The sequence below is a fragment of the Volvox carteri genome (genome assembly GCF_000143455.1).
Source record: "Volvox carteri f. nagariensis unplaced genomic scaffold VOLCAscaffold_33, whole genome shotgun sequence".
NCBI classification, from domain to species: Eukaryota; Viridiplantae; Chlorophyta; class Chlorophyceae; order Chlamydomonadales; family Volvocaceae; genus Volvox; species Volvox carteri.
This window is the reverse complement of record NW_003307576.1, coordinates 220,966-354,720: the sequence shown is the minus strand read 5'-3', so window position 1 is coordinate 354,720 and position 133,755 is coordinate 220,966. Positions and strand designations below refer to the sequence as shown.

Below are 133,755 nucleotides of genomic sequence, written 5' to 3'. Positions count from 1 at the left end.
GACACCCGCCTCATCAGCCTTCCCGCAGATCCCGACGGATTTCCCGAAACAGGAACGGGCCTCTCAGCATTTACCACATACCACTAAACCACATATTGACTTTGTAAACCCTCTGGAAGGCAAGCCAAACCCAGCTTTTTCACACGCAATGGGACATGCCACCACCGCCCGCGCACCCTAAAAACTGCGCCTGACCCCGGGGCCTGTCGTGCAGTACGTCGCAGGGCAGCCTTACCTTCAAGCGGCAGCACGTAGCCCACCTTTCAAAAAGAGACACCGTCACCCAATCAACGCCCCAACACAGTCTTGCATTAACGGCCCGGTGCAGCTACGTAACGCTCCTCGACAACCATGTTTGGATAGCTCATAGCTCAACTACTTCTCCCTTAACCATATCTCGCAAGGTGGACACCTCTCCAACCCTGCTGGCGAGGGTTCTCCTTACTGTTCACACGACCGCCAATCTGCCCCGTGCCACAATAACTCCCATGAACACCCAGGCCAGAGGCCTCACACTGTCTTCCAACAGCACCGCCACCCAAAGCAACTCCCTGCATCGCAGCCGCCGCCAACGCCGCCCTAGCGCTGCGCTGATTAAGACAGGCCCAGCTAAGCGGTCGGTCTTAACCATGTGAAGGTCTTCTCTGCCTTGGCGTCCCCCTCCTGAATCTAGGCCGAGGATGCGGTCGGCAGGTGATCATCCTCCACGATGAACTCCGTATTGCTGTGCCGCCGGTAGTCATGTGTGTTATGGTCCGTAACGTTCGTATCCGCGAGCTCAAGGTTGTAGAAGTCCATGGCGCCGGGCTCCGAAAACAAGGGACCTGCAGAGCCAGCCGACCACCGCGAGCTCAGCGCCCATTTCCTTCTTTGTTAGTTCTCCGAAACCGTGTACGGCACGGGGTTGTCACTTGCCATGCCCCGTACTTGCCGCAACCCACCCATATTCCCCCGTGTACCCTAACCTATCGTACCCAGCCCTACCCTACCCTGCCCTAATCCACCCAGCCCTACCCTACCCTGCCCTAATCCACCCAGCCCTACCCTACCCTGCCCTAATCCACCCAGCCCTACCCTACCCTGCCCTAATCCACCCAGCCCTACCCTACCCTGCCCTAATCCACCCAGCCCTACCCTACCCTGCCCTAATCCACCCAGCCCTACCCTACCCTGCCCTAATCCACCCAGCCCTACCTACCCTACCCTGCCCTAATCCACCCAGCCCTACCCTACCCTGCCCTAATCCACCCAGCCCTACCCTACCCTGCCCTAATCCACCCAGCCCTACCCTACCCTGCCAACTCAAGGGTATCTCACCTGCATGCCAGGTGCCGACTTCTAACTTGATAAAGCTGCCAAAGGGGATTCGAAACACACGAATATCTTCGGGTTGTGGGTATCGCTCCAAGCTGCCCGAGGGAGCTGCAAGGGCCATATACCTGCATGTCGGGAATTTAAAAGGTGTAACGTTAAAGCGGGTAGATAGATTGGATGTCTTTGATATTGGGGTAAGCGGTTCGAACTGTTTGGGTCACTTCGCCGGGAGGGCACCGTACGGGATATGTATGGCACACCTAATCGGGTATCGGGATGCGGGTGGCGGGTACAGGTGCAACATCCAAAAATCCGACAGGCAGCGCAGGGCCCGAAAGGGAGCGCAGCAAGACGCGGTGCATGCGCGCGGCGATGCAGTGGTTCCGTTGCCGTACCAGGAATGCGGCGGCGTAAGGCCCCCTAAGCACTGCGTCACTCTGCCATGGTAGGTGATGCGATGGAAGCGAAGTCCCCGGGCGGGGAGGCGCATGATGTAGAACCTGTGCGGATTGACACGGGGCCGGTGGGCAACAGTGAGTTGCGGAGAGTCCTAGGATTTAATAATAGTATAAATTGACGGGATTGCGAGGGAAGCGCCTTGGCGTTGGCCGCAAGCGAACTGTGCGCTGTGTCAGTTTGGGCTTTTGCATCTTCGATCTCCCTGCCGCAGTAGCAGGTACAGACGTGGAGGACATTAACGTGGTTTCCCTAAGGATGAGTTTACGAGGAGAAGTACGAATACGAGAAGAGTAGCTCCCAGAAGAGCCAGAATTTTTTGCCGTGTGTGCAAAGGCTGTGCGGTGCAGGGCGAGATGTTGGGACATGCGTCCCCACCTGGGTGTCCCCTGGTTCAATACCAGCTGTGCGTCATCCTGATCGAAAAGCTTGCCATCCTCAGAGCTGGAGATGATCTGCAGGTGCCATGATGGCGGCTAAGATATAGCACACGGCCAAAACGAATGCCGAGCACGCCATGAGTGTTGCACCTGACCGAAAGGCTTAATATTCTCCGGTGTCAGTGGTGTCACTTTAAGCGTAATTTGGTTGATCTGCGTTGCATTGCTACCAGCATTCATTTGTGCGCTTGCTGAAATAGACCTCCGTCGTCGTGTATCGACCCGGCGAAGAAGAACGCGGTTGCTGCAGGTAAGCATTTCTTATTATCACCGTTGTGTTGCGGTGCATAGCTGAAGGCTTGGAGCTGGTATTTTATCCTTATTAAAAGGTCAGGCCCTGGGGTCGTCGTGCACAGGAAGTTCTGATTATTCCCCCATGCTAGTTCACAGCACAGAAAACGAAATAGAATTGTTTATCTTCCTTGCGATATTCTATTAATCTGCATCGTTCCTTTCCCTGAAACCGTTTGCAACGTACTCGAGAAATGTTATGTCAAGCAGTGCGTAGCATAAGCAGAGCGACACCCGCCGGCTTTGCCGGATTATGGAACCTGTCTGATTCTCTTCAAATGCTAGGCTTATATAAAGGCGATGCCCATGCAGAAGGTCCGCAACACCACCTTGCGTTGCCGAGCTCGTCCAACTCGCAAGCGGACCTTTCCCCCCACTCCCGCATTCTGCCCACTCCTTCCCCCTCCTGCTTTTCCTCCTCTGGTCCCCAATGTTTCCAATGTTCACCTCCTACAGTCTACGCCATCGACCCTCGAACGGTTCTCCGACCGTCAGAGCTTGAGGTGCGCCACATCCTTCATCCTGCACGTCCCCAGCGTCCTGCCTCACCGGCATTTCGCGTTGCCACTTCCCACCCCACATTCCCTTATCTTCCTCTCACCTCCCCGTGCCCTTTCCCCACGACGTATTTTGCCCTCCGCCTATTTCCCATCGCCCCATTGGTCAGCTGCCCTCTACGATGTCCGGCTCGTGTCCCAACCAGATTTCCTTGTCACTTTTTTCCCTTGCACTTATCCCATTCTGTACGCGTCTTGCTCACGTATGGTTCTCCTTTTTTCACTGTCATACCCAAATCCCCTAACCCACTGGATAACCCTAATCTCACTGGGCTTTGCCTCGATTCAAGCTTCCTCTCCACCTCTCCTTTCGGCCCCCTCCCCGTCCTCTTCTCCCGCCGCAACAGGGCGCGCAGCTAGACAAGGTGGCGGCCCTCATCCGCGTTCCTGTGGAATCGGTGTCGAAACTGTCAAAGGTAAAGGATGTTGGTTGGGTCCTTGCTGCGTATCTGCATGTAGCCATGCTGGCTAAAGCCCGACGGGCAACTGAGTGATGATGTGCTTGTTGGGCACATTAACCAGCTGGGCACGCCAACTCAGTTAGCTAGTCAGCTCGGCTACCCTTGGGATGTGGGGAGGAGACGTGGGGAGGAGACGTGGGGAGGAGACGTGGGGAGGAGAGGAGACGTGGGGAGGAGACGTGGGGAGGAGAGGAGACGTGGGGAGGAGACGTGGGGAGGAGACGTGGGGAAGCTGTGGTCAGGTGGCGGGTTTCAGGGTTTTACCCACGGGTGATGGATAGGGCATGGGGCGGCCTGGCTTGCGTGGGCCCCATAGGCGACCAGTGCCGCGTCTTACACTCTACCTCACCTTAATCGGTTTGGTGGCGCCAACGCACAGCTGGAATCAGCAGCGGCGATGGCGATGGCGGCCGCGGCGGCGGCGGCGGCGGCTGCCGCTGCTGCTGCCATTGCTGCTGTGGCACAGCGGGTGCTGCTGTCACTCTGCCACTTGATGCTTCCGCCGCTGAGTGCGCTGCTTGCCTTGCAACTTGTCACATCATTTTAGACAAACCCCCGACGGTTTCGCGGCCCGGTGGCTGTGGCGGTGTGTAGTACAGTGAGCCCCGGACCCGATGGTGGCCGCAGGGTGTTTCGGAGCTGGCGGATATGGACGAGGTAGGTGGCTGGTAAGAGATGATAGATAATGTGTAGATGATCCAAGTCCAGTTGAGGCCAGGCGTCACGGTGACAACAGAAACACAATGTGCTGAAAAACGATGTGGTGGTCGCCGGCTTTGTTATCAAGCGCAGCGAGAGCCGCCGGCATAGGTTCCTCGTCCTCTCTGGGAGGAGGAGGGCTGGGTAAGCAGAGAATCGGACAATTACAAGGAAGGAAGAAATGCTCAGGCCGGTAAGGCGCTGAAGGCGGCACTGCAAAGTCCGGGGGTTTTGGACTGGACGGGACGTACTACTGTTGTTGCGCCGCTTGAATGAACCCAAGGTCTCAATTCTGGCCATCCAGTTTGCCCTCCTTACGTTCAAACGCTGTGGGCCCATCAAGTAGTGGCATTCCACGTGCAGTCAGTAAGATGTACACACATATAGCGGATTTGTTGGATTTCGGGTAATTTACCGAATAGACTGTTGAATTGAGCTGCGAGGAGGACGTCAGAACGATGTGCTCAGTGTTGGCCGTGAGCTGATCAATCACCCCTCTAAGTGGGGTCTGAGGAGACTCACACCCTCCGTCTCACCCTCCTGTATTTCGCCTCCGCTCCGGCAGCCTGGCAATGCTTGGTACTTTGGCCAGCGAGCCGAGATCTTTGACTACAAGCTGGTCGGCGAGTTCCCCACGAAATCAGGTGTGTGCGTGTGCTGCAAAACACTGTTAGGACTGCCGAAACGTGGTGGGGACCACAGCAGAGACCGGGTCACGAGGAGGGCATGTCGAAACGCGCTATGCCGGCATAGCGCCATGTTGTGGAGCTCTGTCGATGGAGGGGTGGGGTTAAAGAGCTGACGCGGTGACTGTCAGGACCCGATATCCGTGGATATACCACCTCGGCGTTGCGTTTTCTTAATATTCTTTGCCGTTGCGGTGCAGGTCTGCTTTTTGATTGATTTGATCCCTGGAAAAGGGATTGGTTCACACCCAGCCCTTGCCGCTTCGCTCACATAGTGACAAAGTAGCGTAGGAAGGGTTTCTGCGGGGGTGTTAAGGACGACGGTCCGTCCAGATCATCAGGCCAGGGCTCCAACCTAGCCGACGCAGCCCCCTCATTGAAAAAGTGCGCTATCCGATAAGTGTTTGTGTGTTACATGGTCGTGGGTTGCGTTCCCCGTGCCTGCAAAACGCCCAATACACGCCGAGGGGTCAAGGGCTTATCCGATGGGTGTTGTACACACTTGCGGTCCGGACAGGTTGTAGTGTCATTTTTCATGCAGTCTCTCTTCTGCCAAATGAAGCTTACTGGATCAAATCCGAGATGTTTCAATATTTCCCTTAATGTTGATTCCTGCAAGCTGACTCGTACTTTGGCCGTCATGTGTCACGTGTGAGCCGATGAAAACACGCGCCCCGTTCTGCATTCAGACAAAAGACATGTGTTGTATGTACACACATACGTGGGTCTCTGCAACATCATGCCCGTTGCTCTGCACATAAAAGAAGAAACCCCTCTCTACCCTTCCTCACGTCTTCCTAAGCTAAAAAAGCTTGGCTACCTCGTTTAGCCCTAATGACCAATGACACATCTACCTTCTTTCATCTTTCCAATCAACGAATCGCCAAAAAAAACGTCGTTTCATTAAACAAACAAAGAGGAGAAGCACGGAGCTGCCAAAGGGGTTCCTCCATGGATCGCCTTCTGCGGTCACACACGCATATACCCCCGCTGCCACGCCGCGCCACCTGCACAAGGCTATAACGCCGTCATGATTCCCCGTCTTGAGACCCTGTGCTGTGACCCTTCAGGCTTCGCAGCGTTCATCTACCGGGAAGTACTGGAGAAGATTCGGCAGGGCGAGGCGACAAACAAGAAGCTCCCAACCTGGGAGGAATTCCTGGCGCTGACAAGCGACCAGGTCACCTGGCCGCACAGGAAGACGCCCTTCCTCTTCGCAGGTGCGCCATGATTTGTGCAACGCAAGCCAGCGCACACGCACACGCACGCGCACATGCACACACAGACGCGATTCCCCGCTGCCCGTCACGCGCGAACCAGGAATAACACTCTACACATTACAATAAACTGCACTCTGCAGTAACCGAGTACGTGACATAAGCAGATAAGCTTGATACAAAACGACGACAGGGGACACAAAGGGAAGCACGCATGCGCAGGGCAGGTGTTCGGTTGACGCCACTGAGTACCAGCTGCCATGGAAACCAGTACAGAGCGGCTTGTGACGCAACTCGCTGCCGGAACCCTGACGTTTAAAGTTGTGCCCTGTACCACGTCCCAGGTTGGGACACGCTCGTAGCGGCGAGGGCCAGTTACTTTCCCCCAGGCCACCCCTATGACTTTCCCCACCCCTGCGTCCTCATGGTGGCCAGCTATTTCGCCAGACCGCCCCTTTACCCAACACTGCAGGCCGTATGGTGGAGGCTTCGATGGCTGCGCTGTATACACTGGAGAAGGATGGACGCGTCACTGGCGTGCTCATATCCAGCGAGTCTTCCGGAGACGTCGAATAACGCCTGATAGCGACCGCTGTTTTATGCTTCCTTCTTCGCCTTAGCAGCAGCTAGCCTGTGATCCACGGACAACGCAAGGACTGAAGTGCGCGAAGGCCATCTGCATCAGGGGAAGATGGAATGCCGTATACTTACTTCTCCATAAAGCTGGTGTACTTGTACTCATCATATACCATGAACCAAACAGGGAACAAGAACACGCCCGTAAGCACCAGCGTCCGGAAGAAGAGAGAGCCCATTGGCATAGGCTCGAACTGCGCATTATGAAGTGGAACAAAAAGAATTGTATTTATCTTGCCATATCGCATGTGCTAAATCAATCGTCTGGTGTTTGGCCGCTTAATGCATACGTTGTAAGTGAGTTTGTTGCTGCTATCGCCGAAGACATGGTCCAAGCTTGTATCCACTTTCGGCTTGGCATAGTCAGCAAAGCTCTTGCGCAATGGCTGCTGCGAACGCTGTGCTAACTGAAGATTCAGCCGCAAGGCTTGAAAGCCAAGCCCACGCAATGCACCCGACATCCTTGATAGCAACTGTTTAAGGCAGTGGTAGTAGAAGCAACAACAAGCCACATATGCTACACATCCCAAATCGCTTGTCAACTTTACGACACTATATGGTCGTACACGTGCTGTTGGACAGTTGGAAAAAATCCCATTCCTACATCCTTTATGCTAAGCAAAACCTTATGGCCATCTCATAAAACAACCCAGGTGCCTCTGTGAATCTTTTCAAGGGAAAGGTTGGAGGCTGCAGGGTCACCTTTCAACTCCCTTCACTTGTACCAAGGGCCCCACCTCTGCCAGGCGGCCATTGACTATCCGCCCCTGTCCCCCTTCATAAAACCGTTCAAAGCCACGTGATTACTCAGTTCGCAAACCCTTCTTTCTAAAAGGCTTCAGCCTTTTAGAGTTACGGATTTCTGCCAAACCGTCAGTACAGGTCAGGGCTTCAGTAGCGATGCTCAGGACAAGGACGTGACCACACCATACTGTCATACGATGCTCTCAGACGTCCCGCGCTTGAGACTTGCATCATGGCTTGAAGGCGGAAGACGCTTTGCTCCGAGGGGATTTTTCCGGAAATCTGTGTCTGAGTTTTCATGCCTTCGCAGTTGCTCGCCCATCTGCTTTTGCCTTAACCCCGAGAGAGATAAATAAAGGTCGCCATTTGTGACATACTTGCTGCACAGGGATCTGTTTCCATCTGTTTGCCTTTCTCCGAAACTCACACGGGGTTTACAGCTGAAGGGTTTTTCAGCGTATGCTGTGGTGTGACGGGATCCTCAGGGAACAGCATGGCTAGGATTAATCCCCAAACCCCAAACTTTGGGTTCCTCTTCTTGTCCCAATCCATCCACCCAGGTCCATTCATTCCCGTCCTACCGTATCTTGAATGGGTCTTGAATGGATCTTGTTACAACGGATCCGAGTTATCCGAACAAATCATCCCGTGCATTCCGCTTCAAGCCGCGCTGCACCGCATCCCGAGGTCCGACCGAGTATACGTCCATTCAATGCACAGCCCAAGAGTTCGCCCGTTCGCCTCGTCCTGCACGATAACATCAAAAGACATTACCATAGCCATAGGATAGGAAGGCGTCGTTGGCTCGTTGGCAGCAGTTCCTGGAAACGCATCACTCAGGAGGAATTAGCCGCGGGCCGGATGCTTCCCTCAGCCACAACGGGTCTTTGCGCAGCCAAGCCCAGCAAAACAATCTCCCAGCTCCTGACTGTACACTGTACAGAAGTCCATAAACTGACAGCCGAGATGGATACGCTCGTGGGGAAAATGGGTTGGCCGCATCCCGGGCCAAATCGCGAGCGTGGATATGTGCTGTATGTGCTGAGGAAGGCCATTCCCGGCCCCTGGCTGTGACAGACTCCATCGGTATGTGCCAAACACTTGCTCCACGGGTTCCCCTTCTTTGACGGAGCCCTCCGCACTTTTGTGGACACTGTAACTGTAATTGCGAACAAGAAGACGACTGTGTCGCCCTTTCATAACCCATATGTGCATTAGCTTTGCATCCCACTCCTCGTTTTCCCCAACGCTTGGTTCGCAGGTAGTGAAAAGGAATGTGTGTAATGAGGTTACTGCTGAAGACCCTAAGAGATCACCGATTGGTGCTGTGCGCACACAATCCATGAACAACTGCGGTGTGAAGTGACTCCGGCTGTCCATCAGGCTGTTTACGTCCCGGACGGAGGTGTGCAAACCTTGCCAATCGGTCTGCTTACTTGTTTTTTGTTCTTTTGCGAGCTTCACGTCGCCCCTCAAGCTAAGCCCGTAGATTTCTAACCACACACAGTAAGACGGTAATTGTGAGATGTCTAGTGGAAAAAGGAAGCTGTTTTCCCGAACCGACTAACGAAACTGGTATTGGCGGAGGACGCCCGGACGCCCCCCATGCTTTTTAACAAGTGATATGCCTGCCTTGTGTGTAACCACTCGAGGCGTGTCCGCCTCGCGTCCTGGGAACTCTACTGAAGTAAAGGAGTCCGCTTCGGATCGCGATGCGTACGATCTGGTCGAATGACGAGCAGAACCGAGTCCAGCAGGCAGCAGGCCATTCAGTCCGGTCTGGTAGCCCGTGACCACGTACTACATTTCCTGATGGTCTTTTATTACCCGGCGGCTCCTTTGGTGGCCCTTCAACATCGGTTGGCCTTATGCGCCACATGAGGATCCGAACGAAAAGCTTTAGGAGTCGCTCTAAAGAAGGGAATCGCTTCGGAGGACGGACGTCCAAAATGCCAGCAGGAGCTCTTAGCTCTGGGTCTTAGCAAGTCAACCAGGCGCCCGGTCCTCGCTACACGACAAGGCAATATGCAGAGTTGCATACCAAGCCAGGCCGTGCGTCGCTGTCCGTCGTGGACCCCTGGGGTATGGCGGCTTTCTGAGTTTCGTTCTGTTCGTTCTTCGGCGTCTAGATCGTCCAGATCGTCTAGATCGTCTAGGTCGTCTAGACCGGAGCTTTATTTTTATTTCATCTTATCCTCACATTCCACGAACCCCTATCCGGGCTACCGCGCTTCGCCTCTGACTGGCAGCACAGGTCAGAAGCGAAGCACATCATTAGTTAAGACTTCGCTTTGGCCTTCATTTATTGCCACAGTCATAGTCGTCTTTCAGTATCTCGCGCAGCGGACGGTCCTCCCCCAAGGAAGGGGTATCCTGGAAGGGGTTCACCTTCGCCCCGGGGAAGGCAGTCCCTACGCTGGAAAAGTATATGAGGATTAGCGATACCCAGACGAAGAGCAGGTGCATGAAGTCCGCTTTCCTCCTTTGTTTTTCGTATGTTTGACAGTTTAGCGTTCGTGCATCAATCGAAGTCCTTGGAAAGCGGTCTTTTTTCTTGTGGTGAATGATCTGAGCCCTGCGATGGAAGCTGCTGGATCTGGCAAGGACCTCGCTTGTGGAGCACAGCAAGGCAATAATGCGCGCGTACTGGGCATTTACATGGAATTTCGGTTTGATGCGCGCTGAGACATGCGCCTTTTTAATTCCGGTCCAGCGCACGTCGCTGGCATTTTCCGCGCTAGGGAAAACAGTCAGAAGAATGCCTGGAAGAGGCCTTGCGACAGGAGCGGCCAACACATACGCCCATAATTGCGCCGCGTCGCCACGGGAGTTAAATATTTAAACGTCTTCCTTTCGGACCCACAAGTTCAACAACTCGCAGCTTGGCGGATCTGGCACAGTGCGAAGCTGTAAGCGAGCCCCTAGCTCACTATGCAAGGAAGCATGCATCACCCCCGATGCTGCGCGCAGACCGATTAGCCCCTGCAGTGACTTTTGAAACAAATAGTGGCCAAGCGCAATGCCTTGGAGACCCGACGGAGTTGGCCTGCATTTTTGTGAGGACAGGGAGGTGAAGAGGCCGCCGACCACAGCGCGACGAGCTACGCGGGCATCGCGTTCTGGGCAATGCGGTCTCTGATTCGAGGTACCGAGATTCTATTAGGGTCATGACGCGCGGAGAGAGGCCCGCGAATGGGATTAGTACGCAAGGGACACCACTTCTGGTACCATCCGTATCAATACCTGGGACCTTCCCACATCGGCAGGCCCAGATTTGTTAATCAATAATTGTACAAGCCTCACTGCCCTTAAGCGTTAGCATTTTACGGACATTGAGCGGAGGAGCAGCCACAACGCGAGGAAACCACTTTCCCTAATATCACTTTCTACGCCGCGGCCCTGTCATAGGACAGATACCAGCTGTGCATGTCTCTGTATGGATTCAAAAGTTTGTTAGGTAATTGACTCCGAAGGCCAGCTGACCAGCAAGTCAGAAGCGAGGCATGGCTACCTTAAACGAGGCCCTGGGCTTAATTGATGACGTTGCTCAAGAACTCAAATTCTATGATGCTGGTATCTACAAGCAACTTCAAGAGCAGACCAGCATTCATCGGTGTCGAGATATCCTGGAAAGGGTCAAAACGGCTATCATGGCTAGGGACGCAGACGGCAACATCAGAGCGGACAGTCTCGCTACGGATGACTGGCGGAAGATTGCAAACCTAGTGGCCCCGTTGGCGCGTTGCTTCACGGTGTCTTCTCCGCCAGTCACGCCAAGTTCCAAGACACGCCACAGCAGCGCGGTGGCCGTGGCCGCACTTGCACTTCTTTCCAGCTGCGGCCAGAAATCGAAGATTATTGTCAACAGCGCTCTGGAGTCCGGAGTTGTGGATGCATTTGTTAATACGCTGCGGACCAGCCTGCGCAACCCCGTATCCGACAGAGTCATCAAAGCTATGCTCTACAAGGTGAATATGTCTCTTCGATACAGAGACTTCCAACGCCGTGCTCCAAGTTGGCAAAACGGCGGAGACGCTCACAGCCTTGCCCACGCCATCCGTCACCGCTATGCCCTCCTGCCTTGTGCTTGCGCGTCTCCTACCTTCCTCCTACCCCCCGTCGGCCCCCACGCCTTGTGTCCCAACCGTGTCGGAATATGGAATCGTAGAACCCTGGCTCCTATCCCCCACTCTCCCTTCCCTTGCTGTTTTCGCCCAATTTCATTTCCTTTTTCTTCTCTTTTATCACCGTGCTTTCCAAATAATAAACACACATTATCCCCCTTTCCTTCGCTAAGAATCCTCCCCGTTAAAATCACACCAATTTTTCACTCCGCGCCTCCCAAACCCTGCCGTACAACTTTTGTGTTGTGTTTAGATCATTGAGGCGCTCTGGGGCTTCAGCCTTTACGCTAACACGCAACTGCAACAAGAGCTTGTCGCACACGACGTCGTCAACATTTGTCTAGACCTGATCACTTCTTCCAGCGTTGAGGTTGAGAGCAAGATCAACGCCAACAAGACGTTGTACAATTTTCTTAACGGCTCCAACGGCCGTGTCGTGACAGAGCTGCGCTCCAGCAAGATCGCCGCGCTCAACGGTCTGCTGCAACAGCAGGCATCGCAGGTTCCGGAGCCGGCGGCGGCAGGTGCCCTGGCGCTGGCGGGCGGCACTTCTGGCAAGGTTGCCATCACTATGCCGGCGCTGCTGCCGCATATTATGTCTTGGATCTGGTGAGCCAGGGTGGGCAGTGGTGTGACGGGCGAGTCAGGCAGACATATAAACAAGACAGACAGACTGACTGACTGACTGACAGATGAGCAGGTAGACAGCTAATTCAAGAAGCCCACCGCCAGTATCGCTTTTTGGTAAAAGCGCACTTCCTCTCTCCCGTTTGCCTTCGGGGCTGGAGTTATGGCCCGGACCCCGGCATTGACGGACCCATGGGTCAGTCCTGCAACTCCCTCCGTGTTCCTTTTCGTCCCACCCTCTCTCTCTCTCTCTCTCTCCCCGTTGCTCTGGAATCACGCCGCATTTGTTGTGTGTTGCTACGGGCCTGGCGGCTAGGACACCTCACAGGCTATTATATTATTGCCGTCGTGCTTTTCCGGATTTCCCCCTCCCTTTTTCGCCTCTGGAAGAATGACCTCTCACCCTCTCCCTCACCCTCTCCCTCCCTTCCCCATCCCCCCGCCCCCCTCAGGTTCCTTCCCCATTACATCCTCGACCACCTGATGCAGTCCCTCGCGGGCCTGATGCACAAGTTGGTGGTGCTGGTGTGGCCGGAGGGCTGTCCGGGGCTGCCGCTACTTCCAAGCGTCCCTGCCACCAACGGCCCCAACCGCCAACCGCCACCACCACCACAACCACAACAACAACAACTGGGTAGTCCCAAGCCGCGAATGCCCTCCCAGCAGCAGCAGGCAAACATCTCCTCGCCATCGTCTTCTGCTGTTGGCCCGCTTCAAGTCGCCCAGGTCTCCTTGCCCAATCGAACGTTCCAGAAGCTCCTGCAGGCGGTGTTCCGAACCATCTCTTCGGGTCTTGCGGACGCGCGCCTTGTTGCCCTGCTGAGAGGGACGTCGTGCCTGGCGGCGGCGGCGGGGGGGCCTGACAGCGGCAGTGGAGCCGACACGCACTCAGACATCGACATGCTGGACGCCGACGGCGGTGCTGCTGCTGCTGCTGGCGGGGGAGGTAGCGGCGGCGAGGGTGATGAGGATGTGCACGGAATGGCGCTGTCGTATGGCGGCAGCAGACGAAGGCGGCAGGGGCAGCAGCAGGGGGTGGTGCAGCCGACGGCGCTACCTGCGCGGCTCGTGCGTGTGGTTCGGGAGGGCCGGTCGGATGGCATGGAGACGCGGGTGGCGCTGGAGATCCTGGACGAGCTCTTTGCGTGCGACGCCAAGGGCGAGCATCCAGAGTTGGCGGATGATGCGTTGGCGGCTGGGTTGCTGAAGTCTATGTCGGAAATGGGGGTGCTGCAGTCGCTGAATACGGAGGGTGGCATGGCGGCCGTGTCCGCGTATGTCAGGTATGTGCCGGGGGAGGGGGGAAGGGAGAGAGGGAGGGGAGGGGGGAAGGGAGGGGAGGGGGGAAGGGAGGGGAAAGACGAATTACGAACGAGTGAAGCTGCTGCCAGGGCAAGAGTGTACCAGAAGCAGGACTGACCAAAAGGCGTTTTTGAAGGCGGCGACCTCGGGATGAGGGAGGGGAGGGGGGAGGGAGGGGAGGGAGGGAGGGGAGGGAGGGGAGGGGGGGGAGGGAGGGGAGCGGGGGAGGGAGGGGACGTGTCGAGCTGTGTCCTTCTGGGATTGCGGAGAGGTGTGAGGTGAAGTGGGGGACGAAGGGTGGGTGCACTGGTTTGAAGGCCTGGGTGCATGTGTGTGTGCTATGTGTGTATGTCGTACAACACAATGACGAGATGAACTTTTGAACTCGTGACCCTCCCCAGCCTCCTAATCTCTCCCGTACAGCAGTTGGGCACGTAGGCAGTTGCTCCGTGTCTGACTTTTTTCAGCATTATGTAATTCCACACCTCTCCATCCCAAGGACAGCAGATGGTGGTACGGCAAATGTTTTGCAGCTTTTTTGTGTGTGTATAGTTGTTCCGTCCCGTTCCTTGCGTCGCCCGTGCATCCTTGCCTTGTAGGCTGTGCCTGAAGCTGATCCGACGGGTGCCGTACACGCCGGGTCTGGCAAGCTGGCTACACGACAGCGGCGTACCTGCCAGCCTCGCGTACGTGTCGTTTTGGCCCACCAGTCGACTCTGCTTGAAGCTGGATGCTTTGCAGGTGTGGGGGACTGGTTTAGCTGTAAATATGTATGTATGCATGTATGTATGCATGTATGTATGTGTATATGTATGTATGCATGTATGTATGTATGCATGTATGTATGTATGCATGTATGTATGTGTGTGTCAGTCCATGGGGTTTTGGCGTAAGCTTTGCGGGTCGACAGCGGATGGGAAGTGATCTTTATTGATGAACATTATGGTCATCATCATCATGATTCCTAAAAAACCCTAAAACCCTGTCCCGAGCCCCATCCTCCCTCTTCTTCCTCCCCCCCGGTCCGCGGTGTACTGCAGACACTGAACGAGCTCGTACAAGTGGATACGGATATGACCGAGCACGTGGTCACCATCAAAAACTTTCCTGCCGCACTCGCCAACACACTGCTTGGGGGAGATCCCGACAGCAAGAAGTCGGTGGGTAGCTGGGCAGGCAGGCCCAGGTCGATCGGTTTGTTAGTTAGAGTGTAGGATGGGCGGTTGATGGTGGCCTGGTGGTTGGTTGGATCTGGCAGTTGGCTGGATCAAGCTTTTCTATCCATTCATATAGGTTTTTACTCTCAGCTTTAGATGCATCGTGCTGCCCCCGAGCTTTGCCGTACTTTGCCGTACACTTTCTCATCCCCCGGCGCTTCGCATCCTGACCTCCGGGTCACGGTTGAGTTTTACCCCTGGTAGGTCCTTAACCACCAACCGCCAACCCCCATGTACAAACGAACCCTTAAACCCTAAAACCGACAGTCCAAAAAGAGTGGCTGGTATTACCGATCGAAGAAGAAGGGCAGTAGCAGTGCCGCCGCCGTTGCGGCCGCCGCCGCCGCAGCAGCAGCTGCAGCCGATGCAGTGCATGCTTCTGGGATTACCATCCAGGCCAAGAGCCATCGAGATCAGATCCCGGAAGCCGCGTTAAACATTCTGAACACCGTGCTGGATGAGTCCAGAGAGAGTGACAAGGTGGGTGGGTGGGTGGTTGGGTCGACGGGTGGGGCAGGGGAGAGCCCTACAGAAACCCAATAGCTATGCAGATTTTTAAAATATCTCATGGCGAGACGCGAGATTAGATACTGCCAATACTGCAACTCCTGATACTGCCGGCGGTCTTGCCAATACTGATGATACTGCCACTGCCCGGACCAGGTGTGGGAGACGGTTATCGAGTCCGGTATGTTGCCGCGGCTGCTGCAGCACTGCGGCGACTCCAGCATGCCGCCCGGCCTTCTTGTTGAGCTGCTCCTCGCCGTCGGACTGACGTTCAAGGATCACGGAGAAGATGCCGCGACTGTGGGGCCGCTACAGGCGGCCTGTGCGCCACACCTGCTGCCGCTGCTCACCCACGAAAGCGCCGTCGTGGCCTCCACCGCGTCGAGACTCCTTTGCGACATCTTGTTCGACATGGCCAGGTACCGCAGCGGCTCGACTGACGTAGCGGAAGGCGATGACATTCTCAAGGCGCTGGTGGCAGCGGGACCGGCTATAGACACCGCTGATGCCGCGGCGGCGGCGGCGGCGGCGGCCAAAGTCACGGCGGCGGCGCTGCCGACGGCGGCGGCAGCGGCAGCGGCTGCTGCAACGGCGGTTAAAGACGAAGAGGCTGGCGGCGGCGGCCGCCGCGGCGGTGCGTCGCCTGGTGGGTTGCAGCGGCCGGCGCGCCCAGACGTAGACGCGGTTGGGGTTGTGGGCGTTTGTGGTGAGGAGGCGGTGTCGCCGGAAGGGGCGGTGACGGTGCTGGACCCTGGGGCTGTGTCACCTGTTTCAACGGCGGCGGCGGAGTCCCCGGGGGGTTCCGTCCAGGGGGATGGGATGATGGAAGTGGATGCGGCAACCACTACTGCCAACATTACCACAGCCTACTGCACGAACACCGGTACAGCGGCGCCGGCGGCGTCAGCGTCAGCGGCGCCGGCCGATGCTGGTACGGCGGCCGGTGCCGTCGGCAACAGCGGCACGACAGGCAGCGGTGCCGCCACTACGGCAGCCGCTACTGCACTACCCGCCGCCGCGGCGGCGGCGGCGGCGGCCCCCCCAGGACGATCTGGTTTGGAAGGTGTTAACGTCACTTCCCAAGGGCTGTGCCTAATAAGTACGGCCATTCAGACCTGTACACGGGCGGTGTTGCGGAGGGTAGGGGGGACGTCGTCGCCGGCGCTGACGCAGACGGCAGTGACAGTTACGACAACAACGACTGCTGCAGCGTCGCCGTCGGGCAAGGCTAGCGGGCGGGACAAAGCTGCTACTGCCGCCGCGGCGGCAGCGCCGGCGGCTGTGTTGGAGGGCCCTTCGTACAACACCTTGGAAGCGCTTTTGCAGAGCTGTCGGGTGCTTTGTGAAGCCTGCTTGCAAATGCCGGCCCATGGTGCCGTACGGCGGCACATCGCGCGCGCGTTTGCGTATGCCAGGCCGGCAGTGGACGAGCTGGTGGCGGGTTTGACGGCGCTGCCGAACTCCTCGTCGGGCCAGATGTTATTGCGCGAGGCGCGGGAGGTTCTGCAAGTTCTTCGGAGGGTGCCCGTGCTTGACGTAGCTTCTCTGCCTCAGGTACGTGGCGGGGGCGATGATGATGGCGTAATAGTATGTTGGCGGTATGAGGTGCCCGTGGCGGTGATGACGTCATCATTCAGGGATTCACGCCGCGGAATTATAATAATTAATTATGATTAAGTAAATTTTTATTTTTATCAATGTAAATAATTGACATTTATCGAAATATAGTAAAAATATTAACGGAGACGCGGATCCTCCCTGGTCCCCAATTAACGATGTACACGAAAATGTTCATACACGTGTGGAGCCGCCGTTTTAGTGGCGCCTTCTGTCCCTTGTGCCGCTCGCAGCTTCACGTGCCGCCGGCGCCTGCCGTACACTACATCGTCAAGACGGGGGAGGCGCCCGTGCCGGCTTCGGCCACCATCCCGGCGAAGAAAGGACGTAAGTACGTGTACGGTATGCGGTGGTGGAAGGGCACTGCACGGGGCTGGGTAGCTCGGCAGGGCAATGTAGAAGGCTGGAGTGCGGCTGGAGGCGAGCCAAATGATAATGTATGATAGAAATAAAATAGATTGTATTCATGATGATGATAATGGATGATGATGATAATGGATGATGATGATGATAATGGATGATGATGATGATGATGATAATGGATGATGATGATGATGATAATGGATGATGACGGTGATATCAAAGATGATGCATGAACCAAAAATGTTCAAGGAGAAGGAACATTCAAAAGGAGGCCGACTTTTACAATTTCCAGAGAAGGGGAGGATGTGGATTGTGGGTGGGCGGTGTGGATGATGGAATGACCACAAGGGGGGGTGCTGAGGGATGCTGAAGGTCATTCCCTTTGAATAAAACCGTCACCGCCACCACCAGCGCTATGATGCAGTGTTGGGAAAAGGCGTGTATCGATCCTGCGGTGATTCTTTTTCCGGCAGCTCTCCTCTGTACTGTCCTTCTTGCCTTTCTTCTTCCCTGCGCGCGCTCTCCGACATTTTTAGCTTCTTTTTTATCTTTAAAACCGCCGCCTCCTGCTTCTGCTCAGTGTCACCGTCATCCCCATCCTAATCATCATCATAACCATCCGTATCCCCCCGCTCTGTACCCATGCTGCCGCCATACATACTTATATACGTACGTACATACATACGTACACACTCAGGACCTCTTGGGAGTGGCAAGCGAGCCTCGCAGGCAAGACGTACGGCTGGGGGGGACCCCACACAGGCAGCGAACAAACGGCAACGCACGTCGGCCGCTGCTGTAGCCGCTGTCGACGGGCCGGCGGCGCCAGCGGCGGCACCAGCAACCCCGGGGACAACACACAACGCGCCGGCGGCGGCCCCAGTGCCCTTGGAGCGCGCCCGCTCGTCAACCGTCGCCACCGACACCGCTGACGCCGACGCTATCAAGGTGAAACCCGACCGCCCCGGCGGCGGCGTGGCCAAGCGGGCGGATTCCGTTTCAGCTCCGGCCGCTCCAGCGACGGCGGCGGCGGCGGCGGCAGTAGCGACGGCGGCGGCGGCAGTCAAGAGTCCCAACGGCGGCGCAACGCGCCCTTCGGTGCGAAAAGGACAACGGCGGGACGGGGGAGCGACAGAAGTAGCAGCAGCAGCAGATGGACTCACTGGCGGCGATTGCACCGGATCGGTAATAGGTGGCCGACCGAGAAGGGGACAGTCGCGGAGCGTCGTCAGCGCTGCCGCCAAGGAAGGAAGAGGGCTAGCGGACGGAGCAGCGGGTGCTGCTGTATCGTCGGGCGCTTCAGGAGCTGCCGCCGCGTCCGGCGGTCGGGATGCTGACGTGGCAGCGAATCCCGAAAAGACGGATCGGAAGATGGACGAGAGGGACGACATGGCGTTAGTTCGCCCAGGGCTAGTACCTGCTGTGGACGCGTCCACGCAGATGGGCATCTCCACGGCGGCGGCGGCGGCACTTCAAGAATATCCCAGCTGTGTCCCCCTGGAGCTTCGAAACAGCTTTGGCGCCGCCACAGGCTCTCTCGCTGCTCTTGGATCTGTGACCGCGACGACGACGACGATGATGGTGACGACGGCGGCGAAGGTGGAGGCGGGCGTGGGCGCAGGTACCGCGGGACCTGCGGTTGCCGACGATCGCCAAGGTGCCGGTGGTTTCCCTGGCGGTGTCCCCGGCGGTGCCGCCGCCGCCGCCGCCGGTAAATCTCGCGTCAACCCCGCGGAGATCCGCGCGCGGTACCTCGAACTGAAGGCGCAAAACGCCCGGATGGCTGCGGAGTTGGCGGAGCTGCGGCGCGCCAAAGAGGACGTCGAGGCGGTGCAGCAACGCACGGCCGCCACGTTGTCATCTCGGACAGAGGAACTGGCACGAGTGCTACAAGTGCGTTGGTTTTTTAAATTTAAATTGAGTAGTGAGGAATGTTGGAGGAGTTGCTCAAAAGAGAAACCAGAGAAGTGCGCGAAAGTCTAACAGCAAGCATCTGTTAACTAGAACCGCCACCAAGCGCCGCGTGTTACCGATGTTGAGGTTCCGGGGATGTACGGGATTGATGGCTTGCGCTGTTTTGGAGTAAGGGAGGCAGCAAGGGAGGCGCTTTGGATTCGGCATTTACAGTCTTCAGTTAGGAGGAACTCCAAAGCCAAAGTAAAAGTCGAGGACGACGTTTCAATATAGAAGATGTCTAGTTTGAGGTTGTTCTCCTCAGTTCCCGGTAAACCTCTCCACGTGAACGTCCCGCTTTGCGAAACTTCCCCGGTCTGAAACTTCCACGTCCTTGTGCGCTTCCAAACTGTGGTTGCAAAAGCCACTTTGCAGTTTTTGCACACACACTTGACCCAACATTCCAAAAAATTCAAAACTCCCGCGACAACACCTCTCCCTCGTTCTTACACACAAATTCGCACACCTAAATAATACACAGCCTCGATAAACTCCCTCCCCAACCCGCTCCGAAACCGCGCACAGGAGCTTGAGGAGAAGGACCAGGAGCTGGAGGACAAGAGTTCCAAGCTGGATGCAGCGCAGGAACAACTGGCCGAGGTGACCGCGGCGCTCCAGGGGCGCGACACGGAGCTGAAAGACAAGGACCGGGAGCTAGAGGCTGCGGGGCAGCAGCTAGCCCACCTGACTGCCGATCTACAGGAGGCGCAGGGGAAGATTGCCAAGTTGGAGGCGGCGGTAGCGGGGGCAACCGGGGGCCTGCAGCAGCTTAAGTCCGAGAACGCCGACTTGCGGGCGGAGCTGGCGGGTTTCCAAAGCTTAGCTGACCTTGAGTAGTGTACTAGGAGGAGGACGGAGAGGGAGAAGAAGAAGCAGGTGGAGAAGAGGAGGAGGGAGAGGAGGATGCAGAGGGGGAGGAATGCAGATTTGAATAACGGATAATGGATTGGACGGAGGAGACGCGTGACAACTCTCGATGTTGCGTGTGGGGTTTACTCGGGTGCTTTCCACCCCACTCGCCTCCGTTCTGTGCGTCGCTGTTTTGTGTATCTGGGTTAGCTGTGCCTGGGCTGCGGACGTTGCGATCTGTTGTAGGAGTCATCGTTGGACTCCACGACGCGGCCGTTGGTGCGTCCGGGGTTCGGTCGGGGGCTGTGTTTCTTGCCACAATCGTTTTTCAGTGACTATGGGCCGCCAATGCGTTTCCCGTCGGTTGCATGCCTGGGGGTACAAAACTCTCGGCGGCTGGAATTAATCGGCTCAGCAGTTCGGCGCTGCTGCAAAAGTATTTTTGCTTCAGCGGCGCCTGGATGACCTTTCCGCGCTGGTCTTTGCTTGCATGTCAGTTGAGCACGCTGCGCATACGACGCCGTTACGGCTAGGGACTCGATTGTGTACATTTATGTGTGTATGTATGACTGGCGGCAGCATGGGTTTCATAAGGCCCGAAGGTCATCACATGTGTGTGTGTGTGTGTTTCGTACGCACGTTCTGGGGTTGCGTCACTCGCCAAAGGTGTAACGTGGGGGCCCGGACCTGGAGCCCTGAGGGGGCCCACAGGGCCCCGGGGGCCGAAGGCTTCAAAGCTGGATGAGAGATAGATCTGATATGTAATTGGTGTTGGGCCGCCAAGGCTGGATATGGCGGCCACCATGCTGAACCGCCATGCCAAGGCCCAGCGGAGAATTTTACAAGTTCCACACACACACCGGGGGGTGTCCGTAAAAGCGTGGGGGGCCCATGGAGGGTATACTGGTATTGATGCGGGTACACGGGGGGCCATTATCGTCCTCCTTGGTCCGCTTCAAGGGGTGAAGAAGCGCCTTTGCGCAACGTGGGATGGCCTCCCAAACTTCCGAGAGGTAACTGGCCAATGCTGCCAGGGGTGGCGCCTCGGTCAAAATGGTGCGCCTTTAAAAAACGAGGTCGCCGCCGTGCTTAGCCCGTACCTAACCCGGAAAACAGCCAGGTCAGGCGCACCGAGGCCTGGTTAATATTATAGGTATATCTTTCTGCTTCGGCAGTCGAAACTCGACTCGATGACCCGTGCTCGCGTGCAATTCAAAAAAGAAAAACAACGGAAGTTGGAAGAAAAACAACTTTTAGTTATAAGAGTTACAGGTGGGTTCCTGATCAGCATACTGAGATGCCTAATTCTTATAGAAAAGCCGTGGGTCCTTGTTGCTTGAGCTTGAAGCTTCGGTTCAAGGTAATCGCGAACGTACACAGACGTACACAAGAGTTACAAGTTACAAGTTCCGCACACAAGTGCGGGTGTGTCCGTAAAAGCCGGGGGGGCCATGGACAAGAGGAGCTGCGCAAAGTAGCGGCAGCAGCCGCAGCAGGGGATCGGATGAAGGCCACGCGTAGCGGCGGGTGTGGTTTGACTGAGCATTAGCGATAGTTGAGGATGCAGATGGAGGGATTGAAATGATGCAGGTGCGGGAAAAGCGTGATGTGGCATTACATGGGAGGGTCACGACACTGCTTGGCATGCAGCATAGGATGACCGCCAGGACGAAGATTCCATGTGTGCTGTATTTAGGGCTGACGTGGCCCTGCGCCTGTGTGTTGAGCGGTGTTATGTCTTATTTCTGTTCATCGCTTGAGGACTGCGTTTTGCGCTTTGTCGGGAACATGGCATGTCTACTTGGGCCTAGGCTGGCAGCTACACACTGCGACTTTGAAACAGTTATCCACGTTTGTAAGCGCATAGTATTTATCAAAGTGTTGTGCATAAGTCTTATCGTATTGCAGGAGCACCTGTTTTCGCCATCTGCCGCAGCCATCTGCTTTAAACTCTCTCCGTTTGCATTTACAACGACTGCGTGCTGCCCGCCACGTGATAGACATGAGCTATAGTTGAGATACAATGCTCCTACGGGGCGATAGGTGCAGGAATACGTGCTCATTTGGAGGCATCCTATGGTGGTCGTTACGCAGCCTTCTTGTTTTGTGCGTGCATGTCCTTTGCAGTGTCTGCATCATTGCAAAATCAAATCTTCCTTGACAGTAAAATGAGGAAGCATTTCTCGATTATGCCAATGGTGGGTCCACCCGGCCCACTGGTGCTGGGGACGCTCGCGAGAAGGCGTTTCCAGTCTATACGCAAGTCGTAATAGGAATGCCATCAAGCATACTCCATTTTCTAAGGAATGCCTATCTGGACAATTTTGTTTCGCATGGTTACGGAAAAGGTCACTTTTACCGACATCGAACCACATTCCACCGACGACTTTGTTTAATGCTGGAATATTAACTCACTGTATCACGTTGTCGGTTATGCCAGCAAGGTCCGGAACGAGAGGATCCCAGCGAAAGAGCTCAGTGACGACAAGCGCCGCTTCATTGAAAGGGCCGGGAGGCCTGTTCCAGATTCTGTGCTCAACTAATATACATAAAGAAAACAGTTATTTATTTTACAAACAATTGAACTGTCGCCCATTATAATTTAGGCCTGTCTGTTAAACCCTCGAAAGTATTCTGCACTTGTGCAAGCCAATTAAGTTAACGATCATCCACATTTGACACGATGCATCAGCTGAGAGGACTATGCCATGGCCGAATTCCCAAAGGGGCGGCGCATATGGCAGTTGTGAGGCATCATCACAGTAGATTTCGTCTCGCACCGCAACAATTGTCTGCATCAGTTGGTTGTGAGGACGCTACTCGCTTTTCAGCTAGGTCATCTCTCACCGCTGGTAAGTTTCAAAACTAGGGCGTCGTGATTCCTCCACGACTCAGCAAGCCGGAATGCACAACCAAAGCGTTATGTGTGGGAAACTTGCAGATCAACAAACGTCAGCCTTAACGAACGGAAATTCCGCATCGCCGTCAACACCTTCTGTCTTCTCTTTCGGAAACTTGAATGTCGAGGAGGTCAGGCGGGGATGCGTCAATAGGGATGCTATCTCATGAAAGGATTGCCAGGTTTCATCAAGTATCCTTTAACTGTGGTTCAGGCATATGACCTTGAGCGCAATGACTGGGATGCAACGTCGCTCAGCGTGGTTGTGGTCGGCGCATCCGGCGACCTCGCCAAGAAGAAAATCTTCCCTGCCCTATTCGCTTTGTATTACGAGGGACTGCTGCCACCGGTGAGCGGCAACGGGGCGGTATCAGGGTTTTGGCCGTGTGTAGCGGCCTCTCTGCTCTCCAGGGCTCCTCGTCCTTGCCGATAAACAGTCGCGCGCGGGGAAAAGCGGATTAGCGTCGCAGCCCGGATTTCCCTGCCTGATATCCTGATTTCCTGTCCTCTCCTGCTGCCGCACACATGTACAGGAGTTTCATGTGTATGGGTTTGCTCGGAGCAAAATGACCGATGCGGAATTTCGGGACGTCATTGCCTCAACCCTCAGCTGCCGAGTTTCAGCTAGGTATGGGGCCCTTATATATAGGAGACTTTATGTAAAGACCTTAGTTTCTTAAAAAAGCATGCGATTGTCAGTGCGAGGTCGCTGAAGGAGTTTCCCGGTTAGTACTGAGGTCTGGCTTGCTGTATCGGTTGCCCGAAAACAGGTATTTGCACCCCTTCGCTGGGAGTGATCATGTTCATTATCCTGGGGACACCGGCGTTTGCGATGGGACGCCTGGGAAAACTAGGTCGCGCAAAAGCACCTGGTCAGCGCCAAGTCAACGGCAAGCCGCTCTCAACCACCAGTCCCATGCATTTTGCTTATACCTTCTGCCTCCCGAATGCACATCCACATCCAATCTACTAACATGTTGGCTTTACACCACTGTTTGATGTACGCAATCGAATCCTTTTGAGATATCTATCCCCTTGGTCGACTACCTACCTGCCGTGTTGTTGCTGTTTGTTGTTGTGTTAGGGAGAAGTGTCAGGAGAAGCAAGAAGACTTCCTGCGTCGCTGCTTCTACAGCGCGGTACGTGGGGCTCAGGTGTCGGCATCTTGCTGGTTGCTGCTGGGATGGCAGGAAGTGGGATTTAGCCGGTGTGTGACACCACAGGCCTGTGTGCGTGTAGTTCTACGGAGGTTGCGAAATCAGCCTACAAGAATGCACCGCGACCCAGATCAAAAAACAAAACAAAATTTCCAGATGCAAATGTGCACCTGGCACGGACGAGATTTGCGCGGGATTCGCTTATTTCATAACCGAGCCACCAGCGGAATGCGCTGAGGTGCATGAGGTAAAGGTAGAATTTAATGCGCTGTTGGCCAGCCATGAAGGAATGAGGATGATGAATTGAGGCACTGGAAGGGAGGCTTCGCCCGGCCTGCCCTCGTCTGGTGGCACGCGGGGGGCTCCGGAACCGTTCGTAGCGAGCCCATGGTGGCCTTTGGTCGGGGTGGTCTAACCCGCTGGCGTCGTGGCGGGGCTACTGATCCCATCTGGGCCAATTGTGTTGTACATAATTTAGTTAGTTAGTTAGTTGGTTACATGAAGGGCGCTCATCAGGGAGAGCTCTAGACCAGGCTCTAGGCCAGTCCGATTCGGGGGGGCGAAGCCGAAGCCGAAGGTGGAAGCCCCAAATAAATCTGATGTGTTGCGATCTGGGTCGATCAATTGTCATGTCATTTCTTTCTCCTACCTGCCATATGCCTTCTCTATGTTTTTTATTTTTAATCCTTCTAGATACGTACCTGCCACTTATGCCTCCTCAATTCGTACCGCCAATACTAGCCTTGCCTGCCTTGTCTTTGTGTATCTTGCAAAACGCCGCCAGGGGTGCCGTAACCTTTCCCCAACTTACAGTCCTAGCTCTCGAATGCACCCCGCAGGGCCAGTACGACAACGCGGACTCGTTTCGGGAGCTGAACCGGCGCATGAGCGAGGTTGAGGCGTCCTGCGGCAAGCAGCGAGCCAACCGCATGTTTTTTCTGTCCATTCCACCCAACGTGTTTATCGCGGCTGCGGGCGGTGCGGCGGACTACTGCTCCACCAGGTGAGCACCGCGATGGGATGGGGGGAGGGGCATGGGTGCTCTGGCGCAGGAGGGGGGAATAGGTATGCAGTGAAAGGGGTTTGGTCGGATCGAAGACGGGAAGACGGGAAGGTGCTGTTGGGTGTTTTTGCAGTGGCTTTTGGGATGTGATGGGAGGGCACGGGAGGGTGTGTGCCTTCGACTGAGATCCCACATAGGAGTCAAGTCAAGCCAATTAAAGTCTCTGTCTCTAAGCGCCTTGTTGAAAGCTTTGGAAAAAGCGTAATTCGCACTGCATAAGATGCTTTGAGATCATCATGTCCTTTTTACCTTGCGTAGTGCGCTCCAGCCCTTTTTTCCTTTACGTGGTGTTTCGTATTCCCCTGTCGATCTGTCGTCGTGTCTGTTGGTTTAGCGCACTGCTCTCACGCTCTCGCCCCCCTCCTGTGTGTGTTTCAGAACCGGCTGGACGCGGGTGATTGTGGAGAAGCCATTTGGCCGGGACAGCGCCAGTAGTGCCGCGTTGGGAAGGGGGCTGGCGGCTCATCTTCGCGAGGACCAGATCTACCGCATCGACCACTACCTGGGCAAGGAGCTCATAGAGAACCTCACGGTGTGGTTCGTTACGGGGCTGGGAAAATTGTACCCTAATTGCGAGTAGCAAAGAAACAACGGCTGTGTGGTGTTGGGAGAGGTTTCGATTGTTGTCTTGTAGGGGTTCTGCCCAGGTCTGGAAGTATGTTTCGGATTTGGATTTTGTGTGCGTCGGTTTGTAAGCGGGGATATAGGCACGGGGAATTGCAACGCTGACCGCATCATTCGACTCACAAAACGAACGCAGAAGAACACCCGGTTTGGGTGCTAGGTACCAGGGCCAGGGGGCTGCGGGCCGCCTGCACCCGCGTCCCAATGCGCCTCGTGCCTCCAGCGCGCGAGACCGCCTTTCGTCTCCTTCATCGCTGCGGTTGAGGCCCTCTTTAGGGCCAGGTCCTGCCGAGGGCTGGCTGGCTGGCTGGCTGGCCCGGGATTTAACCGGGGATCACCTGGTAGCTTGCTTCCGTACACCTCATGACGTTTCCATCCTGCCTGCCCTGACCTGTCTGACCTGACCCGGCCAATGGTCTGATGTGATGTGATGTGATGTCCGCAGGTACTCCGCTTCAGCAACCTGGTGTTCGAGCCGCTGTGGTCACGGCAGTACATTCGAAATGTGCAGGTGGGGAGAATGGGGTGGAGGAGGGGTAGGGCGGGCAGGGGAGGCGGTGAGCGGTAGGGAAGAGATGGGTGTAGAGGGTGTCGAGACGGTACAGGGGCCCCGTGTATTAGGTACCGTATGTTTGGGTAGAGGTTAGGAAGGGTTGGTACTGGATATATGGTTTCGAAATTGCTTATATGCGAGCTATTGCGTGTATGCGTGTTTGAACTCCTGATACTGCATATGCCATCGTCATCATCATTACTGCAACCAAACCGCCTCTGCCCTAACACCGTCTACTGAACGCCCAACCCGGTCACGGAATTCCAATCTGATACGTTGTGCTAACAGATTGTGTTCAGCGAGAACTTTGGCACGGAGGGGCGTGGTGGCTACTTTGACCAGTACGGCATCATGCGTGACGTCATCCAAAACCACCTGCTACAGATTCTGGCGCTATTCGCCATGGAGCCACCGGTGGGTGGGAACGGATGAAGGTTGGACGGTAGCGCGTGGGTGGGAAACGGGGTTCTGAATGGAGTTTGGGATGAGGTTTGGAGGCCTCAGCCGGGCGCCGCCGCTCTCTCATGCCCCGAGTTATCCTTTACAACGCCCTCCTGCTCGTCCTCCAGGATGTCCGCTACTCACTAGTATTCTCATCCCCTCCTGGTTCGTAACTTTACTTCTTATCACAATTTTTCCTGAAATATCCCTGTCTATATATTCCTGGAGTACCTTTCTATCTCTGGTATCAGCATCGTTCGTGTGTGAATTGTCTTCCGCTCCGTTCACATTCTTTCCGTTTTCTTAAGCCCTTCCTTCTGCCTCGGCCTTCTCCCTCCGCCTTCTCCCACCTCTCCCCCTCTCTCTCACTCCCCCTCTCTCTCCCAATGCACCACAGGTAAGTCTGGCCGCGGAGGACATCCGCAACGAGAAGGTCAAGGTGCTTCGCTCCATGCGGCCGGTACAGCTAGATGACACGGTGCTGGGGCAGTACCGATCGCGGCAACACGGGGGCCGTACACTGCCCGGCTACCTAGATGACAAGACGGTGCCGCCGGTGGGTCTGCCCCCGTGGCTGTGATCCGCTGGCAAGAAGAAAGGAATTCGCGAGGAAGAAAGATTAACTTTCCCCTTTGTTGTTAGTGCCTTGACGTCACTCCTCTTCGTCTACATTTTTATCTCATACAATCTCCTTGGGTGCAGTCTCTTTGACCTTCTTCTCTTCTCCTCTCTCGATGGTCACTTTTCTCTCCGTGCCCCGCGCTGCAGGGCAGCCTCACTCCCACCTTCGCCGCCTGCGCCATGTTCATCAACAACGCGCGGTGGGACGGCGTGCCCTTCCTGCTCAAGGCCGGCAAGGCGCTACACACGCGGCGAGCGGAGATCCGCGTGCAGTTCAGGTGGCTGGCTGGGCGAGTGGCGGGAGGATGTGTTGGGTGTTCGAACAAGATGGCCTGGGCCGCGGAGGGGAATGGGCACTAGGAGGATGGCACTGGCGTGACGAGTCTAAAAAAGATGTGTGCGGGAGCGGACGATGCGACGATTTGTCAACCCGTGCAAAGCACTACAAGACCTAGGTGCCCTAGGCTAAGGCAAAGCGAAGTACGGCGGCATACGGTGATTTTGGGAGCCCTATGCGATCTTGCCCTGCTACCGAGCCCCCTTGTTTCTGGCGCATGTTCTTTTGAATGTTTACTGGCACTTTATACTTACCTGATATTTTGCCTATCCGCCAAAAGCTGGGTAGAGACTTTTTCCGGCGTCCGAAACACGGTAGTCCGTCCGGCCACACACACCCCTTCTTCGTAGCCAACTCCCATCATGATCGCTTACGTTCCGTACCCCTCACGTGGCCCTGCCTAATAAGGCACGTACCCGGCAACTTGTACAAGCACAAGTTTGGTCCCGATCTTGACAGCGCCACCAACGAGTTGGTCATCCGCATCCAGCCCAAGGAGGCCATCTACCTCAAGGTCAACAACAAGGTGCGTGCGACATTGCGGACTGCGTACTTTGTATAGGATGATGGAGAAACGAAGTAAATAACGGACATATCAAGATAATTTGTATGTGTGTATCTGTTAACCTGGATTCAAAGTTGAGAGCGGACCTTTTTTTGAAAGCCGAAGCACGGAGCTGTATTATGCGGGAAAGGGCTTCGACTTTCTCCTTTGTCGTCCCGGTACATGTTGTAGGAGGCATCGCTACTTTTTAAGGCGCCTGCGTTGATTTTGGGGTACTTCTTTTTTTTACTGCCATGTACTGCAGGTGCCTGGCCTGGGTCTGCGGCTGGATACCACCCGTCTGGACTTGCAGTACCAGAGCGCCTTCAGTCAGAAGGAGTTACCGGATGCGTACGAGCGGCTTTTGCTTGACGTTGTCAACGGTGGGTTCAAATGGAAATGGTACCTGCTGTGCCGTACTCCTTATCTGCGGCATCCTGAGATGACACCACACCCTGATTTTTGGAAATGTGCATGTAAAGCGTATGAAAACACTGAGTTGACGGGGCTTGGCAGGAGAGATTGGCCTAGCTGTCGCCGCCGTTGCACGACTTTTGCCTCTGGAGTCGATGCCGCGCTTACCTGTCGCTTCTGTGTCATTTTCCTGCCTGCTAGGCGACAAGCGGTTGTTCATCCGGTACGATGAGCTCGAGGCCGCCTGGGAGTTGTTCACACCGCTGTTGCATGAGATTGAGAGCCGAAAGGTGGGGGCCATATGTCTACGCAACCAAATGCGAAAGGGGGACATGTGCAAAATGGTGTTTGTCGCAGCAGGTCAGGACCAGGTGTAGCTGTCTGCCATTTTACTTGCAACGCCACCGAGTGAATGAGGGCGAACATTTTTTCTCTTGCCTCTCATTAATCATGCACCCTGTGGATTCGAATGAGGTCGCATTGGATCCGAACAGATTTCTGGCGCTGTCCGCGCATATAAAACCAAAACACAATGTATTTGTCATGGAAAGTGTTTCCAACGGGAAGTCGTGTTTTTTGAAAACATGGGGATACACCCGTAGCTGCTTCCGTCGGATTAATTGTATCTAAGTTATGCACGCAACCTTCCACCACCACCGCAGGTTGCACCGGAGCTATATCCGTACGGCAGCCGTGGGCCGGTCGGCGCGCACTACCTCGCCGCCAAGTATAACGTCAGATGGGGCGACCTGGCGAATGATGAGCCGGACGAGTAATGCATGGGCCTGGTCTTCTGACTCAGACAAAAGAAGCTTGGCGAGGTGGTTGATCTGGTCCTTGCCATACGGGTCCCTGCGGTTTGGAGGCGTTAAGTGTGGTGGTGCAGTCGTGGTGGGAAAAATGGATAAAGGCGTAGGACAAGGATGGGTACTGGATATTTGGCCGTTGATTTATTTGGCCGTGTATTACTATGCCCGTTCTTCTGTGTGTTAAAAAGCAGGCATCTGCATTTGTGATTACGGCTAAGTGGTTTCATGGCGTAACGCTGGGCATGCATTAGGGAAAGTAGCGTATATCTGACAAGAGTGCGTGTTTCGTGTGTTGTTCTGATCGATAGGTTTGGTTATGCAGCCCTTTGCGTCATCTGACAAAAGCCTCGTATACGCACGAGGGCACCGACATGTGTGAAGGCGGTGTGCGGGGCCGGAGTGTGTATTATTCCTTTTTTAACCGCGCGGTGTTGAATGGTGCCAATTAGCAAACTAGTATTCAGTAACATGGCTGATGGCTCGTATTCTTTAGTACCACTCCGCATTTATAGCCCCGGCTGTCGCAGCTGTGCCATGTATTTGACGTGGCTCAATGCCACGGAAATGGCAGATGTCCGGATCGCAAGCGTACGATTACGCATTATCCGGTCGGGTTGATCGCGGATATATTTTTTTGCGCATAAACGCTATTTCTCTAAACACATGCTTTAACATCGCAGTGACTGGTACAGTTGTCACTTCCTGTCTAAGACAGGTAGTTGTCACTGGAAAATAACACAGTATAACTCAATGTAATCATTCCAAACTCCTCCTCGATGGAAAAAACCTGTCGCAACTCTTTTTATCGACATTATTACATGATAGAAACATGCCGCAATATGCATGCATCACACCGCTGCTGCATGTAACAACCATTTAACGCAGGCGCATCTTGTACCTCTCGTACAGCAGAGCAGGCTGAGCGAGTGAGTGAATAACATCCAATCGAATAGCGTTCATAACGGCAGCCCTCCAGGCGTGCCGACTGCAGCGTCATGGACAGGAGTCGCCAACTCCTAACCATCCTCAAGCACAGACCAATCCGAAAGCAACGCGTTGCATTGCAATCTATTACAAGCATTGCCCTGCATTGCCCAATGAAAAGCCTTAGTCATGGTCTGGGACAGTTCATATTGCAAGTCCACCGGCGTTCAGCATCGGCATCTAGCGTATGAACAGTCCGGGTAAACATAGATCACCTCATTCGCTCGAAATGGCGGTCAACACAAGCTAAACGGTTCCAGCAACTAGCCTCTTCTTTAGTTGCGTCCGCGGCCACCACGGCCTCCGCCATTGGGAACGCCCGTGGCGTGGGGCCTCAACCCACGACCGCCGCCACTGCCACCGTCGCGGCCTCCGCCCTGCATTGGCAGCAGTTAAGCCTGATAAGCTAGGACAGCGCTAAAAACGCAAAGCTGGAATAGACAAGTAAAATGGCAGACGCGGCGCTGGATTGCAATTATCCGCATAAGTACGAGGAGGGCAGTTGGTAAATGCCTTGCACAGGTTTACGGGAACATGCCACAACACAAACCACCCCACCGGCACATTATGTTTGACCCTCTTACCCGGCCGCCAGCATCGCCCCGGCCCCGGCCCCGGCCGCTCCGGCCGCGCCCTCCATAGTTGTAGTTGTGCCGCAGGCCACCAAGACCTCCAAAGGTCTCCATGTCCAGCCGCCGGGCATCAGCCGCACGCTGCCGGCCGTCACCGCGGCCATCCACGCGGCCGCCACCGCCCGCACTGCCACCCGCTCCAGCCCCGCTATCGATGTTCAGACGCTCAAGCGTCTCGCATGAGATAGCATCGAAGAAGTCGTCCCGAACATAAGCCCCACGCGGCTTCACGGCCTCCGCAATCTCCTGTGGGCCAAGGCAAATCATGTCTTAGCATGCCACGACGCTGCTCTCAACCCATAAGAGCACAACATGTATGAACAATAAGGTAAAACGGGACCTTTGATTAAACGTGTCCATTGCATCACTCTGTCACATGCAGCCGTAAATGTATCACAGCGTCCGGTCCACCTTCCCATACCAGATCTAACGGTCCATACCTTCGCGACCTCCTCCTTCTTGAACTTCGCGTTCTGCTCCTCAAAGTTGAAGTCCTCCGCGGGGACTGGCAAGGGCATAGGCGAGGATGCCGCGGCTGATGCCGGCGCTGGAACCGCCACGGGCGCAGCAGACGGTCGAGGAGCTGGTGCCGCGGCGGGACCACGGCCTCCCGGAGCCGGTCCACCCCTGCCCCCGTTCACCTGGTAGGGTGCCTGCGGCCCGTTGCGCCCACCGCCCCGGCCCCCGGGCGCAGGACCCACGGCAGGGCCCCGGCCCCCAACGCCACCGCGCCCGACTGCACGCATGCACACAGCAAAGGAATCGTTGCAGACCCACCAGGAGCATACCTTAATAAATACAGCATGACGCCTGGCTATCTTTAGCAAAATCGTCGGTTATACTGCGAGTATATATGTTTGTCGCAAACTAGCTTAATAGAGTGGTCGATTCCCCGCACATACCGGCAGCAGCCTGTGCATAGTTTGACGGCTTTGGGGGCGCCTGCTGCGGGGGGGGAGGTGCACGCGGTGCTGCCGGCGCAACCTGCACCTGCGGTGCGACCTTCTGTGCAGAAGCCGGCGCCACAGGTGGGGCGGATGCCCTGCGAAAGGGGTCAACAGGCAACGTGAGCACCTATATTCCACCGTATCCTATAGCAAGGGACTCACACGAGGAGTTGCAGCACCCAGCAACAACCTACACTAACTCCGGGCCTCCTCACCATGGCCATTAACCGTGAGCAGCAACTTACGTGTAAGCAGGCTGCGGTGGCGGTGGAGGCGCCTGAGGCTGCGGTGGTGGCTGCTGCGGAGCAGCAGGGGCCCACTGATCCGCTCCTGTACAGCGCCAAATGTTGAGCGGCGAAGGTGCATGAGCTTTGATAATAGGGTTCGTGCACCCGTTTAAGCCCCCTGTGTGTGTGGCCGGGTTCGCACTTACCGTACACCGGCGCAGCGTAGGGTTGTGCCGTCGGAACCGCCGACGGAGCCCACGGGTTCTGTCATGGGTTAGAAAACTAGAGTCAAGTCGCCTTGCAGACTCTTGGGGAAGTCACCAGAAGCTTTCGCGACATGCCAACCGTTGGTCAACGTCGGGTAAGGAACCCTAAATGTAAATAACGCTATTATAATAATTAGCGTCCCCATAATGTTTGTCTAGACTTACTGACTGGATAGGGTCGCTCGGCGGGGGTGGGGCTGGCGCGGGAGGAGGAGGAGGAGCAGCTGGCGCAGTCCCCGGAACTGTTCCAGGAGGACCCAAGACAGTAAGGTCCTTGATGTCATCACCTGCAAAAAGATCATAGCCATATAACCGTGGGACTGCCTATCTGGGCAGATCGCATCCAAAAGAGCAAAGACTGCCTTAGCTCCTTCGTTATAGATGAGCCCACCCTTGAAAATGATATAATCGTAGACCTCGTTGCTGGGAGGAACTTGCGGCCCGCCGACTCGCCGTCCTTCCGTCCCGAAAGACCTCACTGCAAAGAAGCATGAGAAAGGTCGGTGTCCCGCTAACTAGCGCGCCATCTACACCACTTCCCCTCCTATTGTCACCTTGAGACAGCGCGATGCTGCTCTCATCCATGTTGATATTGTACAGAATGCCCTCATAGCGAATGTCACTTTTGGAAACAAGACTAATCAGCGAGTTGAGATAGTTCTCCCCCATCTTGCCCTAATTGGAGGGACGACTATCCCCAAGCCAGTGAAAACAATCACGTAGGAGTCCTCGACCCGGACAACTAGACCGTCATGCCCGCCGTACGGCAGCGTACAGAAAAAGCAAAGACTTCATGCCTGTCAAGGGTTTCCCAGAATCTAGCTTCAGGGCCCTTGTCTATGAGAGGGTCTTTGGAGGGCGACAGCCAGCTGGTGTGCACGCATTGCTTCTCGACCTTTTTTGTCATAAGCGGGTTGCTGCAGAAACGATAATGGCATTCATTCTCGAATACCTTTCTTATGCCTGGAACAAGAACAATGATGATGCTGCCTCGTACAAGGAGTGGACTGAGTTCCTTGATGTCGCGGAAAAGGACCGCAGGCGCGAGTAAGCAATTGTGCTGTGGGCCTTAGTTATTGCATCAGTAAACATTAGCTGAAAATAGACTGTCCTGGCAGTACTTCCCCCTGTTGAGCCACGCTCTTCGTGCTGTCGCAGTCGCATCATCGCTTGGCGCGAGCGCGTTATGTACGATGACTATGCGGTGAATTCCGAGGAGCCGATTGTGTACAAGCGTACAGCCGGGTATGTGCTGGAATATAGCGGATCGGTGCCTGGATGCACGGGTTTCGCACCGCCACCACCACGTACGGTGCCCCTTGGATGCAGGTTCGTTTGGCGTGAAGTGGACCACACCGGAAAGCACAAGAATCGCAACCACACGGTGAGTCCCCTTCCTCCCACTCTTCAACGTTATTATACCTGGCATGTCAAGCATCGCTGCGGGTGGAGCCTTTAGCTTAGAAACACGTGGCCGGCTGCTAATTGCCCAAGTCACGAGGCAACCCCCTTTCCTTAAAACTACCTCCCAACGCCCTTTCCCTTTCCTCAGTACCTGTACAACCTTCACTCATTTGGTCACCGGGTCTACACTCGACGCGACCCAGCGGAGATTGCGGCAGCTGCGAAGTCTGTCGAGGATCGTGTCAGCCAAGGGGAGCTAGGCGGACTCTCCCCGTTGGCATGAACGACTTTTTGTCTGAACGACTCATCTGCCATCTGGCTCCCAGGCTGGCTTCTGGGGAAACCATCTGAGCACGTGCTCTAGCCGATGGCTGTCTGATGGTGACCAGGTGTGCAGTAGTGGCTAGTGCCAGACTTCGCCAAATCCCTGCCCCATGGCGCTCTAATGCAAGGTTCATTCTTCCTGCCTGGCGGCTATCAAACCGCGGGCCACAGGCCATTGGACATTGAAAACCTAATATGGCAGATGTGGCCGTACATTTACCCGTTTGCAATGCTTTGCTGTCCGAAATGCTGTTGGATGGATTGATGGGAGCTGACTGGCGAAGTAGCGCCCAGTGTGGAGGTTGCCAGTCCGTTTCAGGGGCAGATTGGCCAGTAGGCCTACTGGCGAAGCAAGGTCAGGGGAGAACGCTTCGCTCTTTCTGGTTAGCTAGCTGCTTATCCACCATATATATGCGTGTGGATTTAATATCCTTCACGGAAAAAAAGGACTGCTGTCGAAAAGGCGTTGCTATCTGGGTACTGTAAAGTGGAGCGTGAAACCGTTTCCTGTCCCATAACTCTAAATGCTTGTCAACCACACGCTCACCTTACAGCAAACCTGGCAATGTCTCGTGTGCCTCATATGTGTATGTATGCGTATTTTGGGTGTTTTGTTACGCCGTTGTGGCATCCGTCAACTCCCTGGAATGCGACCGCTGCACGGGGCCCTTGTGGTTTCACGTGGATAGCCATTTCCCGGCTCCTAAGCGAATTTAGTCGGTGCCACGGGACACGTGGTCAAGACTACATGCTAATGGACCCAAGCCTGCCTTCACAACATTCTGGAATTTACGTGCTTCAAATCAGGAGCTGGCGATGTGGACAGCCATGTCGCTGGTATCACCGCTGGCAGCGCAGTAGCCGCCGTTGCTCGCAACCCATGGCACTTAAACAATATAGCTTTATTGTGGATAAAAAGTAAAGCGTTAGGCGTGGTATGTAAGGACCGAGCACCCGACGCGTACGGCCTGTACGTCGTTTACGACAACCCACATGCAACTGTATCCATACGCCATGACGTACTGAACAAAGGTCACAGTGGACACAGTTAAAGATCGTCGTCGCTCCATAAACCTCACTACGCGCCGCAGTATCGGCTTGTGCCCAATAGGAACCGGACGCACATCGCTGTGTTTACCGAAAGCAGAATTAATCGCTATCGCCAGTACAAGAAAGCTGCCTGGACTCAGCGTGCGAGACAATGGGAGCCCCTCTTCCAGCCCTTTCACAGACCCTTCATTGCGGGGCGGATACGGGCGCAGATTGGATAGCACGCAACTCTTCCTCCACCTCCTCCGGGCTGATCTGTGCATGCACCTGCAAGCAACGGAGCAGGGGGCTTGCATAAGTTGAAGAGCAACACGTTACGGTGCCGGATAACCACGCCGTTTGCCGCGATGTCCACCGTTACACAAGGCTTTACCACAAGACAAGTCATGAGCCCTTGGCACAGAGACTATCTGGACCGTAGGGAAACGGGTGTCCATCTGCTCGAATTTGCGTTAATGCTACTGCGTCTTCAACGGCCATTGGGTGTCTGTAGTGCCCGTAGTTGCAGATAGGCGCCGAAGCTCACCCGGTTCGATAGCGCACACCACTCCAGGGCTCTTCTCATGGGGTCGCTTGGACCAGGTGTTACGTCGTGCGACCACAACGTGAGGGAGCTAAACGCTGAAGAAGCCGCCCAGTGGCGCTGGCATTCATCTGAGCTGATCTGGGAGCCGCTAGAGCGGACCAAGAGCCCCCTGTAACCCTCGGGCAGCGGCACCGTTGCGCCTGGTTGCCACGGGATTGCGGGGTATTAGCGGTTGAAGCTCTACATGGTTGCTGCAATTGTTGTATAGCTAGCGGCAGCGTACCGTACCTCGCAGCAACCGTCCTCGCAGGAAAGCTTGCTGTGTATCTGCATCTCCATCTGCGGGCAACCATGCCGTTGTGTGGAGTGGCAGGACCCGTGAGAGGTTTGCCGGCAGCTTTGCCGTCTCCTGCCGCACCTTGTATCCATTGGTCCTTAAGCTGTGCCGCAGTCGCATTGCTTGTAATCTTCACCGGGAGATTATGGAGCGATTCGTCGCGTATCGTGGCCGGAATTGCCACTACGCTGGTCGCTGCCATTTGGCTCCCTCCTTGTCGATTATACCTGTAAGATTACACCTAAAGCAATGCAGAAGCGTTCCCCTTGACTCACAACGCTGGGCCTCACAACGCTGCTTCTGGCTCTCCCGCCAAGGCCCCAACCAGTAATGTGGACTTTTCGAATCAAAGCTCTATAATAAGCAAGGACGTTTTAAGTGAACTTCACCGAGGACCGTGATACCGACTGCGCCCTTGATGCAAGGATTATGTGAGTTGGATGATGGCTTCAGCAACGAAGACACGGGTACACAGCAACATAAAGTTACTTTTCAGAGCGACAGCGCAGTCTTCTGCATATGTATTACGTATGTAAGGAGGAGCATATCTGCCTGAATGGCTTCGGTCACTCGTAAACTTGATCCGTTACTTCCGTTTACTGTTAGGATTCACAATACAAGGACAGCTGCGAGTTGCGAGCTTGCGAGCTGCGATATTGCTTATGCTTCAGGTCTTCATAATGGCAACAACTAAACAGCCATTATGCATGCATCCGACCGGAGCAGTGGCCGTCGCTATAGGCGATCACTGTACGCGACATTGGCCAGGTTCATCTGCAACGTCGGTATTGCTAATGTGTAATTTCCGTCGGGTAAGGCAACTGCACCAGTTGGCGCACAGTTGCAATCCTGCTAATGCGACACTGCACTAAGTAGCACACTTCCTCAAGTGTATGCAAGCGGAAATCGCGCGATTCCTTGCATGCGTTGGCGCAACTTGAGCCGGAAGCTAGCCGGAGGTGGAGGCACTCTCATCGTGCTGCACTGGCAACCCGCATTCAACAACCTAGCCAATTACAACAAGAACGGGTGCAAAACGACAGCACTCGCAAATTAACTAGCACTCGCAAATCTGTTGCAACTCCACTCCTAAGGCTGATGATGATACCGTGCAGCCGCTCCCTTGCTCCGTAGCCCGCGGAAGCCCTAACAGGATCGCGGCCATAGCAACACTCTAATCTTAAGTGTAACATTTATAGAGTCGAGGTGCACGACCGTCACGTATGATATATCAGTCCCAGTACATTCAGAAAATCGAACGCCAGAGAGGGGCGGCATATGAACGGAATGAATAGGGTTGGCAAAATCTTTAGATGGAAAAAGTATCTAATTAGAAATCTAATTAGATACCTAATCTAATTAGGTAAATCTTTAGATGGCCAAACGGAAAACTGCCTAAACGGTGGAATTTTGATCTGAAATTTTGCACACGATGCGGCTTTATCTTTTCCTGGATTTTCCAATAATTTTTTGGGCCGCTCGACACTGGGAACACGGCGAACCCCTATGGGCGCTCTACAGACGCGTGTCGGATGGCGCCACGGGGTGTAAAAAGAGAAGGTCCGAACTGGCCCCTCCTCCGCGCGCGAGCGCTTCGTGCTGTTGGTTGTGGGCGCCCCGGACTGCTCGCTTCCGACCGCGCTGGCGACGTCCTTCTGGTGCTTCGCATAGTGATCCGGGCAGACAGCTGACGGGTTCTTCGCGCTATAGGACTTGTTGCAAACGGTGCAGACGAGGTTCACAACGCCTTTTACGAGCAACACGTCGAAGATGGACCAGTACGCTGCGGCTTTGATGCTGCGCTTGGCTTCGCAGAGCTTAGCTGCGTACTGTGGCGCGTCGAAAGTCTGGTGGCTGTATTTGTATGTGATCGGCTTTTGGGGTCCTGGTTCTGCCATTCTGTATTTTTACGTCTATTTGTGTATGTAATAGAGCGGAGCAAGGATATGACACTAAAATTACCTTCAACATAGCTGTTTCGCGTGCCATGACTCACGTTTAAACGGTCTGGATCCGGTCACCGGCCTTTAGATAGGCATTAGATGGACTAGATACGTTTAGATGCCCACCTAAACGGTTTAGATGGCCTCATCTAAAATCTATATAGAAATCTAATTAGATGGCATCTAAATTATTTTCTAAATCTAAACTTCCGGCCAACCCTAGGAATGAATGATCGGACAAAGGACGTCCACAGAAGATCTGGCCGGACAACCAGCAGCAAGCCATATCGAGTGCGTGCAACCAAATAGGACTTCATGTACAATGCGTGTGGCAAACTGGCAAACAAAGTGGGAAAGAAGCGACGATGGATATTACACGGCGGCATGCATACTTCCTTCTCATATCATCTTCATGGTATTTTGCAACTCAGCGCTTAAAAGATAAATGTACAATACAGGAATACAGCACCTCAACCCGTAAGACCCTTGGGATCCAAATATTGATGTACAGCCCACTCACATGCTAAAAACTGCGCTCAACCCTAGGACTTCGGCATTAATACTACTTTTCGATGCCACTTGCAAGCAACACCTGGCCGGAAAAGCCCCGGCGTATTGGGTTACATGCACACCCCTTTTCCACGCACGTATAATACCCCTGGACCAGGAAAGAGGAAACACAAACCAAATGGTACAAGACTAATCTTAATCCATATACAGAAGGGAAAACCCAAGCTAGACGTGATAGTATGGGTTACGTGTGGCAAAGCTTTAAATTATGTTCAGTGCTCACGTCCCCACAAAACCCACAAGGCGCTACATGCTCGATGCAAAAAGAAACATGCAGGTAGGTGCCGCCAACGGCGTGACAATAATGGAGCAAAAGAATGCCACGCACGTACCACGGCAAAAAAAAGGCGCACCCCCCGGCGTCACAACACAACATCAGTGCAACACAGCATCAACTTAAACATGACCAGTGTGTACAACAACCAGCAGTGGCGGCGGCGCAGCACTGGGGCACAGCGCCAGGGCTCCAATGCGCCATCTCCTCCAAAATACTGAAAACACCGCCACGCATGCAGGCCGTCCACAACACCACATTAAAGCCCCCCCACACGGTATAAGCACACCAAAGGCAAAAATGATGTACGATGTGTGAACATCGACGTAGTACGTCCACAAGAAGACGAATGCTCAATAGGGAGGTCTCATCTCTAACAAGGGTAGGAGTATAAGAGCAGTAACAGTCCATAATTCCTACGCGGAAGCGCCTGCCTGGACATGTTGCCTCCGCGCCTAAAACTTCCTGTAACCCCCACACCTGCCCAGACTTTATTTCACCTCCTATACCTGCACCAATACGGGCATGAGAGAGCAGAGAGCAGCCTGGGCAATGAGATACAAACATCTCGATGCACATTTGAAACTCGAATTAGTGGTACAATGGAGTAGGGTCATAGCCACATGACACCGCCTTCATCTGGGCTGCCGGGCGTTGCCCTTGGGCTTAATCCGCGTTGAATGCGAAGGCTAATGTGAAGACCGGCATCGGAAGGAGGGGCGACGACCTCAGGAAGCGCGGCCTATTGAGCCTTGACACGAGACGCACAGCTAAGGTTCAGCAGCCCGACAAAGCGCACAGGGTGCCTGGGCTTAGGCTGTTACCCCAAGCAGCAAGACTGGCGTCACAGAGGCGTCACCAGTTGCCCTCCTACAGCCAAAACGTGAACAAAGTAGCTAAGGCGCCGTTTTTTTTCGGCACGGCTGGCGTACCGACGCGTCCATAGCATGGGCACGAGCAAGTCAAGTCTTCAGGAGCATTACCTTCATGACCTTAGCTTTTTCGATGATGTATTTGCCCTCCTTGTATTTCTGGCTTTCCTCGAAGGCGTGCTCCTGCAACCCCGCCTGCTGTTTAGCTTACAATTTTCGCAACACCAGGACGAACTAGCACTGCTACTCACATACTTCCAGCCGAGTACAGTGTTACAGGAGGTGCAGTAGATATCGGCCACCGTGTGAAGACCGGTGATGAGAACTCGCTCCTCCCTTGGTCCCAATGATACATTCACCCTACGAGGGGCGAAGCACTTCAAAACGCCGCTGCTCAGGGCTATCCTTGCTATCGCACACCTTCACACATACTCACGCGTTGTTAATTAAATAAGCACGGCCGTGGCGTCCCTGGAACGCCTGCGCACAGGAAACAAGGGTGTCGATAACTAGCAAACTGGAGTCGCCAAGAGTGCACGCGCTACCTTGCTAATGATGTCATCATGGTCCGCTGCATGAGCTCTGCAGGTAGCGCAGCTGTAGATGCGCGGGCCAGACAGGTACTGCTTGAAAGGCCGGCCCATTCTCGGCAAGGGCTATTAGCAGGAAAAGGCAGCACAAGCTGTGCAGGCACGAGCGTTATCGCAAATCATGGATACGTTTCTATATCTTACCCATTTGTAACGAGGGAGACAAATAAACGTTACGCGTCCCTAATCGAAGCTCCGAGACCGCTTCGGTTCACTGTTTGAACAATACAATTCTTATGCTACAAATATTTGTAAGTCATGCGTAAAAATCTTGCTTTGTAACTAAGTGAAAATATTCCTCTAAGTAAGCATTTGCTACCAAAGTCAACCGCTACTAGCTTACCAATCAACAGAGTGCACACTATCATGCGCCACTTTCGTTCAAGTTGAAAGGTTTTAAACATGTTCATTAATAAAGTTTGATCACAAGAAATGCAGTTGCGGCACCACGCGGCGCTCAAACTGTCGTGACATCATGGGCACTTCCGGGAGGTGCTATAAAATAGGCGAAAGGCATGAGAAGCGCATTTCCACACAATCACTCCATCGAATTCCAAGTCTACGGAACCTATAAGAAACGTATAAAGGAGACACATTAACCATTGGTGAAGAGATGGACACCAGCACTCACTACAACCTCACGGACGGCCGCCATGTTTGGACGCGCCACTTGGAAGGTGTCGAAGATGCCGCCAACGACGTCAAGGCCCATGTTTACGACGGACATCTGCTCATGTCCGTTAAGGGACAGCAAATCGAGTAAGGAAGCCTTGCTGCGCAACGTCTCGTGACTCCGGGCCGCACTGACCCGTGGGTCACAGCGCTTCCAGTTAACCTCCAAGTCGACGAAATGAAATCATACGTGCGCAGCAATCACATCCTGGCGATTAAAAGGGCAAAGGGAAACCAGAAATGTTTGCACCACGCAGGATGGTACCGAATCTGTAGTTCCGGAAGTTTCTGGGCAGCTAGGTATGCCCTTGATTTCAATGATTGGCTTGGCTGCGATTGCGTATCTTTTATTTATAACAGCTCTTTGCCCTTCATTACAAGATTTGAAAAAAAATAGATCTCCATGAACGGTTCTAGATTTTCGTTCTTGCCGAAAAGTTCTCTTGGTTGCGGCATTTTGGATTGCGCTCTTCGTCTTCGTCTTCGTCTCCCTCTCCGTCTTTGCACAAAATCACTCTTCATTACACATCAAACTATGATTTTCTCTAGGGACATAACATAAAGGCTAAAAAGATTAATTTATATGAGGCCTCTCGAGCGCAAATTCATATCTACGCTTGCTTTTTGTTTGCACCAACCCGCCATCACGCACCACCTTCCCCCTTTATGTCACAGGGACATCGCTCTGCCGCCCACCGCCTACACCGGCGATGCATGCGCCTCCTACCAGCGCGGTACGCTGCGTGTCGACATGGCCGCCAAGGACCCCGCTGCGCCCGCCATGGTGGAGAAGGCGGCTCGCGACCCGGACCGGCCCACCCCGCGGGAGCTGCCCCTCAGCCTGCCGGGTCAGCGCCACCGCGCTCCGGGTCACCCCCCCGGGAGAGGTCCCGTGGTGAACACGGGGATACCGATGAGGGACGACCCCACGGGGTGAGTGGTCAGTGGGGAGGTAGGGGGAAAAAGGGGGGAAAAGGGGGGAAAGATGGGCGAGGGGGGTTGTTATAGAGGGTTTTAAGAGCAGAAAAAGGGCCGGGTTGGGGGATTTGAGACTGGGGACCCCGGAGTTATGGCGTGTGTAGCTTGCACAGGGTTTCATGGATGGTTTCAGACAGAGGTTTTTATATTTTACTCCCATGAGGAGGGTTTTTGTTTGTCGCTGATCGGGGGCCGCTCCAAGGGGACACCCGCGGCGCGTGTGATAAGTGGTGACCAACCCGATACTGGAATCCTCTTTCGCTTTCATGGCTTTTTAGTGTTTTAGGTGCTAACGCTGCAACCCTTTGGGGCTCCTGTCCTTAATGCGTGTGTATGTATGTCAGTCGCGGCGCGCAGACGCCTGCACAGGCTGAGTACGGCGAGCGCAACGACGAGCTGTTTGGGCGTCCTGGTGTGAATGCTGTGATGCCGCAAGCTAACTTGGCTTCGACAGTGGTCACCGACATGCCCATCATCACAAATCCGGTGGGTTGGGAAAGAAGAGGAGTGCGTGTGTGCGTGCGTGCGTGTGTGTATCCTTGGTAATCAACTGAGCAGCGTGCATGAGTGCGGCTGGGGCTTGGATCCGTTTTGGATCCATTTTGAAACCGTTTTGAAACCGTTTTGAAACGCAGGATCAGCCCGCGCCTCTGGACCACGCTGTTTCAGTTGCCATAAACTATCACAACGAAGTACAACCACCACAACCAACTGTAACTGCGATGAGTTATTCCCGTACATTTTTCCCCCAACTCCTTCCCTTGGCAGGGCGCTGCCGTGGAGGCGGCTGCCGACAACGGTGAGACAGTTGTAGTGGACCCCAAGTCCTCCGAAACCAGGATCTTCATTCCCAAAGTCGACCAGGTAAATGAGTTGAGATCTTCCGTAGCCCGAGGCCGGATCAAAACTAAAACGGCGCTTCAGAATGGCGGGTTTTTTTGGACTCCGCGTGCAAGTGACGAGTGCGATAATATGTACATGGAAATAAATGTTTTTCTGCCGGTGTTCCCTAGGGTGTCCTAATAAGGCATCCTGGCTAGCCGGCTGCCGGTTCGTGGGGACGGGGGGTTGTCCGGCACTGGGGCCCGGTGGATATGGCCCTAGCGGGCGTGGAAGCGGGGAAGTGCATGAGAGAGGATTTCTCCCTGCGCCAGGCTTGCGGGGTTGCGTTGCACCACATCTTGATGGCCTTCTTTTGTCTTAGCCGCTCGTTTTTGACCTGATTTTTACTTTTTCTTAAAAAAAGAGGTTTCTGCTTTTGGATATTACATATGGGATATTGTCTTTGTATGGAAAATATCTCTAAACCCTAAGTAAAATACCTGAAATTAAGTTTGTTATAATCTTTTGCGCTTTGATGCGTTTCCTTTCATCGCAAAGCACGCTCCTCAGGATTACCCCGCTAAACCACTTTTATGTCTTACCGAAATCTATTTACTAAATACCTAAATTTTCCAAATCAATTAACTAAATTGTTCAGTTGGCTGAGCGGCTGGGTCGTGCTGAGCTGGCGCCAGCGGGCACCACAGTTATCCAGGGTGTTCGGGACAGGGTGGTTGAGGCCGAGTACGACCAGTCCGGCCTTGGCGGCGGAGGCAAAGACACACACGGCGACCAGTACACTCGCAAGACGTGAGTTGCGTATGTTCTGTACTTTGTACGCCACTCCGTACGGCACTCTGTACGCCCTGTGCGTTCTGTACGGTAGTGTATTTGGTTCAACCTTAAAAAAAAGGCATAAAGGGGATGATGTTCCCCCTTCGGGGATGTCTTCCTACAGGGCTTAGTCGCCTGTGTAAGAATGCAGTTCTTTTAATTATTGAGGTTGTAATGGTGTGATTGGCCAGGACAGCAACCTAGGAAGGGCAGGACAAGTGTTTTTGTTTGCTGCTAAGTTAAGTCGCCGGCACGAGGAGCTGTACGGCTGCTACCGCGCACCGCCGCGCTGCTGCTGTGGACGGTGCTGTCTCCCTTCTGTGTTGCTTACCTTGTGCCATTACGCAGTGCCCCTGTCCCCCCTCCTTCTCAACAAGGTCAGTTCTACGTCTTGCCCTGGCAGCAGCTTCACTCGTTCGTGGTTCGTCTTTCCCCCTCCTCCCCCTCCGCCCTCGTTGTCCCCCTCCCCCTCCTCCCCCTCCCCCTCCTCCCCCTCCCCCTCCTCCCCCTCCCCCTCCCCCTCCCCCTCCTCCTCCCTCGTTCTCTTCAATGCTTTTTGNACGCCGGCGGTTGGGCTCCGTTGATGTGATTCGCATGTGATTCGTATCTCAATCGCTGCTCGTATTTAAATTAGCACTCGGCAAATGAAATTGCACATAGGCTCTTTTTCCCCCCCTTTCCCATCGCACCCGTATCCCCCCAACCCCACACACACCACATATCACCGACAAAACGTTACCTTGATTACCAAGATTAAGAAAAAAAATGAAAAATTGTTTGGTGGACATGACTGATTAAATGATGCTAATGAAAAGAGGTTTTTTTTTTACTGAATCCATATTTTCATGTATACCCCCGCCATCACCGCCACGGCCGCCAGTGTCGACTACACGGAAGAGAAGGTTGGCCTGGCCACACGTCCCCTGGAAGCTCGGGACTTCTACTCCACGTGCGAATCAACCGTGGAGCCGTACAGCACCGTCAAGGCCCAGGCGGTCAAGGGGGACCCCTCCATGGCGTGCGACATGTGCCGATGTGCGCCCTGCCAGTGTGATAAGATGGCCAAGAACTTTCCGTACGAGGTGCGTGGGGGGCAAGAGGGGGATTCCTTTCCCAGGCTTTTCGGGTGGGTAGGGCAATGGACTGGGGAGCTCGGGTTGGTTGATTGCGGTATTTTTCTTGGATTTTGCCGCTGGGGATTTGGGGGTAAGTTTTGGAGAGTTCAGGAGTGGGGCTTTCCTTTGTGTGTATGGGGGGGAAGAGGAGAATGAAGTAGGGACGGGGGAGTAGGAAGGTTTGGGAGGCGGCTGGCGGCATGAAGGGAAACCGGGGTGGATTTTTCATATGCAAAAAATAGTTTTTTATGACCGGCTTTTATCACTTTTGATGATCGTGGCTCTGCTACTGCTGCTACTGTTTAAGCTGTTATGTTATCGTACGCAGCTGACTCCGCAGGAGCAGAAGCGGTACGGCAAGGCCTCCGTACACGACGCCAGGAAGCCTGTGACCGGCAAGAACACGCACCCCGCACATGACTATAAGGTAAAAATGATGGTGATGGTAGTGGTGGTGCGTAAGGGGGCCTATGGCGGCCATATGTGCATTTGGGTTTCCACCTCTTTTGGGTTCCTTTCGCCGTTAAGACTGAATCCTTTGAGGCATCTTCCTTCTCTGAGTCCTACCCTCGACTCCATGCTTCCCTCCCTTTTTTTGATAAAATAATAATGCGAAACGCGCTTTCGTTTGGGTTTTAGGGTTTTATGTTTTTGTTGGTGTTTTAATCACAACCAAATATTTTTGCCTTCAGCTTCTCAACGAAGCTTTCCCTCCTGATGTTTACCCTCTTGCCGTACGTCATTGCTCCTGCAACTGTATTCGTATATTCTCCTAACCAGATTACCAGAATATAACCGACCGTCTCAGCTCAGAGAAAGGCTTAATCCTGTGATTACCTCTGCCTTCTCTGTCGTACGCCGTTCCACAGCTGCACTCGAAGATTCGCAGCGAGGAGCACGCCCAGGTGGCTTTCCGTACTCGCGAGTTTGAGGGCAACGTCAAGATGCAGGGGGTTGGTAGCCTCGAGGACCTGCCCGCCAAGGAACGGGAGGAGGCGACGAGCCGCATTGTGGGGGGCAGGTACGGCCGCATCAGTGCGTATGGCTTTTTTCCTGTTGTGTTCGGTGCGTGCGTGTGCGTAGGTGTGTGTTTTTTAAGGACACGCGTGCGGTGTTGCTCACCCAAGCCTACCCCCGAGGTCAGTAATTCGGTAATGTAAAAATATATATGTCGCCGCGCCTGTCTGTTACATGAAAGTCGGTCCGCTAGGTGGTTCTGGGAATGCGCGCGGAACGACACGAAGATCGAAACATCGCAAAAATTATGGGCTCATCAAAACCGTGTTTTTTACGGAATCGGGTTTTTCCCCCCTAACCCCCCTTTCCGCCAGGGAGATCGATCCGGAGCTTATTCGAGACCGTACACGTACGGCAGAGGCTGCCCGCCACTTCTTGGGCTGATAATCGCGCGTCGCGTGCTAGTAGTGGCGAAGAAAATGGCGGTACGGCGCACAACACACGCACCCCTAGCAACTCATTTTACCCCCACTCGCAAACGGGTAGGGCAGGGTTTAAGAAAAGCGTAATACGGCCCAAGCGATTTCCCGTCCGAGGAGCTGTTTTGTACTGCAAACGTATATCACGATGTACGAACTGGTGCTAGTGTCGTAGCCTTGCTAAAAATGGTCGTATGCTAGCGCTTATGTAGGAGTGGTGGCGTGGGGTGTGAAGTATGCAGTGAAGCAATCTGCATCTTCCAAGCGTCCCGGAGCGATTTCCATGTCTCTCTACAGCGACATATAGCAGCGGTGTCCAACGGACTGCTTTTAGAAGTCGCGTGCTGCGTGTGCGCGCTTCGTCGCGTTGATACTGGGATGAGGTGCACTACGCGACCGCGCACCGCTAGAAATCTTTTTTCCTCGCATATCGCCGTGCGACGCTGACACACAAATTTTAAAAAATGTGTTTAGGGTGTCTTGTGAGGTGCGAGTTCAGGAATGAGGAAAAATCCGTTTTGGACTATCCGGAGCAGCAGATGATTTGTGCGATGATGTTTATGTTGCATTTGAGGGTTCCTCCGCCTGGGGGCACACGAGAAAGATGTTGCGAACATTTCAATAATTGTTACAATTGTAAGACCAGGGTAGTCAGCTTCTTCGAAGCCGAAAAGGGCTCGGCCCCGGTGCATCAGCCAGCGGTCACCCCGCAGTATTCCGCAAGGGATGCTGTACGGCACTGGGCCGCAAATGGAGGATCGGTGTTGTGTTTGGACTATGCGCGCGTGATTATGGGGATAGCTGCGAGGGCCGGGTGCGGCGGCCGGCGGCGTTAGGAGCCATGTACACCCGTGCTGCTAAGGCGCCCAGGCAAATCCATGGACGGTGACGGTCAACAAGGACGGCTGAGCATTTAGTCGTCTGGAAGCATGCGCGAACACAGCCCATTGCCAGCCGAACTGGAGGATAGGGCGTGTATGAGATGTGCACGAGACGGAGCAGAAGGCAAGGAGGGAAGTGCTGGAGCAGTTGGCATGGATTTGCGGAGTGTGGCGGAGCTGAACCATAACAAATCCAAGGAAGTCCACGGAAATAGCGAGAAGACCGCGCGGCCGCACAGCAGCGTGCGCCGCAGCGTGCAGGCATACCGCACCCCGTATGGCATAAAAGGGTCGATAACCGACCGGTTAGTCATAAACCAACCAGCTTCGGTCGCTTCGGGCTTCGGTAGGGTAACCGACATTTCGAGGTAACGACCAGGTAACCTTACCGGTCGGTTACCCTACCGACCGGCCAGGTACCGAAAGCGACCAGTTATCGACACCGGTTTGTTTGGTAGGGTTGTTACCGAGTGCTGGTGACAAGCAAACGGATAATCCATACAGGCACTAGGCGATGGGAAAAGCGCTAATCCAGCCACTTAACGGCCTTCCGACAGTCTTGACTGCCACTTTACAAATGGTTCTAACAATGCACGGATGCGGGTTCTGCGAATGAAAAACTAAAACTCAAAATGGCATGAGGGTCGTATGGGTATTGCAGTTTTTATTAACAAATTCAGGCGAAAACATGCGTCTCCCCCGGGCCGAATCTGCCAGATATACAGTGTATGATAATGCAAGCTATAGGGCCCACAGTGTTGTGCTGATGCACTCGACCCGGTCGGGGTCCGCTAGCTGTAACAAACCGCATACTGCAGAATGACAGTTCTGCTGCTCGGACATTTTGCCCAGAAGACTGATATACCTAAAATATGTACTATACACCTACCAAGTTCCAACGCGCAAGCTTGTCTTTAGGCACAAGCGGGCGCCATCCTCGTGCAACATGAAGCAACGACTCCGCCACCGCCAAAACAACCCTACAATTCACAACACCAATTAAGACACCAGCGCGATAGCGATAGCCCACACTCCTTCCATCCGCACCCGCACCACTGGTGGCCCCACAGCACCGTAACCAACAATAGAACATGGACACGGAGAAGGAAAAGAATGGCACACCAGCTCACCTCAACTCGGGAAATGCCTCGCTGTCTACGGCACCAACTACGGCAATCTAACTGATAACAGTCTAAGCAAAATGAGAAAACGACAAAGGCCACTGCACAACATGAACTGCCGCCGCCCTGCAAATCAAAATAGAACTGAACCTGGACAATAACTGAGCCGAGAAACATTATTAAAATTACCAGGAAAATCGCAATAAGACACAGATTGAAGAATATCGGTAACACCGCTACACGCAAAAAAGAGGAGACAAAAGGATTACGCACCATTTGCTGCTGGAATGGAGAACATACACTCCTCGCCGTGTGCTCATACATACGCACACCAAACTCTATCGAACATACGGACATCATTCAGTCGTATACATACATACATACATACATACAAACCGATGAGACGAGGAAAAGAGCCCTTCTACAATTTAAAAAAATCTAAAAAAGCAAAAATGCGCTTGAAACGCACGATCCTTCACCACTGCCGCCACCATATCTCCAGGCTGATGGCCATAACAGTCGTACGACGGAAGCAAGGATGGAAGTCGCCTTACACGCGCTCCGACGCGGCTCTCTTTCTCCCCTCCCCTGCGGCACGGAGGTCATCCAGCGCCCCACGCTTTGGCTCTGGACGTGCCCGACACACACACACACACACACACATACACACGCGCGCACACAGGGTAGGGCTCCTATCAATTAAAGACACGCACAAATTCACGTTAGCTAAAGCATACCGGTGCCACAACCAGCACTACGAGCTGCAATACACACACGCAGCTGCACACCCGGCTTTCCCATCACACTGCCGCCCATTTGCACGCGGCTGCAACCGCGGGCGAGAAGGGCCGGGCAAGGCCAGATCAAGGCCCCTTGTGCGTGATGGGCGCCCCCCCCCTGCAGCTGCTGTTGTCCTTGTCCTTGCCGCTGCAGGGCTCTCTGCGATCTTGGCCTGCCGGGCCGGCCGCGGTGTTGTTCCAGGTTATCAAGTTATACAGTACACACAGCAGGAGAGCGCCAGCAACAGCCGCCTTGAAGAGAGAGCGCGAACAACGAGCAGCAGCAGCAGCAGCAGCGATTGCAGGCGCTGCATCTCCCCCTGTCCTCGCACTGCTTCTTCCTCCGTAGCGGCCGTTCCTGGCTACGAGAAAGTCCTGTTGGATGCCCTCTCCCATCCCCCGTCGGGATAAAAGGGGCTCCCGCGCTGGGACCCCTCCTCGGGGTCACGGTTCTTTTTCTTCATCATCTTTCCTTCCCTTTCCTCCCCTTTCCTTGCTCCCTTTCTTCTTGTGAACACCAGCAGCAGCACGTCATATCATCCTGTACATATACACATATGAGCAATCTTTCCAGGTCCTGGCCCGCGTTCGGGTTCAGGTTTCACTTCCTCGCGCGATATGACCATTACACCACCGCCGCCTCATCATCGTCATCATCGCTATCATCATCATCACCGCCACCATCATCAACACACAACTAAAAAGGTCATCATCACCTTCCGAGAAAACACCCAAAGTGCGAGATCATCACCTCCCCACGTAAATGCACATATGTATCCATTTGTACCTATGCGCGCTTCCACCTTTTGCTTCGCATGATCGACATCTCAAACAGCAGCAGCAGCAGCAGTAGCAGCAGAAGCCGGGGTAATAACAGCACGGCACGCCCCATTTCGCGATTGGTGCTCTTTTATCTTCAAGGCCGGTCGCTAACTTGAGAAACAGACAGACACATACACACATACATACAAACGCAAAAAACGCACACTGCGACAAGGTCGCCCTTCTCTCACCCACAAGCACACATTAATAACAACACCAATACACACACGCGCACATCTACTTCCATGCTGCACGACGCAAAGATTCGGACCACTCACATCATCCTCGCCGCGCCTGTCTTCCCGCAGCTCTCATCTCCCAATCCCGACACCACCACTCACGACGTTTTCTCTGCCTCTACTGAATCTGTCCACCACGTTTATCAGCACCACACACCCTCCACGTCAGAGACTCTCTCCCTCTGTCCCGTTTTTCCGTCTGCTTCCCTACGTGAGCGGCACACAACAAAATCCCTCTAAGCTGTCCCCTAAAACCCTACCCCCTTAAAAAACCCACCCAAAAGCCTCTTCTTAGGGTTCAAAAAAAAACAAACCCTTCTAAAACACAGCCGTCACCACCCCGTCCGCCTCCGCCCGGGCTGTCTGCTCCCGCTCCGCCTCCGCGAGGTAGCGCTCGAACTCGGCGGGCCGTCCATGCCGCCCCCACTCCAACAGCAACTCCGCGTGGCGCAGTACGGGGTGACGGCTGTGGTACCGCCGCCACAGCGCCGCCAGCGCCGCGTAAAACCGGCAGTGATACTCGTCCACTACGGATTGCGGAATCGTTACGACACCTGAACTAACGTCACCGTCGCCGCCTCCGCCCGCCTCGCCAGCATGCACTGGCGGCGCCTGTCGCCGGTGTCGCCGCTGCCGTAGCTCCGGTTTGCCGCGGCCGCCGTTGCCATCGCCGCCTGGCGGCGAAGACGATGGAGCCGTATCGCGACATGCCGGCGCCATCTTACGGCAGCGCTCAACCTCCAAGCCCAGCGGCGGAGGTTGTAGGGGCCGGCCGATGACGTAGACAAGCGGGTTTCGGAGCGGCAGGGTGGTGAGGCTCCAGCGGCCCCCCAAGATGAAGGGAACCGGGAAACCAAGTCGCTTGTACGTGATGCGCTGCATCTCGGGAGCGGAAATCAGGTTGCGCAGCTGTGTCGGCCGCGAGGTGGCGGGGAGGCGAAAGGGGGGGGAAGGGGCGCGAAAGGGGGGAGAGGGGCGCGAAAGGGGGAGGAAGGGCGCGGTAAGACGAACCATCGACGTTTGAAGCAGATACCGGATATAGACGGATACTCCAGGATGGGGGGAGCGGAAAGAGGGTTTTAAAAGTATCGAGTTCGTTGGTGATCCTAACGGTGCAACATGTGTGTGTGTGTGCTACGTCTCGGTTGCATTACTCAAGAGAGGTGTAACGAGCGCCCATACGAGCCAGCAGAGGCTCAAGAGCCTTAGAGCCAAAAGCATAGCATAGCACGAAATGAACTGCTTATGTAGGGTAAGAAGCCAAAAGCACCAAGATTGCCGAAGTACAAATCAACCCAACCAGTTCACCATCAAGGTGCAATCTGGAAATGATGAGGCCTTTGGTCCTAAAACGACGCAAAACAACCGCTGTCGAGGAGGTCACATGTTCGATCCCAGAAGAAGCGTTCTGTCGGAGGCTTTACCAGAGGAGGAGGCTTGCCATAGAACTTGCATAACACCTCTTCTCAACGGTTTGCTCACTAAAACCCCCACAAGATCAGCCATTCAGGAGCTTCCCGCACATGTTTCCTGATCAAGCACCATTCCACAAGCCCCTCCCTTCCCCCAACCTGCAAGGTTTCCCCCAGCGCCAGCACAGGAACCAGCCACGCGCCCTCCTCCAACGCAAGTCGTACAAAGCCCTGGTGCCCTGCAAAAATGACGAGCTGGTGCCGCGGCGGCGGCGGCGAAAGCTGACAACTCGGCGAAGCCGCCGGCGCCCCTGCCGTCGGCTGGAGTGCAGCCCTAGGGACAGCTGCTTTTTCAGTACTCCCTGCTCCTGCTGCTCCTGCTGCCCCTGCTGCTGCAACGGTGTTCTCCGCCGTCGCTGCCTCACTGGCTGCCGCCGTCGCTGCCTTTGCCATCTCCACACCAGCAGCAGCAGCAGCAGCAGCAGCAATAGCAGCAGCTGCGACTGTCACCAGTGGCTTCAATCTCGCTCCATCATCATTCTCAGCAGCTGCAGCAGCAGCAGCAGCCGGCGGCTCCGAGGTAGCTCCTTCACCATCACCGGCAGCAGCAGCAGCAGCCGGCGGCCTTGCTGCTGCCTCATCACGGGGAACAGCACCACCCTGGCCATCAGCAGCAGCTGTAGCAGCCGGCGGCTTCACGATCGCGCGGTCCAGGGGAGACCCCTCCTCCGGTTGCTGCGGCGTCGGTGTCAGCGCCGCCGCTGTCGCTGTCGCCGCGCCAGCAGCAAACGCCGCCGCTGCTGCCGCTGCGGGGGAGCCCCTGGGCGGGAAGGCCCTATCTGCATACACCAGCTCTGCCTGCCCCCCGGGGCACAGCAACACGGCGCCCGTGTCCCGGAGGGCTCTCCGGAATGTGGCGCGGGTGACCTTCGGGAGGGACGGAACGGCGTGTATAGGTCGGGGGAAGGGAGCGATATGGAGGGATGGTGGTATGGCGCAATGGCGGTATCGAGGGGGGAACCAGACCGCCAAATGACGCCTGCCCATACATACATACATACATACGTACACGCCACACAGACAGACACCCACCTGGCGAAAGCCCGCCCATCCAGCAATATCACGTAGACCTGGCAAGTAGTGTACGATAGAGGCGGTGAGGGTGACCAACGTAAGGCCCGGGAAGGCCGCCTGCACCGTAGGCATTAGCGGCAGGAAGCCCGCGCCGGTGGGGTAGAGACCGTGAGGGTGGAAGCCTAGCACGTAGCGACGATGACAGCCGCGGGGAAGATCTGCCTGATGCCGCGACCCTGCTGCCCCGGAGCACGGCAGCAACGATACGCTGTTTTGCTCCTGAAACCGCCCCTGCCTCAGGCCCCTCGACCTCTCCTCCTGCGTCTTCGAGTGCTGCTGCAGCTGCTGCTGTGCGTGTTGTTGTTCGCAATGCTGCTCCTCCTGCTTCTGCTGCTGCTGCTGTTGTTGTTGTTCCCGGTGTCTCCTGTCATCCAGCTCGTCCGCGACCTGGTGCGCAGTACCCGGGAAGTCACGAATGACCTCCAGCCGCCCGGCCCACCAGGAGAGACTGCCCTCCACCTCCCGAGCGAACCAGCGACACAGCCACTCCCAACGGCGGCAACCTGATGCCGCCGAAAACAAAATGGGGGGAGGGGTTTTAGGGTTTTAGGGGTTTTGAAAGGTAAGGTAGGTAGGACGGGGATGATGACGATGATGATAATGTTGGGTTGATGGTGCATTTGAAGCCAACCCGATCAGCAGCAGAAGCAACGAGGTCATTAGCAGCAGCAGCAGTAGCTCCGAGGTGAATGACAACATGCGCACCGCCATCACCATCACCACGGCCCACCTCGCTCGGGCCACTCGCACACTCACTCACTCACTCACCGGAATGAGCAGGATGGCCGCGCAACGTGATAACAAAATACGGCACCAGTACGGCAAGTACGACAGCTGCTGCATGTCGCGGCGGCAGCAGTGTGAAAACGGAGGCCATGGAGGAGCAGCTGACGTGGAGGGGCAGGTACATCAGTACGACAGGCATGATGAGACCTGTCGGGAGGGCGGAGGAAGCATGGTGTTAAAAAGGTACGAACAAATAAAACGAATAACCGACAACGGAGGGACGCTTTGTGACAGGCAGGAAATAACCCAGTAGAAACCCTCATCAACTTTCAATTAAAAAAAGGTTTAAGTTAGTTTTGCAGCATGGAAGATGCCCTGCACATTTCCGGCAATTCGCCCGTAAAATACCCTTCAAAAAACATATTTTCCTTCGCTAACAAAAAGAAAACACAGAACAAAATACACACGTGACACTCTGACACTCTCTCCACGGCAAGTCCATGGCTGTCCCACCTGCGGCCCGGGCGAATGACGCCCGAGGGTGGTGCAGCACCGGCTGCAGCAGGTTACGGGCCCGGCTGCGGTTCTCGTAGGTCAAAATGGACACCCCCAGCACCTGAGGCGGCGGCCAAAGAAGAAAAAACACGAAAGATTTCCCCCAAGTAGGCAGGTTCACAAAACAAACGTGCCGGAAGCGCAGCTGGGAATCATCATATGCAGCGAAATCAGAAATAAACTACCGGCGTTCGAAGGGGGCCGCAGGTGGGGAATTCACACAGCCTGCCCACGTCCCCCCCTTCCCCCCACACGCACAATACTCCCACCCACGTCCCCCACGCTCCCTTCCTGCGCCCTCTTTCCCATCCCCAGCTCCCCATATCTCTCGTTCCATCACCCACCCATCCACCCATCTGCCATCCGCCGTACCAGCTGCGTGGCCATCATGAGCGCCCCCACCGCCAGCGCCCAGCAGCGAAGACAGTAACCCACGCCCACCACCAGCTCCTTAGCCAGCAGCAACACCGCCACCACAGTGCTGCTGAACAGAGTCCAGCCAATGGCCTGCCCGAAGGGGGAGGGGAGAAAGACGAACCACGAACGAGTGAAGCTGCTGCCAGGGGGAGGGGAGAAGCATGTGCGCGAGAAAGTGGGAAGTGAACTGCCGGTGTCCAAGAGGTCCGAAACCGCCTAGGGAGTCCTACGCGGTGTGATGTCATCGACCCGTGGTTCCGGAGGAGGGAGGGGAGGGGAGGGACGAACCACGAACGAGTGAAGCTGTGAAGAGTGAGCTGGGAGGGGAAGAGAGGGGGGAGAGAGAAAAACTTGCGAAAAAAGAAAACGAAAAAAATGTATAACCTGCAAATCGCGAATCGCCAGGTCGGATTGTATTGGGCGCAACCTAAGCCAACGGCTCCAAGCCCCTGTGGCGTCGCGACTTGGGAAAAGGGGACGATTCACGCGACGATTTCTCTTGTTGCCTTCCTGCTCGCCTCGTCCCACCCTCTCCCACCCCTCTCTCCACCGTTTGCATCTCCTCAACACGGCCTTCTCCTCCGTCTTGCATGTAATTTCACCTTCCCTCCCTCCGGCCCCTACCTGCGTCGCCACAAATACGGACCCTCCCTGAAATGGTTGGAAAAAGCGCCACGTGGTTGCCACATCAGCCTCCTCCTCCTCCTCTTTGGCAGCGCTGGCGCCACCCACACCGCTGGCACCGTGCATGGCGCCCGCTGCTACCGTCGCCGCCGCCGCCGCTGCGGCGCTGGCGCCGCCACGCAGTACGGCAGCGCCGGCGCTGCTAGCGGCGCCGGCGCAGTGTCGGAGGTAACCGCCAAGACCATGTGTACTGCTGGCGCCAATGAAGACGCATGAAAGCGCTAGACAACAATACAAAACCCTGGGAGGGCATGAAAAAACGGGCATGAAGGAAACGCGGCTCAGGGCCCTTGAGGTGGTGCATGCGGCTGCACGTTTTCCGGCAATCCACACGATCACATGATCCATACGATCCATACACCGAACCAATTTGAAAAAGCCCATGACTGGAAGGTCGTCGGGGATATCGGGATAAGGGCGAGAAGGGCAATCTCGACAAAGGGAGACGCGGGGCCGGGTCGGGTAGGTTTAGTTCGCATCCCCTGGAGGGGTGACACCGGACACCTGATAAGGCTATGGCAGCCGGCAACCCTCGACGCACGCTGAACCCGGACTGCATTCGTGGAGAATTTTTACGTAGCAACGCGAGCTCCGAAACCCGTGCTGCGTTCGTGTTCGGCTCTCCCAGGCTGACCCTAATTCCCACCGAGTTAACTGCAGCTCCTGAGCCCTCCATCCACAGCGCTCAACCGCGGGGGAAGCTAACACGCGACACTCGAAGCACTTAGCGCGTAGCACTTCTCACCCACCCGCACCTGCGCTGATAACTCCCCGGGCTCACCCTGATGAGGTGTCCGGCAGGTGCTCCAGTGCCAGCAGCAACCCAAAGCCCGTCACGGACAGCGCCATGCCCATCAGACACACCAGCAGACTGGCCAGAGGACCCTCCAGGAGCTGATGAGGGGAGGGGGCCGGTTGCCAGGGAGGAAAGGGAATTATACTACATAAAATGCAAACAATCCTGAGGACACCCTGAGCAAACAGTCAATCAAGGAAGGTGTGAAGGTAAGGTATTGTAAGGAGGTAATAAAACGCGGATGGCCGTAGGGAAGCTAAACAACAAAGGAAAAACCAGCAACTGAGCAGGTGCGGGAGAACGAACGGGACCAAAAGGGGGCAGAGGAGGCACTACCAATCCTGGCAAGACGCGGTCATAGGGTGAGCGGGTGATGGATAGGCGAGACGTCACTCTAGAAAGCAGCATGTTGTGTAGAAGTGATACATAAATACAACAACATATGGATATACGCACCTGCGTACGATGGTTGCGACCCTCCCCGTGTTGGTCTATTGCAATACCGTTGGCATGCTTTTCACTGCCGTCGCTGGCCTTCTTGCAGCATTCAATTTGCTGCTGTTGCTGCTGCCGGCCCTTTGTGGCCTTGCGACGACTGTCGTCTTTCCGTCCACCAGAGCTGAGCCGCGTATCGCTTTCAAACACAAGCAATGCCTTCAGCATGAACAGCTCACCCCAGAGACCCGACACCGCAGCCGCGCCAGAAGCGGCATCGACGTGCGTGAGAGGAATGAGAGGCTTCCGCAGACCCAGGAAGCTCAGGAGCATGCTGCACGCGGCAGAGCTCCGGCTGTCATCCACGAGCAGCGATAAGTAGACGGGCAGCGTAATCGCGGCAGAAAGTGTCCACAGGCCCTAAGTGGAAAGCAGGAACAAGGGAGCAACTGCTTATTGGCGATTGCGGTGCATGGTTTAAGCACAGTCAGCAGGGCCAGCAGGCCCCAAGCCCCGCAACACCCGCGCGCTTGTCCTTCATGCGCCACGCCTATAAGGCAGGACGCAAATTTAACAAACAGTATAAATCGTATTTCCTTGCTGCTTACCCATGCAAAGACCTGGAAGACAGCGTGGCGATGCCCGCCCATGAGCGGGAAGAGGAATAGGGACCGGAGCGTGTTCAGTCTTTGGCCCTTCGCCCAGTCGCGACGGTGCCTATACAAATGTGCAGCATACGTGAGACAAAGGCAAAGATGGAGAGCAGATGCCACTACTCGCGAAGCTGCGTTCGCGACCCGAACTAGCTGCACTAATAGCTCCATCTTAGCCGTCACGCGAGAGTTGCATGTGGTCGAAATTCCCTCTACAAACTGGAAAATTCGCTGGAAACGCTGACAGTTCAGGAAAGAGAATAGACAACGCCGCCGTACACAGCACCAGAAAATGCCTGTCCCGACAGTTTTCCTGTTCCTCCTTTGACCTTATGAAATTACAACCATTACAACGTTATTGAACTTGGACAATGTTCGCAAACTCATTGCTTTAAGGGGCCGACCCCAGTTAAGTTAAAACCTGTGTAAATGGACAAAGTAACGATTGTATTTGTTCTTGGAGCACCTGGGTAAGCGAATTTGTTAGAGGGTCAGCTTGTAACGGACTTCTAAGCACACATCCATGGCGCAGGTCCGGCAAAAGGACACAGTGCGAAAAGATTGTAGAGAATTATGGGTGGACTCACTTGTCTACTGGCGACTTGCTGCGGGAGGAAGTGCTGGCTGGCACGGAATTGGTGAGACGTGCCGTTTTGATGCGCAACGGCGCCGTTCACCCGGACGCCTTCTATTAACAAGCAGCATGACCATTGATCCGGGTGAAACGATTCCTTTCTCATGTCGGGGCACCTTGCTTACAGTACACCCGTAATCTGCGCACATGTTGCAATGTCACTCCTTCCAGGTGGTGCGCGCAGTCGCACCCCCATTACCCAATACGTTTGCTATCCCTTCCATGTTTCCTGCAGGGTCAGCAGGTCAACGAGATCATGGCGTCAGGCCAAATGGTGCCAACTGACCTGATCCTCGGTAAGCCGCTAGCGGGCCTGCCACCCCAAAACTTTCGACGACAGCGGGCCGCGGCCACAAGCTCACGCTTCCCAAAATCGCTCCCGAATACGCTCGTTTCCAAACGCGCCATCCTCACCGTTCAGGGCCATTTATACACACCTTACAGCGTCCCAAGGTCCCGGGAGGCGAGGTGCCTCTGCTCTGCCTCCTCCATCGGGGCCTTGTCCAGGCTGTTCCTGTATAGAAACAAAATATAGTACCCTAGTGCCATTTTCCTCACCTTCGCTGAATTCCAAACCCAAGTGCATCTGGGTCTTGTCCCGTCCGGGCATATCTTTCATTTGTCCCATCATCTGGGTTTCAAGTGTCCCCTGTCCCTCCTGTCCCTTACCCTACCAGCTGTCTCTTACCGTAAGCCCAAATTGTAATTCCAGATTTAGACCGTACTAAAACCACCTGTTCCATACTTCACCTAGCGACTCGTCTGGATTTCCCTTTCAGGTTTGCTATCTCCTTGTTACACAATTCCTCCATAGCTTCAGTTTTGAGCATCTGGGTCTCGTTTCCTGGGGCTTGTATTGTTCCTTAAGTTGCCTCTTCAGTTGTCCACCCCCCCCCAAATCCAACTTCCAAGCCAACTCCGGATCGCCATCCCCTTCCCCCCCTCCCCCCAAAGTGAAGCCCCGCCGGAATCCCGTCATTCCTCCCTTCATCCCTCCCGTCATCCCTCCCGTCATCCCTCCCGTCATCCCTCCCGTCATCCCTCCCGTCATCCCTCCCGTCATCCCTCCCGTCATCCCTCCCGTCATCCCTCCCGTCATCCCTCCCGTCATCCCTCCCGTCATCCCTCCCGTCATCCCTCCCGTCATCCCTCCCGTCATCCCTCCCGTCATCCCTCCTTCAGAGATGCTGACCAACGCCATGGCTAGCAGCGGCTCCTCCCGCTTCCTCATTGACGGCTTCCCGAGGACTCTGGACCAACTTATGGAATTCCAAACACAGGTAGCAGGAAAAAAATGACATCTTCTCCCTCCATCCAACCCTCCATCCACTCCTCCCTCCCCCCTTCCCTCCCCCCTTCCCTCCCTCCCTCCCTCCCTGCCTTCCCCCATCCATCCATCCATTTATTTGCTCCCTACACATAATTCCCTCCGTTTCCTCCCTCAGCCGAAATCCCACTCAACCCCATTCATGGTCATGGCGCCACAAACACAACCCCTTCACTTTCCACCTTTCGCTTTCCTCGCCTTGTATTGGACCGTGCTTGGGGTCCTTTAGCCTTTCCTTGGCCTTTTTGTCTTCTCCTCGACTCCGTTTACCCTGACCTTTTTGGGTCTTACGTCTTTGGTCTTAGTTCTTTGGTCTTTTTCCCGGGCGCAATGCCCACCCAGGTCAAGCCGTGCGACGGCGTCCTGGTGTTCAGCGTGCCTGAGGAGGTGGCGGTGGAGCGACTGCTGGCCCGGGGGGTAACCTCGGGTCGCGTGGACGACAACGAAGACGCCATTCGCGAGCGCATGAATCTGTTTTGGAGCGACTCCCAGCCGGTGATTGAGTTCCTGGCGGACAGCGGCGGCAATCTGCATGAAGTGGACTCCGCAGCGCCGGAGGAGGAGGTGTTTGCGGCGGTGGAGCCCTTCATGGACGAGATGGACGAGCTAGGTGAGAGCACACTGTGGAGTGTAGGTGTGTGTAGGGTAAAGAAGGGGGAAAACAATAGATATTACAAGTTACATATCATATCACCAAAGGGAAAAAATGTTATTATGCATGGAGAAAAATGAAAAACAAACAGCAAGAAGAAAGGAACAACGGCGGAAGGCGGGAGGAAGGCGGGAAGGGAAGGAAAGGGATGGATGCATACGATGCATTAAAAGGCAGTAGAGAGGCCCAACTTACAGGCGTCTAAATTACCTGCTGCCGAGTTTGAAAACAGTGAGGAGCAGTTAGGAAAAGGAAGGGGGTGGAAAAGAGTAGAGAGACAGGGAGATCCTCCCCTCCCACTCTCTGGCGGCGCGGACGCGGCCCCTCGCCCCCCCCATGCATGTTTTAGAGCCGCTTCTCCTCATCTCCGTGCCTTTCCCGCCTTTCCATCCCAGGCTGCCAGGAATGCACCTCCCCCACATCCACACCTCCGTAACCACTCAACACATACAGACAGACATACAGACACGACACGTACCTATACACATGTTCCCTTTCCCGCACTCCCCTTTTCCTTGTTCTCCCCCCCGCTGCCTCAGCCGAAGCGAAGGAGGAGGGCCGTGTCGGCGACACTAGCGGCATGGGATCCTCCGACGGCAACGCCGATGCCGCCAGCGGCGACGACGAGGGGAGGCTCAGTGGTGACGGCGGCGGCGGCGGCGGCCAGGCGGCTTCGGAGCTGTCCGACGCCACCATAGTGTTTGTCCTGGGCACGCCGGGTTGCGATCAGGACACGCAGTGTCAGTTGGTTTCGGAGCGGTACGACTGGACGATCATTTCTCCTGAGGAGCTGCTGCAGGCGGAGATCGACGCGGGTTCGGAGCTTGGGAAGCAGGTCCGGTCCGGAAGGAGGGGTGGTGTGGATGTAGTACGGTTGGGGTTGGGATGCACGAGAAGGATAAGCAGGCGCAGGTGTATGCGCGTGTGCGTGTGCGTGTGCGTGTGCGTGTGTGTATGTATGAGAGGATCGAACGAGTCGTAGACGTACGGGCTGTGGGGAAGAGACGTGCAGGCGGGCAAAACGCAGAGATTGTACGGATGTACGGATGTAACCCCCCATACATACACACGGATCTACACTCGAGGATTCGCTCCCGGAGCCCGGTTCATTACACACATACACACAAACCTCGACGCACACAACAACACACAATGTCGCGTCCTAATTACTCTCGGCGTTTTGGCATAGCGACCCGACATTTCCCCCCTTTAACCGCCTCCACCTCCATCCCCCCTACCAACCCCATTTCCCAATTGCCTTTGCGATGATGTGATCTGCCCCCTCCCCTAGTCACTTCTGCTTCTTGTACACTCTTTCCTTGGCAGCAGCTTCACTCGTTCACGTGGTTCGTCTTTTTCCCCCCCGTACCCCCCGATCAGGCCTCAGAGCTGCTCGCTGCGGACCAGGACGCGCCGTCCGCTCTGCTGGTGGAGGTGCTGGCCAACGCCCTCAGCGCCACGCCGCCCGCACAGAGGCGCTTCCTTATCAACGGCTTCCCCCAACACATGGAACACCTGGAGGTTAGTTAGTTAGTTAATGGGTAGGACGAACCACTGACGATTGAAGCAGAGATACCCCGGAGAGATAGACGGATGAATCCTCCAGGATACTGAGACAGGTATACTGCACCAGGAATATTTACAAGGTACTGGACAGTTAATACTTAAATAAGGGGGCTTGGTGGGAAGGGGGGGAACTTGGGGTTTTCTGGGGGGGTATTCAACAACATGCGATCGTTTGCGACAGGTACGGACGACGCAAACTATCCGTGGAAGTTGTGGTTGCAAGATTGGTATTCAAGATCGGGGGATATTCTTTCGGGGGATATTCTCTGGGGGGATATTCTCTCAAGATCCGCGACAACAACTTCCACGGAGTGTTTGTGTCGTCCATACCTGTCGCTCTTTCCTCTAATACCTTTCCAAAAAACACCCACCAAAGCTCAACCTCAAGTCCTCAAAAAAAAACATCCCTAAATCAAATCCCTCCCAGCTCGTCGATTCCACCTCAACCGAACTCAAAGCTCGCCACGAATCAACGCATTGCCTCGTCCTGCCTGCCTGTCTCGGGAATCTCGTCCTGTACGGCAGGTGTTTGAGACACGTATAAGGCCCTGCGACGGCGTGCTGATCTTGTCGCTGCCGGAGGAGGTGGCGGTGGAGCGGCTATTGGCGGCACAGGTGTACGACACGGAGGAAGCCGTACGGGACCGTTTGGACGGGTTCCGTGTGGAGACGCAGCCCGTGATTGACATTCTCCGAGATCAGGTGGGGTGCCGGTGGTTGGGTGCCTGTGCTGGGTCGGAGCAACATACAGGTGTGTTGTGCCAGTGTTGGCAAGAGAGGCAGGTTGAGGTGGGCTGGGGGATTTTCCAGCACCGGAACCCCCCCCCCCGGGGGCCCCGGTGTGTTTTTCCTCTCCTCAAGCTGCAAGGGAGTTGCAAGTTCTACACACACACGCGCACACACACACGCGCACACACACACGCATACACGCACACACACACACGCACACACACGCACACACACACACGTGCGGGGGTGTCCGTGAAAGCCTGAGGGGGCCCCCTCCATGGACCAGGACATAATCCTCTCCTCGCTCTCCTCCTATCCCTGATCATCAGGATTGTATTCACCTAGGGCCAATAAGCACACATGAACCCTAATGGCGTTTCGCGGTGCGTTCTGTTGTCGATCCGGGCGCCACTCTCCCGGGTAACCGTCACCCTGTTCCACTCACCACTCCTCCACTCACCACTCCACCTCCCACATCCCGCACCCGCCCCTCTCCATCAGAACGTCCAAGTGGCGGATGTGGACGCAGCTGGCGATACGGATGAAGTGTTTGCCCAGGTAGCCGCATTCATTGAGGGTTTCGGAGCGCCCCTGGATCAGCCCCCGCCCGAACCCGAAGAACAGCAGCAGCAGCAGCAGCAGCCGGCATTCGACGGTGCTGACGCCGATAATGCTGCCGCTGCGACTGCTGCTGCCACTGCGGACGAGGATGAGGAGGAGCAGCAGCAGCAAGGCGGATACAGCGAGGAGGAGGTTCAAGCCGTCATTCGCATCCAAGCAGCTCGGCGGGGTTACGAGGGCCGTAAAAAGGTGGCGGCGATGCGGGAGGCGAAGAAGGCGGAGGGGCTTGCTACTGGTGCTGCTGCCGCGGATGCAGTTGCGCCGGCGGAGGCGGAGGTGGGTGCTGCAGAGGCAGGTGCGCCAACGGCGGACTTTGAGTACAGCGACGAGCAGGTGAAGGCAGCGACCCGCATCCAGGCAGCCCGACGGGGCTATGAGGACCGCAAGAGGGTGGCGGCGATGAGGGCGGAGCGGCGGCAGCAGCAGCAGCAGCAAAATGGAGAGGGAGAAGGCGGGGGACTTTCCGAGCGGGAGTACAGCGAGGAGGAGGTTCAGGCCGTCATTCGCATCCAGGCAGCCCGGCGGGGCTACGAGGGCCGTAAAAAGGTGGCGGCGATGCGGGAGACCAACGCCGCTGTTGGGAAGCAGGCGACGGAGACCAAGGCAGCGGCAGCGGCGGAGGCGGAAGCGGACGCGGAGGCGGAGGCGGAGGCGGAAGCCGCTGAGGCGGAGGCGACGGAGGCGCAGAACGAGTCGGGCATGTCGTACGATGAGGCTGTTGCACGGATCCAGGCTGCAGGTCGGGGTTATTTGGATCGTAAGAAGGTGGCGGCTATGAAGGCGGAGGCGGCGGCGCGGGAGGCAGCGGAGGCCAAAGCGTTGGAGCAGGTAGTCTTCTGTTTGTCTGTATGTATCTTGGAGAGTGATCAACGCTACTGGTCATATGCATCTTACCAGGAATGTTCGTGGAGTTAATACGGCCCGTAGGGGGCCCTAAGGCCGCTTTTCCCCTCTTATAATGTGCGTTACAAGGTCGCGATGTTGCGTGTGGTGTGGTGTTATGGGGGTTTGGCGCTCACCACCTCGCCAGCTCGTGCACACAGCTGTTGGGGGTTTCCATCACGCGCTCCTTGTGTTTATTCCCACATCCCTCCCCTCCCCCCTTCCCCGCATCACCTCCATCCGCCTGGCCCCCCTCGTCCTCCTCCTCCTCCCTCGCTGCCTCCCTCCCCTCCCCCCCCTTTTCCTCGCAGGTTTCCTCCATCCGCGGCATGTTGGTTGTTTGCGGCCCCAGCGGTGTGGGCAAGGGCACCCTCATCGGCCGCCTCATGGCCGAGCACGGAGACAAGTTCGGGTTCAGTGTCAGCCACACCACACGCGGACCCAGGCCCGGGGAGCAGGACGGAGTGCACTACCACTTCACGAACAGGTGGGGGGGGCAGGTGGCGGATGAGGGGCAGGAGGAGGGGAGAGAGGCTGAAATGGAGAGAAAGAGAGGGCTGCGAACTGCTTTCTGTCTGTGTGTGTGTGTCTACCCCTCTCTCATACACACGCGTACACACGTACACACATATACGCTCACAGGGAGTCTATGCAGCGGGAAGTGGAGTCGGGGATGTTCCTAGAGTACGCCGACGTGCACGGCAACATGTACGGCACCAGCTTGGGGGCAGTGGCGGCGGTTGGCCAGTCGGGCCGGATCGCGGTTCTCGACATTGACGTACAGGTGAGTGCCTCTGTTGACGACTGACGAGGGTGGGGGGTTGGGCCCTTGACTTGGACTGGATTGATCATAACGGACCATTGCCTGTGAAGTGGGAACTTAGGAAGGATCGATGTTGGAGGCTACGGAGGGTTGTAGGTTGTAGGGCTGAAGAGGCAGGAGGCAGGGCTCTGTAGATCACAGTCTTATCTTCCCTCCTCTGATGCCTGATATTCCCAAACCCCATCCCTTCCCTCCTCCTTTCTTCGCCCTTTCCTCTTGTGCCTACTCCCCCAATTTGTGGCTCCCGCTGCATTCCCGCTCCCCGCTGCCAGACACTGTTGGGGGGAAGGTGTACGGCTTTGCACCGGGGTGACTTTAATAATCGCTGCATAAAAAAGGTTGTAGGTTGCTTTTTTGATTCTCTGGATTCCTGCGGATTCCCTTTGCTTTTCCGCTTTCCCTCCCCTCCGCCTTCCTCGTCCCTATCCACGTCCGTCCCTTCTCCTCCCCCTCCCCTCGCTTCCTCCGGTCGCCTCTTCTGTCCTGTCGTTGTTGTCCCCAACCTCCCTCCCCCCTTAGGGCGCCACGAAGATCAAGTCCTCCTGCGCCGCCTCCAAGGCCCGCTACGTGTTCGTGGACCCGCCCTCCCTGGAGGTGCTGGAGGCCCGCTTGCGGGGTCGCGGCACCGAGACGGAGGACAAGGTGCGGCTCAGGCTGGCCAACGCGACCGCGGAGATTGACAGATCGCGGGAGCCGGGCTTCTTTGACGCGCGGCTCGTGAACGACGACCTGGAGGCCGCCTACCACCGCTTCAAGACCACCATCGAGAAGCTCCTGCCGGGGACGTTCAGCGCAGAGGAAATCAAGCCGCCGGGACCCTCGGCGCAGGAGCTGGAGGCCAGGGCGATGGCGCAGGTGTGTCCGGGCTCCCAAAAGGTACCCGGGGCATCGTACTGCCGTAGCGCCGTACTGCCGTACTGCCTTGGTGTAGCGGTTTGGTTTTATGATTCTGAGCCTCGAGAAGGACATGGTGAGGTTGTTTTAAGGGTGGGCTGCGTGTAGAAGGAAGTGACGTAGGCAGCTGCCTACGTCAAAACGCAGCTGAGGTGGGTTGGTTGGGGGGTTGGGGGGTTGGCGGAAGAAGGTATTGGGTCTGTGGCTCAGGTGCCGGGGGGAACGCGCCCGGTAAGCGGGTCAGGGGGGTCAGGGAAAGTCAGGGAACTAACATGGACAGAGTTGATAGAAACGGCCGAGGCAAGGGACGGGGAGACGTAGGGCATGTGCTCAGAGGTATTTGATTATTATTACAATTGTCCGGATGGTGGTGGGTGCAAAGTGCCTCATGCTGGGCGACTCGTGGCCCTTGGGGTTGTTCCGGTTGCAGAGAACCGTGCGGAGAGCTCGTGTGTGGAGCGCAGTGAATTAGCTAGCGAAGAATTAGAGTAGTTGTCAGGGGATGGCATTTATTCAGGGCATGTGTGGTGGTGGTGGTGGGTGGGGGAGGTCCTTCACGGTGCGTGGAAAGGCGGTTGCTATTTTTAAATTCGAAAAGGGATGCCGTGGGGGGAAAGCGCGTGGTACAGAATCCATCTTTAAGGAGATAAGGATACATTTTTCAGAAGGCATGGTGGGTTTACTTTGTTTAGGGAAGACTAGGTGAAAAAAGCAAAGGGGAATTTCAAAGGAGGACAAATGTCATTGAGACAGAAGAACTAGAGTGGAAAAAAATACTCCAACGGTGGATTATTGTTTTTCATGCCTGTACGCGGCGTCTATTTTCCGGAATTGCGCCGAAGAGATGTTTCAGGAAGTTCTGCAGGCGCGTGTGATGGGAACGAGGAGCGTTGGGGCCGTTGGTGTCTGTCTGTCTGTCTGTCTGTCAGTCTGTCGGTCTGTCTGTCCGTCTGGTACCGTCGGCACAACGGATTACATTTCCGGGGGCGTTCGACGGGGGGGACACAACCGACATCCTCTCCCTCCCCCCTCCCCCAACACACACATGCACACGCGCACCCACACGCACTCACGGCTTCGTAGCCGCGATCCGCGCCCCAGGTGTTAAAATATACAAACAGGCATACATACGTTTTTCGAAACACGCAGCCGATGCTATCCTTCATCTTTGACCTTTCCCGACGGTTCCTGCCCCGACCCCAGCTCAACCGGCCCAGTATACACATTCCCTTCCCGCTCCACCCAAGGGACGCTACCTCCATCCTCTCCCACGTCGCTCTCCTCCCCTTCCCTCTTCTCTCTTCCCCGCATCACCTCCATCCGCCTGGCCCCCCTCGTCCTCCTCCTCCTCCCTCGCTGCTTCCCTCCCCTCCCCCCCCCCTTTTCCTCGCAGGTTTCCTCCATCCGCGGCATGTTGGTTGTTTGCGGCCCCAGCGGTGTGGGCAAGGGCACCCTCATCGGCCGCCTCATGGCCGAGCACGGAGACAAGTTCGGGTTCAGTGTCAGCCACACCACACGCGGACCCAGGCCCGGGGAGCAGGACGGAGTGCACTACCACTTCACGAACAGGTGGGGGGGGCAGGTGGCGGATGAGGGGCAGGAGGAGGGGAGAGAGGCTGAAATGGAGAGAAAGAGAGGGCTGCGAACTGCTTTCTGTCTGTGTGTGTGTGTCTACCCCTCTCTCATACACACGCGTACACACGTACACACATATACGCTCACAGGGAGTCTATGCAGCGGGAAGTGGAGTCGGGGATGTTCCTAGAGTACGCCGACGTGCACGGCAACATGTACGGCACCAGCTTGGGGGCAGTGGCGGCGGTTGGCCAGTCGGGCCGGATCGCGGTTCTCGACATTGACGTACAGGTGAGTGCCTCTGTTGACGACTGACGAGGGTGGGGGGTTGGGCCCTTGACTTGGACTGGATTGATCATAACGGACCATTGCCTGTGAAGTGGGAACTTAGGAAGGATCGATGTTGGAGGCTACGGAGGTAGAGGGAGGGGGAGGCCATGGAGGTAGAGGGAGGGGGAGGCCATGGAGGGTTGGGATGGCTTGGCGCGCAGATGGGAAAGGAGGGAGAGGCCGGGGAGGTACGGATGACTACATGACTACATGACCGCTAGGGAATAGGGACTAAGGAAATGAGTCGTGCGGTAATGGGTCCTCACGATAACGTGAGACGAGACCCTCTTCCTCCGCCGTTGCCCTCGTCCACATCCCCATCCTCAACTCAACCTCACGTCCGCTTTTACGTTGGCCACCTGTCCTTCTTTTGGCGCATCTCCTCCTCGTTCCTCCGTCCACATCTCGTCTTCTGTCCTGTCGTTGTTGTCCCCAACCTCCCTCCCCCCTTAGGGCGCCACGAAGATCAAGTCCTCCCGCGCCGCCTCCAAGGCCCGCTACGTGTTCGTGGACCCGCCCTCCCTGGAGGTGCTGGAGGCCCGCTTGCGGGGTCGCGGCACCGAGACGGAGGACAAGGTGCGGCTCAGGCTGGCCAACGCGACCGCGGAGATTGACAGATCGCGGGAGCCGGGCTTCTTTGACGCGCGGCTCGTGAACGACGACCTGGAGGCCGCCTACCACCGCTTCAAGACCACCATCGAGAAGCTCCTGCCGGGGACGTTCAGCGCAGAGGAAATCAAGCCGCCGCCGCCCCCGGCCGCCCCACCGGCGCCATCGCCACCGCCGCCCCCGGCCGCCCCACCGGCGCCATCGCCGCCGCCGGCCCGCGTTCGCACGCCAACGCCGCCATCACAGCCGCAGCCAACTGCCGCGGCGGCGCGTGGCGGACCGGCGAGTACCGCTGCCGTTGGCGCAACGGCGGCGGCGGCGGGGCTTCCTGTACGGCAGTACATGGACGCTACGGTTGTCCCGGTGTTGCGTGAGGGCCTGCGTGCACTTAACGAGGCCCGACCTGACGACCCGTTGAAGTTCTTGGCGGACTTCCTCTTGGACGCGAGGAGCGCCAATGGCGGCCGTCATTCGCGGACGGTTGGCGGCGGCGGCAACGGTAAAACGGTATACTGAGTGACGGATCACCACTGACCACTGACGTACCGGTCTGCGGACCATTCCCCCTCGGATCTAGATCTGGATTCAAGTTTTGGATCCGCCAGTGACCCTCAGACCCGTAGAGATCCGATATGTGAATACCGGACGACGTGCAGCTGTGCCTTCGTGCGGGTCTCGGCCGCCAGCCGTTAGCGACAGATTTACCGATTAAGGCGTGGTTCTGCCGGAACCAACTCCCTGGTTTTTTTTAATCCCGGTTCCTGTCCCCCATTGATTCAGTGGCTCGCCGCGACCCAATGACCCGGACACGGCGTGCCTCGCACATGACCCTATCACGAACCCATGCAAATGTACCCCTTAGAGCCCTGACCTGACCTCACGTGATGTGACCTCCTGTGGCCAAACCCGGATATCCAATACCACAAGCCCATGGATCAAATATTGATGCAGGGGACTTTGCGTGGGTTATGTCGGCATAGCCTTAGGGTTATATATGTCGACGTGCGACCATTGACGATTGGAATGAGCACCCAAAATAGGTTGCCGTAAGGCTGTACGGCGCCGTGACCCGTGGGCCGGCTCTGGTTCTTCTCACCGCATGTGGTTGTTGTCGGCACCATGATGACCAGTCGGTCATCCCGCAAAATCCATCAGGAGCCGTCCGGGCGGGACATGTTTACCTTGCGTCGAGCTCCCGTATGCGTTTTTCGATATTTGCCGCCTTTATCAAAGCACAGATACCCACACACACACACATACACACGTATACACACACGTACACACACACGCACACACACACGCACACACACACATACACACACACGCACATACACAGCGGACATCTGCGACCAAGTAGCTTCTGGGGTAACCTGGCTTTTAGGTATTAGTTGGACGGGTGATGACGTCAGCACATTAGGATCTCCTTTAATCATTTTCCTTTGTTACCGCTACAGCCACATACACGCCATGCTGCTTGTACGGGTTCGTACAGATCTTGTACCTTTATGGTGAGGTGTAGAATTATTGCGCCTTTCAGGATGTTGTAAGCAACGCTTGGGGCGGTAGACTTTTTTGGGGCCTGCAAGCAATTGAGCTGTATTGGCATCGTCGCGGGTTTTCATCATTCCTGACGGTGGGCCCCCTAAATTACTGAGGGTGTCTGTCTTTGTGTGTGTTTCCGCACCTCGCTGGTGTCGCTTTCTGGGTGCGTTTGTACTTCCCGGCCGAAGTGGGACGTGACGGTTTCGGGTAACGGTATACGTAACTGTTAACGTACATAGTAGAAACTTAAACGATTAGGCCTGGTGCAACATTGTGGTGTTGAGACGACTGGAGGCTGATGATTGGGCGCTGCAGTAGCGCATGTCGGGTGCGCTAATTTGTTTGCGTTAGCTAATGGACTAGGATCCGAGCCCCATGCTTGAGATGGCTTAGTTACATGCTCGTTGGGGCAGATGACGACCGGTTGGGCCGCGCGTGTCTTTCTGAATGCTGCATCCAATAGTCCCGGAATACTAAGCATGCGTCGAACACTGGCGCGCACCTCGCAAATCTGAGCCATGATTTTTTTAGAAATGAGCCATATGCGTTGCGAAAAAGGGGGCCAACAGCGAAAAGAGAAAGAGAGAGGGGGAGGGGGAGGGAAGGGCTTCCCTGTCAGTGTCTTGGGAAGTGCGTTGGTGGGGTCTTATATAACCGGTGCACGTGTCTTGGGACATCATTTCCTTTAGTCTGTTGTCGAATCGGTGACTGTGATGTGGACATGTAAGCATACGCACGCGCATGTCAGTTGTGCACACATCCAGGGGGATGTAGGGGGGCAACGGGGTGACCATTTTGCATGGGCACGCAGCGCGGCATAGTGTGTGCTACGGTCGGTGCGGAGCAGCGGTCTTTCTAACAACAGGCCGCCAGCGACCTCAGCGATCACCTGGAGAGACCATGGATTTGCATTTGCGAAATGTTTTGTCGTGTGTTACAGCTTGAGGTGTGTGACTAACCAAGGGTGTAACGGTAATGGTATAATTGTAATTCCATATGTGCTGTGGGCGATGGAAGGGGATTGCGGAGGGTGCAGAATGGCGTTGGGTGTGGTACATAAATTCAGGACGGCCCCGGGGACATAAGTGATTAAGCTATCTAATATAAATACTATTTCTAATGTATGTCTTCATAGATTCTGTTACATTGTTAAGCCGTTTCGTCCATTTATGCTTGAGCATTACCTACGCGCTCAGCACAAATCGACCTTGCTGTTGGCATCCAACCGCCAACATCCTAGCACTCAGCAGGACGCCTCACTACATCATGCCAACCGCTCCTATGGTCTTATGGTAAATTCCACAACAAGATGCAGTCCGCTGCCGCCAACACCACACTTCACGCACGCGCAGACCCAACCCGAATCCACTCCCTTGTCCAACCCTGGCCCTAGCTCCGAAACCACAGGCCCCCGGAACCTCGGCAACGGACAGCACGTTCCTTTCACTCCCGCCACTCCAGCGCGCCCATGCCCCACTCATACGCGAATCCAGCGACTAGAATGGCAAGGAAAAGGTTCATGGTCCAGTACATGGGTAGACTGGCATGGGACATGGCGTACGGGAAGAGGTAGGCAATCTCAATGTCGAACAGCAGGTACATGATGGACACCAGGTAGAAGGACACGCTGAACGTCTGGCGAGCCTGCGAATGGAGCATCATCAGCATCAGCATCAGCAGCTGTGTTAAAATGAGGTCGAGGTCGAATGACCCAGAGGACCGAATTCAGAACAGAGGATTTTCCTAGCAAGCGTATTCAGACAAGGTCAGACAAGGTCAAGCTCATCAAGTGAACAGGGGTTCTTCGCGGTGATGGAGGAGGGGGAATATCACGCAGGATTTTCAGGTAAAATCACACGGAAGTTCCTGTCATATATCTCTATATATTTTCCATCGCTTCGCCCTTCAGTTGTGTATATCAGAACCACCACAAGGTTTGGAGTCCACCACAAAAGTCCCTCAGGTTGGCGATATACCCATCCACAAATAACAATTCGCTGTACAACACGATTCACCCACCCACTCACAGACATACACATCCATGCATACTTCCTCAACACTCAACTTTCTCGCGCGCCATCCTCAGCACTTCCTGTCCGCGCTAACTTCACCAAAACATTTCTTTTCTCCTCCTTTACCAACTGAAGCCAATCCGTACCTCCCCAAACGCATCAAAGCCGCACTCGTAGGCGCTCGACTTGTCCAGGTCCACCCTCGAGGGCGCCACCACCAGGGGCACCACGATGAACACGGTGGCAATGACGGTAGAGATGGCGGTGGCGATGACATAGGGGTAGAAGCTGCCCGAGTCCAGGCCTACAGCGTTGAACAGCATGGGCAACAGCAAACAAAAACAGAGACCAATGAGACCAATGACCATCGCCACTTCTCGTCTCTTCTTATTATCAGCCCAGCTCCTTCGGTGCCACGCCAGGATAAGAAATCCCGCACCGCCATCGAGACACCACCACAGCGCCCCTGTCCAGCAATCTCCCCCTTTATCCCCACCCTCCAGGCTTGCAAGCTCCCAGACTTCTTTCCAATTTGGATCATCGTTGCACCCGTACACAGACATTCTACACACTCACTTCCAGTCCCAGTTCCTGCCTGTGTTTAAATGATTTTTCGAGCCGCGATGAGGGAAATGCCGATGGCGGTAGACGATTAACTTTACCGATGCGAGTTCGTTTTCCAGCGACGTGTTCGACTTTTCCAATGAAACTGTAGGCATAGCTTGAATCATCCAACTAGATGTTCTTGAAGAGTCTGCATCTGTGTGTGTGTATGCCCCAAAACACTCGCCGCAAACACACACACACAACACTACCACAAACCCCGTAGAAATCGAGACACGCGGGCTTACCTACATGCAGCCAGTCACTCACGTATCCCTCGCTCATCGCCCAACAGCCATTCACACGTCCTCATCTTATTACTCCCTTCCTGCATGTACACATTCACCTACTCCCTCCCTCACTGCCGCCATTGGAAAACTACTTACCGGTGAACTGGAAGGTGCGATTTGCCTCTGCCGCGATCACGTGGTCCCCCTCCACGAAGTAACGCTGGGCGGGTGACCAGGCGTTGTAGGCGCGATGTTGGGCCTGCATTGCGAAATACGTGTACGAGCATTTTGAGTCGAGTTTGGTCACCACGGGGCCCGGCCAGGATAGGAAATGATATGGCTTGGGGTTTCAAGACCCCTTGATGAGCCGCACGAGCGCGGCATTGGCATTGTTTACAGCTTAAGTGGGGCAATGGTGGCTATGCTGACAACCGTTCCCCTGCCCATCTGCTGTGTTACACGTGTATGTAACAGATAAGGGGAGTCAAGATGCAAGCAGAGGGGGAATTTCTTGGTCAGGGGTTAAGAAAAATTGTAGGTTCCTGGATGTGTGTATTTGATAGCGCTGCGCATTCCGGGACAGGCTGCAAACGGCAAGTCTAATACACGCGGTAGCTAGAATATTTCTTTACAAGGCGATATGTAAAAGCTTACGATTCGGAACACGCTTGGCAAATCTGTCCAACTCACCAGTGGAAACCGTGGCAGGCCTGCCATGCGGGCCATACCCGGGAGGCGGCTGGTGCGTACCGCACGCGTGGGAAGGAAAGGCGCTGCGGAGATGCCAGGCTGCGCGAGACACGGCTGCTGGGGAGCCTGCAAAGCAGGAAGGAAAAACATGTACGAAGATGTTCGGCTGGTAACGGGTGCTCCACCCTTAGATAGGTTACCAACCTTAAATAGGGCTTGAGCCGCAAACCCAAGACCAAGCGGAGCATTGTTGACCTTCTCCCTCACGTACTGCTGCTGCTGGAGGGGACCCTGTTAACAAGCCAAAAGCAAGGGTCTCGTTTCAGCGACCAAAGCGCCCAAAGACGTACCTAATACATACATAGATAATGATTATAGATAATACCTGTTGCTGTACTTCCGTTGACTGATCATCGCGGCCTGCTGAACAGAACGAGGCCCATTGCCGGTATCCATCAAGCGAAAATTGTGCGTAATCCTCTACTCATAAAAAACACCCATAGTATTGCAAGAGAATCTTATATCTTACCGGTAACTAGACAGGTCTGCAGCTCACGAGAAAGCTGAGCACTGAGGCACGGCAAGAGACGACTTGCCCCAAGCGTGACGCCTGACGCGCTGCGCAGAGCCATATCGGATGATAAAAATGCAAGGCAGATGCCCTAAAAGTAGTATACTCGGTCTTGCGCCTAGGACAGAGGCCCTTGCTTTGTTCAGGGCGGCTGACAGGGCGTGTCCGACCGCCAAAAATATTCACTTTGCGAACTACACAAGTTCCACTTCCAGCTAGGATGAATGCACTCGTGCTTTGATGCTCGTGAGCTTAATTGTACGACACATACGGGACGACCAGCGTAACATGACATGAATCTAACTCCTAGAGATGTCATCCATAAAATGGAGCTTTGCTACTAGACGGTGGGAATGGAAACGGCTGAAACTCATGGCTTGAGCAAGTCATAGGATAGCAGGACCCTGCACAGCAACACCCTGCAGAGGGGGCCGCGCCCACAGTCCAGAGCTAGCGCAGACGTGCTGAGCTCGTGTTACCGTGGCTACGAGACTGTGTGTGTGACCGGCCGGTGGGAACCGTCACGAGGGTTTTAAGCAGCGCGACGAGTGTTACCCCTGTCTACTTCGTGCCTAACATCCTCAGGCGCTTTTCAAGCAGCTGTGATATGCATGGAATGGGCACGCTTGTGTGGATGCCTGAGTAAAAAACTACGACGTTGCGAATGTCCGTTCTTGTCGAAAAGTCGACAGAGTTGGGATCGAAACGCAACCGATAACCGACCTTTCCCGTCATCCCTTCGACTACACGTGCGTTGCATGTAAGCCGTGTTAAACACGTTGGCTGGCTACAGGGGCGCTGAATGGCTTCAGCCCTGGGTTTGCAGGTGAACGCTGGCAGCAGCTGAAACCCGCAGCACAAACAGGATGACATTGGGCGAAGTCCAGTGAAACCCGTCTGCGAAACAACAGCGCTTTCATAAAGACTGATTTTGAGCGAAAAAAAGAGAAAACGCAAACCCTAGTGAAGTAAACAGACAGTACGTGCACACGGCCACATCCAGGCTAGCGTGGCCAAGTTGAGGTCTACTTGAAGACCAGAAACATGAGACCATGCAAAGGGATCTACGACCATAATACGTGACACTTGGAGTTGTGAGGACTGAAGGAATGTGGACACGGGGAAGCGCTTTGCAGTCCGTTCAAAGGCCTTGGCGGATCCCTTGAGCCAGGGTAACAGAAAAATGCGATTTGTTACAGTGGACCCCGAAATGGTCGGGTGCATCAGCACAACACTGCGGAACAGGAGGATGCTACAGTGAGACAAGTCAAGGACGACAGTGAAACGCTGACTCAGACCCTGCCGCCTTAAGGCACTGTAATGCCCCAACCCCAGCCTTCCTTTTGACGGAAAGATTTTGGGGTATTCCGTACCGCGAGCTCTGTAAGCATGTGGCAGAAAGAGTAGGCGAAAGTGTGCTAGGGAGCTCGTTATGCTCGGCAAAGTGCGTAATCTTAGAGTCTTGCTTTATTTCGGTTTTCCGTTTTGCTTTCTGTTCGATCCCTATCCTCGGCCCGTTTACCTGCCTTATGGTTGTTCGTGGGTTGTAAACCTGCCTTCCCACCCACATCTGTGCTCGCATGCCAGAACGTTCGGATTATCAACACGGGTGGCGTCTCGGAGGGTACCCGCGACCCTAAGGGTATCTACATCCGCTCCGGCATTGTCGCCTTTGGCAATGGCGCCAAGGCCCCTGACATCGCCACTTTTCACTTAAGTGCCGAGGGCATCTCGGGTAGCGGACACCACTACCACCACCGTTGCCACAAGCAGCTGATCGCAATGGGTCTCCATGAGGCTCTGCAGAACGAGCTGGTACTTCCAGAATGCATTACCCCGAGGGCAATTTGCGGTTGGGTATTCCGCCCCCCACCATTTATATGTGGGAGGTTGTGTGCCTTGCGGCCATTAGTTCGCTCAATCTCGGTCGCCGTTTGATGTGCAGGAAGGGTCTTCAGGGCAATATGTCCCTGCCTACATCCGCCCTCAACCGCAGTGGCTACGTGGTCATCTCCGACTTCTGGGGCCGATTAACTGCTTTTGCGACCCGGGACAGCCCGCCAAAACTATGGAGGCAGGTGCCGGACAACCGACCAACACCCATTGTCAGTCGACGATTCGAACAAGGTCGTCTGCCTTTACCGGACAACAATTGATAGGTCTGAGGGTTTACTTCTGAGTCTGATCTTCTATGTCTGAGCGTACTAGCTGATGATTTGTGTCCAGTGAAGTTAGCACAGGCTTGGCCGAGTTATTTATGAATAAGGCCCACAGCGTTGTGCGGAAGACGTTCCAAGGAGGGTTGTACTCAACCCGGTCGGGGTCCACTGTAACAATCGCATTCTGCTTAAACACGTTTTTATGCATGTTGGCAAGGAAAAGCAATCACATGGTTACCTTCAATTCAAACGTACAATATGGGCTGTCTCAGAAGCCTCATAATTGACCTTGTACGGCGAATAGGTTTAGGCCCCCGCAAGCACGAGTTTCACATGCGTACGCAAAATCCTTTGGACAGAAAACGTGTCTGCGCCTTTGCATAGCATCCTTCTGTCGTTGCATAAGCCGCGCGAGCCATCGTAAGCACTCACTTTATGGGTCTTTAACCACCATAGTCGATGATAGCTTTTTGAGCGGAAGTAACTTCGTAGGTTGAGGAACGCTTGAAACATGCAGACTTCCAGTTACCGCTCTGTTGCAGGTGGGCCGGCGGCGCGGTGACATAGCCATATCGACATTTGCGCCCGTTTCTCAGTCCCATCCCACAGCTTAAGTGTTGTTGTGGCTTCCTGACATGGTCGGCGCATGTGCTGCGTGCAGGTGCAAGGCTTGTGCGTACCACCCCCGTATGCCGCCTTGCCGCCGGTGGCAGGGTGAGTGCCTTCCCAGGAGCCTTTCGCCATATTACACACGCGGCGAAGGCCATCCAGGGGGAGTGCCTTCTCGCCGTTCATTTACCTTGCTCCTATGCACGCAGGGAGCGGCGGGCCGCGTGCAATGCATGCTGCAAGAGGCGCGTCCTGCTGGAGTCAACGGCGTTCCCGTAGGCTTACCCAAGGGGGCCGTTCCGAACCGACCCATCCTGGAAGTTCCCGACTGGGAGAACCAATACCGACGCCCCACCGGGCGACATCCACAACCCACACCCGCCTCCTTAAGCCGCCTCCGCCTCTTTTCCGGCACGTCCAACCCGGTAGGCCCGCGGGCTGGGGCCGGGTGCCTTTAGCGCACCCACAAAGGCGGCAGCACCAGCAACGACGCGACCTTTCGCAGGCAGCTCCTGCTGATGATGAATACTGTCTGTCAGCCTTTGCCAGGCATGCTGTCTGCTATGCTATCTCTTTTTTTGTGGAGATGGCCCACAGATATCACCAAGGCGAGCAAATGCATTTGGGATTTGGGTTTCCTTCTTCTATCCAATCTTTCGACTGCCCGGGGAGCGTCAACCCAGTCTGCACACCTGTGCTATGCTATGGGAGCACCGGGGCCTGTCCTGAAACCACTTAACCTCCGGCCGTTGGATGGATGGTCTCCACGCCTCCCGCAGATCCTGGCGAATGAGGTTGCGCACTATTTAGGACTGGAGCTAGGGAAAATCAAGTGCAAACGGTTTGCTGACGGCGAAATCTATGTCCAAATCCAGGTGCGCTGCGGTCCTGTGATTTGTCTGGTTTGCTTTCTCTTGTGGAGTCTTGAGGAGAGAGGTTTTGCTTTCTCTTGTGGAGTCTTGAGGAGAGAGGTGCATGGCGAGGAGAGCCTTGCGTAGTTCTTCCGTGCGTCCTCTGTTTGATCCGCCGCTGTCTCTGCGACCTTCCGGCAGTTGCAACACGGCAAAGGCACATAGACACATGTCATAAACGCATCATACACAAAATAGCACGCGGGACGAAAGAAGCTACACGACAGTATGCACATCACACACGTGTTTTTCCCGCCCACACTTCCCTGTTTGCCTCCTGCTCCACTCCCCTTACCTTGCAGGAGTCCATTCGCGGCTGTGACGTGTTTTTAATTCAGCCCACGTGTCCCCCCGTCAACGACCACCTTATGGAACTGCTCATCATGATTGACGCATGCCGCCGCGCTTCGGCCCGCTCCATCACCGCTGTCGTGCCGTACTACGGCTACGCGCGCGCCGACCGCAAAGTCCAGGGTCGAGAATCTATCGCCGCCAAGCTGACGGCCAATCTAATCACGGAGGCCGGTGCCGATCGAGTCTTGGCCATCGACTTGCACTCGGGACAGTGCGTCGGGTACTTTGATATTCCTGTGGATCATGTTTACGGGGAGACGGTAATTTTGGATTACCTGGCCTCGAAACGAATTGCAACAGGGGACCTTGTAGTGGTGTCGCCGGATGTGGGCGGCGTGGCGCGTGCGCGCGCATTTGCAAAGAAGCTGAACGACGCGCCGCTGGCGATTGTGGACAAGCGGCGCTCGGCGCACAACGTATCGGAGGTCATGAATCTCATTGGTGATGTGCGCGGCAAGGTGCGCGTGTCTGTCTGCGGCTGAGAGAGGTTCTGATCCGGCGGGGTGTGAGCCGGGCTTGGGGGAAAGCCGGGCTAAGCTTGGGGATACATTGGGGCGCCCTGACAGCCAACCCCTTCAGCTTATCAGAGCAGGAGGGGCAATACTCCCCTTTTCCCTGGAAATATTCCTAGCGATAGCAACATTATCCTCCTGCTGTTGCCGTCGTCGCCCGAATCGGGCGCTGTGCTGCCTACCGCTGTGGCGGTACCGCAGGTGGCGGTGCTCGTGGATGATATGATTGACACCGCCGGGACGATTACCAACGCGGCCAAGGTGCTGGCCAAGGAGGGCGCCCGGGAGGTGTACGCCTGCGCCACTCACGCGGTGTTCTCACCACCAGCAGTGGAGCGCCTATCAAGCGGTGTATTCCAAGAGGTCATTGTCGCCAACACTATCCCGGTGCCGCCGGAGAACATTTTCCCGCAGCTGACCATTTTGTCGGTTGCCAACTTGCTCGGAGAGACCATTTGGCGCGTCTACAACGCCGCGTCGGTGCAGGCGCTGCGAGATTGATTAATGAAGGGGGAAAGGAGAAGAAGGAATCGGCCAGAAGCTTAGAGAGCAGCGTTGGCAGCTTGGTGGATGACGAGCGTGTGGAAGAGAAGGCGGTATTAGAAGGAACCGTGGGTCGCTGCAGGTGCCATTGGGAGAGCGCCAGGCGATGTGTTCTTGATGTTAGCGGGGCAGCAGCCGGCGGTTTGCCGACCTCCGGCTTGGCAATGGAATGTGAATTCCGGATTTCAGATTCCTTCGCACTTCCTGCGTCAACGTCGTTGACGACGGCAGGCGCCCAAAATGGGTGAAGGGCACTTTCCGCCCTTCCATACTCTGGACTTTTCTCGTTTGCGGTGAGTGGCATGGACTGCGTGTTATGTTTGGACCCGTGGACGCTCACTGGATGTGAAGAGGTTGCGTTGCGGGCTGTCGGGACATCGGTGAGTCCCAGTTCCTAACCCTTGTCTGCGTGCTGTACACATGTCTTGTGTGCTGTACATGACCGACACGACCGACACGTGTTTTTGCGCACTGTGTGACGCTCTGGCTGGCTGGCTAGCTGGTTTCCTCCAGCCTGAGGGACGCACGTCAGGTCCTGTATGCAACGGAACGGACTGCTGTGTGTCAGATGGCCTGTCCCAATCGGCAGCGGAGCCTAGGCCCTAGGGCCGAAGGCCGAGAGTTGCACGAAGGAAGGAGTTATGATTGCAGGGTGGTTTTGAAGACCTCGGAGCTAGCCAGCTGGATGATAGCGGATTAGTCGAGGGCCGGACTGCAGAGGACCACAGCACCGGAACCATACACATTAGCTGCTGGCAGGTGGAGGGGGGTTCGGAGGGAAGGTGGTGTGGCTGTGCTCAGGCATATCTTCCGGTGCGTACGGACCAAGGGGACCTGCACTTACTGATTTCTTGCGTAGTTGTGAAGGGCCGTGTATGTATCGGGGATGCATGGCTTGGGTAGGGTTTGGGTTTTGGGGGAAACCCCAACTGACAGTTGTTGGGCTTTGGAAGGGGCGTGCGTGCCGCTGAGTAAGGAACACATGCGAGCGTGTGTGGACCCAGAAGGACACCTTTAGGTGCTAGGGAGAGGGGGATAATAGAGTAGTGCTGCCAACCGCCAGGATGGACGTTCTGCACAGTGCGCGCTTTGTTACGCCGGTCCTCATGTCTTTGGCACGGCACGGTATTTTGCGCGTGCAGGCGTCGGTGGCTGTGCCGTGTATTGCCCGTAGAATATTTTTCGCGATGGGAAGTGGCGAAGTTGGTAAGGAAAAAGGAAACAGCCGAATGACGCATGGCGGCACGTGTATTCTTGGGGTAAAGGGCCTTGTACAAATGGTAACTAGTGGCGAAGGCTGAACAGCTCCGGAACCAGGTAAGCTCTTGTGCAGCATTTGTGCGGAATTCTCGAGAGGGGAAGGCAAGCCACGCCACTAGACCACAGGGGGTGATGCCGCGGCCTGCCTAGAGCATCGGCTTTACAAGGGCCACAGCACCGTGCGGTTGGCCGTAGCAAACTTCTTGAGGTGATGCTGTCTGCTTTTTGCAGCGCAGTACGATACGGCGCAGAAAAAAGTGCTTGGTACAAATGACACCCGAACTGCTGGAGTATTTGTCAGGGAGACCTGTTGGATTTATGCTTAGCCTTAGCAATTTAAGTGAGTCATCTTTACCACGAAAAGGATTGCAGCCTTGAAGTGACCTTCCGCTTTGTACTTTCCTTCCGTTGAAACAGTCAACCTTGCATTGATTAGGAAATGAGAAAGTCACGTGTCCACGCTCCGTACGCCTGTGGTACATGTGATGCCTGGGGTGATTGAAGGTTTACGTGCAGAAGGATTGTGCTTTCACTACCCTGCGCGTGCCGCACATACACCAACCTAGCTTTTTCTGCTCGGGCGTCTTTATTTTTAGTGACCCTTTAGCCACTTCGCGACGTTGCAGATATGTGGCCGTTGTTGGGTGTCGAAATCAGGGGAGAAATACTGCTAAACGCATTATTATTGAAGACACGGCCCACGTGGGCTAACTATTGCGGCCGGTCTCCAAGGGCCTCATGTGGGGGGAAGCTATTGCGGATTCCTCCACGCTTACCTTCTTTGACGTTAGCGGAATCTATTATTTTACGAGCTGCATGAATGTTTGCTGCAAATTTACGACCTCTTCATCATGATTTGGACAAATATTGCAACCATTCATCCTTCGCATTGAACTTTCTGTACGACCTTAAACGACGTAACCGTCAAGTCATGCAATGAAATGACAACTTTTGACACGTGATGTCTTGCGTGACACATAAATATCACGTGCAATGTATGTCAGAGAACGTGAGCAAGCATGTTAAGGCCTTTGCCACTAACGGCGACGACGAGCAACCTTCGCGGACGCGCGCCCTACGCTTTTGTGTAGTTCGGCTACAGCCCCCATCAAACCGAGGGCCCTCTTTCACAAAAACGCCGCAAATCTCGCCCGACTCCAGGGTCGTCATACTGTGCATTCTCAGGCCTCCGGATTCCCCAGCCGCGGGGAACTCCGCGAAGGTTAAGAGTCAGAGGTGCAGCTACATCTTGAAGCCGAGACTGAAAGACATCTTCTTGCGGCCCTTCCCCAGAATCAGTTGTTGCTGCCGCTTCAGGTCCTCATCCTCTTTCTTCTTCCTGTCGACAGTAAAAGCACAAAGCAGATTGAGGGCGACACAAACCTTGTACCGGGTTCCTGAGATCATGTGTTTGAATGAACTGAGCCGCAAGGGGGATCTTGTGCGCGTGTTGCCGCTCGGCAGAACCAACCCCAGCCCTCGCCTTGACAGAATACAACAAAGAACCTGGCCTGGTGGTTGAGCCCCTCCCATACACCCCAGCACTTGAGACCACCTACCTCGCACACACCTTCTTCGTCACAAATGAAACCAAGAGTACGCTTTCCCCATTCATCCCCTGCGGGCCCTCCCCGTCAATCGAGTCTTCCTACACACCTCTCCTCTTCCTCCATCTTGGCCTGCTGCTTGCGCTGCAGCTCCAAGAAATGCTGCTCCAGCTGCCGTGCCTCTTCCTCTCTGCGCCGCTTGGCGGCCTCCTCCTCCTGGGGAAGGCCGCGCGAGATTCGGGACAACACCCGCAGGGCGAGGTTAAGGCAACACCACCCTGACGCTGACGCTGAGGCATCCGCAGCAGAATGTGGTACAGGACGTGACGTTGGCGATGCTGGCACGCACACACATGTACGCTAGAAGAAGGGGGATGCCGCAACAAGGAGAACTTATACATGATACCGAGACTCACCACGCCTGCCGCCCCGCCTTAATATCTAAAACCCACCTTCGCAAATCCGGTCTTGAATGCTACAACCAGTCGCGCACAACCCTTTCCAAAGCTAGGGGCCCGCCAACGGGACTGAATGCCGCTCCTTGAACAGGATTACAGTTAGATAACGCGGAAAATCGTGGACCGCCGCGTCTCCTCTAGCGGCCTCACCTCTTTTTTCCGCTCCAATTCCAGCTCTTCCAGCTCCTGCTGCTGCGCACGAATCGCCTCGCGCCGCGCCTCCTCCTCCCGGGCGGCCCGCTCTCGCTCCGCGACCAACTCCCGTTCAACCTACGCATTTTTCAATACGTGCGCGCAACGCAGGATTACGACTTAATTCGGGAAGAAAGAAACAAGCGAAGCGAAGAAAACATAAATTCCAGGTGTGCATGGCAGCGTAAAAAGGAATGTAAGATCTACAAGTTAAAACGTTCACATTTGAGAGAACAAAAAGCGCCCTGACCAAGTCGCTCTTCCGACAGGCGGCATTAAATGGCAATCAAGAAGGTCCGCAGGCGCCGCTGTAACTATGTTTTCTGCACCCCAGCCAAACAGGATCGAGACCCTGTCAGGCTAATAAGCACCCGAACACATGACATCATACAGCAAAAACGCACCCAGACGCACACCAAGAAAAATCGTTAGCAACCTGTTCCGTGAAGGAAACAAAAATATGCAAGCACCCGAAAGGGGCACTCCCTCCTTCATTTCGCTCACCTGTTCCTCTATTGCCCGCCGCTCCCGCTCCAACCGCGTCTGCAGCTCCCGCTGAACAGCCTCGCTGTTGAGTACCGCGGCCACCCGCTCCTCCACATACGCCGCCACCCGCCGCTCCAACTCCTCAGCCACCAGCCGGGACTGAAGCTCGGCACGTTTCCTGGTGTGAGTTCAGACCGGGTGGACAGGGGTTCTCAGATACGGAGGACACATACAAAAGCAGATATGGAATAACTAGGTAGGGAAAAGTAAGGAGGGACATAGTTGAACACAGGATAAAAAGAGGTGGAAAACAAGGTAGGAAGAGGGCAATGCCGTTAGGAGGAACCGGGGCACAGTCGTGGGAATGGGGAGGAAGAGAGCGCTTTCACAACATGAGGAAAAGCAGGCGCTTGGGCATGGGTGAGGAGCCTGGTCAGGCAGGCAGGAAGTGGGTGATGTGGAGTTGAGATAGAGGAGGAGGTCCCGTGAGGACGCGGCGCGTCGGTGCGCGCATCACAGTTGCGAGTGTGACGGCGGCCGGCGTTTTGGAATGGATGCGGCGGCTGGTGAATGCAGCTGTTCAACAGCATTAACATTCGCAGTAACGGAACCGGCTGCGGTGCAGCACAAAGGGACAAAGCGATCTTTTCGGATCCGCTGTAATCCGCTGATCTATCAAAACACACATACATACACACATATATGCATGCAAATTAGTGCTCACCTTTCAAGGGCCTCTGCGGAGAGCAACCCCGCTGCCCCGTCGTCATCTCCCGTTGCGGCTGCTACAGCTGCAGCAGCTGCTGCAGCTGCCGCGCTTCCTCCCTTAACCGCAGGTTCGACAGCTGTTGTCCCAGCCGCAACACCGCCTGGCCTGCCATCATGTGCCGCCGCGCGAGCCGGGCCCTGCGGGCCGTCAGCACCGCCGACGCGGTCGCGGCTCCGGCTCCGAGACCGACCTTTGCCTCGACTGCCGCTGCGGCGCCGGCTGCGACCGCGACTATGGCTGCGGCCTCTGCTGCGGCTCCTGCTGCGGCGGTTCCGGGATCTGGATCTGGAACGGGATCTGGAAGGTGACCTGGATCGGCTGCTGGATGAGGAGCTGGATCGGCTTCGAGATCTGGATGCAGATCTGTCGCGTGATCGGGACCGCGAGCGGCCCCTAGATCTGGATTCAGATTTTCCGCGCCTACCGGATGATCTGGATCGAGATGCCGATCTAGACCAGGACCGTGATCTCCGCCTCGCTCGGCGTTCTCGCTCTTTTTCCCGCTCTCGCTCTCGTTCCCGTTCTCGTTCCCGTTCTCGTTCCCGTTCTCGCTCCCGTTCTCGCTCCCGTTCCTTCTCTCGCTCCCGTTCCTTCTCTCGCTCCCTTTCCCTCTCCCTCTCCCGCTCTCGGTAATCCCGATCCCTGTAGTCGCGCGATCCGCGGTACGACGAGTCCCTATCCCGGTACGAATCACGGTGTACGTCCCGGTCCCTGTCGCGTCGGGGGGGGCTCCTGGATAAGCTGCGCCGGCTTCCGCCGCGCCGGCTATCGTACTTGTCGTACTTGCCGGCTGGAGACCGCGAACGCGAGGGTGAGCGTGAGGGCGACGCGCGCTTGCGGGAATCCTTGTCTTTCTCTTTTCGCTTGTCTTTGTCGGACTTCTTCCTGGTCGGCACGAAGGGAATATTGAGCGAACATCGCCCACCAGTGACGGCTCAAAGGGGGTGACAGCGGAATTCGGCGAATCCGGGTTTATTTCGGCTTACGGTTAGAGCCAAGAGACATGTGAACAAAGTTGCCGTACGGTTCACAAGGACAGGAGCACCGGTATAAATGCATGTGGAAAGGAGCAGCACTCACACAGAGTGGCCATGTACTGCACGGCACCCCTTGCTTTGGTTCGACGTATGTGGTGTGGCATTGCATGCAGGGCAAGGGCCATGGTTGGCTGGCGGGTAACATTGGCGGGTAAGGTGAAGAAGGCTCTCGTGTAAATGTGTTCCTTGTTTAGGGCTATAGGAGGACTCATATCAAGGGGAAAGCCCAGAGCAGCACAGACTGCTGCGTCAGCGGTTCAACGCTAGAGTACATGGTAACATGGAGGCGCACAGAGGCAATTGAATGCAGCAACAAACATGACGATGGACTTGATACTGCGCACCTTTCCCCAAGGCTTACAGTAACCTTGAGCCGCCTCAAGTTGAGCACCACTCTGGGTGCTGGTATGTCATTGCCAAGCGAGGGGCTTCATGAATGCAGGCATGAGTGGACACACATTCTGTGCCATCAACTTTCCCCCGTCCCCTTGCCATATATTGTCAACTTTCCCATAATGGTAGGGCAGCCACAACTTGTGAAAAACCGAAGGCAATAATACCCCGTGATTCGCACCCAGAGTTTACCTAGACGGGCTCCGCGAAAGCGACCGGTCCCTCGGACGCTTGCTGCTGCTTCCCATTATGCAGACACTCAAATCAATTCAGTACCATCATGACTGTGATGCTTCGAAAACACCTTGAGACACTTCTTCGCCGCGGCTGTCTAAAAGATGGCTGGCCAGGGGAATTTCAGGCTTTATGGCTATCTAAAGGACGGGCAATGGCAAATATAGGTGGAGACTTGGGCACAGTTTTCCTTTCCTAGAAGCAGGAACCAGGGCTCGGAGCGGCAGTATAGGGCGCCGTACAATCTGGTTGTCGGCAATGCAGCTCACAAATGCGGTATTCCACGAAATCACTTGTGTTATCTCCTTTCTTTGAGAATATTTGCCTGTAGCTTCTCTCCACTGCAGGCTTTCCCCGAACGCGTTGCTTCTGGAGCTCGTGCTGCATGTCCACTATTGATTAGCTTGTCGATCTGTTCGCAAGCACGCTTGAGCTTTTAAATGTTGCCCACTGGACGGGGGGCCTGAGCCCTTGACTTTGGGTGTCTAGGGGGGCGGCTGCAAGGGTGTAGAGGAAAAATGGCAGCCCAACCATCCGCCCCCGCGTCAGGCTCATGGAGTTTTGATTTGGTTGGTCAGCTGAAGCGGAAGTTTGGCGTTGGAGCTCAGAACTGGGATCGTTTCGCGTCGGCGGCTGACAGCGCGAATGAAAACTTGCGGTTGCCACCAAGCGGTGCGCATGTGACGTTGAAGGATCTTGCACGGTGAGGATGGAGTGCTTTGTTGTCATGGAGGAGAATGGAAGGCCCGTTGGGCCCGCGAATTCAATTCTTGTCCCGCTCTTTGTATTCCTTTTTTGGTGAAGCAGCCAATCCTGCTATTTTCAACATCTCGGCAGCTACTATGCCGTGCACATTTGCGTGACGTTACGTCCTCGGATATCACACATGGACTGTTTTATGGGAAGTTGATTGACTCCCATGCGTACTCGCCCCCTTTCCTGCAGGGACCCGTCCACTATCTCCGTCAACGCGAAGGATGAACCTGCAATACGGTCAGCCATTGAGGATGACAGTGGTTGGGTGGGAACCCCCGACCCAACGAAGTTTGCACCCGGCACCTCCGAGCTTTCCCCTCGCGAGCTGAAGGAGGAAATCGACAAGGGAAATGTAATGCTATGGAAGGTAAGCTTTCATGCAATTCTGTACTGCGCTCCTTCGATTCTACCATCGTATTCACACTTACCCGTTGTCTGGCCGCTACACATTAATGTGCCTGCGCCTCGTGCCACAGGACTTTAAAAAAGCTGTTTCGGAGCTGACCGGCGAAGACCGTGAGGCGCTGCTGGCAGAAGCGCAGAAGCGCATTTTGCAGGAACAGTACTTCTTCACCCTTAAGGATGGCTCCAAGGTGAGCTTCTAAACGAGCTGGACACGTAGACTCGCTATCTTGTGCGGACGGTGCGGTAATATCACCCTATACCGGCACAACGTCCATACCCCATTGCACTCAAAGAAGGTTACCCAAATGCAGACACGCGCTTTCTGACGGGGCCCCACGCCCTTTTGCATGCTAGAGGTAGATTCTATTTGTTGCCCATGATGGAAAATAGCTCCCCAATCTGAAGTGGGTTCCCGTTTGCATTCCACCACGTGCCTTTTGGCGCAAGCTTACCTGCTTCATCGAGCCACTACCGTGCTCGAACAGCTTTTCTGTTGTCGTTTGTCTTTTCCCCATGAGTGGATGGCTGGGACCTCTTTTGAGTCCTCTGCCGCTTAGATGCTCATGCTCGATCTTGCAACTGCCTGCACCCACATGGCAATCCCCTGCCATGTCTGCGCGCAGGTTTCCCTGTGGGACGTCTACGAGTACGTTGAGAACAACCCAGAGCTTCAGGCGATGTACGAGCGGCGTCGCGACTTTCAGGTTGCGAATCCGGATGATCCGGCTGGCCGGCCGCTCCCTGCGCAGGCCGCGTCAGGATTGGAACGCAGCGCTTCGTTGCCTGAGGCGGTACTGGCGCCCGAGGAGGCGAACGAGCTGGAGCTGGACTGGGTGAGTGTGTACTTGTGGGGTTGTCGTGTGTGTGTTTGTTTTTATGGCCAAATCTTTTATAGGTTGGCGCCGCTCGGGAAGTTCACCTCCATTTGCCTCGGTGGATTCATGCGGGAGTTATCACGGGTTGGGGATCTGTGTTTTGCCGCTTTCGCTCTCTGCTTTGTGTTCATGCACCGTCCGTTCGCTCACTTCTTGCAAGCTTGCTCTATCCTTGCCGGCTTGTGCAAATGTGATCAATCAAATACGGTGTTGACTGTATGGATCTGGGTCGGCTTCTTCCTGGACGGCTTTCATTCAGGGTCACATTGGAAGAGGAGCGCTCTGGCGACGGCGACCCACCAGGTGGCTGCGGGGAATGGACGGCGTCAAGGACTGGGACGTAGAGGTTTACGCGCATGAGCCCATGGCCAACCAGGTAATGGCCCGGTAGGGGATTTTCCCTTGTGTGTACCATTTGGTGAAACCTAGGAGCTTAAGGTCCCAGATCGCTGAGCCATGGTATGACGGTAGTATTGATTCAAGGGCCCTCATGATGATATACTTTGTTGTCTTCAGGTGCTGGGGCGGAAGTACGGTGGCCGCGACCCGTACGCTGTGGTTCAAGAGCCGTCGTACGCACATGACGTCGTTCGCTGCGGGCCGTTGCTCGGCATGACGTTCGTGTTGACTGCAGCTCGGGACCTCCCACTTCAAGAGGTTGCAAGGTGGGTTCAGGTGGCGAAATCATTTCTTTGGGTCCTCGAGTTATGTGGCGGAGCGTGAGGCCATGTGCCGCATAGGGGGAGGCTTCCGGAGCACCAGGCATGCATTTCGCTGTCCTGTGCATTCAGCTCTTCTATGCATTCTCCTGTCTGAGGTTTTGTGACTGTGGGCTGATGATGTACTTCACATTTAACTGCAACAATCATAATTAAGCCGCTCAGTAAGAGTGTGCTTTGCTGATTATCTACCACCAAGTCTGAAGCTCACATCATTGCTATATGTTGCACCTACTCCCAGCTCCGTTTGCTTATGATGCTAACACATAACTGCAACAATCACAAGTGATTGTCCAAGTGTCAATCCTTGATGATACATTACCACCAAGTTTGAAGCTAACGGAGATAGGGGGTTTTCTGTACAGACGAAGCGCGGCTAGGCCGGCTACTGTCCACTCCTGTTGCCGCGTCTGTGCACGTTCAGTACCATTTTGCATATGGTGAAAAAGCAATCGACTTTGTTTCTCGAGTCATCGGGATTCCACATGTATCCTTCTGCTTATGATGCCAACACATAACTGCAACAATCACAAGTGGTCGTCCAAGTGTCGACCCTTGATGATACATTACCACCAAGTTTGAAGCTAACGGAGGATGGTTGATTTGTGGCTTGCATAGCTCATTAGTCCGACGCGCATGCTTGCGTAAATGCAGCCTGGTGGCATTATTAGACATTTTATTGATGCCCAGGGATGTTTCAAGAAAGCTGAGTTATGTAGCATTCAAGCATCAGCACCTGTCCATAGAGCAGGGGGTTCATTTACGCCCGTCGGGAATGTGGTGTTTGTCGCGACCCGTCATAGTCTTTCTCATGATATGGATATTGGGGAAGGGGTATTGCTTTGGAGGACAGGCCAACCGCCTATTACACAAGACGTACATCTCTGCCAGACTTGTTCGGCTCCTTGTTCTGATGTTGCTGCATTCGCTTATGATGCCAAAATAAATAACTGCAACAATCATAAAGAGGCCGTCCTTCGCGGCGGCCCTGGATGATGACTTTACATATTTGAAGCGAAGAGTACTCGATTGGCTGGCCAGGCACTCGTTCGACTTTCCTGCTTTCCTGATTTCGCATTTGCTTTACTTCCCGTCGCCCTCCCCTCCTGCAACCATTTCTACTAATGCAGCGCTTGGCGCGACCTCTTGTCGTCTTACCTTCAACGCCAGAGCCCGTTGTCTGTACCACGCCGCTTACGGCCGTACGTGCTGGACACAACCGACTTGAACGGCGCCTCGTGGCCTCGGCGATTCCTGGATTGTTGTCAGCAGCAGGGTATTAAAACTGTGTCGTCCGCTACGAAGGGTGATGAGGCAGGGGACGACGAGCTGGGAGTAACTTGGCGGCAGATGGAGCAAGAGGAACATGGACAGTCGGTCCAGGCGGGCTTGCGGTTACTGCAGGTGCGCCCTGAAATGATTTTTTACTTCTTGTTGTCCTCTCGGTGCCTGGAGTAGGGCAGCGATCCCGATTCCTCGCAAAATGGCGCAAGGATATGTCGTGCCTGACGCTGCTGAATACCTCGATGGGAACGACCTTCCGTGCAATAGATAGATTCCTCCACCACGCACATTCTGGGCCAGTGACTTCTCAGGTTCTGTCGCTGCACGACCTGGGTATGTTTTCATTACGACACGCATTCCAAGCAAAGACGCGTTTCGTCCCCGCCTCTTGATTCGTCATCGTGGTGCAGTCGTTGCCAGAGACTGTGTGCCCTGGCACCGACCCTTCTTCGGGGCCCCTGGCTGGAACCTCTTTGGTCGACGACACGGGACGCAGCTGGCGCAAGGGTGGCTCCTTGTGGCTGACACTCGAGCCGGAGGGCGAAATCATCCTGCAGGGTACGTCGCAAAGCCCTGCCGCCTAAGAGGGCATGTATGTAGACAGCAGCCACATAGGGAGCTGTCAAGGACGCACGTCGGCATCACGTCCTGAGCATGTCGCCTGTGTGACATGCAGACACCCAATGTCGGCCTCTGCCAAATCCCCAAATTCCCTGGCGATTCTTCGCCAAAGCTTTAAAGCTCCTGACGCATCTTTTTCTGTTATTCTATTCGTGTGTTATGTCCTGGCCGCAGCTCAGAGCGCCGGTCTTGTGGGTGAGCAGGAGTCCTACCTGCTCACTCGGCTGGAGCGACAGGAAGCTTTGTCGGGCGCTGTGATGGACGCCTTCCTCGGGCCGCAGCCTGTGGACCCCTTCATGGCGGCCTCGGCCAGGTCCCTGCTGCTGCTACCAGCGAATGGCTTCACGGTGCGTGCAGTCCCAGAGGGCTCTTGTTTTTCTTGAACCCTAAAGTTTCGTCGTCTTGCCTGGAGAAGGAATGTCGCTTTGGAAGGCGCCTTTTGAGCTTTGTTTTAAACGACCATTCGTGCAGGCTGGGAACCGGAACCGAGACCCGAACCACCCGATGTTTTCTGACCCGGTACGACGGCAGCCCAAGGTGCCGGCAGACCCGGGCGCCTTCCGCTTGGTTTCCCCGAGCCAGATGGAGCGGCTCCAGCCTGGACAGTGCGGCACAATCCTTTCAGGTGTGTGAGCGGGGTGGTAAACCCGCTGTTTTAGCGTTCACAAGGGCTTTACCTGGTCCTTGCAAGCTCCCACACGGCCATGGCGGTTTCCGAACCCTTTTCGCCGGGATTTCCGTCAGACCGTGCTGTACATGGCTATGGACAGATGTTGAGGATTGCTAGGGTCTTGCCTTTCACCTTGGTTGTGTCGCATGTAGCTCCTGGCAGTGTATGCGTCGTTGCAAACCTTACTGCACGTGTACGGCAGCCGACGTGTTCCAATGTACTTGCAATAGGTGGGTGAGTCCTGCCTGCATAAGAAACACGAGCAAAGCAAGATTTCCTTCCGCTTGCATTTCTGGCAAAAATTCTGCACGTCTAGGGTCTATTGTGTTCGTTTTCTTGTTCGTCGGGTTGGTTTCGGTGCTTACATCTTATGACGCTATACCCCTCCTGTCTGCTTATGATGCCAACACATAACTGCAACAATCACAAGTGATTGTCCAAGTGTCAATCCTTGATGAAAGATTACCACCAAGTTTGAAGCTAACGGAGAAGGGGGAGCTTCCGTACAGACGAAGCACGGCTAGGCTGGCCACTGTCCACTCCTGTTGCCGTGTTTGTGCACGTTCAGGACCATTTTGCATATGGTGAAAAGCAATTGATTTTGTTTCGGGTCATCGGGATTCCACATGTATCCGTCTGCTTATGATGCCAACACATAACTGCAACAATCACAAGTGGTCGTCCAAGTGTCGACCCTTGATGATACATTACCACCAAGTTTGAAGCTAACGGAGGATGGTTGATTTGTGGCTTGCATACCTCAATAGTCCGACGCGCATGCTTGCGTAAATGCCGCCTGGTGGCATTATTAGGCATTTTATTAATGCCCAGGGATGTTTCAAGCTAACGAAGGCGTGGGATGCGTCTTCTACTGCACTATTGGATAAGTGGCCTGAAATGTGTTGTCCCCATCGTTCCTTCTTTCTCTGCCTGTTTGTCTATGTGCGTATTTTCGATTGCCAGGCATTCGTGAGGTCACGGTCGCTGGCGAGGTGCGGAGTCTGCTCGTCCGTGCATGTGAAGCTGCGGCGAACGCTGCTGAAGCCCCCTCAACATCCGGTGGGTCATCCGAAGTCTCGGTCGCCTCCATGTCATCGGATGAGGACATGAGGGAGCGGCAGCAGCGGGCGCGGGAAGCGGCTGCTCAAGTGCTACGCGAAGGCCTGGCAATGCTACGGCCCGAGGCCCGGAATCTCGTGAAAAGAGTAGTAGCCACTGCGGCGTCTCCGGCTGGGGACGTGTTGTTACCTGAACTGCAAGCATACCATGGGCCGGATGTCCACCTCATGCCGGATCTATTCAGCCTGGCTCGCAGTTTGGATGCAAGCGACGAGGCGCAGGACTGTGTATAACTTGACTATAGGGGCGCAGGGCAGCGCAGGCATAGCGAGTTTGGCGACGTGGTGGGGCGGGGTTGCAGGCGGACAGCGCAGTGATGCGCAGCACGTTGATTTCCTGTTTGCGCCATGTGGTGTAGGATTTTCGTGAGGTATATTACATCGCCATCCATGGCTCTTAATAGTAGTGGCCTGTAGCAGGCACTTTTAGCAATGTAGTGCGTAGTGGTGGCTCTGTGCGTGACAAAGTTTACTTGTTCAAGGCACGTTTTTCTGTTCTCGATAGTGGTCTCTTGCAATGCACGATACGTGGTGAACTTTTGCTGCTTGTGCCCAAATGTAAGCGACAGAGGTTGCTAGTCGTTGATTTCTGTACAACACATTGTGTACGGTCCCTTCTGATGTGTGCAGTAGCGGCAGTTGCACTTCACCTGTTCCCCTCTTGGCCGCAATTTTCCTGCCTTCAGCTTTTTCTTAGTGCAGACTTGCCCTGATACTTGAGTTTGTCAATATCGATAAGACCGCAAAACTTAGAAGCAGTACAGCATTACGAACTCGTGAAAGCCCGAACAGGATAATGATTGGCCGACTCGCTTATAATGTTTGTTGACATCAACTCAAGTCGCCAGATGCCGAAAGGTATTCCAACTCTAGCACCCAGCCACAATTTGAAGGCCGCGTGAGGATGAATTTCAACGGCTCTGGTACTCTAGACACATATCAACACAGACGCATATCGACGGATGAGCAGGAACCTGTACACTGCTACAAAATTAATGATTTATGTAATGTGAATCGCACCACCCGCATATGCATGAGAGGTACACGTAAAATCTCTGGCGAGCTAGCCGCGGCCCCGCCAACCGGAGACATAGAAGCAGGAATGTAAGGGACGCTTCACACTGGAAGGGACGTCGACATCTCCGTGACCACGAACGACACGACGAGGTACACAAGACGGATAACCGCAATCAAGCCCACGCTGCAGCGGCTACACATGCCGCGACATGGATGCTGCTCCTGCGTAGGTCCACTAGGTATACCCGAATACCTATCACATCCTGAGCACAGCGCCACCCTTGTGCGTGCGTTACGTTACGAAAGCGCCCTTGCAGGGAGGCTCTCAACCAACACGTCATTTCCTCTGGTTCATCGAGCAGTTATTATTTGCGACAGGACATCCGGTGGCTGCGGACCGCAGAGCCCTGCACAGTACCGGCAATCCTCAAGCACGTCCGAAAAAACCACTATCTTGTCCACCTTTCACGCCTGCGTCACCGCAGGGCAGGCAGCACGAAAGATAATACCGCAACATACCTATAACACGTATGGTTCCTATGCATTATGAGATTTCTCTATATCCTAATGATAACCTTTCATGATGTTATGCCATATGCCTAGCGCTGCCATGCTAATGCGCAAAAAGTAAATCCCAACCATCGACGAATCATCACGACTCTGCGCCCTGCAAGCCTTTGTGTATGCTCACGCGCACATGCATATCCAAACGCTCTAAAAACGGTACTTGCTTCGGCCCCCCTCGCTGCGGTAGGAACGCTGCGCGCCGTATTTTGTGAGTCCATCAGCTTCCCACCTCGGGCTCGTCCATCCCCCAACGCTCAGTCAAACAACGCTTCGGTCACCACCAAGCACACCAAGCTATTAAGCTGCGCCTCCATCTGCGTCTCAGCCGCTCCAGCAGGCGCCGGCACGCTTGTGTGACGAGACTCTAAGCACAGTAACTTGGCCTCCACCTCACGCTCCCAGACATCGCACTCCACAATCCGCAACTTTACGCAATCACATACCCCCGATGTGCGCCCCCGCCCGCCACGGGGGAGAACTCGCCAGGCTTCTACGCTGCCGCGCGGTGCGGCGGCAGCGTCCGGTGAGGTTGCCCAGCCCGCCGCCTCTGCATCTGGGTCACTGCCACCGCTACCGCTGCTTTGTGCATCCCAGGAAAACAGGCTCATGCTGCTGCTGCGACCGCTTTCGTAGCCGCCGCACTCGTCCGCCGCTCCGCGGCAATCCGAGCCCAGGGGACTAGGAATGCTGCTGCCGGAGCAAGAGGAGGCGGCAGTAGGGTCTGAGAGGGGCGGTACCTCCACAGACTCGTGCAAGGGCGGAGAAGTGCTGCTGAACGCCGACCTACCGCCGGCGCCAGCGACTAAATCAAGACCCAGATTGGACAGTTGAGTAGCAGCTAGAAGTGGTGGGGCTACGTAGGCAGCAGTTGTCGCTGAATTGGCCTCCAACAGCGCGCCTTGAGTTGAGGAGAGATCAACCTCCGTAGCGGCCAAGCACTCGCCACGCAGCCAGGCAGAGAAATACCCTGCACTTCCAAGCTGCCGTCCCCAACCGATGCCGCTTGAAGAAGCATTCACAGAAGCGCTACCTGATGCGGCTGCATTAGCCGTATGGTGCACATGCGCCTGGGATGCCGGAGGGCTGAGCTTCTCTGGGTCCATCCAAGGCGCAAAATAATTGTGGCTTTCAGTAATTGGAAAGCTGTTCCAGTTAAAGTCATCGTCTTCGTCGGTCGACATAGAAGGTGGCGCAGCACGATGAGACGCTGACTTGAGACACGACGGCGAAGACTCGCCGCCAAATCCCGACAGGAAGGCCGTGTCGAGGGAACACCTCTCAGGCGATGTAGAAGGTGGCATGCAGGCTCTCTCAGGCCTTACCAGCTTGTGCAAAGGAGGTTCTGCCCCGTCACGTATTTGCGCATACTCGTCCAAGCCTGTCGCGTCCAATTGCGCCGGCATTCTAATCATTTTTATGTCAGTCCCAAGTAAAAAATAATATATATCTTGCTCGTCGCGGAGTTTATAAAAAGGCTGTTCTTGCCTTATAAGGTTGGCCTGCAGGAGCGGTATTCAGTCAACGTCACTGTTAGGATGGTCAAGCTGTGTGCAAGAATCGTATGTATTTTTGATGAAGAAAATTTGGGCACGTCCATCATGTCAGCTTCTGGAAGGACGCTTTGGGTGCTTTCGCCGACGTCCGTGTCGCACCGCAGGTAAGCGCGGTTCAAAGAGACACAAGAGCCATGATCCTTGAAAGTAAGACTGCCAATGCAAATAATTAAGAAGGCTTACCTATTTTGCATTTCTCGTGGACAGCTTGGCGCTTTTCATTCGACCAGACGTGACCATCGGCGGGAAGTTATTAGGTACCAGCCATTTACCAGGCGCTAAAATTTCTTGGGTTTAATACAGCTGCTTCTAGGAGCTGCCGATTGAGAAAGAAGCTCACGCTGCTGCAGCCTGAGTCGGCAGCAAACTTAGTAACCGACGTGTACGGACATTGCTAAACCAAACAATTTGTACACGATTTACGGCGCACAATTAGATAGCTGCAGATAGACATCCTGTAACCCTCACTGAAGTCATTAAAGATAGATCGTTGCAACCGCCGGCATTGGAAACAATCAAAGCCCACATTTAGCCCTCCACTTAAATTTTGAATCGTCCAATAAAAGTAATAAATAAGGCATAAAAGCTTGATAGCCGGAGTGACAGCTGGGAGTTATTGAGTAGTTTTTTGATGGGTAAATGAAAACCACCATGTTTGTGTGAATGCAAGTTACGCTTTAGCTAAGTAGCAAAGGAGCTTGCGTGATAGTCAATGTCCGCGCACTTTGTCGTCCATGACTAAGGGGCCGGCCACTAGCGGCGGCACCGCGCACCTGCAAATCCTACACATCCTCCTCATCCCCAACTTCCCCCACAAAAAACCTTCATTCAGGCAACATCACCGATGAGCTTTCTTGCTGTGGCGGCCAATGTTGAGTGACCCACAAGTGCCATCTTGGGCACCTGATGCACGCAGCAATCTTACCGAACATATAGTTCATGGACACCCACATAATACTCATATCATCAGAACCCAAACGAAATGAGCCATCAACCCTAGAGGCCCTATAGCCCTCTAACCGCGCTAGGACAGATATGCAGGTGGATTTGAAACAGTCCATGACGCACCCACGACTCTCATAATTACACAAACTGCTGAAACTTTGGCTTTTCAGCACGTACTAACGCTGCGGTTGCATTGTTGTTGTTTGCATCGCCCATGCGATTTGAAAGTCCCAGCGAAAGCTCCAGCGAATGGTAACCATTAAGATAATTTTTTTTACTTCGATTTGAAAGCCCCAGCGGATGGGGACGATGAGTATACGCTAAGTATCAAAATTATTCCTCTATCGCAAACGCACCCCCGAGAAAAGGTTGCGACATTCTCCCGCGGCATCTTCTTCTTCCCGTGCGCTGCAGTTACAGTTTATACAGTTGCAGTATCCGCACAAGTTCCGCAGGTTCCGTCTAAGCCGGGGGAGCCATGGACCGTTGGTGAAAGTTCATGTTACGGTGCCTTTGGGGTGACTATCGTCATCCATCCCGGCCCCTGTGCAAGTGCGAAGCGCCGGAGAGCTCTGCGCGCCTAGCCTCCCAGACCTCTCTCAGAGAAAGCTGCTAGCTGAGAGAATGCCAGCGGGGGATGCCAACCTCAGTCATGATGGTGCGCATATTGCGCCCCATATTGAACCCCGAGTCACGCCCATGCTTAGCCCTCAAGCCATCATAAGCATTGCATTCTCAAAACACATGTAATTCGTCTTCCACCGCTCCACAGTCGCAAAGCCTGCGGGTACGTGCAGCATGCTCACGGTCGTGGGGCGCCTGTTGACCTCCAGAGCTCCCAACAGCCCATCCTAAAGGTCATGAGGACCTGGTGCAATCGCTACTAGTAGGGGAGGGCGGTCCCCGCGTGATCTAGCCACCCTCGGGCGCGGCCCCCCCGAGGGCGGTGGCGCCATCCAGTTATGATAACGACACGCCCTGACCCCGGGGCCACCGGGGTGGGGAAGCCCCTGGGTTCGCTCAAGGTGTTCTCGTGTTATCGCACGTCCCGACGTGCATCCCGCCACTTTGAAACATCCGTCAGGATGCTCCCAAATTTAGGGGGAGCCTGAGGGTAGGTGGCTTAATGCCGTACGGACCACCTCTTTAACGGAGCGGCGCAATGTCCGATGTCGCCCTTCTTTTATTCAACGGCTGTATGGTGCAACACTGCCACGACAGCCTCATAGTACCTTCGCAGCAACCGTGATGTACGTTTCTGAAGTAATGGACCCTGTGCGTACGGCACGTACACATACACATATGCCGTACGCGCCGTCACTGCTGGCCTACAATCCACCGTCCCGTCACTTGTCGTCCCCTCATGTGCCGTACATCGCTGAGGACCCTACTGCCATCAAAACCCCTGAAAGCAAGCGTCGTACTGTACGGCACCTGGCTGCGCAGTGCTGCCGTCCAGGCGCTCCCACACTCGCTCGATGGTGGTGGGGACAACGTCCCGTGGGTCGGTCGTGCCCCAGCCGTCTGGTCCGTCCGGGTGCGGGGGCAGATCCTCCATCCAGGTGTAACGACTAGTCGCGGCGGCGGCGGCGGCGGCGGAAGCGGCGGCGGAAGCGGGGGAGCCGTGGGTTACGGGAAATGGCTGCGAGGGTCCCGGGAGTCCATCCTGACGGGGCCTGATCCGCCGCTCCAGGGGATGTGTGTGTGGGGGGGGGAAAGGGGGGGAGGGGGAGGCAAGGGAGGTAGATGTGGAGGGCGGCGAAGAGGGAAGAATGGGGGGTAAGGGGTAATAAGGGGTAAGATAAGCGATATGTGTGTGTGTGTAGAGAGGGAGAGGAGAAAGCTGCTGTGTGAACCGGATAGACAAGTCGTACATGTTAGTCGTTAGGTATGCGGGTTTAGAGTGGGGCGAACACGTCCACTCCAGGTAGCTCAGAGAATACATACATACACACATGCATACATACATACATACATACATACATACATACATACATACATACATACACAGCTGCCCCCCCACCTGCACTGGATATCCCTCCAGAAAGCGACCATCAAGGTGATCCGGTACTCCTCAGGACGCGGACTGGGGCCGCGACCCGGAATAACACCTGGGGGGGTTGGGGGGAGTGAGGGTGGGGGGGATTTGGGGGGGAAAGATTTGAGGGGGAACTGCAAAAGATAACAAAACATCAACTGCCAAAGGTGGGGAGGGGAGGGGAGGGGAGGGGAAAGGGAGGAGGGGGAAAAGACCAGCAAACGGGTAGTTGGTTGGTTGGTTGGTTGGGGTCTTGGGGTGCTGCGAAACAGAGCGGCAGTAGCAACGACCCAACGACAACGGCAGGGGAACACAAGGGATAAAATAAATACAGAAGAACCTGTAAAGAGTACTTAATGTACATAAACATGTACATAAATAATAAAGCCGACCGCAAGAAGAAAAAAGAATTCAGGAGTAGTAGGACGGATGAAACCACCGCGACACCTCACTCACACTCACACGAACCCCTGAACTAAAACCCCTTACCTCCCCCCGATCAGGAGACGGTACACACAACCCGAAGCCAAAGTACTGGCAAACTCCCATCCACCCTACTCAAATTTCCCCTGCCGTACCGTGCAGTACGGTACTGTCAAACATCCCCAGTCTATTTTCCGCGGGGTATACCAGCCAGCCGTGCGGGGCCAGAGGACCGCCCAGGAGCTTTTTTTGGGGGGGGGGGTGAAAGAAGGGGTGGGAAGAGGAGGGGTGGGAAGAGGAGGGGTGGGAGAAGAAGGGTGGTTGGGAAGAGGAGGGGAAGAGTAGTTGAAGGGGGGTAGGCACAATACGATTTGTAATATTAGGTAAATAACAATTGCTGCCGTCCGCGGTGAGATGGGGAGAAGACTTCTTTTGCGAAAATGCACAAATTGCCAAAGTCCCGAGGCTTTAACTGCCTGTGGGTGGAGGGCGGGAGGTGGGAGGAGGCGGGGGCATTTACGGTTTAAGAAGAGGCACGGGAAGGGGTGGAGGGGAGGGGAGGGAAGGAAAGACCAGAAAGTGGTTAACAAGAACGAGGAAAGAACGCGCAAGTTGAACCCGCACTAACTAATACACACACATACATACATACACGCATGCCTACACAAAAAAAATCACTTGCTCCTTCCCCTCCGCCCTACTCCCCCAAGCCCACCCACACCTGTGGCGTCACCAGCGTGGGGCCCCCCACAACCCCTGTATAGCGGGGTTATCCGGGGGATTGAGTGGAGGGGGGGAAAGGGGGTAAATGCAGGGGGGGGAAGTGCAGAGGGCGGGGACGGAAAAACACACACAAGCGTATGCGGTGGTGAAGTGAGAGAGAAAATGAAAACCAAATTGCAGGAAAACAAGTGAACCAGGGCTGCAGGGCTGCTGTCAGCCAGGTGGTGTGTGTGCGGGTTGATTTGAAAGAGACAGAGAAATACAAAAACACAAAACACGAAAAAAAGAAGAGGGAAGGTAGCAAGTACACACAAGGTATAGGCCTTCGGGCAAACCACTGAACCAAAGAAAAGGAAGGAGGGAGTCAACGGCGGCAGAGTCAACGGCAGAGAACCGATTCGAGAGCCGGGACGGGACGGAACCACCCGAACATAAAACATTTCTTAACAGTTCTCATTTCCAAATATGTCTCCATTTTAATTATTTCAAATCCATTTTAAAAGTCTCCATTTCAAATCCCTCCCACACCGCTCATTCCATCTCTTCCTCCCCCACGCACCCTCCCCCCCCCACCGAACACGAACGCACAAAACAGAAAACCCTAAACCCCCCTGGAGCAGCCTACCCGTCAGGTAGATGACGCAGCTCACAATGGGGTTCCGTACACCGCCCACTCCCTCATCGTCGCTGTCGAAGTGCAGCTGGTGGCCCGAGGGGTGGCGGCGGCAGTGCGCCCACCACTCGGCAAAACGAGCCTCGGCGACGGCGGGGAAACGCTGTACGGCAATGCGGTGCAGCAGTACGGCGGCCTGATGGATGGCGCTGAGACAGGGGGCGCCCTGAGCAAAGAGGGGTAAGGGGGCAGGGTGAGAGGGGTTTAGGGGCTGTAAGCAGACAGACAGACAGACAGTTTACCTCCTCTTTCTTCCCCTAACCCCTAGAATCCATCCATCCCGCCTTCTCAATCCCCCTTTTCCTTCGCCCCCCACAGATAAAACACATTCCCCCCGGCTCCCCCACGCGCCCTCGCATTCACACCCTCACCAGTTCGTGCATATACGAAAAGTACCCGACTCTGCCGTATCCGTGTTCCGACCAGAAGCGGCTGTTGGGAGACAGAGCGGATCTAAGGACTTTCAATAGCGGGAGGGGCAGTGCACCGTCCACTGCTCGTACATAGCGACTGTAGTCCAGTAATGGGGTTGGCGAGGCTGGCGAGGGTGAAGGAGGAGGTTGAGGAAAACCCGCGGCTGCGGCGGTTGTGTCGGTTGCGGCAAAGTCGTTCCCGGAAGCAGTGGACGCAGCGGTGGTTACGACGGTTGTTGTGGTTTCGGAGGAGGATGAGAGACGCGCATCCAAGGGGTAGTGCAGTACCTGTTAAAAAGTAAAAATAATAATAGTAATAAATTAAAATATGTTTTGGGGGCGGGAAATAGGTGTATGTGGGCGGGAGGTTCGAGGGGTTGGGGGGTGGGGAAATCATGGGTTTACGGCGGTTAAGGGGTCCAACTGTCAACCAACGTCTGAAACACCGGTGAGGGCGTTGGTTGGAGGGTATGGGGGAGAGGGGGAGAGGGCAAGTGGGCGAGAGGGCGGATGCCGACGGCACGAAGAAGGTCTTGGGGGGAATTCAGGTCTATGAGTAAACCCTAAAAACCCGAACTGGTTTGCTGTGGTGCTCGCATACTTCTATTATCTCAATTTCTAGCTGGCGCGGGGAGACCGGACCGCTTCCACAGAGGTAAGGATCTACAGATATACATATATATGTACTAAACATAAATGTAAATACAGAAATGTATTATAGGACTATACAGACAGCCAAGCCAATAAAACACGAGTATTCCACATTTCGCACGTGGCGATTTCAACACCCTAAACCTTCGACCCGCCCACATCACCGCCCGCAGCTCATCCTCAACTGTGACACGCCGCCTGGCTTTCCTTGTATATGTATGTTGGCACAGGGTGTTAACTTCCCAGCGGCCCCCTTTCCCGGGGCAGTCCTGCTCTCCCCTGCTAGAGGGGCACCCTATTCCGTCACCCCATCCGACTTCAGAATGTATCGTTGGGTTCGGGCAACTCACCACCAGCATCCAACCAAATCTAGCGGATCAACGGCGCATCAACTTAGTTCCTGGTCAGCTCGCAAGATGATATTATCACGTCCTACACCGTCCATATGATGGGGGGCCACCTCCCATTACATCACTCCTCAAACACCCGAGGAGCTGGCAGGCGGATTTGAACCCGGGTCGACTGGATCGACTGGGAGCAGAAATCAGGCCTTAACTTCTACCAGCCGCCTGCCATATGTATGTATGTACGTACGTATATGTATGTATGTATGTATGTACGTACGTATATATGTACGTATGTATGTGTGCGTGTATGTGTGCTAACGGCCGCTCTCCCCCCAATCCAATCCTCTAAGTGCCACCCTCTAATCGCTAGCTGTACATTCGCCATTCGAAACCTCTTCCTCCCTCCCCTCCCTCCCCACAAAACCCCCTCTCCCACCCACCCCACCCCAACCCCCAATCCCACCCCACGCATACACACATACCTGCCGTGCGAGCCTGTGTGTGAACTCCATGGCTTCCAAGTACGGCACCGCCTCCTCATCCCGACCCGCCTGACACAACAACATCGCCAGCGACCGTACGGCACCTTGCCCCGCCTCCCACTCCCGCCGACATGCCGCATTGGCCTCCAGCAGCAGCAGGAACGACGACGACGACGATGATGATGACGACGGGTCCTCTTCGCCAGCCCCCCCTCCTCCCCCCCCTCCTCCCCCCGCTAGCAGCCTTTCCGCGACCCCTATTGCGGCTTTGAGGCGCTCCTCCGCCTCTGAGAGGTGGCTCGGGTGGTCGGAGCGGGCCAGGAGGGCCTGGACTGGGGCGGAGATACCACGAGAAATATCAAGGGGTACGACGAACCACTGGCGAATAAAGCAGATCTTCAGTACTTTATGTTTTTTTCAGTACCATATACATATATATATATATATATATATATATATATATATATATATATATCGGGGGGGGGTATAAGATGACGCATAAAAGAAAGAGGAGGAGTCAAATACCGACTGACATCTAAAGTACTAAAACTGCCGTACGGGTTAAAAGGATAGGGGCCCCTGGCAACGACATCAATGCCCCGGGGGGGAAGGGGGAGAGAGGCAGGAGGGTGAAAATTACATGGTAATGCAAGAAACATGGGGTTACTTGCCTTGCCGCGGCCCCATTGGCACACAGTGGAGGGGCGGGGATTGCATGACGGTGCTGTTGGCTTTGCTTTATGCATCATCATCATCATCATCATCATCATCATCATAATAATAATAATAATTATTATTATCATTTTATTACTATTATTATTATTATTATTATTTGTGATTTCCCCTGCCCTCCTCCCTCCCACCTTCGTTAATTCATGAAATCATGATACACACATCATGACATTCCCCTGCCGCGTTTTCCCGCGTCTTCCCGCGTTTTCCCGCCCGCCTGAGGCCTCACCTGCCCCAGTGCCGCCCCCGCCGCCACGAAGTCAGGGAACAGCTTCAGCGCCGCCTCCAGATGCAGCTGCTCTAGAAGCTCCTTCCGAGGGAACATGCGGCCCAGTAGCCTGCCTGAAAATGTCGGTTGTTGGTTGTTGATTGTTAGGGCAATTTGCAGAGATAGCATCATGTGGACGAGCGGGGTAGCCGTACATGTAAATTGCAAAAGAAAAAATGATGTGCATTAACGTCCGAAGAAGTAGTCGGAAAGGCGGGAAACGGCGAATGAGGAGAATGTAAATTGAAAAAGATGTGCATTCCTAACATCATAAGGGCCGTAGCAATAGGAGAGCTGCAGATTAGGAGGGAATGCGAGTCTTAAGCGATGGTGCTTGTGGGTTCATGTTCAAAAGAGCTGCAATCTACGAACGAATAATTCAGTTATGTGTGTTCGTTGCGGTGCCACGTGACCATCACCGTACCAAATCAAAAAGTCCTTTTTGTGCAGGAAGCACGCATTTCGGTTGGTTTCTGTTGGGCATTCGTAAGTGTCGTACCGATCTCGAGGTGCGCGCTGGCCAGCAGGAACCCCGGCTCATCTTGCCAGTCCCCGAGATCCAGATCCAAGCTATGTCGTACCACGCCGCTGTACGACGCCATTCCGGGCTCGAGAGCCTCTAGCGCCGCCCAGGCCTCCGCCAGCGGGTCCATGGCCCCATTTGCCGATGCCTGTGACTCGCCCCCTCCATGGCCTTTCCCAGCCGCAGAACACCCGTTACCCGCGCTAGCTACTTCTGGGTTCATGGTCGTTATTGGCGTCGTCGTTATCATCGCTAGCAACGGCGAGTTGCCCGCGGCTGCTGGCGACGGCTGCGTAAGGCCCATCTGGGCCTGCAGCAGCCTGCAACAGGCCGCCAGGCCGGTCAACGCTTCCGCATCCGCACGCGCGCTGGTGGGCGGAGTCCAGTTGCGGATTGCTAGCAGACTACGCTTGTAGAGAGACAGGGGAGTAGGCGCACTGTGTAAGGGAGAAAAGAGGGGTGGGGAGGAAAAGGTGGAAGGCGCGGGGCGGTTCCGAGTTTCGGCTTTCGATAGAGAAGTGGCGTACATTATGGTCCAGATGTATAAAGGCTCGGATACTGTGATACATGAAAGGGGGTAAATGATAGAGGTTTGGTGGATTCGGGCTGAGTATTGATGCTAGACGGCCGCTCAGCAATCAGATGTGTCGGGGAAATGTGGTCAGGTTACCTCGGGGCAGCTGCACCCTTCCGCTTGGATACGCTTCCTTTTGGCGCCATGACGGAGGCGGATTTAACACTGGGTAATTGGAGTTTTATGCTGGCACGGGTCTGGTTCTGGCGGCGGTCATGTCGCCGACAGCAGTTGACTTGGACGCTACTAATGGAATGAATATCAGGCAATATCGCCGCAGAGGAGACTTTCTACATCGCCATGTTATTAGACGAACCTTTATAAGGCTCAAAGTGTGACCTGTTTGGCCAAATTGCAATATGTGCAAGTCGTACTAGAGGGCTGACTCCCTTAGCACAAGACTGCGCAGCGAGAAGCAGTCTACGTGATCCTATTGTTTTTTTTATTGTAGATATAGGGTTAGGGTTTAGTTGGATTTCTTATTTAGGAGGTCGCGACCGACCCAGGGCCAGCAGTTTTTTTTTCGTGACCGCTGCATCCTCATGGCCACGAACGAAAATCAACTCGATGTACTGCTTCAAGCCGTCGAAGAGGTGGTTGAGCAACCGGAGGACCTTGAGGGCTGTGAGAAGCTCATTGAGGGCAGCTCCTTGAAGAACAACTTCCTTCGCATCGGTCAGGCCCTTGTGACTATAAATGATCGGAAACTTTACAAGAGGGCAGGCTCATCATCGTTTACGCAGTACATAGAACAGAAGAGCGATTTTGGGTTTGGGCCTCGGCAGGCGCTGCGCTTGCTCGCGGCCACGCGCCTGGTTCGTAACTTCCCTCCTACCATTGCCCTTCCCACAAGTGAGCGGCAGGTGGGCATTTTTGGAGCAAATGGCGCGGCGTATGCTTGTTGCGGAAATGTTAGCGGACCCAGTGGTCACTTACTCCTTGGCTGATGCCATATGGTGTACGCGCATGCCTGACGCTTGAAAATGACCAATTTAATACGCTTTTTATTTGTCGGAGGCTTAATGGCAACTGCTGGTGCTTTTGGCAGGCGCATGTTTGTTCACCGGGGTATCCCAGACACCACGAAACTTTGGCAGAATATTTTTTCAGGGATTACAAGATCATACATTTAGGAAGGGGAATTAAAGGATTGAGATTCGCGGTTCTGCCTTTTGCGCGCGCTTGGCTGCTTGAACTGGTGTCCTCACGGCAACTGTCATTTAAAGCAATATCATTTGCAGGTGTCCCTTAGGAATGTATCGTTCAAAGTATACCCTCGAAGGCAATTCCGGAACGCCGCGCTTCGGAACATCATCGAGCGTGGCTACCCTTGACATCCTCTTTATCTCAAGCTTTACGCATATTCACTACCAAAGCCCTAAACCTTCCTACCGCGTCTCAACCCAGATACGACGGAAAGAGCTTACCTTCCTGTCCCTCCTCAACCGGGTTTGACCCACTTCCAGCTCTCCGCCGCTCCCCCGCTTCCCCATTGCGGCCCAATCTCTCCCGAATCGCGATTACTGCTGTTCTACACTTTTCCATCTTCGCCTCTCTTTAATTCTCTCCCTCTTTACATCTCTCTCTCTCTTTCTCTCTCCCCTCCCTTTCTTATCTTATATGGCCTTTCCGGCTTCCTCTGTCGTACTTCCTCTGCCGTTCCCTTTCCGCTGTCCCTCTCCTCTCTCCCCAACAACCCCCACCCATACTGCAAACCCAAGTCCCCCCCGCCTCCAAACCCCCCACCCCCCACCCCCCGCTCCCCCGCCACACCGCAGGTTCGCGCCCTGGTGGGTTTGGAGCAGCAGCAGGCCGTCAAGGTGTGGGTGAAGGCCAACCTGATCGCGCAGGAGACCGGGGTGCCCCTCACTCACCGTCTCGTAGAGTCAGTGCTGGGAAAGGAGCTGCCAGCTAGCTATCGGCAAGCCGCGAGGGACTGGCAGGTGGGTGGGGGGTGGGGGGATGGGGCCGACAGCGGGGGGAAACAGGGGGGTTGCGGGATGAAGGGGGCAGGCTGGCTGTGCTTCGATGAGGAAGTGGAGGAGGTGCAGGAGGCGGTGTACATTTCTATCTGTCCGAGTGTCATATGATAAGGACAAGGAAAAATGGAAGCTTATCGCAAGTGAAGAAACTGGAAGTTTTTTACGTTACAGCAGGGGTACGGGCATTGCAGCGGCCGTACAGATACCGCCGTACAGCAGCTGCCAATACCGTATACCAGGGCGCTATATTTGCCCCCCTCTCGTTTCCTAACTGCCGTTGTGTAATGGATAAAACCCTAAGTCCACGACATCCCCTCGCCGTGTTTCATTTTGCACAGCTCACCCGTCCGCAATCCTGACGCATTCCCCCTCCCCCCCACACACACACACCGCTCTCCTTCCGGGTCTTCTCCCCTCCGTACACATAAACGTACCCACATACACCCACGTGTACGACAGGACTACGTATCCCCCGACTCGGAGTACTACGCCACGCCACCCTATATCCTTACGGCTGTACGGAAACTGTACGGCGGCGCCATCGATCTGGATCCTGCATCGGACGAGAAGGCCAACGAGGCGGTCCAGGCGGCCAAGTTCTACACCGCGGAGGAGGACGGACTGTCTCCAGAACTCCCCTGGAGCGGTAAGGTACGTCATGATTTGAAAAACAATGTGGTGATGGTGATGGTGGTGGTGGCGATGGTGGTGGTGGTGGTGGTGGTGGTGGTGGTGGTGGTGGTGGTGGTGGTGGTGGTGGTGGTGGTGGTGGTGGTGGTGGTGGTGGTGGTGGTGGTGGCGATGGTGGTGGTGGTGGTGGTGGTGGTGGTGGTGGTGGTGGTGGTGGTGGTGGTGGTGACGAGGAAGGTAGCAGAACAACTCCCCCGTCCTCGTCATTAACCCTTCACACATGTTTCTGTGTGTTGTGTGTGTGTGCACCCTTTCATGTTCTCCTTTTCCGAAAGGTGTATTGTACCCCATCATTTCCCCGCGGACTCTCCCCCTCATACCTCCCCCGCTCCCCTTCCGCTCTTCCGTACACCGTACACCGTACAGATCTTCATCAACCCGCCCTCGGGCATCGTCGGCTCGGAGCCCCTTCAAGGGCTCTTCTTCAACCGAGCTATTCGGGAGGCCGCAGTTGCACCCACCATCACAGAGTGTGTAATACTGCTCAAGGCAGCTGTTGGCCAGCGCTGGTTCGGCCCCGTGTTCGACCACCCGCACTGCTGGCTGGCTGAGCGGACGGTCAAGAAGGGCGCCGCCGCGGCGGCGGCTGCTGCGGGAGGTGGCGGCAACGGCGGTGACGGCGGTGGCGGCAAGGGCCCTCGGGGCATGGTGGTTGTGTATGTGGGTCGCCGCGTTCAGGACTTCTGTAACGCGTTCGGGGAACTGGGTCACATTCCCGGGTTGAATACGTGGGCCGGATCGAAGTCTGCCGGTAGGGATTGAGGGCGGTTAGTTAGGGGCGGTCTGGGGGTGCGGTTAGTTAGGGGCGGTTAGGGGGGTGCGGTTAGTTAGGGGCGGTTAGGGGGGTGCGGTTAGTTAGGGACGGTTAGGGGGGTGCGGTTAGGGGGATGCCGTGTGAGCAGTCGTGACCGACCTTAAATTTAAATTCAGGGGGGAGGAGAGGGAGAAGGAAAGGGGGTGTGGGGGAGTGAGAGGGGGAGCGAGCGTGTGCATAAAAACACACACACACATCACACATCACAGTACGCACGCATGCAGGGCGCGTACGTGCGCGGCGCCGTTTTGAGCACATGTGGCATCTTGAGCTCGAGGGCTGTCGTACATGTCGTACATGTACGTTTAGCGATCTAAGCAAGAAAGGGAGGGGTTGGGGGATTCAACGGGTGGGTCACACGTCGCCGTGTGCCGCCGGGTTCGTGCCGTCACGTGATCTTCTCCCCAGGATTTGAGATTGCGGAGAACACTAAATTAACTTCCTTGATGTGGCAAGACATGACAAGACAAGCTGTGAAACTTGAGCCTTCGACTTGGCTGTTATGGCTGTTTCCTTCCGGTTAAAGCAGGCGAACGACGGGAGTGTGTGTAGGACTGGTGTAGGACACGTTTATTATTTGTGGGCGCATGTTGCATTACGTACATGCTGACAGCGAGCATGGCTGTTATTAGTGTTATTTAGTCACAATCGCATGTGACCGTCGCGAACCATCATATTTAATTAGCTGAAGAAAAATGAATGCGCGCACGAATGAATGTTTGTTTGGATGTAATGAGAGGTTAGAGAGCATTATATATAAAGGGGTTTTAGGGTGAATCCTAAGCCAGATGTGTCGTATGTGTGTCTGTATGTGTGTCTCATCTTATCCTTTTTGCTTTTGTTTTTGTTGGGCGGTCCCCGCCCTGCAGGATTGCCCCCCGCCGTGTGGCCGTGCGTGTTTAACGACCGAACGTAATATCTCCCCCCACCGCTAAAGCGCAATATTGAAACCCTTTAACATTCCATATTGTATGGCATTTCGCCTGTAGCTGACAAATTCGTATGAGCATATATACTAGCAAGTTCGCCGGTCTCCATAGGTCTCCGTCAGGTCAAGGTCGCGTCAACGCCTCTCGTGCCCAATTCGAGTCCAAACGGTGCCGTCTTTATGTGTAAAGGACATGCAGTTGACTTCGTCATGCAAATGGCACATGCAACATGCGCGACCATATCCTCCTTGACCATTGCGTCTGCTTGCCGTGTTGCCGAAGGCCTCGCGCTTCACGATTTGATTTGTGTTTTCCTAGAAGGGACGAGATGATCTTTTATGAACAAAACAATGCAAAGTTCAAAAAACACCAGCTAAGGCGCTTCGCCCTGAAGCGAACGAGGGAGAATGAAGATGACCTCCCGCGTACCCGCATCAATACCAATACAACGTCCATGGCCCCCCCGGCTTTTACGGACACACCCGCACTTGTGTGCGAAACTTGTAACTTGTAATTGTAGCGTGTTCATCTCCACGAGCGGGCACTTTGGTGACCGCATGGGGGCCGGCTCGGCGTGTGTCCGCGCCTTTGAAATGTGTTCATTATTGCTCATGTCAGAATCGGCTCAAAAAGCTTTGGAGCGTCTCAGAAAGCTCTGATACTTCTGGAGCCTTCTGGAGACTCTAGGGGGTGATGTCCGTATGCAAGTAAACCCGGCGAGGCCGCGGGAGGGGAGGGATGCAGTAAAGGGTGGGTCTTGAGTACCCCCCTCGGTCATCTCGACATTGTCCATCTCCAAGTCGCGACCCAACCCTGCACGATATCCTGCTCCGCAACGTATGTAGCCCGTAGCCCTGACAAAGGATTCTCCCCATGATGTGATCTGTTAACCACGGCCAGCAGGTTGACGTGCGGTGAAGGTTCGTGTATGTAATGTAATGTGGTGAAGTGGGAGGCTTCTGGGCCGCTTTATCACATTGTCAGTTCTACGATTTATCACCTTATAGCACCATCCACCACTACCACACTGTCTTCGCCATACGAACTGTAAGTCCAAGGCGGCGGATCCAGCCTTCAGGGACCCCTCCTCATCCATTCACCCGAACATCCGAAGAGACGGAGGGTTCGGCAATCGCCACCAATCCAGCGTGCGAATCTGGTCCATCATCTGTGACCTCACCTCTACATCTCAGCAGCTAGCCATAATCTCGCGCTCCGGACTAATGCTGGGTTTTCCCCGGGAATAGAACCCAGGACCTAATTGCAGAAATGTTAACCCAGACCAGACCCAGACCCAGACCGTGTATGTGTGTGTATGTCTGTGTGTCTGTGTGTATGTCTGTGTGTATGTCTGTGTGTATGTCTGTGTGTATGTCTGTGTGTATCTGTGTGTGTCTGTGTGTGTCTGTGTGTGTCTGTGTGTGTCTGTGTGTGAATGTGTGAGTATGTGTGAGTATGTGTGTGTATGTGTGTGTATGTGTGTGTATGTGTGTGTATGTGTGTATGTATGTATGTATGTCTGTTTGTATGTCTGTGTGTATGTCTATGTGTATGTCTGTGTGTATGTCTGTATGTGTGTGTGTCTCGGTAAACTATTCCCACCCATGTTCATCCGCTGCAATTGGTCATTAGGTGACGCCCCATTCACTGATTCTTGTATAGGAACCCACAGCTCATCACGACCCCTAAGCCGTTAATGACCAATGCCTAAATGCCTGAGGATGCATATTAATTAACGTGCGATGTCCACCTGCCTGTGGCTCCATCCAATCCTCATGAACCAAGGTCCCGGGGCTTCAGGGGGTCGGATTTACTAGTACGGCAGTATACGGTAGTACGGCAACAAGATAAGATTAAATTTGGATTTCCCGCACGTGCGTTCCTCAACAGGTCAAGATCCCTCGATAACGGGCTCCCGCAGGAGACAATCGCGTCGAGCTCGGAGGGTACTCACTAGCCTCGCATGCCTTTGTTATTTTCTGTCGTCCTTCTTTTATAAATGCGGCCCAGATTGAAGTGGAGTGGTGGAAATGGGCAACTGCGACCACGAGCCTGCAAGAGCTTACAAGAAATCAAAAGCTTTCTCCTTTCTATTATTGGTACCAAACGACAGCCTTACAGAACGCCCTGCCTTCTTTCCATTTTCCAATGTCCTCTTTATTATAAAATGTATCTCCTCTTCCGTAATTTCCTGCACGACTGCGGGATTTCCTGATCAAGCAAGCGCACGGTGCACTGTTGCGACATACCAAAGGCCATACAGCAAGCAGGCAGCGACAAATAGCCGAAATACATAATTTACCGTACAGAAAAGTACGGCACATCCGCGCCGCTCGCTTTCCACTCGCTCCTCCCCTCACACGTTACACCACTACCAGAATTGACCTCCGTGTAACCGCCACATGCACATGACTTAGGAGCCTGGCCCTGCGCGCACCATGCACAAGGTCCTCCTATACCTCTACTCCTCCTTTTTCTCCCCTAAACAGTTTTGTGGTTAAACGAGTGCAGCTGGGTGCTGGGCGGCGCATCGTCCTTCTCCTTGCTGCCGGTTAAAAGCACGACACCAAACGGGTTTTGCATTCCATCGTACAACGGTCTTTATTCACTTATTCACTACATCACTCAGCACCATTCCAGACATGCAAGAAAGCAATAACTTCAGAACTCCTCTTTTCTCTCATTTTCGCCTGACGACAACAACAACAACTAATAACTATACAGCAACAATCCCTTCGTCACATCGTCAACATTAACAATCGTATTGCTCCGCGTCACCAAAACAAAACAGAAGAACTGTCAACGGTCAACCGCCTAAACCTGTAAAAGAGAGCAGTCTGCACACCAGCCCAGTCCGATACCAGCCAAAGCCCGGGGTTGCAACATTAGGCTGTGTTGGCGTTAGAGTCCCCCTCATCACCTAGCAGACAGAGGCTGGGTCAAACTTACGTCGCCTACACGCCTGCACCCTCCCTCTGCAAGTAAGCCCTACAGACATGCCTGAACAGGCAACAGGCCTGAAAGAACCTATGCAGGATATCTCAAAAATCAAAAATCCCCAAACCTCACATAAACATCGGCGCACTCCCTTTCAGGTGCACACGCCGCGTTGGTGTTCCCACGCAAGAAACCCTGAATCGTACAACACATGATGTACGGCATACGAGCAGCAGCAGTACGCATGAAAACAACTACCATAATACATGCAAGGCAAGCATCACCACCTTGCTGCCGTGCCACACCAGAACGAAGTGCATGGCAGTGCATTGCATCAGCACTACCAACAATTCCCAGTAATGTACGGCAACAGTGCAGAAGATAACGAAAGAAAGATCTCCTCAAACACGTCTAGGACGTTCTCTGAAGACATAAAAACACATCAACATCCCTCGTTGGGCCTCCATCCCCAAAATGTCTCGTGTCTTCTTCACGCCCCCCTCACGGCCAGCCGCGCAATCCGCTTGTACATCGCCGACTCAGCACTACCAGAGCGCCGCCTACTGCCCTTGCTACTGCTACTGCTACTCCTACCGCCAGCATTCCTGCTGTTGCTACTGCTGTTGCTACTGCTGGGCGTTTGCCCACCCTCCGCTGCCTCCATGCACCGCCGTCGCTGCACCTCCAAGGCCCCCTCCTCCTCGTCCTCCTCCTCCTCCCCCTCCTGCTGCTGCTGCTGCTGCGGCGGCGGCGGCTCCTCCCGATGCTCTTGAAGTCGCCCGCGCGAACAGGACAACGCGGACGAGGGGGACGCGGCGGAGGACGAGCAACCGGCAGCGGCACGACTCTTCAAGGAGGCGGAGGAGGGCGGGGAGGCGGAAGAAGGGGAGGACGTGGAAGAACGAGGTCCCTCGGGCCACCCCATCGAGGAAGTGTTGGTGGTGTTGGTGGCGATGGTGCCCTCGTTGGAACAGTCCTCGGTGGCGGTGTTCGCGCTCCTGGGGGATGCGGGTGATGGAAGCACCAGGTCGGGACTGGCGGAGATGAGGTGCCACCAGCCTGCCGCCACCTCGTCCACCAGCTGCCCCGGCCGCCAGCCACACATCCCCAGCACGAGGGTGAAGTCCTGAGGCCGGAGGACTCCCGCGGTCACCAGCCGAATGGCGTCTGGTAGGCCGCCTGATCGACCGAGCGGGTGGTTGGGGTCGGGACGGGTTTGGGGGTAAGCTGCCGAGTGCACGGGGGGAGTGCGGTTATGAGGGAGCTGGGCGTCCGATGACGTCTTGAGGAGGATCGGGGAAGTGCTGATGAGCTGGAACTCATCATGGGTTTTGGAAGGGGTGGGGAGGGGGGAGGGGAGGGTGGGGGCAGGGGGAAGGGGGAGGGGAGGAGGTAGGGGTGGGGAGGGGGGAGGGGAGGGGAGGAGGTAGGAGAAGTTGCACAAGTGCCCGGAGAGTGTGTGTCCCTCCGGCAAATGATGAGCGAGTTACCTCCGCGCCGTTCCCTTAGGATAGGTGTGGCGGTGTGTAGCGTGGGGGAGTGTGCGTGTGTGTTCGTGTGTATGTGGCGTGTGCGTGTGTGCGTGTGTATGTCTCTCCGTCCTCCCCCCTCTCTCCCTCTCTTACCCATGTACATTCCCTCGGCAATCTTCTGGCTGCCTCTAAGACCCACAAGGCGGTGCAACAGAGCCACTCGGTCGAGGTACAGAGGACCACCCAGCTGCATCCGCTGGCTGCCAAAGGCCTCTTGGAAACCTGAGGGGGGTAGCGGGGGGGTTTTAGGGCTTTTCCCGAAGGATTCTAGGGTTCTGGGGGATAAGAAATCACAAAAAAACCTAAACCCCCATATCGGCCCACCTGCATTTCGGGTCTCCCAGATTCATTCTCCTCGCCTGGCATCCTCTCTCCACACACACAAACACACACACACACACCGCCCGTCGTCCAAACTCTTCCCTCCCCCCTCCGCTGTCACTCACTTACCCGGGACCGATTCCAGCAGTTTCAGCTCCCCTAGGGTGAGGTTGGCGGGCTTGTTGAGAACGTAGCCCACGGAACCGACCCGTGGGTCTGCAGAGGGGAGGGGACCGGGGGAGGGAAGCAAGGGCTGACGTGAGGTAGGTGCCGACACAGATGCGGCCAGCAGACGAGTGGATGTGCTCGCGTGGCTTAAATAGGCATGAATGGTGGGATGCTGAGGCAGGGGGGAGGAGGAGGGGGAAGGAGGAAAAGGAAGGTGGGAAGGAGGGGAAGGTGGGAAAGGAAGAATGGGTTACCAACCTGTAACAAGAGATCTTGCTTTTAGATTATCAGTATGCCCGGGCTTACGAGTTGATTCGGGTATGTGTGCCATTCGCTATAGGGCTTGGGGTCTCAGTTGCGAGTTGCGCTAAAGCGTTTAGGTTGGTATATATCGTGTGCCGTTCCCCTGCCCTGGCATGGCAAGTCTCGGTTTTACATCAGTAAGTGATGAGTCATGGAAAAGCGATATTCATCACCTACTTGATTGATCCACTTACCGTGGGAAGCGATTAAGATTACTGATCCCGTGTACCAGCTCATGTTGTCCTGGCGTGCAAGTAGCAGGCACCCCGCCTCGGGCTCTGCGAGTGGATGGGCCCAGCTCTTTCCGGACACGAGAGGAGGATAAGGAGGCCTCTGCAGCTGGGAAGAGCGCTCCGCTGCACGACGAGCACTATGCTCCCAAGCCACCAAATGCGCGCGAAAAGCTCGCCAGTCCTGCGAGCGTCGTATGTTGATGATGATGCGTGATTCAAGCGACAGAACCGGAAAGCATAACAAGGCGCGAGCTTAAGAACTGGATTCAAGAAAGCCAGAAGGGATTTGTTAAAGAAAAGGCACTGTTTTGCAGCGCCGATCGCGCACCTGACCGGTAATGTCGGGCGTCGGAAAACCCTGTGGTAAGCCGCAAGCTTTAAAGCCCTGTAGGGGAATGAGTTTAAGATAGCAGATTTAACAATGAGCTGGATTGCAATGAGGAAATAGTCCCGAGATACTTACTTCTCGCGAATCGAAGACAGAGCGACACAGCAACCAGCTTGACCGTTGCGTCGACTCATTCGTCGCTCTGCCAGGCATTCCAGGGACTCCACGATTCATCACTTGCCTTCCAACTGAGCGGCTGGTTGACGCCTGGAGTCCGCCGGAGACGCGAGAGTCCATCCTCGCGGCCTTTTCCCCTTGAAACCCCGCAGGATGAGATCAGCGGGTTAAACTGAAAACTTGAAGAGCTTCAGTCGCGGAAGCTCAAGACGCAAGTTTCTCCCTTGTGGTGGTGTTACAAAGCCTTGGCCGTTGCCAGCAAGGTTTGGAAGCCGGCCTCAACACATGGGAATAATAGAGTGCTCTTATAATAGCACGTTGATAGTCACGTCAAAAGTAGCCCTTCACGGGATGATGCCGCATGTTCTTTCGTGGTACTCTGGCATATGCCCTCGTTTTGGAGCGGCAAGGTATACTATTACATTTATGGCATTTTCAAGATACTGTACTTTTATCTATCGATGCTAAGTCTTGTTTTTTTTGGGTGCGTTGCGAGTTGTACCTATGCAGCAACTACCTTCCCGCGCTGATCTTTTAGAATCTCCGGGTGTCGTTAAAGTAAGCAGCTTGTGACTATTTCATCCTAAACTTTTGTTTTCAATGTATGCATATACATTTCCTTTTGAACCAGATGAGTTATAATGTTTGGCATGACAGGAACAACCCTAGAACCAGAAGTGGCCAGAAGCCTATATGGCTTCTTGTCTTTACTTCTTCTAATTCCGGCGAATACGCCAAAGCTAACACATTCGATGATAAGCAAGCTACCTAGTTGCTGAAGCCAAGGAGCATCTGTACGCCGGAGACCATCCGCAAGGATACACCCAACCTACGGAAAAGGTAAAGTGGAGGCGGATAAAAATGAAGTTAGAAGCAAAAAATTATTGATTCAGTGCTTCGGGTAAAGCGAACTTACAATACACTACCGTTAAAATGTGGTTTCCCAGCGGTCTCTCGAAACGGAATGCAACGGAAAACGCCGAAAACGCGCCAGGGTGCCACAGTCCAAACATTATACTGCGGCACGCCCTCATCTACATCCTGATTGCTAGTAAACAATACCGCTGTCTTTATCATTGACATTACACACTTGCCAGCAATGCACCGACGGGTCAAAACAGGGTGCCCTCAACTGCCCGCAATGACAGCTTTGACGGTTTATGACCCAACGCGGCATCATTCACTTCTGGTTCACATACCTGAACTTATGCGCTGTAACGTACACCACACCAGTAAAATACGAAACATTATGCGACTCACGTGGCCCTAGACTGCATTCCGGAATGACCCCACTATTGTGCAACAGGATGGCTTAGAGGGAACATGCCCGAGTGAAAAGAGGCCGCGAGTGAAATTTTGGCGGAAAGGCGTGGCGGTTAGCTGTACGAGTGTACGCTTACACGGCGTTGTCCGACTAATGCTAGACAAAACCTGGCTGGAAGCGTCCCAAGCGTGAGGCGTGAAAGTCTCAGAAATCGCCATCAACTGGTTGTCGGCAGTTCACCAGTAGTGCTCATTTTTTCCTCACGCTGAAACACTCACACCACATGCACGCGTGCCCGCCGTTCGCAAGGTACAGGGTTATACTGCCCAAGGTATGCCTCCAAATATTAATCAGTCAATGCCGCCGTCGTAGTCGGCCCATCATCTGCCTCGTCAAGTACGTTGCCGTACATCGTACGAGCAGGATGGGATTATTCCTAAATGCATCCTAGCAAGGGAGTCGCAAGTACTTCTCAGCGATCCACAAGCCAAGACACAAACCAAAAGATGACAAAAATATCCAAATAAAAATATCCGGATACGTTCAGGAGGTAGTAGTTGGTGGTGATGGTGATGGTGACGGTGATGGTGACATCTCCGTCACCATCACCATCACAATGTCGCCATCACAATGTCCTCAGGCCCCAATACAAGCCAGCTCTACCTCGTTAGCGAGACAGACCGCCATCTCCCTTCCAAGACATGCCCTAGGGCGCCTAGTGCTAAAGAAACGACCGCAAACAAAATCCAGGCATGTCGATATGTCCTAAAATTTACCTAGATATTGTACCTACGTACCTACGGCGACGTCTAGCATCTAAGTACCCTTCTTGCACCGGTTCGGAGTTGTACAATATGACCGTGTATTTCAGGCGAACAGCACCAATACTGCAACTTCGTACTGCTTTACGAATCGTCCGCTCCTGTAAAAGAATCAGCCCCGAATCGGCTTCCGTATTCATACGTACATGTACTGCCGGCCATCATCCTCTGACGCTTCGTAGGTAGGATACCATGCTGTACTTCAATGCCAAGACTTCCCTCCGTATCGATCCATGTTCATCGCATCACGTCACCTCCAGACCAGCACGTCACTTCAAAAACCACTAGCAAGCGCAGGAAGTCGTGGAACGTTATAAGGCCCCTACGACAACCACCACCACCGCCGCCATCATCATCATCATCATCACCATCATCATCATCATCATCATCATCATCATCATCATCATCATCATCATCATCATCATCATCATCGTCCTAGTAAATCCTCCGGACCGTAGATGCCATTATTGCCACCAGGTAATCGCCCCCAGCCACCAGCCACCAGCCATTTCAAGCACTCAACCATCCCAGCCATTACCATCACCTGCACCAGCACCATCGCGGGTCATCGCCTCCCGCCGTCAGAACAATTTCATCATGCTCTATTGCTGCTGCTGCTGCTACTGCCGTAGCGGGCATTACATGCAAGCCTGCCAACTGCCCGTCAACCGTCCCCAGCCAACCGTACGACACAGCATTGCGCTGCGATCTACACCAACGGGCCCGCAAACCGCCCCCAAAGCTGTGCGGATTTCTCCTTTCCTATCTCCCAAGTCCATGTGTCCATGACGTACGACAGCCGGTTATCCAGGTCAAAACATTTTTCTAGATGCCAATGGTCGCCCGCAGAAATCTCCCGCCACCTCCTTGCCAACAGCCTGCAGTACCCGGCGATCCCTGACATGTACGACTCCATAAACGCGGAGGGCCAATGCCCAATCGCTTCAACCCCCATCCCAACCGCTTCAACCCCCATCCCAACCGCTTCCAACCGCACTGGTCACATGTGCCACCCAGCGTGAATCAGTGCGGCATCGCACTCAGCAACTAATGGGACACCGACACGCGACGTGAGCAAGTCCTGCAGCACAGCCGCACCTCCTCATGCCCCGCCAAATCCGCGGCGACAGCTGTGACATTGCGTGACTTGGCACAGGAAGAGGCCGTTGGCCGCATGAAGCTCGGGCGCGACTCAGTACTTGTCGAGGCTCTCGTTCGCACCCCCTGATCGAGCTGTGACGGCCGCTGCGGCCGCATTTCGGAGCACGGAACACGATGCTGCGAAATCTGCTGCTTCTGCGGCAGCTTGTGTGGCTGAGGTAACGGCTTGGGTTGCTTGGTGAGCTGACGTAACGGCGGCTCAGCATGCTGTTGTACCAGCCGCGTCTGCGGCGTCAGCTGCGTCTGCGGCCTGGGCGGCTGCCGCAACGAGGGCAGCGGCGGTTTCAGTTGTGGGTGGTACCGTGTTGGTTGTAGCACTTCCGGTTGCAGCCACCGGGATGGCGGCTGCACCTGAGGCTGCGCGTGCGGCATCCGCGGCGACGGACGCAGCAGGGGTTGTAGCTGCGACGGCGGCGGCTGTAGCGGTGCCTGTAGCGGTCGCGGCGATATTGGCTGCGACGACGGCGGCTGTTGTTCATGTGATGACCATTCAGGTTGTTGTCCTGGGGTTCGCTGGGGGAGCCGTCCTTGGTGCTGTGGCTGAGAAGATCGTTGCCGCTGTGACTGCGGCCGCGTTTGCTGCTGCGGCGGCGATGGCTGTTGGCGGTGTGATATCGCGACTTCGGATCGCAACGTGTGCTGCGACTGTGGTGGCGATGAGTTGGGTTTCTGCCCTTGCGGCAGCAGCGTTTCGAACCGCTGCAGGTGCTGCCGTTGCGGCGAGGGATGCTGCTGCCGCTGTGACGGCGTCTCCAATCGCCGCACTGGCTCCCGTTGCGGCGGCACATGCAGCAGTGTTGATGGCCGCCTCATCGATTCGAGGTGACTCGTTAATGGTCTAGGCGACCGCTTAGGACGAGGTGCCAGGGATGCGGCTTCAGACGGCAAAACCGACCACGACCACGGCGGCGGCCGAGACTGCTCCCGAGACCGACGCAGCGGCGGCGACGGTGACGACGACGGCGGCCCCTGCGTCTGCGCCGTTGAAGGCATTCGTCGCGGCTGTGACGGCGGCGTCAGCGACGGCGGCGCCAACTGCGTCCCCCCGCCCCTTCCCGGCCACTGCGGCGAGTCAATGCGCGGCGACGCAACTGTCCGGGTTGCGCTGCCAGCGCCAATCGAATTTGTGGGAGATGACGCTTCCACTCCGTCCAAGTCCACGTCGAATGCCACTCCCACGTCCACGTCGACATCCATTGGGTCCCCCAAAAGGTTGCCCACGTCGCCGTCGCCTTCCGGCGGGTCAGGGCTAACGAAGGAAACACTGCGGGATGCTGCCGCCATCGGGGTACCTTTGGCAGCGGCGGTAGTGGCGGCAGTGGCAGCGGCCGCAGCAGCAGCGGCCTGGGTGTGCATCTTGCCGTACATAGGAAATAAATCGGCTAGCCAGAAAAACAACTCCTCCTCGTCTTTCTCGGTGTTGTTGTTGTTGTTCCCAAAGCTGTTGCTGACGAAGGCGGCGCTGTTGTCGCCGTCCGGGAGGATGTCGCTGCCGAAGGCCCGCAGAGAGTCGGAGTCGTCAGGTGCTGCAGAGCAGCCGTTGAAACAGCTGGAGGTTCCCTCTAGTGGCGGCAGATGTACCTGATGTCGCTCGTGTTTCTTCTGATCCTGCTGCTCGTGTAGCTGCATTAATTGTAGCAAAAGATGTTGTTGCTGCTGCTGGTGCTGCTGCACCTCTTGTTGCTGCTGCTGCTGTTGCTGTTGCTGCTGCTGCTGCTGCGAGGAAAGGCCCATGTGCAGATAATTAGCATTAGCGGTATTGCCAGTTTTGGCAAAGTCCCAACGGCGACCGTGAAGGCGGTTGAAGTAGTTGGCGTACGGCAAGGTAAGCTCAGCTGCCCAAGGACAAACGTGGTCATGTAAGACTGGCGACCGGTGAAACACATTTGGTGAGGTGTACGGCACAGACAAGTCGCATGGTGAGCCGTACAACATGTCGTTCAGTGATAACGTGGAGATTTCTCGTTCGTACGCGTGCAAGGCCGCAACCTCCTCAATGGCCCAGGAGACTATGTCATGCAGCACGGCGGCTGGGTGGAACTGCAGCGGGAGAGCGAGGGAGCGAAAGACAAGTGAAGAGGAGGGTACGACAAACCACTGGCGAATGAAGCAAATACCAGAGATAGAGAAATGGAGGAAGATGATTTTTCACACCACGGCATGGGTGACGATTCCATTTCTTCCAGGCTCAGACCCCCATTTATTCCCAAAAAAGTTATATATTACCAAAAAAAAACACTGAAGCCAAAACGTTCACCACTCGTTTCATTTACCTCTTGTCGATATCCGTTCTTCTCAACATTCTTTCCATTCACTATCTTTTCACGGTATCGATGAGATAGAGGAAGACTGCATTACTTACTGATTTATGTATTTATTTTCGCTAATAGTAGAAGTTGAATGAAAAACACAACACTCGCACGGGTCATAGGCGTGGACTGGATTGCACCGCACAACAGCGCCTCGATACACCCGCCAACAACGACAATGATGTTACCAGGGTTTTACTATGCAGGCCGCCTTCTCTGCCTTCACTGCCTTCTCTGCCTTTTCCGCCTTTCCTGCCTTCCCAACGACTTCGGACGCGAGAGGTATCCACATATGTAGCATCCAAGACCCTCACACAACGCAATACAGGTCGATAAACTGAAAACTGAAAGCCATGCCTTTCCTGGAGCGCGACCTCCCTTGAAAGAACGCGCCGGCTGTCAGGCATGCCATCCAAGCTTCCCTTAAACCTCAGTGAGGGTTTAGGGTTTTAAGGTTTTTTTAAGGTGTTTCAAACATGCACTCTCCTATCCTCCGAGTGCATATGCACAAACAAGTGCTAATCGAAACTCAGTGGAGCTGCTGGCAGTGTGATCGATATTTAAGGCGCCATAATGACAGCAATTTGCATCTGCTTGCGTTGCATACTGTTGGGTTTCTTTCTCTTCATCAGTGCTTCCGTCTTACCTCCGCCTTCGAGTCCAGATCCAGGATTTCTGCCCACCGGCTTGCCAGGGCTTCCACAACACGACGGCTCCCAGATATGTGCACACGGCCGCCCGCCGGGAAATCAGACCTGCGTGCAGCAAACAGCAGGACCCTGCACATGGGAGCGAGTTTTAGGTAAGATTGAAAGCACGCTAGGCAGACCGCATCTAGATATTGATGCTTATGATGCTCTGCACATGATTTCCACTACTTTATATATGGAGAGAGATCTGGTTATATGTGCACCCTGGTCCAAAAAGGAAATATGGCCTCAACCTACGTAGAATTGCTGCTGTCGATATTCGCTTCGCAGCCGCAATCCCGAGGGCAAGGCGCCACGTTGAAGGGATAATTGTTAGTTGCTGGATAGTCATCGATCTTGATGGAGTATGAAGTCGCTCTGCAGCAGAGTCCGCAAAGGTTTTTCAGGTTAAAAGTCAGGTTTTGTGTCCGCCAGCTTAGCAGCCCGCAGCAGTTCCAGGAGAGGAGACGCCATCGTCATTGGTCAGGTGATTTGTTAATTAGGCGAGAGCTTACTCGGTCGCGAAAGGCATCTCCGACCTTGTCCTCGAAAAGTCAGAATGTTGCTCCATGCTGATTTAGAGACACTGACAAGGCACGAAGGCAAAAGGCGTGGTATTTCATTAGGATTGTCCTGAAATTCAGAAAGGATTGAGCGGTAAAGCCCGGAAAATAGTTTTTCCTTGCAGCATTTGGAAAGAGCGGTTGCGAAGGCGCTCCAAAGCCGCAACCGTAGCGAGCGAGAAATCGCAAAACCGTTATGCCTGCTGTGATTGCTTGGTCAAGCCTGAGAGCTAGGACCCACCACTTGTTACAGGTCTGCTGCTCTGGTGTACTCCTTGCCCGTCAATCGATGTCGGCGGAGTGGTGAAATCGTGCACTAGCCGGTAATCGAGTCGGTGAAGAAGGTTAATGTCGTCGATGTCCTCCTAAACCTTCTCGAATTAGGGCCCAAGTCATATCACCCATGCCTTAATACTTCATAATGTTACATCAGCTCTGCAACCTGATCCCACAGCACAGTTAAAAGGTTCACAAAAGGGGCTTATGGGGCACGGGTGTTGTTTCTGCCAACCCTCACCTTCCATACTCCCCCGCAACTGTCTTTGTCGTATTATCCCCGCTTCCTGTCGACCCCTTGCAACTGCTTTCCACCGACAAGCGGAAAAAGAAACCCCGAAGCTCTTGCAAATTCATGGACGCGGACGTATAAGGTTATAGTTTTAGTTAACGCCAGGTGTGTGGATTTTTCCATGGCTTTGCGTATGCAAAACCTTTTGTTAAACCACAGTTGCGGTTCTGGAGCAAGCACAACAGAACGTACTTGCCTTGCCTTCCAATTGAGACTAAACTAGGAATTTTAAGAGAAAAGGGAAGAGCAGTTGTGATTGTCCTGTCGTAGCTTATATGTAAAAAATTATATGTCGTTTTGGCCAAGAGGTTCCCTTGGGCTTGGATTTACGAATTGCAAGCATTATGAGCCGTAGTAACACTATGGAACGATATCATCTATCGGCATTCAAGTATGTATTGGGGTCTGGCTTCCGGGCGCACGCCTTCTTTTGCTTAACCGCCAGCACAGTAAGCGAAGAACTATCACCCTGAGCTGTTTTATTTTCCCCAGGCTACCATCATCATTCTTTAAATATGATGCTCTATCCACGGTGCTTTCCACCGCGGATGACGCTTTGCTCCTGGCAGCCGGCGCTTGGCAAAACATCAGTGGGATGCTTTGCAATACCGGCCACCGGTGAGCATCGTGATCTAGGCTTCGATGCCGAGAGGCGGATTGTATCCTGAGCTTTGTTGGAATCTCTTGGACGTCCTTTGAAGTGCGCGTCTCGTTGCGTTTCAAAGCTCACCGACGGATGGGGTCATCGGTTCGTAGCATAAACTATAAACCTTGATTATATCAAGGTTTGGGGGATAAATTTTACGTTCACTTGCTCGGTTCCCGTTAGCACTTCGGCTGGGAGATAGAGGGTTTGTAAACTGACAGGGCGTTGCCGGAGCGTGGTAACAGTTCGCAAATAAATTTTTAACCGCGATCCCATATACATGACTCTCGTTCTCCAGGTATCCTTCCGAAGCCGACGACAACGTTGTCATTTCAGAAAGCAATGGTGAAGTAATGGAGTTGGCAAGTTGGTGGGCGAGCATCCGGGCCCTTGATGGCAAGGTGGGTTGGAAAGGTATTAAAGCAGAGCAGCTGTGGACAAGTTTAAAGCGTTGGGACGCCTCGGGAAGTGCTTTAGGCTTGGTCGGAAGATCGATGCTGTGTGCTTAATGCTGTCGAAGTGAAATTGTCTGAAAATTACCGCGGATGACTCGCTTTCCAGATGGAGCACCGCACAGGAAGGGTGCCCTGCTGCCCTCCCTGTTGGGCGCCGACATGTTTGTGCAGCACCGCGCACACAATATAACGGAATCGTGAGTTTCCCGGCGTGGAACTAGCTATGATGCAGCGCGGTTGTGAAATATATTAGAAATGCATTAATGTTACAACTTAACCATAATCATGTAAACGTGCTCCCCTTACGCGTTTACACTTGTTCACATGCCCCACGCCGTGTTACTGCCTTAAGCTGTCGTTTTAGAACCGTGAAATATTGCGGCATTCTTATTTATATCCCCTACCTTTATCGGTCACCTGTTGCTCTATGATGTACAGGGCCAGCTTGCAGCCATGGCCTTGATGTACGACGCGTGGCATGGCTTGTACGACAGCTCGCCAGTTATTCCCGTGGCTGCAAATGCCCCAGGCCAGAACTGCATTTCTCGTGCGAGTACGACTGAACACAACGCCTTTGAAACCGTTGCCGTGTACGACAAAACCGAAGGCGATGCCGATGCAGTTGTCATTTCCACCGGTACGCCATTCTACACTAGCTTTGCAGACCTTGACTTCTCCGCCACGAAGCATCAGGAGCTACAGCCACCATACCATCAGCAGGCCTTAATCAGTGCCCGCGCCTCACTTGGCGAAATTATAGAAGCCGGTTCAGACTGTCTTGTTACTATTGCCAGCGGCGTTGCCATGCCTACGGATGGCGGCGTTGGTGATGGTGCTGCTGCTGCTGCTGGTTCGGTGGTGGCGGCGGTGGTGGACTGGCCCTCACTGGAGCTCATTGTGCCTGCGCTGGATTCCGTGGCGTTAACGGCCGCATTGTGCAGTTTTGACGACGGCGACGGCGCTGAAGAGGACTTTTTTTGGGTCACCCCGGCTTTTGGCGTCGCGAACGGTTCATCAGAGAAGGATGACCCTCGGAGTCCTGAATTTGTCCCCGGCATTGTCAATGCCGGTATCCTTGACGTGGACGCCTCGTTCGATGCTTCTGTCGACGCTTCCACCGCCTGCGCCACCGCGTCGGACGCTTGCTTGTACGACTCGGATTTGGATTCTGACAGTACTGTTGACGCCGACGGATATCTGTTGGCGTCTGGCGGCGATCTGTCTTCTTCGGTCGCCGCCGACTTGGAGTTCATTTCATCTTCAGAGGATGGACTCCCCATGCTGAAACTTTCGCTGTCGCCGTCGCACTCGATGCCGTCGGAAGTAGAGGTGAAGCCAAGCCGTCGCCTTGACTGCTACTTGCAGCGCCTTGCCACCAAGGTCCCTGCGCCGTCCTTGTTGCCTCCGCCGCCATCGCCGGCGCCGGTCATGGCCTCAGCGCCGGTCCCGGCGCGGGATGATGTCGATGAGCTCAAGCCATGCGTCACTCCCGTTTCCGTTGGAAGGAGGAGGAATTGCGCCACGGCAACCTTGGCGCAGCGGCGATTGGAATCTAAATGGCAGGAGTTGCAAGTTCAGTGGCTTGAGTTCGATGTCTACTGGCAGCAGCGTACTCAGTCGCGGCGGTCGCCACGGCCGCCAAAGCCGCAGGAGCCGCAGCCTGCCCAGGTGCTTCCGCACCCTCAACGACGGGGTGACTTGAAGCCCCAGCCCCAGCAGCAACGGCTGTGGCCGCAGTCGAAGTTGCCCCAGTCACCGCGCGCGGCGTCATCTCCCCAGCAGCAACAGCAACAGAGGACAGTTGCTGGCGCAGGCGGCGGCGGCAGCGGCAGCTCGCGGCCGAACTTTATGCGGTCCACGACGGCGTCGGCGTTGATGGCGACGACGAGGTCGCCTTCGTCTCCCTTTGGTCAGCACCAGGCGAGTCGTCAGCACAGCGCCGGTTCTCCACGCATGGGGGCGTGGAGCAGCAGCAGCAGCAGCAGCAACAACAACATTCGGCGTGTGTAGTCGGCATGACCCTGCATGACTTCCTACTTGCTTCATTCTACTGCTTGCCTGACGATATACATACTCGCCCTAGCTAGCGTAGCCAAATTGATTCCACTACTTCAAATTAGTAGAACTGAAAAAAATACTGTCAGAATGCTAACACCAACAATCATTCATTCATGCTTCTGGAGTAACAAGCTTGCTTTTGCTAGAGAATTGATATGGTCTGCTAGTAGCGTCGGCGTAGTCCAGGAGGACAATGGGTTACAAAGGTCCATGTGTAGAAGTGTAGGTGTAGGTTTATAGTCCAGAGCTGTAGGTGATTATAGCGTGGAATGGCGCGAATGTTATTCCAGGCTGTATGTCGGAATGCGTGTCGTATATGCGGTACATGCGGTCGTACATATAAGTCGTACGTTGTCGGCATCCTGCAGTGCTTGTCGGCGTGTCGTCGGCGATGAGGTGAGGGCCGACGCGGAGCTAAGGCTGATGGCAAGTAGAAAGGGCCGACTGGGGCTAAGAAAACATGCAGCACATTGCTTTAGGTATGTCTCAGAACGGTTACTTGGTTTGCAATAAGTCATTTATTCGGCGCCGTTCTTGATCCCGGAAAATATGTTATAGGACAGACCGGAGCTCAGTTATGTTTCCCGTAGGTTGTTACTTTGTAGACGGATGGCCACGCCCATTGATTTATGGTTAGTAAAGTGTACATTCGTACGTTTAAGGTAACATACAAGCTGGCACGCGTACAAAGCCGATATCCAAACTGTCCTTTTAAATGCTGCGACATCGTGAATCTGTAGCCGACCCACTAAGTTTTTGGCTGAGTTTTTCAAACTGCAAGCTTGCCTGCCGGGGTCTGTACGACATATAGTATTTTATTGTAGTGAACTCTCACAATTTAGGCATATTTGTGTTTGCTGTGAAAGGGACTTTGCCGCCGGTGCATGCTGGTAGGTTGTAGGCCGCAATAATAAGTACAGCAGGTGGACACATGCATTTGTACGACCCTAGAGCGGAGGCCAGTTTAGTCGTACAGACAGACTATCGTACCCTGGCGGCTTTCAGTCTGGCATCCCGACTGATTACGTACCGTATCATGGCGGGATGTGCGCCTTATGTAGTTCTGTGTGCACTTATTGGGTTTTAACATGTGCTGTGATGGTTTTATCTATCTGTGAATGCGCATTGGCCTGCACACTGTTCGGCATGTAGGGCTTCGGATCGAATAAGCATGTATAGGCCTTGTTCGACATCCCAAGCCTGTCTTGGATGACCCGACTGTTCAAGACTCTAGGAATCTCGGAAGTTGTTCCTGTGCTGTGTGTACTTGTTTGCGCTATAGCTGGCCATTCGTTTCTGTACTTAATTTTGGTACACTGCCGGGATCTTGAAAGCTTTTCGCAACCTTTCTTGGGTGCAATTCTTCTTACTGGCTCCGCTGGTGGATAACGTGGCTGGCACGTTGCTGGTGTGGGAATTGATAAAGTCCTTGTAAAAAGAATCCTGTCGCTCCTTAAACGTGCACATGGCGGTACCATGGCTCACCATGCTGCGCAGCGTAATGAATTAGTACCGCAAGGATATCTGTGCTTTGGTTGATTTTCGGTTGCTTCTCGCTTGAAGGCGCGGTGCTGTAAGCTCAGCCTCGCCAACTGTTATGGCGGTTTCGAAAGTCCCGAAAAGTACGCCTGACCGAACAGGACCGAACGCGACTTCAGCGCATTCAATGGATTCACGGCAAAAGCTCTTTATAGGTGCATCTCTGTGCTTGCTTGTATAGATACATGCATAGTGTTGTTGCGCTTGTCGGAAATGGGCAGCCGCAATGCGATTGAGGCGGATCAGTTGGCTAAGTGTGATCGAGACATTAACTATCGAATAATGGAATAGCCATCAATTACCGTGGAACTTTCTAAAAATGTCCTATGAAATCTTTCAACGGATCATACTGCACAGAGAGTAAGGATTCATCAATGGCATAATTAATATCGATGTACAGAAAAATAAAAATTTTATAACATTCGCATCACGACCATGAATGCCGCTGGGAATATTCTTGTGACGGGCCACATTAGGACATATTGGGACAGAAGGGAGACCAACCGACCAAGGGAGGCGAGCAATCCTGTATTGCTGGCATGGCTCTGCAGCCCACAGTCACGTCTTCTGTATCTATAAACCGTTAACACCTAGACAGTGGGCGCCTGGGAATACATGCACAGAGCCGCGTGGTGATGTGCCCCAACGCTTGCCTAAGCCAAGTTTTGACAACTGACAAGACCTGCCGACACGTGATCGTTCTCGCCTCCTGAGTCCCGAAGGTAAAAACGTAACAACAAATTATCCTCTAAATCAGCTAGCGAAATCATGATGTCGTTTTTAGCAACCGACGGAATGGATGACACGTTCCGTGCCCGACGCTACTCGGACCTAACCTGAGCCCCCTGCTCTGGATTGGAGGATTCTGAAAGCCTGGCCCTGAGCCTGCTGTGAGATGTGCACCCCCAAGCGACCAGGAGCGATTTTAGCCACTGAGGTTGAATCGCGCCTGTTTTGCACCGCGCCGTTAGCTTGGGTGCGCATTGTTGTGAGTGGTCGTACAGTGGGGAACGTGCAACGCTGTTTGGGGGTCCCGGCAACGGCTGATTGCACGAGTTCAATCTTAATCATGTGGAACAGGACTGTTTTCCAGCGACCTCCACCTTGCAGAGTCAATACGTGGGAGGGAGACGGTGGTCTGTCCGTGTCCGTGTCCGCAGGGACTGTGACAGGAGTTCTGCTCCCGAAATATCATCGGCATTCACCGCATCAAGCATGGACAGCGGTAATGGTAATGTATTTGCGCGTTTCGCGCGTTCTTCCAGCCACCTTCCCTCGCTTGAATTCACGGACAGACGTGATCACGGGGCTGGGCAGTTGGAAGTTGTCCAGGGCTGGCGGCGGTTGTCTCCGCATGCGGGGTGCGCGTTGCGGCTCCGCCGCAGACCCATCGCCGGGAGCCCGGATTCTCAGAAAATGCCAAGGGAAACCCAGAGCGTGTTCGCCGCCTTTACGCTGTTGGCACGCCCGAGGTCCTGAGGGTCGGAGCTATGCGGGCTGGGTTCTTCACTAAATTTTGTATTTTTGTAAGTGACCGGATTGGGTACAGCCATAGTAGTTCTGTATTACCTCTTAATGGATAGTCCATCGCAATATTTAAAACCTAGCTACGCGATCTGTGGTCATACAAGACTATCCCGTGCCGCTGTTCTATCCGAGCACTTACCGCCTCCCCCCTCGCTCGCGAAACTGCCAAGGAAACCTGTTTTTGAAAGTGTTAGGTGAAGAGCTTGCGCTGAGGAAGGCGCAAACGCGTTTCTGATATTGTTACTCGCCCTGGCTATATGTCATTTTCCTTGCCAAATTAAATCAATTTCCCATACTAGTGTCGCACAATTGTGGATTATGATAAGCTTTGCATGAACACCTGAAAGAAAGCGCGTAATCGTACAAAACGTGGAACCGCCGAACCGGTCCGATTTCCAGCAGCGCCGCACAGTGACACGGCTGAGCACCAAAAGCAGGAACATCTTATGAATATTGCCAACCTAATAGACCAAGTAGATTCAACTGTCGCTAATCGAGCTTCGGTTGGGAGTAAGTGGGATTTCACGCTGGCCCTGCACAGGACCTAGCCTCGCAACGACCGACCCATGGATGCGGGAAGCAAGCTGATATTATTACAGCTTGAGCGTTGCCGGCGGTGCTTCGGTGTAGCAGCGAAGAGCACCGGAAATTTGGGCGCGAAGTCATTGCCGTTTGGAGATTTCGTTGGACTGGAAGCACCGGCCAAAGATGCTTGCCAAATGGGAAGCCTGTATGAACTCCAAGCCATTACATTGGCAGCTGGGTTAGAGGCTATTCGGGCTCAGCTGCGTCGGGCACGTCGGGCTGCGGACATGGCCGGGTCGGAACGTCTGGAGACAGCAAACCTGGACAACCTGACAAGTGCAATTTCAGAAGCCACCGAAGCTTTGACTTTTGTAGCAGCAGCTGTGACAACGCCGGGTGGTCAGCTGCTCATCGCAGAGGCCGCAGAAGCCATGACCGTCCTCACGCAGCTGGCGCAGACGTTCGCGCGACACCAGCAACATCAATCTTCTATGGCTTCAGTCGCTGCCATTCATGCAGCTGCGGATGGGAATCCCGCCGTAGCCTTCTCGGCTGGCATTCAAGCGCAAGAAGCTGCGGGCCTGGCCTTGTGGGCTGCACGCATGGGAGGTCTGCAGCTCGCCCATGAAACGGCCGGCTTTCTCGACCTCGCAGCAGTGGCAGAAGCTTTCCAAGCTTGCGGGTTGTGCGTGCCCTTCAACCATGACGTCAGCGCACTCGGCCCCCGACAGGCTGCTCCCGGTGGCGATGTAGGTCAATCGTGCGATGTGGGTCAGCCCCACAATTTGAAATTGCCGTACGGTGTGGGTCAGCTGTACGACCTGGGTCGGCCGTACGATGTGGGTCGGTTGGCAAAGCGGCCGCGCATGAAGCTAGTGATCTGAAGCAGCCGACAGGTTATTCGTCATCTTCCACTTCAAATCAATCGTCTCCCAGTACAGACAATCCCTACTTCCACTCCAATTTCGTCGGTAATAGACATCGGTAATGGGCGTGGAGCAGTCTACGGCAAGCGACAACATTCTTATCCCAGCATCCCCCAGATGAGCGCAACTAATCAGCGGTTGTGCAAGTGGAGGGGAGAGGGTTTCCCCTTGGTTTCCTTATCCTCTTACGCAGTACACAGGTTGGTCCCACGCGTGAAGCTTTTGAGCGTGACGACTTCGAGACAACACGAAACGGTGTCGGTCATGACGTGGGAGCGTTGCGGATAGATCGTGCGGAGGAGGGAAAGGCGTCGTATGGAAAGGCGATGAAAGGGGCTTTTGGGAGAAAGGGCGACGGCACCCCTGCTCCGCCGGCCACCCCTTGGGGACATCGTCGTAGTGCGGCAGGTCGGAGCTCTGGCATGTTAAATCTGCTGCGGGTGCCCGCAGATAAAGCCCTAGTGAAGGTCTTACCGAGCCGATAGCTCCTGGTGATGGATTTTGGTAAATAGGAACAACGTGCATGGTAGCCGGCGAAGAAAGATAATAAACAGAACAGCGTGAATCGCGGCTGTGCTGCCGTACATCCTTGCTTTGTGTCCTTGTCATGCATGCCACCGGTTTGTTCATCTTTTTCTAGGTATAGGCATTCTCATCATCTCGACCATACCACAGGATGTTATCATGATCACATCATCGACATCAGCGCTAGGGAATAGTCGTCCGTTAGAAGGACAAATTAGATGAGTGGGACGCGGGCCGCGTCTCATACCTCTTGTAGCATCTGAGTTTGTTGATGTCTGTGTGCAGATGGAGAGTGTTTGTACTTGAGGGTAGCGTGGTGGTTTAGTTCCCAGGAGGGCAAAAAGTAGATTAGATAGATGGACTCGCAGGCGTGATACGTCACGTACACAGCGTAGGACCTTCTGTAGCAGGTCTGTAGCAGCTTGCAGGTGGGCACAAAGTGCAGCAGCGGTTTGCATTTTAATGCGCGCAGGATGATTTTTTTCCCGCTCGCCTTCCTGCCTCCATTAGCTTATTTCATATTTTCCCCAGACTGCAGACAGCATGCAGCTGAGCGAGATGGAGAGGCGTGTAGAGAGCGAGCAGGGCACCCACGCAGAAATGCGTTGTTATACATTAACGCGCGCAATAGGGTTGATTTCTTAAGCCCGGTGCACGGTGTACGGAATCGCCGTGTTCCGTACACGCGCTCTGTTTTATAGCTACCGAGTGCTGTGCATTATGAGTGGCGGGCATGGAGGCTCGGTTTTTTCGCTGATCACTCGGTATGTGCGAAGCATCGATCAGTTGCTGGAGTGCTATCATAATAGGTGCAGCAGGCACAGGTAGAGCAGAGCATTGAGCTTTTGAACTGGCACGCGAGTGCTCCCACGCGAGTTCCTTTCTTCGCGATGCCTTGAAGGAGCTCGTCATCCCGGTCCTCTCGGAATCCATGCAGGCGAATTACTAGCCTTAGGAACGATTTTTATTACCTTATCTTTTACTGTCTCTCTCGCGCGCGGTTTTTGCCATGGACGTTTTAGTCACGATGGCATGTAGACGGCATGTACTTGTGCATGTGGTGGTCATGTTGGCCGTGCGCACTCCTTGCCAAGCTGCCGACGAGGATGCATCAGTGCTGGCCTGTGACGTAGCTCCAGCTAGAGTTTGCACCACCATCAGATAGACGCGAAGGACGAACCTTACGTCTGTCCAGTTACATTTGCTTGGTCTCGGTCTAGGAAATGGCAATTACGCCTCGCTTACTACGCCAGGGCAGATACATGCCGGGTTCGCCAGGCTCGCGGTTTTTGTGACTGAGTACCGGTGGTGGTCATGATGATGATGATGACATGGTTGAATAAGATGCCGGTTGTTAGCAGGCATGTCCTGCGAGTGCGGTAGGGCGTTGGCTGTTGGGCTTCGACTCCTTCGGTCTCGTCTGCTGTCGTAAGCACACCTTCCCCGTCCCTTGGACGGATGGGCAGTCCCGATAACACTCTGGTGTACGAGGACGCTTCCTCGTGTATTCACTAGGGACTTTTCAGCTGGCGACAAGTCGCAGCGCAAAATCTTGTCGCCCCCTCACATATCCACCCTAAGTGCGTACCCAATAACTTTGCTTGGGTGCGCTCGTGTGTGTGTGTGTGTCTGTGTAAATATATATGCCGAACTGTGGCTCTTGGGCCTCTGGCTCGTATGGGCTCGTATGGTTACACGTCTCTGGGTAACGCAACTGGGGTGTAGCACACACACACACATACACACACATAAGAAATATGCAGCGCCCCCCTGCAGACCATGGTGGGAGGTTTTCGCCATTACTAGCACCTGTGCGGCCCGCGCGCACGGTACACCGACAGCCGGACGTCTTACATATGTCGGCACTCGGCCGTACGTGGATGGATACGTAGATAGGAGTGCAAGAACGAGCTGCACGAGGAGGGTGACAGGTCGCCACCAATAGCCGCCAGTCTTCTTGTTTCCTTCTTTTGCCATTGCCGTCGCATGCAGGAAATAGGCGAACAGATGAATTAAAGCACGGATCCAATCCATGCGTGTAGATGTATAGGAACCCATGGGGGTTTGCACATGCATATGCATGCCGTATGTAGCTGTACCTTCCCTCTCACGGAAGTCGAGGAAGAATGAAAAATTACCTTCTGCGTGATCATTCTGTCGCTCCTTGTGCAATGGCCGGTGGGTGCTGTTATGACTCGTGGGCGTGGCTCGAATCGGCAGATTGGGGGGGGGGGAAATAGTTGGCTGGTTGGTTTTTTGTAATCTTCCTCAACCTCGTTGGCCAGTGGCAACTGGCCGTGCCCGTGCTCGTTATGCCGTAGCTATCGGTTAGCCCCTTTCTTCTTTGTTTAGGTAACCACAATCAATCGTTCAAGATGGTGACGATGGTAATGTACTCACCTGAGGCTGATGTTGTACATGGCTAAAACCCCATGACAAAGCCTCCCTTTTTTGCAGCCGTGAAGAGACCACGTCTTTTAATTTGTCCAGCAGGGGCCCGCTCGTCATGCCTTTCCCCGCGTGCTTATCTTTTCAGCTCGACTCCTACTTAAAAGAAATCGTGCGGCGTTCTAGAGACCGGCACACCCATGGGGTGGGTTCCGTCATACTCGTTTAGGTGGCAGTACATCTCCAACGTGTGATGAAGAGATGCAATATTAGCAAATGGGAAAAGGGGAGATGAAGATGGATGAATGTGCTTTGGGCTGCATGTTAGTGTGTATGGATGCGTAGGTAGCAAACTTAGCTTCAGAAATGGAAAGACTTGGCAGAAAGCTTTTACACAAGCGAACATATGCACGTGTACGAACGACTGTATGCTTGGCCCAGTTTTGTACAATTTATGCACCATGGCAAAGGCAAGGTGAGATGTGCCTCGGCAAATGGTTGGTTGTATCGTCGTGTACGTGTGGTATCAGATGCTGCATGTTTTTTTATTCGCTAAATGTCAGTGCAACAGCGGCTGCATGTCTAGGGGGCGGTTGTGTTCACTCCCGTAGTTGTTTTTCGCTCTGCCCCTCACCTTTCTTTCCCTGTGGCCTGTTCGCATCGTATCTACATCGGCATGGAGGCATATAATGCATAACACTTGAACGGAAGGTTCTTCGCCGCTTCCCAGCCCTGCATTGGATTGCGATGTGGGTTGCGATAGTGGTAAGCGGTGGTTTGAAAGCCTTCACTACGTTGGTGGGCGCACTTGGCTCTGCCTGAGCCTAGCGGCTGATGCTGATACTGGAGGACCAGCGGGTGTGACGGCGGCGGGGTGAAGACGGCCAGAGCCCCTGTGCAGCTACGAGCATAAGACATATGGGATACATGCTGATGCGGGTTGCGAATGGTCCTGCAAGCCCAGGGCAGTGGAGAAATGACTGTGTTGTATCAGACGCAGGCGTGCTGAATAATTGTCAGGTGCCGATATGGCATTGACGTAAGCATACATTATATCTGGAGTTTCCCTAAGAGACGGAGGAGAGCTACAAATATTAGTTCCTTACGCGATTTGTATGTAAATGTTTTTTGGGCGAGGCCCGGGTGCGGTGTGCCTGCACGCGGCGGCGCACGCTGCTGTGCGGCCGCGCGGTTTTCTCGCTCTTTTCTTGGACTTGCTTGGAAAATCTATGGTTCAACTCCGCCACACTCCGCAACCCAAGACCATCCATGCCTACAACTGCTCCAGCACTTCTCTCCTTGCCCTCTGCTGTGTCTCGTGCACATCTCATACATGTCCTATCCTCCAGTTCGGCTGGCAATGGGCTGCGTTCGCGCATACTTCCAGGCGGCTAAATGCTCAGCCGTTCTTGTTGAGATGAAGGCGGCGCGCAATGCACCGTCCATGGATTTGCCTGGGCGCCTTAGCTGCACCAGGGGTTTTAGGGTTTTACTTAGGGTTTTACTTAGGGTTTTACTTAGGGTTTTTTGCTTTAGCTGCACCAGGGGTGTACATGGCTCCTAACGCCGCCGGCCGCCGCACCCGGCCCTCGCAGCTATCCCCATAATCACGCGCGCATAGTTCAGACACAACACCGATCCTCCATTTGCGGCCCAGTGCCGTACAGCCTCCCCTGCGGAATACTGCGGGGTGACTGGCTGCACCGGGGCCGAGCCCTTTTCGGCTTCGGAGAAGCTGACTACCCTAAGTCCATTTGCAACCAGACGCGGCGGCGCAACGCCGGCGGCGCAAACATTCGTCTTATAGCCGGCCACACAACGAGATGGTGTCTCGCCGCAGTGGCTGCTGTAGAGGCAGTGGCGTTAGCAGGGTTAACGACCCGGGAGGACACCATCAAGGGTCCCTGGCTGAGCTACCAGGGCCGTGTTGCCAGGGCGCGGCGAATACGCCAGGATGGTTGCCCTTTGCAGCAGAAGATTCTAATCCTAACTCACATAGTATGACGACCGCCCCTTAGTTCATAGAGACAGATGTACACCTTGTTGAGGTGGTGTCCGGCGCATTTAGGTGCGGTCTGGTGCGGGGGGAGCGTACCACATAGCGCCGCCATGCACGTTTTTTTGCGTACTTATGCGTGCATGCCTACCTGTCTATCTGAATTTTTATCTATCTGCCGGCCCGTACCTCCTGTGTGCATTTGAGACCTGTTCGTTGAACCTACCGAACGCCCTACATTTGCGAATACCTTAAAACAAAAGCGTGCAAA

The 133,755-nt window shown here is 54.7% G+C and overlaps 23 protein-coding genes across 23 annotated transcripts in view; 12 read left to right on the top strand and 11 right to left on the bottom strand.

Moving 5' to 3' along the window:
- The window catches only part of VOLCADRAFT_105745 (uncharacterized protein), a 2,598-nt gene extending 117 nt beyond the window's left edge, over window positions 1–2,481 (bottom strand). Inside the window, exons 1-5 of the mRNA XM_002952886.1 lie at window positions 2,301–2,481; window positions 2,149–2,225; window positions 1,710–1,814; window positions 1,318–1,439; window positions 1–824 (exon numbers count right to left, since the gene is read on the bottom strand). The exon at window positions 1–824 is cut by the window's left edge and continues 117 nt beyond it. Coding sequence (XP_002952932.1) covers window positions 670–824; window positions 1,318–1,439; window positions 1,710–1,814; window positions 2,149–2,225; window positions 2,301–2,468 — 627 coding nt within the window. The 5' untranslated portion in view covers window positions 2,469–2,481 and the 3' untranslated portion in view covers window positions 1–669. The remainder of the gene's footprint in view (window positions 825–1,317; window positions 1,440–1,709; window positions 1,815–2,148; window positions 2,226–2,300) is intronic.
- Window positions 2,482–2,671: 190 nt separating this feature from the next.
- On the top strand, window positions 2,672–7,066 carry VOLCADRAFT_121124 (uncharacterized protein). Its single transcript, XM_002952978.1, has 7 exons — window positions 2,672–2,816; window positions 2,958–3,004; window positions 3,406–3,474; window positions 4,147–4,176; window positions 4,784–4,862; window positions 5,975–6,124; window positions 6,594–7,066. The coding sequence occupies exons 1-7, from the start codon at window positions 2,696–2,698 to the stop codon at window positions 6,695–6,697; spliced, it is 600 nt and encodes a 199-aa protein (XP_002953024.1). The 5' UTR covers window positions 2,672–2,695; the 3' UTR covers window positions 6,698–7,066.
- Window positions 7,067–11,004: 3,938 nt separating this feature from the next.
- On the top strand, window positions 11,005–20,048 carry VOLCADRAFT_93679 (uncharacterized protein; the record flags this gene model as incomplete). The annotated part of the gene is made up of 10 exons (XM_002952977.1): window positions 11,005–11,469; window positions 11,879–12,234; window positions 12,705–13,535; window positions 14,154–14,295; window positions 14,595–14,714; window positions 15,039–15,251; window positions 15,435–16,832; window positions 17,129–17,222; window positions 18,142–19,151; window positions 19,737–20,048. 10 exons carry the CDS (start codon window positions 11,005–11,007, stop codon window positions 20,046–20,048), a joined length of 4,941 nt encoding a protein of 1,646 aa, XP_002953023.1.
- A 2,612-nt stretch (window positions 20,049–22,660) lies between these two features.
- Window positions 22,661–30,292, top strand: VOLCADRAFT_82038 (uncharacterized protein). The gene is made up of 15 exons (XM_002952976.1): window positions 22,661–22,912; window positions 23,002–23,090; window positions 23,174–23,308; window positions 23,493–23,587; window positions 24,044–24,098; window positions 24,956–25,119; window positions 25,558–25,711; window positions 26,249–26,314; window positions 26,645–26,770; window positions 27,195–27,353; window positions 27,566–27,696; window positions 28,164–28,281; window positions 28,565–28,682; window positions 28,915–29,003; window positions 29,376–30,292. Exons 1-15 carry the CDS (start codon window positions 22,744–22,746, stop codon window positions 29,487–29,489), a joined length of 1,782 nt encoding a protein of 593 aa, XP_002953022.1. The 5' UTR covers window positions 22,661–22,743; the 3' UTR covers window positions 29,490–30,292.
- A 29-nt stretch (window positions 30,293–30,321) lies between these two features.
- On the bottom strand, window positions 30,322–33,275 carry VOLCADRAFT_105742 (uncharacterized protein). Its single transcript, XM_002952885.1, has 9 exons — window positions 33,133–33,275; window positions 32,970–33,056; window positions 32,744–32,865; window positions 32,519–32,576; window positions 32,331–32,415; window positions 32,041–32,180; window positions 31,579–31,874; window positions 31,091–31,384; window positions 30,322–30,883 (listed from the first exon to the last, which is right to left on the bottom strand). The coding sequence occupies exons 1-9, from the start codon at window positions 33,245–33,247 to the stop codon at window positions 30,782–30,784; spliced, it is 1,299 nt and encodes a 432-aa protein (XP_002952931.1). The 5' UTR covers window positions 33,248–33,275; the 3' UTR covers window positions 30,322–30,781.
- A 114-nt stretch (window positions 33,276–33,389) lies between these two features.
- Window positions 33,390–34,803, top strand: VOLCADRAFT_105741 (uncharacterized protein). Its single transcript, XM_002952975.1, has 4 exons — window positions 33,390–33,625; window positions 33,737–33,823; window positions 33,908–33,962; window positions 34,131–34,803. Exons 1-4 carry the CDS (start codon window positions 33,510–33,512, stop codon window positions 34,263–34,265), a joined length of 393 nt encoding a protein of 130 aa, XP_002953021.1. The 5' UTR covers window positions 33,390–33,509; the 3' UTR covers window positions 34,266–34,803.
- Window positions 34,804–35,289: 486 nt separating this feature from the next.
- On the bottom strand, window positions 35,290–36,479 carry VOLCADRAFT_121115 (uncharacterized protein). Its single transcript, XM_002952884.1, has 4 exons — window positions 36,301–36,479; window positions 36,171–36,221; window positions 35,883–36,082; window positions 35,290–35,623 (listed from the first exon to the last, which is right to left on the bottom strand). Exons 1-4 carry the CDS (start codon window positions 36,419–36,421, stop codon window positions 35,543–35,545), a joined length of 453 nt encoding a protein of 150 aa, XP_002952930.1. The 5' UTR covers window positions 36,422–36,479; the 3' UTR covers window positions 35,290–35,542.
- Window positions 36,480–37,574: 1,095 nt separating this feature from the next.
- Window positions 37,575–38,117, bottom strand: VOLCADRAFT_93674 (uncharacterized protein; the record flags this gene model as incomplete). The annotated part of the gene is made up of 1 exon (XM_002952883.1): window positions 37,575–38,117. The coding sequence occupies one exon, from the start codon at window positions 38,115–38,117 to the stop codon at window positions 37,575–37,577; it is 543 nt and encodes a 180-aa protein (XP_002952929.1).
- A 1,211-nt stretch (window positions 38,118–39,328) lies between these two features.
- On the bottom strand, window positions 39,329–40,731 carry VOLCADRAFT_82034 (uncharacterized protein). The gene is made up of 5 exons (XM_002952882.1): window positions 40,424–40,731; window positions 40,315–40,358; window positions 40,130–40,238; window positions 39,990–40,061; window positions 39,329–39,876 (listed from the first exon to the last, which is right to left on the bottom strand). The coding sequence occupies exons 1-5, from the start codon at window positions 40,520–40,522 to the stop codon at window positions 39,862–39,864; spliced, it is 339 nt and encodes a 112-aa protein (XP_002952928.1). The 5' UTR covers window positions 40,523–40,731; the 3' UTR covers window positions 39,329–39,861.
- A 1,084-nt stretch (window positions 40,732–41,815) lies between these two features.
- VOLCADRAFT_118206 (uncharacterized protein) lies at window positions 41,816–46,290 on the top strand (the record flags this gene model as incomplete). Its single annotated transcript, XM_002952974.1, has 8 exons — window positions 41,816–42,073; window positions 42,463–42,604; window positions 42,887–42,982; window positions 44,123–44,151; window positions 44,655–44,856; window positions 45,218–45,343; window positions 45,759–45,910; window positions 46,221–46,290. Coding segments are annotated over 8 exons (1,074 nt in total), but the record flags the coding sequence as incomplete, so codon positions are not given.
- Window positions 46,291–50,485: 4,195 nt separating this feature from the next.
- Window positions 50,486–56,976, bottom strand: VOLCADRAFT_93670 (uncharacterized protein; the record flags this gene model as incomplete). The annotated part of the gene is made up of 11 exons (XM_002952881.1): window positions 50,486–51,076; window positions 51,739–51,834; window positions 52,279–52,506; window positions 52,672–53,216; window positions 53,482–53,646; window positions 53,953–54,055; window positions 54,367–54,501; window positions 55,036–55,336; window positions 55,877–55,989; window positions 56,348–56,746; window positions 56,935–56,976. The coding sequence occupies 11 exons, from the start codon at window positions 56,974–56,976 to the stop codon at window positions 50,486–50,488; spliced, it is 2,718 nt and encodes a 905-aa protein (XP_002952927.1).
- Window positions 56,977–57,408: 432 nt separating this feature from the next.
- On the top strand, window positions 57,409–59,672 carry adk5 (adenylate kinase; the record flags this gene model as incomplete). Its single annotated transcript, XM_002952973.1, has 5 exons — window positions 57,409–57,449; window positions 57,512–57,617; window positions 57,849–57,909; window positions 58,796–58,893; window positions 59,283–59,672. The coding sequence occupies 5 exons, from the start codon at window positions 57,409–57,411 to the stop codon at window positions 59,670–59,672; spliced, it is 696 nt and encodes a 231-aa protein (XP_002953019.1).
- A 6,849-nt stretch (window positions 59,673–66,521) lies between these two features.
- On the top strand, window positions 66,522–67,702 carry VOLCADRAFT_45159 (uncharacterized protein; the record flags this gene model as incomplete). The annotated part of the gene is made up of 3 exons (XM_002952972.1): window positions 66,522–66,676; window positions 66,832–66,973; window positions 67,466–67,702. Coding segments are annotated over 3 exons (534 nt in total), but the record flags the coding sequence as incomplete, so codon positions are not given.
- A 2,586-nt stretch (window positions 67,703–70,288) lies between these two features.
- nuo3 (NADH:ubiquinone oxidoreductase ND3 subunit) lies at window positions 70,289–73,475 on the bottom strand. Its single transcript, XM_002952880.1, has 7 exons — window positions 73,228–73,475; window positions 73,084–73,121; window positions 72,903–72,989; window positions 72,699–72,824; window positions 72,165–72,267; window positions 71,322–71,479; window positions 70,289–70,807 (listed from the first exon to the last, which is right to left on the bottom strand). The coding sequence occupies exons 1-7, from the start codon at window positions 73,328–73,330 to the stop codon at window positions 70,607–70,609; spliced, it is 816 nt and encodes a 271-aa protein (XP_002952926.1). The 5' UTR covers window positions 73,331–73,475; the 3' UTR covers window positions 70,289–70,606.
- A 2,782-nt stretch (window positions 73,476–76,257) lies between these two features.
- On the top strand, window positions 76,258–78,594 carry VOLCADRAFT_82029 (uncharacterized protein). The gene is made up of 4 exons (XM_002952971.1): window positions 76,258–76,462; window positions 76,817–76,912; window positions 77,251–77,760; window positions 78,016–78,594. Exons 1-4 carry the CDS (start codon window positions 76,271–76,273, stop codon window positions 78,313–78,315), a joined length of 1,098 nt encoding a protein of 365 aa, XP_002953017.1. The 5' UTR covers window positions 76,258–76,270; the 3' UTR covers window positions 78,316–78,594.
- Window positions 78,595–80,859: 2,265 nt separating this feature from the next.
- Window positions 80,860–84,074, bottom strand: VOLCADRAFT_93666 (uncharacterized protein; the record flags this gene model as incomplete). Its single annotated transcript, XM_002952879.1, has 8 exons — window positions 80,860–80,956; window positions 81,274–81,380; window positions 81,773–81,892; window positions 82,319–82,478; window positions 83,025–83,206; window positions 83,260–83,432; window positions 83,494–83,859; window positions 84,056–84,074. The coding sequence occupies 8 exons, from the start codon at window positions 84,072–84,074 to the stop codon at window positions 80,860–80,862; spliced, it is 1,224 nt and encodes a 407-aa protein (XP_002952925.1).
- Window positions 84,075–85,053: 979 nt separating this feature from the next.
- VOLCADRAFT_105735 (uncharacterized protein) lies at window positions 85,054–91,894 on the top strand (the record flags this gene model as incomplete). Its single annotated transcript, XM_002952970.1, has 12 exons — window positions 85,054–85,436; window positions 85,679–85,856; window positions 85,966–86,082; window positions 86,518–86,727; window positions 87,029–87,145; window positions 87,286–87,434; window positions 88,619–88,892; window positions 89,183–89,330; window positions 89,568–89,740; window positions 89,865–90,018; window positions 91,027–91,055; window positions 91,868–91,894. Exons 1-12 carry the CDS (start codon window positions 85,252–85,254, stop codon window positions 91,892–91,894), a joined length of 1,761 nt encoding a protein of 586 aa, XP_002953016.1. The 5' UTR covers window positions 85,054–85,251.
- Window positions 91,895–93,019: 1,125 nt separating this feature from the next.
- Window positions 93,020–94,177, bottom strand: VOLCADRAFT_93664 (uncharacterized protein; the record flags this gene model as incomplete). Its single annotated transcript, XM_002952878.1, has 1 exon — window positions 93,020–94,177. One exon carries the CDS (start codon window positions 94,175–94,177, stop codon window positions 93,020–93,022), a length of 1,158 nt encoding a protein of 385 aa, XP_002952924.1.
- Window positions 94,178–96,486: 2,309 nt separating this feature from the next.
- VOLCADRAFT_118201 (uncharacterized protein) lies at window positions 96,487–103,256 on the bottom strand (the record flags this gene model as incomplete). The annotated part of the gene is made up of 13 exons (XM_002952877.1): window positions 96,487–96,536; window positions 96,698–96,834; window positions 97,287–97,374; window positions 97,880–97,967; window positions 98,446–98,480; window positions 99,073–99,134; window positions 99,186–99,286; window positions 99,492–99,630; window positions 101,000–101,157; window positions 101,975–102,087; window positions 102,513–102,648; window positions 102,748–102,973; window positions 103,207–103,256. 13 exons carry the CDS (start codon window positions 103,254–103,256, stop codon window positions 96,487–96,489), a joined length of 1,383 nt encoding a protein of 460 aa, XP_002952923.1.
- A 396-nt stretch (window positions 103,257–103,652) lies between these two features.
- VOLCADRAFT_118198 (uncharacterized protein) lies at window positions 103,653–106,544 on the top strand (the record flags this gene model as incomplete). Its single annotated transcript, XM_002952969.1, has 4 exons — window positions 103,653–103,973; window positions 104,889–105,053; window positions 105,552–105,743; window positions 106,149–106,544. The coding sequence occupies 4 exons, from the start codon at window positions 103,653–103,655 to the stop codon at window positions 106,542–106,544; spliced, it is 1,074 nt and encodes a 357-aa protein (XP_002953015.1).
- A 4,408-nt stretch (window positions 106,545–110,952) lies between these two features.
- Window positions 110,953–120,964, bottom strand: VOLCADRAFT_93661 (uncharacterized protein; the record flags this gene model as incomplete). The annotated part of the gene is made up of 11 exons (XM_002952876.1): window positions 110,953–111,641; window positions 112,088–112,216; window positions 112,445–112,531; window positions 112,981–113,200; window positions 113,348–113,404; window positions 116,708–117,028; window positions 117,536–118,034; window positions 118,701–118,810; window positions 119,726–119,834; window positions 120,027–120,146; window positions 120,849–120,964. 11 exons carry the CDS (start codon window positions 120,962–120,964, stop codon window positions 110,953–110,955), a joined length of 2,457 nt encoding a protein of 818 aa, XP_002952922.1.
- Window positions 120,965–121,158: 194 nt separating this feature from the next.
- VOLCADRAFT_105733 (uncharacterized protein) lies at window positions 121,159–124,010 on the top strand (the record flags this gene model as incomplete). The annotated part of the gene is made up of 4 exons (XM_002952968.1): window positions 121,159–121,290; window positions 121,392–121,517; window positions 121,844–121,946; window positions 122,439–124,010. The coding sequence occupies exons 1-4, from the start codon at window positions 121,244–121,246 to the stop codon at window positions 124,008–124,010; spliced, it is 1,848 nt and encodes a 615-aa protein (XP_002953014.1). The 5' UTR covers window positions 121,159–121,243.
- A 3,833-nt stretch (window positions 124,011–127,843) lies between these two features.
- On the top strand, window positions 127,844–128,533 carry VOLCADRAFT_93659 (uncharacterized protein; the record flags this gene model as incomplete). Its single annotated transcript, XM_002952967.1, has 1 exon — window positions 127,844–128,533. The coding sequence occupies one exon, from the start codon at window positions 127,844–127,846 to the stop codon at window positions 128,531–128,533; it is 690 nt and encodes a 229-aa protein (XP_002953013.1).
- Window positions 128,534–133,755: the final 5,222 nt, after the last annotated feature.

What these genes read in the sequence shown, in the direction of transcription:
- VOLCADRAFT_121124 (XM_002952978.1), top strand. Translation starts at nt 2,696, where the DNA reads ATGTTATGTCAAGCAGTGCGTAGCATAAGCAGAGCGACACCCGCCGGC. An exon ending in TCCGACCGTCAGAGCTTGAG is followed by an intron (nt 3,005 to 3,405) that starts GTGCGCCACATC and finishes CCGCCGCAACAG; the next exon opens with GGCGCGCAGCTAGACAAGGT. An exon ending in CGAGTTCCCCACGAAATCAG is followed by an intron (nt 4,863 to 5,974) that starts GTGTGTGCGTGT and finishes GTGACCCTTCAG; the next exon opens with GCTTCGCAGCGTTCATCTAC.
- VOLCADRAFT_82038 (XM_002952976.1), top strand. Translation starts at nt 22,744, where the DNA reads ATGCATCAGCTGAGAGGACTATGCCATGGCCGAATTCCCAAAGGGGCG. An exon ending in GAAACTTGAATGTCGAGGAG is followed by an intron (nt 23,091 to 23,173) that starts GTCAGGCGGGGA and finishes ACTGTGGTTCAG; the next exon opens with GCATATGACCTTGAGCGCAA. An exon ending in GTCGCTGCTTCTACAGCGCG is followed by an intron (nt 24,099 to 24,955) that starts GTACGTGGGGCT and finishes TGCACCCCGCAG; the next exon opens with GGCCAGTACGACAACGCGGA.
- VOLCADRAFT_105742 (XM_002952885.1), bottom strand. Translation starts at nt 33,247, where the DNA reads ATGGGGGAGAACTATCTCAACTCGCTGATTAGTCTTGTTTCCAAAAGT. An exon ending in CTACGCTGCGCCGGTGTACG is followed by an intron (nt 32,416 to 32,518) that starts GTAAGTGCGAAC and finishes GGCGCTGTACAG; the next exon opens with GAGCGGATCAGTGGGCCCCT. An exon ending in GGGGCGATGCTGGCGGCCGG is followed by an intron (nt 30,884 to 31,090) that starts GTAAGAGGGTCA and finishes CTGCCAATGCAG; the next exon opens with GGCGGAGGCCGCGACGGTGG.
- VOLCADRAFT_105741 (XM_002952975.1), top strand. Translation starts at nt 33,510, where the DNA reads ATGGCATTCATTCTCGAATACCTTTCTTATGCCTGGAACAAGAACAAT. An exon ending in GAAAAGGACCGCAGGCGCGA is followed by an intron (nt 33,626 to 33,736) that starts GTAAGCAATTGT and finishes GTGCTGTCGCAG; the next exon opens with TCGCATCATCGCTTGGCGCG. An exon ending in GTGTACAAGCGTACAGCCGG is followed by an intron (nt 33,824 to 33,907) that starts GTATGTGCTGGA and finishes CCTTGGATGCAG; the next exon opens with GTTCGTTTGGCGTGAAGTGG.
- VOLCADRAFT_121115 (XM_002952884.1), bottom strand. Translation starts at nt 36,421, where the DNA reads ATGGCAGCGACCAGCGTAGTGGCAATTCCGGCCACGATACGCGACGAA. An exon ending in TAAGGACCAATGGATACAAG is followed by an intron (nt 36,222 to 36,300) that starts GTGCGGCAGGAG and finishes GGTTGCCCGCAG; the next exon opens with ATGGAGATGCAGATACACAG. An exon ending in GCGAGGACGGTTGCTGCGAG is followed by an intron (nt 36,083 to 36,170) that starts GTACGGTACGCT and finishes CGTGGCAACCAG; the next exon opens with GCGCAACGGTGCCGCTGCCC.
- VOLCADRAFT_82034 (XM_002952882.1), bottom strand. Translation starts at nt 40,522, where the DNA reads ATGGGCCGGCCTTTCAAGCAGTACCTGTCTGGCCCGCGCATCTACAGC. An exon ending in ATGATGACATCATTAGCAAG is followed by an intron (nt 40,359 to 40,423) that starts GTAGCGCGTGCA and finishes TCCTGTGCGCAG; the next exon opens with GCGTTCCAGGGACGCCACGG. An exon ending in GCTTATTTAATTAACAACGC is followed by an intron (nt 40,239 to 40,314) that starts GTGAGTATGTGT and finishes CGCCCCTCGTAG; the next exon opens with GGTGAATGTATCATTGGGAC.
- nuo3 (XM_002952880.1), bottom strand. Translation starts at nt 73,330, where the DNA reads ATGGCTCTGCGCAGCGCGTCAGGCGTCACGCTTGGGGCAAGTCGTCTC. An exon ending in CGGCTCAAGCCCTATTTAAG is followed by an intron (nt 72,825 to 72,902) that starts GTTGGTAACCTA and finishes CCTGCTTTGCAG; the next exon opens with GCTCCCCAGCAGCCGTGTCT. An exon ending in TCGCACCTTCCAGTTCACCG is followed by an intron (nt 71,480 to 72,164) that starts GTAAGTAGTTTT and finishes TCAACGCTGTAG; the next exon opens with GCCTGGACTCGGGCAGCTTC.
- VOLCADRAFT_82029 (XM_002952971.1), top strand. Translation starts at nt 76,271, where the DNA reads ATGCTGCAAGAGGCGCGTCCTGCTGGAGTCAACGGCGTTCCCGTAGGC. An exon ending in AAATCTATGTCCAAATCCAG is followed by an intron (nt 76,913 to 77,250) that starts GTGCGCTGCGGT and finishes CTTACCTTGCAG; the next exon opens with GAGTCCATTCGCGGCTGTGA. An exon ending in TTGGTGATGTGCGCGGCAAG is followed by an intron (nt 77,761 to 78,015) that starts GTGCGCGTGTCT and finishes GCGGTACCGCAG; the next exon opens with GTGGCGGTGCTCGTGGATGA.